Genomic DNA, 144,179 nt, shown 5'->3' with positions numbered 1-144,179 from the left:
TGCTCATTATGGGTCTACTACAAGACGTGGCTTCCCCTACTTTGACTGAGTGTTTTCTATCAGTGAGCAAGTTAGCTACCCATCTGGTAACATATGGGTTGATGCCTAGCTGGGAGAGTTTATCTATTATGCTGGAGTGGGGAATAGTGTCAAAGGCGTTGGCTAGGTCAAAGTAGGTTTATAGGTTCACAGATTAGCACTAGGCTAACTGCCCTTGTGGGCCATTTTAAGCATAACAAATTACCCCATGTGAGAATCAAACCCTGCACCTTGTGTTTGTAAGGTAAACACCTTGATCATTATGCCAACCTGCCACCAGTAAAACCCACTACAGATTGGGCCCAGGTGTCACACACTCACACCCACCTCCACACAGGATATGAGTTACACACGCACACACACACACACACACACACACACACACACACACACACACACACACACACACACACACACACACACACACACACACACCTGTCATGTCTGAAACCCTACCTAACCAGTTTATTACACTACAGCACTACGCAGTTATAGTACGTGCCACGGAGGTGGTGTGCACTGTCCTGCCCTTGTCTATGGCTTTGGTGACTGTTTCAAAGAAATCGAGCAAGTTTAACAGGCATGATCTCCCTTTGACAAAACCAGACTGTGTGGGGTCAAGCGTTTGGAGGTTGCCAATGTCCTTGTTTATAAGGTCCATGATCATGTGTTCCATGGCCTTGCAGATCAGGCTAGTTAGGCTGATGGGCCTATAACTGCCTGGGTCAGTGGATGCTCCACCTTTGTGTAGAGGGATGACAGTGGCTGTCCTCCATTCAGCTAGGATGAAGCCGGTGCTCAGGCTTTGGTTGAATAGGGTGTCTAATGGAGCTGAGAACTCATGCCTGAGTTCATGTAGGATACAGCCAGGGATGTTATCGGGTACCATGGAGACTGTATTCTTTGCCTTTGAGTGGGCTTTAAGGATCTGCTCCCTGGTGATGAGGGGAGGGGTGAAGGTGCTGGGGATGTCCTAGTTTACTGATGGAGGGCGGACAGGTGGGTAAAGTTTTCACTGAACCTGTCTGCCATCAAGTTGGCTATATCTATAGCATTTGTGTATGTGGTGTTATTGACCACCATTTCAGAGCAGATTTGGGTGCTGGCTTTGAGATTGCATACAATTGTGAAGAAGGCCTTGTGATTGTGCTTGGTGGATGTGGCCAATTTGGACTCAAAGTTATCCTTAGAGGATTTCACCAGTGACCTTATTTGCTTGTTTGGACAAAGGAGAGATTGCTTCCAACTTGGCACTTGCTCCTTCTTGGCCCTGGACAGCATTTTTTTCCTTCTATTATAGAGTTTGTTTATTGCTGCTCTCCACTGGACAGGTTTACTTTTCCTTGAGGAAGATGATTTGGTCCTGTCAGGTATTGCTGAGTCCATACAGCTATGTAGGTGTTCATATAGTTTTTTGGTGTAGGCTTGAACATAAGTGCTAGTTCCAACTGAAATGATGGTGGCTGTGAAGCTGCTTATACCTGCTCTGAGGATATTGTAGTCAGCTATGGGGGGGGGGGGGTTAGGGGAGATGCTGATTTCAAAAGTGATTGCTTTATGGTTGAAACTTACCAAGGAGGATGACACTGTAGGAGTGCTACAGTGACTACTCATGCTGGTTAGGACCAAGTCCAGGATATTTTCACCTCTCATAGGGGTGTCGACCAGTTGATCCAATGCACTGGCATTGATGAAGGCCAGGAATCGCTGGGCATTCATGTTTGGGCTAGAATAGATCTTCCACTCAATGTTTGGGTAGTTAGAGTCACACAAGATTAGGGTAGAGGTTTAAATCTTGATGGATTCAAGTAAGTCCAGATAGGTGGAGTGGGCATCTTGAGTCATGGTTGGGGGTCTGTAGCTAGCTATGATTTGAACAGGTGTTTTGTCAGCAGTTAGCTGCACTTGGAGTGTCTCCTGTGTGTCATACCATTTGACCAGCCTAGAGGTGTGTATGTATTTAATAAATATTGAAACTCTACCTCCTTTGGCTTTGTAGCCCTCCATTTGGGGTCTGAAAGTATGGTAGGATGAGTAACGTGATAAGGGTGGGGTGCTCTCCACAGCTTTGAACCAGGTTTCAGTGACTGCACAAATGTCAGCATCCTCCAGGGTGAGGAATGCTTGCAATGAGTGCAGTTTTATGTTAAGACTCCTAGTATTTAGCAGCATGACCTTTACATTTCATTTATAAGAATTTTTCATGTTGGTAATTTTGTGCTCATGACTTTGCCTAAAAAAGGCACTATGGGGTAGGCAAGACCCTTTGCCAGAAGCATAAAGCCCAGGAGAGACAGATGAAGGCCATCTATGGCAAAGCATCGTGGTCTGTCAATCATTTCCTGCCATGCTGTCAGGTACTGGAGCCCCTTGGAATGACACCAGAAACTAAGCCAATTGTTAAAGTCATTAATTTGTGGTATTGTTCTGGGTGATGGTAGGTTGCTGCTTAAGGCTAGGGACATACCTGCCAGGGAAACATATTCAGTGAGCTCAATCATGTCTCTCTTCATATAGTCCAGAGAGGTACGTCTCAAGTCATTGACACCAACATGGACTATGACAGAGTCATTACAGTACCTGTTGTTAATACACTTGAGTGCATGCATGATATGGTGAATTTTAGCACCTGACAAGCAACTTACTGTGACTTTCTCCTTGTCTAGCCTGGTGAGAGGCAGATCTGTGTGTCTCACGATAGAGTCTCCTATGACTCGTATATTGGGTTTGTGGCTGGGCCTTAGAAGCTGTTAGACACAGACATCTGCACTGTGTGTGATGCTTGGTGCTGTGGGTTGTTATGTTTGTGTGTGTGTGTGTTTGCTCCTGAGATCTCTTTTGTTTAGGTATGTTTTTGTTGAGAACCCCCACATATGTAGGAGTGTGGTATACAGATGTGGATGGTGTTAGATGTCTGGTGTTCATAGTGTTTGTGCAGACAACCTTCTCAGTGCCAGATGTACTCGCTTGTGACTGAGACAGAAAGGATTCTAGGTTCTTAATGTGATTGCATCTCTCACATATTGTGTTCTTAAGTGGTAGTAGTAGAGGGTTGTCTGTGTTCATAAGGCAGTTGCTACACTGTCTCAGGATGCCCATATCATACAGACTAGCAGCAGAAACCATTGGAAATTTTCCATCCAGGGTTATCAGAATCTGTGGAAGAGAGGTCAAGGATAGTAGAGTTGGAGTGGGTACTATCTGAGGAGAGTACTTATAGGTGTGAGTAGTGCTGGATAAAATCAATACAGTAGCTGCAAGCGAGGGCCTCACTCACACAGGAGTGCTGGTAAGGGAACACATGCAACTGAGATTCTTGCAAAGGGTTAAAACAGCACAGCAGTGGTGCACATGACTGCATCCCCCAATCTGCATTCCATTATGTAGTTCATTCTATGACATACCTGGTATAGTGCTGTACTCCTTTGTGAGCAGAAATCCAGTGGTAGTTTGCCTTGGAAATCACAGTCTGTCTTCATGAAGAAAGTCACAGACCTCTTTAACATAGGGACCAACTTGTCTTTTGTAGGTAATGCTCATAAACAGGTGATTGTCTGTGCACGAATCCATGACTCACACTTGCTAATAGCATCCAGAACAAGCTGGGTTGCATTTTAATTAGCCAATGGCATGGCAACACAGTGCTATAATTAAGGCCTTCATGTAGGCATTGGCCCTTTTCCTGGCCTGTGAGGAGAACATTATCGAGGTGTTCATAGGTTCATAGGTTCATAGGTTCATACCAGGCTATCTGCCCTAGGGAATTTATAAGCTTAGCCAGAGTATGTTTGGCTTTCGCCACCCATTTTAAATTAATTTTGCTATGCCCTTTTTCGAGGTTAGTATACTGTGCCTCTGTCTAACAGTGACACAGAAGTGATACCCGGGGTAAACCTACGATCTCCCATCCACTCATCAAGATTCCTCTTGAAGAGAGTCAATGAGGGACCCTGCCTAACCTTGATTGGGATTTTATTCCAGAGTGAAGGGAGCCTCTGGGTTATGAATCTGTCCCTCCAGCATGTCCTATTTATTTCAGTGCTGAGGTTCAAGTCTCTCGAGCGGGTAGCTCGATGGGATTTTGATTTTTTGAGGTGCAGAATGTCCCTTAATTCCGGGTTGGATATGGCTTTATACGTCAGGCACAGATCGCCTCTGAGCAGGTGCAGGAGCTACAGCATCACAGAGGGTAGATAGAAATACTGTTCACTGTTTGGACTGATGTGGTATATCCACAGTTTTGCATGCTATGTTTGGCCATTGTTAACAGAATTCTGATTCTGTGGCAGTTTACTGTTTAACATATGTGTGTTGGGGTCAGTAAAGAGACAGGTAGATGTGAGTGTCATACATCATTTTTACATGAATTTGCATGCTGCTTCAGTTGATGCTAGTCTATCAGCTGTGTATGTTTGCAGGGCGAGACTGTGCCACATGTCCCTGTCACCTGAACATTCCCCCCAACCCTTTATGTATGGGTGTTGTGTGGATGCCCTGTACTAGGTGTTTTGGAGGTATGGTAGGTCTGTAGCATGTAATGAACATACAACTGCATGTGTCACAGGCTACAGCTGCTGCATTCTGGCCAGGAGTCATACTGGGGATTGTGAATACATTGGCGGACAGCAAGCTGTACAGGTCAGTGAGGGAACAGTGTCGGCTCTTATGTTACAGCATAACCAGGGTGAAGGTACCCGTAACAGTCCAGGTGAGACATGTGCCTCTGGTACATATGTTAAGTAATAGTGCTATACCAGAGAGTGGCAGGTAACATTTAGGACCTATATTCATATTTGCGACATGTGTCCTACCCTTTAGGCCTTTGGCATGCTACTGTGGATGGCAGTGACTGTGGTAGCAGCAACCAGTTCTTCTGGACATTGCAAGGATCAGTTATTTCTATGTTGTATTGACAAGCATGTAGATGTCATGCAATGGACTGGACTGTGGGCCAGGACTGTGTGTGTCCAGATGTCAGACATGCTAGGAATGTAACAAATAGAGCTACTGAGTCATTATTATGCGAGGTGTAGTTGCAAGACATATATGGATCAACAAACAGGCTGTGGCCTGCTTCTCTTCTTGGGACTGGTGCTAACATTTTGCTTCTAGTGAGAGAAGAAGCAAAGGAGTATTGTATCCCAGCAGCATGAAGCTGTGCTGAGACCAGCATTAGTAGTAGCCAGGCAGTAGCCATTTATGTGACTCCCCTCTTTTCATCATTCTTGACAAGCTAATTCTTTATTTTTTAGTAAATACTGCTTGATTTCTTTCTAACTTCAGAATATCTGCCTAAATGCGTCATCCTTAAATTTTCAGGGTCTAAGTATTAGTTTCCCCTCAAGTGTTTGGCAGTGCTCTGTACAGACTCAGACAGCTTGAGTGACATTTTTCCTGTAAAAGGAATATATAAAGAAAACAGCTCCACTACTTAGTAATAATGACCACCCCTCCTGATATGTCTAAAGGTCAGTTCCCTGTGTTTTCTCCTATTAAACAGGTGAAATTGGGCATCCTGAGGCAGTGTAGCAACTGCCTCATGAAAACAGACAGTCCTCTCCTCTTACCTCCCAATACTCAGATTTGTGAGAGATGCACTTATATATCCAAATTGGAACACTCGCAAGTCAAGACCAGAATAGCTGGTCAAGAGGAGAATGTCAACGTCTGCACCACACCATATGGAACACATAGTCCTCCAGAAAACCCGCCATCACAGCTCTCACATAAAAACACAAACCATACATCCATCTTTAGAGGCTCTAAATAGAAATCTACCCAAACAGCATAGACCTCTAAGGCAAAAATGCACTAAACTACCACAACACAGCACAAACCACAAGACGCATAGCACACCTACACAGTGTGCCCCTCAACCTAAGACCCTAAGGCAAAACACCTTGCCCAATACACTAATCAAAGGTGACTCAATAGTGAGGCACACTGATTTCCCACTCACTTGGTTGAATAAGGAGAAGATAACAGTCAGCTGTCTATCAGGTGCCAGAATCTGACACATAACACATGCCCTCAGGTCACTGCACAAGTACAAGTATGATTCTGTCACTGTCCATATGGGAATCACCTGAGATGCACTTCCCTGGATTACATGAAAAGAGACATGTAGGAGCTCTCAGATTATGTGACTCAGGCAGGTATGACCCTAGCCCTGAGCAACATCCTACGATCACCCAGAATGATTCTGCAGTACAAGCAGAAAATGATGGACTTCAATAATTGAACATGTTTCTGGTGTCATTCTAAGGGGATCCAGTATCCATTTGCTTGGGATGAAATGATTGACAGACCTTGATGCTTTGCCAGAGATGGCCTGCATCTGTCACCCCTGGGTTTCTGGATACTGACTAAGGCTCTTGCCACCCATATATTGCCTTTTTTAGGTGATCTTCCAAAGACCAAATTACCACAATAACAGCTATACATAAATGTAATCTGAGGGTCATGCTGCTCAATGCTAGAAGTCCAAATCTCAAAATGCACTTGCTCAAAGCAGTCCTCAAAATAGAGAACATCAACATTTGTGCTGTAATGGAGACCTGGTTTAAAGGAGCAGAAAGCACCCCTGCTCTACCAGGCTATAACTCACTCCACACCTTTCAGCTCCAGAACATGGACCAAAGCTCCAAAGGTGGTGGTGTCTCCATTTTAATAAAAGATATGGAAACCTCCAGACTAGTAGCCCAGCATAATGCATCTGCAACACTTCAGGTGCAGCTAACACTGGGTAAGACAGCGATTCAAGTCATAGCCTGCTATAGGTTGTGAACCATGTCCCAAGACTCTCACTCCATGTTCCAAAGCACCCTGGAAACTATTTGGGTCCAACCCAACACTCTCATACTAGATGACTTCAACTACCCTCCATCAACTGCGAAAACTATTCGTGCACCAATACACTGGCCCAACTCTTCCTGGAATTCAACAATTCCAATGCACTGGACCAGCTCATTCTTACCCCCACTAGAGGAAGCAACGTTCTTGACCTGGTTATTACTATGGGCAACTGTTGCTCTACAGCAATAGTCAATTCCAACCTGGTTAGACCCAACCACAAACTAATCACCATGGAAATCTACATCTCACCCACACCCACCGCAAAGGTAACCACCATGAAAAACTTCTCCAAAGCTGACTTTGGGCTTCAAAAATCAGAGGTGGTTGACTTCATGTCACTGATATCAATGGAAAATAGATGCATGACTGCCAAATCATACACCAATGCACTGTATGAACATGCACATAAATGCATGGAATGAGCCATACCCAACAGAACCAAGATGCTCTCCTCCAAAAAAAGGAAGCCAATCTGGTGGCCCCCTGCCATTAATAAACTCTACAACAGAAGGAAGAAACTGTTACAGAAAAAGGTGAAGTCCCAAGACTGGAAAACCTCCCTTATTAGCCTCAACAAAAATTTGAGATCCCTCATCAAAACCTCTAAAGCCAGTTATGAAAGTAGAGTTGTGGCAGACACTAAAAACAACCACAAAGCCTTCTATACTTATATCAAGAATCTCCACGGCAATACCCAGGTTTGCTTTTAGTTACTGCACAATGGTACCTCCTATACTGAGCCAACAGATATTGCCAACATACTTGCCAACAGATTCAGTGCCAACTTTACCCCTCTCTTCCTCCTTAAAGGTCCAATCACAATACTGGAGGAATGCCAGGCACCCTTACTGCAGCACAGGTTAAAGCTGCATTGTTCAAGGCCAAGAATGTAGCCTCCACAAGACCCAACAATATCTCTGGATGTCTTCTACATGAACTACAAAGTAAACTGTCACCACATCTATGTGCCCTGTTTAATCACAGACTCACTTCAGGCTTTGCACCTACTGAATGGTGCACTGCTACAGTCATCCCTCTCCATAAAGGTGGAGTGACTACAGACCCTGGGAATTATCACCCCATTAGCCTGATGATTCTGATATGTAAGGCTATGGTGTACAACATCATGGACATAATTAACAAGGATAAAGGGAATCTCCAAACTCTAGAAACCACATAATTTGGTTTTGTGAAAGGTAGATCATGCCTGCTCAACCTGGTTGACTTTTTTGAGTCAGTCACCAGAGCTGTGGATGAGGGCAAGACAGTTCATACAGTCTACCTTGAACTGGCCAAGGCCCCTGATACCATTCCCCACTCAGGGATTATTGATAAACTCACCAAACTAGGCATCAACCCCTATATCACTAGGTGGGTTGCAAATTGGCTCACAGATAGAACCCACAGTGTGAAAGTGGTGGACTCCAAGTCAGACTGCCGACCAATAATGAGTGGAGTCCCACAGGGATTGGTCCTGGGTCCTCTCCTGTTTGGCATCTACTTCTCAGAAGTCCAGGCCAACACAGAGGGGCTCTGACTGACCAAGTTTGCATATAACTGCAAGCTGGGAGCCATTAACTCCCCAACTGATGCAGACAACCTACAGAAAGGCCTCACTTCGACCAATGACTGGTGTCAAAACCATGGCTTTAAGCTTAATGCCAAAAAAATGCATTGTCATCTCCTTTCGGAAAAGCTCAGTTCTCACTAATTACCAAATCAATGGGAGCCCACTGAACATTGAAGGCTTTATAAGAGACCTGTGGACACAGGTTGACAGCAACCTCTCCTTTGACCACCACATTACCAGTGTGGTCAGAAAGTTCTTCTATGTGGCACATCTCATTACCAAGGGTTTTACATCCAGGAAGAAAGAGGTCATCATCTCTCTGTACTCTTCTCTCATTGAGCCAATCATCAAATATAATGCCCCATTTGGCATGTACCTCACTAGACACATGTAAAATCTGAAAAGGCCACAGAAGTACCTCATGAAGAGGATCCAAGGCCTTAAACACATGTCCTACATGGACAGACTCAAAAAACTCCAGCTATTCTCTCTCTCATATCATCTACTAAGAGCCGATCACTGCTTGACTTACAAAGCCATGTCTGACCCAGCTCTGTTAGAAATGCTACATCTAAAGAACTCCCAATCCCTAGGGACCGCATGCTCCAGAGACCTCAACCCCATTACCACAATCAACAGAACATGCTGCAGGGACATGTTCATAACCCAGAGACTGTCCATGCTCTGGAAAAGACTTCCCATACATGTCAAGCAAAGCACCTCACTGGCCCTCTTCAAGAGAAATCTTGATGAGTGGATGAGAAATAGAAAGTTCACCCTGAGGATCACTCCAGTGGCTCTGCTTGATAAAGGTACTGGGAACTAACATTGGGCGGCACAATGCCAGGACACTTCTATGGGCTAGGCTTGTAAGGGCTCCAGGGCCATTAGCTTAGTCACAACTATGAACACTTATGAACACCTATGCATGCATCCAGTGTGTTACACAGGATTGGCATGAACATGTGTGTTCAGATGGATATTATGTGTGACACTGACCTGTCTGTTATGCTTTTGTAACCTCAATCTGCACTGACTTGCCAATGCTTTAGCACACAGAATAGGTTTTATGACAACCATGCCATAAGTAGGTAGCACAACTGTGGACATTCTGCAAAAGTATGTGCAGTTGTCAGCTCTACCTGATATCATAGGCCTCCTATACATCCATCAACATGTATTTGGCTGTGTACTGGCTTGGTGTCTGCATAACAGGCCCAAATATGCTGTCATTTATCCCATTATATGGAAAAGGAGTGTGCCACTGGCAATCAGGATATGTTTGTAAAAACAACAGGTGTTCCCCATGGTGGAGTTGGCCTAGTGGGCATAATGCACTATGCTGTAGTTGATGTGGTCCTGGATTCAATACTTGGCAGCCGTGAATACTTTTGCTGATGTGGCATCACTGTAACCTTTGATATATTTATAAAAACATCAGCTCTCCCACAAATCTGAGTTGGTCTACTGGACTAATGCATTCTGCTGTACTTCAGAGGGGTCCTGATTTCAATACATGGCAGAGGTGACTATTTTGCTGATGTGACATCACTGTAATGCATTATATCTTTATAGAAACACCAGTTATTTTGTAGAGATGAGTTGGTCTATTGGGCTAATACACTATGCTTTAGTTTAGAGGGTCCTGGGTTCAAGATTTGGCAGTGCTGGTTATTTTTTTTTTGATGTGCATAACAGTGTCAGTATCAGATAATGTGATTAAAGGAGTTTTAAGTAGGTTTTCACCCCCCCCCCCCACGATGCCAAACAGCGCTTAGGTCTGCTTAAACTCACGTTATTTCCAAAAAAAAGAAAAGAAAAAAGGGGTGATAGGAAAGTGGTGAAATGGGGCAAGCTGGGGGATAAACAATATGAAAGGCAGGTAGGGATATGTAGGACAGGTGTAGGAAAGGACCATATCTCTCCATTTCTTCTAAAGCAACAGCTGTGCATATTGTGGACAATTTTGAATTTGGAGCCTCAGATCCCACAAGGAAGGGTGTGGGTGACATAACTTTGTTGACTGATTGCTGGAATGATTGATTGAAGGCAATGTATGTGGGGGTGATATGGAGAGCTATGTATGGGGAGATTTTTTTTTGCAGGACAGATGTCCTTTTTTTAAGGAGAGAGTGGAATGTTGGGGGAGGGTTGTAGGTACATTTGGGGAGGTAAGTTGAGTAGGAGATGTTCCATTTGCAGACAGACAAGACAGAGGACAGGGCTGGTGTATTACATATGAGGGGGTAAACACCTCAGATGGGGAGGGTGTTTGGGAATCGGAGGGCCAAGTGCCCCAGATGGAAACAGTGGGACTGATCTCCCCACCCATGGGCAGTCACCACTGTCCCTTCATGACCCCGAAGGTGGCTGTGCTAGAAACTTGGCACTGGGCCGGCCTACTCCTTCAGGTGGGCCAGTCTGCTCTTGATCTGGTGCAGTCAGTTATCCATATTGAGCTGGATAACCCTGTGCACCATCCTTGGGAACTGATTTTGGGTGACAACATCCTCTCTGCTCCCAAACCCATGGGGGTACGCCCCATCCCCTGAGACAGTTCCAACCAATGGTGGTGCAGGACCAATGGAGGCGGCAGCACCAGGTTGGGTCCCAAACGTGCTGGGACCCGGTGTCATGGCCAGATGAGATGGAATAGGCAGATCCACTGGAACTGGCCTACCTAAGTGTGCTATGGTGTTGATGTTTGTCATAGTGTATTGATTATTCATGAGCAGAACATTTCATTGTTACTTATAACAGCATGCATGGGTGTTCCAATCAATCCAGAACAATAGAATTACATAGTATACAGAACTCAAGCATAAATAAAATAACAGTCATTATTATAACATCATGCCAGTAGCAGTTACGGTAACAGGCCGACATCATTGGTATTTCAGCAAGGTATGTTAGTATGCAAACATTATAATATATAACCAATAATACAACACAAGGCCAAACATTAGGTTTTGAGAACAACATGTGTGAAAATTGAATCATACCCGTAGTATAAAAATAATAATGTGTGATGCAGATAAGGGGTGAGGGAGAGAAAGACATTTCATTACCAAATGGCTACATTTTTTACAACAGTACTGCTCAATACTCTACAGGTCTGCCCTTACTTTATGTGTACACATGCCCTATAGCTTCTGTAGCATGTACATACCTCTCAAGTATCCAGATGGGATGGTATTGGCCAAGCTGTAACACTACAGGTACATAACTACAGGGGGCTATTACATGTCAGGGGAAAATATATGACTACCAAGATGTACTCTGCACTGATGTCGTGTGAGTGTGCTACTGGTATACTACAACTGGGTTTATATGTGTCCAAGGGTTTTGGCAGCAGTGATTACTATCCGTGACAGTGTAACAGTTGAGAAACATGTATCATGCACAGTACACGGAGTTTACACTTATCCTGCCTTCAATGGCAGGCATGGAATTAGACTATCAGCAGACATTCAGAGAAGCACCAGACATACAGCCGTACCAACAATAGACCATTTAATTTGTCTTATTAACTTGGAATAATACTGTACTTCATGTCATTTAATTTAATGGAGTGTTATCACCTTGCTGAGAAATGCTGTTACACACAACTACATATGGACACAGGCATTAGTGTACCCTTCATACAACTACCACAGACATGTATTTACCTGTAAGTCCTGTGGGCAGAAAAATCTGTTAACAAAACATACCTGTTTCTGTAAATAGTCAGTACTACTTGACACATGCACAAAGGTATGGATCTCTCCATACCCAATAGAACCAAGACACTCTCCTCCAAAAAAAGGAAGCCAATCTGGTGGTGCCCTGCCATAAACAAACTCTACAACAGAAGGAGGAAACTGATGCAGAATAATGTGAAGTCCCAAGTCTGGAAAAACTCCCTTATCAGCCTCAACAAAAAGTTGCGATCCTTCATCAACTCCTCTAACTCTAGCTATGTAAACAGAATTGCAGCAGGTAGTAAAGACAACCACAAGGCCTTCTATAGTTATATAAAGATTTTCCATGGCAATACCCAGATTTGCTCTAAGCTACTGCACAATGGTACTTCCTATACCGAGTCAACAGATATTGCCAATATACTGGCCGACAGATTCAGTGCCAACTTTACCCCTCTCCCCCTAAAGGACCAATCACAATACCAGTAGATTGCCAGGCACCCAGTATTAATGCTGCACAGGTTAAAACAGCACTGTCTAATGCCAAGAATACAGCTTCCATGGGACCTGACAATATCCCTGGCTGTGTTCTACATGAACTACAGAGTGAACTGGCACATCATCTGTGTGCTCTGTTCAATCACAGCCTCACCTCAGGCCTTGTACCTACTGAATGGTACACTGCTACAGTCATCCTTCTCCACAAAGGAGGAGTGACTACAGACCCTGAGAACTATAGCCCCATTAGCCTGACGAGTCCAATATGCAAAGCTATGGAACACATCATCATGGACCTAATAAACAAGGATATAGGGAATATCCAAACTCTGGATCCCACACAGTTTGGTTTTGTGAAGGGTAGATCATCCCTGCTCAACTTGGTCGACTTCTTTGAGTCAGTCACCAGAGCTGTGGATAAAGGCAATGTGGTTCATACAGCCTACCTTGATCTGGCCAAGGTGTTTGATACCATTCCCCATTCAGGAATCATAGAAAAACTTAGTAAGCTAGGCATCGACCCCTATATCACTAGGTGAGTTGCAAACTGGCTCACAGATAGAACCCACAGTGTTAAAGTAGCAGACACCAAGTCAGACTGCTGACCTGTCATGAGTGGAGTCCCACAGGGTTTGGTCCTGGGTCCTCTCCTGTTTGTTATATACTTCTCTGACATCCAGGCCAACACAAAGGGTCTCTGGCTGAAAAAGTTTGCAGACAATTGCAAGTTGGGAGCTATTATTAACTACCCAAGTGATGTTAATGTCCTACTGAAAGGCCTCACTGAGACCAATGACTGGTGTCAGAACCATGGCCTTAAGCTCAAAGTCAAAAAGTGTGTTGTCATCCCTTTTGGGAAAAACCCTGTTCCCAAGAATTGCCACATTAATGGTAGTCCACTGAACACAGAAGGTGTTATAAGAGATCTGGGAACACAGGTTGACAGCAGCCTCTCTTTTGACCAACACATTGCCACTGTGGTCAGAAAGTCCTGCTGTGTGGATACATCTCATTACTAAGGGTTTTGCATCCAGGAAGAAAGTGGTCATTGTCTCCCTCTACTCTTCCCTCATAAGGCCAATCATGGAGTACAATGCTCCATTTGGCATGTACCTCACTAGACACCTGCAACAACTAGAGAGGCTGCATAAGTACCTCACAAAGAGGATCCTAGGCCTTAAACACTTGTCCTATATGGACAGACTAAAAAAACTCCAAACTATTCTGTCTCATACCGCCTACTTAGAGGCAATCTCTGCTTGACTTACAAAAACCATGTCTGACCCAGCTCTGTTAGAAATACTACATCTAAAGAAATCCCAATCCCTCCACACCACATGTTCTGGTGACCTCAACCTCATTACCACAATCAACAGAACATGCTGGAGGGACAGGTTCATAACCCAGAGACTGCCCTTGCTATGGAATAGACTTCCCATACATGTCAAACAGAGCACCTCACTGGCCCTCTTCAAGGGAAACCTTGATGAGTGGATGGGAAATAGAAAATCCACCCCGGGGATCACTCCAGTGGCTCTACTCGACAGAGGCACTGGGAACTAAGTTCAGGTGGCACGATTTCAGGGTAATCCTATGGGCTAGGTTTGTAAAGGCTCCAGGGCCATTAGCCTAGTACACACCTATGAAGCTATAAATATATTTTAGTACCTGTCCCTGGAGTCAAACCCCAGTCTGTGTGTAGCAAAATCAACAACATATATATTGCTTATCACACTGAGGTACTCAGTGCTGTACATTGATTGAGTGATATCTACCTAAAGCTCACCTGGTGACAAACTGTGACATGATAATATAGGTAGAGTATCACACAAGATTGCAGTGGCAGTTGAACATACATGCATGAGATTCACGCATGACAGAGATATTAGGTGAACTGTGTATTAATACTTGGACTGCAGTGTACAGAACCCCTCATGGATGGGAATATATGTGATCTATACAGACCATATTGGGGTGCTGGGTTACCTACCTGAACCATATACATTTGCAGATCATATATTTGTGGTCTACAGCTATTACACTTTCATACTTGCCTGCATCTGCATACTTATGTTCAGGGATGCATATAGGTGAAATACAAAGGTTAACACAAGACAATCCTGGGAGAAACTCAATATAAGACCTTAGACAGTGCTAGTCTATGTTCAGATCTTAGTGCAGAACAAATATATTGCATTATATCTTGTAGTACAGTTCCACATCTATACTTTAGCATGACAACAGTTATTTACTGGACAACCATCATTCATTTCATGGTGTTATACTCACGTTTACATCAGAAAACCTGTAATATTTGATTTATTGAACAACAGCACAGAATACACACAACAATTGGCAGAACACAGATTTATTGAGGGTGACATGACACAGTGATTGGTATACAACTATAGTCTTTATTGTTCTACACTTTAAATAATGCAGGCATTGGAAGACATCTGTTATCACACAATCTATGCAGTACTACCTTTATTCACAATTGTCACTGCAGTTGTACTGTATTTTCTGTAGATTAGAAATACAGTTAATTTATTACCTTCACGTTTTCAATGTCAGTGTATTTTATTACCAGCACATGCATTATTAATACAGTATATACATGTTATTCCCAAACATTATTAATGCTGTATTAACTTTCTTTATGTAACAGTAGCATGTTTAATGTTTTCATCTATATTGAACTGTACCTGGAAATACGCACTTACATCAGTCCAGGTCTATGTACACATTCATTGCAGTTTACTTAAAACAGACTATACCTACTGGCAGTTTCTACTGTACTCTTTCTTAATTAGATTACTATATACTGTAAGATATAGCTGTACTCACCACACTCTTGGTGCATCCTGGCCAGATGCCTTGCATGGACCTCCAGGTTGCAAGCCCTCTTGTCTGCAGCTGTGGGGGGAAACACACAATTATGCATTCATGTCTATCAGGTATTCATACTAGAATTTGATAAATCAATGGTTCTTATACTTATACATTTATGGGGATTTGTAGTCCTAAGCATCTTGGATCCATTGGGCCAAGTGTCCCACTTCCTTCGCTTCAGGTCATCATAATGATGACACACCTGCTCACCAGTTTGGATGATTCCAGTTGCAGTGGTGAGGTCATATGCCAGATGGTCCCAGACCTCTGACTTGTATTCAGAGCCTTGGTACTGGCCCCTGCAGCAGTCGATCACCGTGGCCTTTGACAAGGAGGCCAAACATGACCCTGGACTCCAAAATGACCCAGTGCTGCATCCAAAAGTGTGCACCCTCTCCAACTCCAGCCATAGCTTCTGCAGTGATTAAACTCCAACAAGTTATAGCTGTATTCCTGCCTGTTTAGCTTAAATAAGGCTGTTTTCCCACCATTTCCTGCCATTGGACCATTTTTAAAAATGCGAAGATCTGCTTAGTACTGCGCAAACCTGCTAAGCTTAGTTGAGTAGTGATTAAACAGGCAATGCTTAGCAATGTTTAGCAATGCACAAACCTGCTTAGCTGAGCTGAGGACTGCTTAAACCGGGATTGGTTAGCACTGCCCAAACCAGCTAAGAAGAGCTGCACATTGCTATGTAGTGCTAAAACAGGTCCTGTTTAAGCATTGCTTGGCTTCACTTAGCAGTGTTTATTGAAGGGCAAACCAGTGTTTCAAATAATAACTAGAGAATATATTGACATTAATTGCTCATTAATGATACTTTATTATTATGTGTATGTATATTACTTTAGATGACCTAGTCCTATGCATTTTAATTATGTTATCTTGGAGTATGACTGTAATGTATTGGACACTTGTGTGTAACTGAAGCTTTTCTCCATGTGTCTCCACTGTAAATGGGCTTCTGGACTAGCTAGACTAAGCGGTTAACAAATATCAATAACTACGTCAATTAAAGAAATGTATATAGTAATACTATCAGATGTAAAAGCTGAATGGCTTTTATGGGTATTCAAACCATATACCTACTGCACGCAAGACCACGACTCTAACCATTCAGCTAACATTGATGTAAGGATTTCAGCTATATATTTCTATATAGCCTTTAGTTAAGTTTAAGCACTGTTGAGCACCATGCAGACACACTCAGCTATGTTTAACCTTGACCGTTTTCATTAAAATTAAAAGCAACCAGTTTCTATTTTTAGATGTTTAGCATGTGTTCACTGCTAAGTGCTGCATTGTGCTCAAGAAAAAAAAGAATAAAAAAAGGGGAAAATTACATTTTTATTTATATTTCAGTGCCAGCCAGCACTTTGACAGTGCAGGGGTGTGTTACTCATCTTTGGACACAGTAACACACCCCCTGCAAAACAAAGAAACACTTGGGAAGGGAAACTGTTAGATTTCAGTGCCATCTGGCACTTTGACAGTACAGGGTGTATGTTACGGACACTGTAACACACCCTCTAAAAAAAAAAAAAAAACTGGCCAAGTAAATTTTCTATGGACCTTGACAGTGCAGGGGGTGTGTTACAGTGCTCAGAGATGTGTAACACACCCTCTGCACTGATTCTGTAGCCATGTACACAGCTCTCCCTTAGTAGTGCATCTTCATTAATATGCAAGGCATGCTGCCGAGGGGGAGCTGCAGACACGGCCACGGCACATTTCGTGTAGGGCTTGCACTATTCCTACACAGAGTTTATTAAATCAGGGGCTTGACATAACATTACCCAACTTACCAGAATATGTTCATCATGTTACTAACAGTTTAATAACCAATCACCTATGAGTATTCAGAATTTAGAATTGGTGTTTCTATCTTTCAATGCTTCCAATTGGTTGGTGTACTTTAGATGTTATGATGTGGTTCAAAATGTGTGTATTTGTAAACAGAAGAGGATACTGCATGTTTCTGGTTGGCAGAGCGAGATACATGGTACAGAAGGACTTTATGAGTTAGGATCAGTCATTAAGTAATGCATATTTGTGTAAATGTGTCAGAAGCATTGAAGATAGTTGATAATTGTCATGTTTATTTTATATTTACTTTTTAGGTGTTTGAGATAAATATGATGCACAGTGAGAGATTTGGTGACTTTCCTGCACAAAGCACTGCATCGTGCCCAAGATTGGTATTGGGAAATTTATCCTTTTCCTCACTGCAGTGCAATCTCAGAGTTAGAATATATAATTTGCAGTGGTATGCACCCCTGTAAAAAAGCATGAATTAAAGCGATGTGCACTACTGAACTGCATACATTCATAGTGCTGGGAACCAGGCAGGTAAGTGTCAGCAGGTAATCTTTCAGAAATGTCGAAGTCGTTGGTTCAATCATTTCAAACTGATGTATTTTTGACAAGTCTAACTAATTAGTATTCAGAAATTCAGAATTATTTTTTTTTGGTGTTTGTGTACAGAATGTGTTTTGACGTTCAAGGTTTTGATAGTAAACCAAATATACACGTATATATATATATATATATATATATATATATATATATATATGTAAAATATATATAAAATATGTATATATGTATATACTTATGTTGCTGTATCCTCATCATTGATGTATGCTGCATGATCACAGTCATTGTTGCTCTGCATATTTGATCATAAGTTATCTGGAACTTAGTCATGTTACAGCAATAGCATGCACAAGTAATGCAGTATTGTTATTGTATAGCCCCTGTTTTGGAGTATGTATTTGCTGATACATTCCCATACATATGATGGGCCATGATGATGTGGTTGTGTTTTTTTGATGGGTAATGTTCCATGTTATTTACATGTATTATGATATTATACCTGTATAATGACAACTTCTATTATGCATATCTCCTGCATCCCATGCATTTGCCTGTGTGTTCCTCTTTGTTGATGTTCCTTGCTGGCAGTCTTCCTGCACTATTTCCTCTCACTGTTTTGTAAATGTTCTTACTGGTTTATCTTAAGCTTATGTTATGTATGATGTTCAATGTGGCCAACTAATGTGTTATTTTCATTAGTTGTGACTTGTGCTGCTGTTGTGAGGTAGCATGTGAACATCACTGATTACTCTGTGCACTTATATATCTGTGCATTGTCATGAATCAAAGATGTGTATCAGATGCTGCCATGTTGCCTCAGCTAGGACATAAGGCCACATCCTCTGTCATCCACTCCTATTTCTTCTTCCCCCTAAGTCCTCCTGATCATCCTCCAACAGCTGTGATATGTCATCTTTAGACATCTAGAGTTCTTGTGGTAGTCCATTCATGCCTACAACTGGCAAGCTGCCATATTTTGCTGTTAACATGTTGTGTAGCATGGCACATGCAGTAATAATCTGTGCTGCCTTTTCTGATGTGTATTGCAGTGCACTCTGGATGTGTCCAGACTTTTGAATCTAGATTTCAGCATGACAAACACACTCAATCATGTTGACTGTCTCAGTCTTTGATCTGTTGTATGCATCCTCAGCAGGGTTTGCTGGGGCTCTGTATGACCAAGATGCCAGTAAATAACCGTAGTCACCTGTTTTTGAGAAGAAGATAACGCATATGTTGTCCTCATGCTTAGTGTTAAAAGGCGTGGATTCTTATTACATCATAACTCTGGTTCTGTAAGTACCAATTAATTGTTGTGCAGGTATTTCCCATTGTTGGAAAGCAGTAGACCACTTTCCCTTCATTTTGCAGCATCATGGACAGTACCAGTGTGTGTTGCCATGATATGTGTAATGAGACCATCTCCTGTGTGGATCATTTGAGCGATGGCCACTCCTTTCTATTTATGTACAGTTCTGCATCAGGTATAGTGAGGGTTTTAATCAGAATGCGGGTGCACTCTATTGCACTGAGGACATTGGGGAAATTGGCAATGGCATAGAATGTTGTTGGCAGTTCTTAATTCCATGACTGTAACTGGGAAGTGGAGGCACCTTGCTGCACATTGCTGCCAGGAAATGTGAGATGATGTACCTGGCAGCTGTCTGGGACATTCCTGTGGGCTGTACAATATGCTGCTGAAAATTCCAGAGAGTTTTTTTCCTGCTGTGTTGCTTGTTTATTTTGGATTATGTCATGGTGTTTGTGTTTGTCAGTGTACATGGACTCAGACAAACTTTTGTTTCTAGTGTATTGGGTTACCTTGCAGAGTGCATCCATACATGCACATGCTACACACAGTGCATCAACTCCCTGTCTAATCGGTACTTTATTATTTTCTGATCAGATAGCTGCCTTAAATGTAGCCTGGTTCAGCACCAAGCTGGCTGCCTTCTAGGAAATATTTGCATATCTTCCAGTATGGCTTGCAGTATCCCAGCCTGCTGTAATTCATTAAATGACAGTAGTGCTTTATTTATTTGTCTTTTCTGAAGTGATTTTGCAGATTCCACAGGATTCTGTAATAATCTGATTTATATCTTGGTGTGTAAATACAGCACTTCCAGCCTCCACTGAAAACTTTCATAAAGTTGTCAGCAAAGCACTTTGTTACATTTAACTTGCATTGGGTGTGCACACTGTGTGTTGGAATCTGTCAGGTGTGGTGAAAGTCCTCAAATATTCTACACTTAACAGATGATTACTTAGTCTTGTTTTAGTGTACTTTATGAAACTGCATCTGCAGGTGCTACGCTGATGTCTTCCATCAGTGTACTATGCTGTCTGCAACTTTCTTTTGGAATCTGGCCCATTATATTATGCAAACAGGTAATAAAGCAAGAATAAGCAGCTTTTAAAATTTCTGGCTAATATATTCATTTTTTGAACAGTTACAACTGTTAATCAAATAAAACAACTGTTAAGATAAAAAAGAAGTCTTCCTTTAATCTGTTTAAGAAAACAACCAGCATCCAGCCATTTCTATAGTTAACTCAGCTGTTGGGGTGACCATCTTGTTGGTGTGCCTCTCATCATATTGTGATATGGAGAAATGAAAGTCTGCCCATTAGTTCTGTGATACTTCAAATGCATCATAATTCTTTCCTTAAAATACATGTTATTAATCTTTAACAGAGAGAGTAAAAACTTATACACACATACACACACACACACACACACACACACACACACACACACACACACACACACACACTCAGTGTAATGCCTCATCAGGTACACACCATTAATGCTGTGTGCTCACAATTTTACTTTAAGCCTGAATTAAAGAAGGACATCAAAATAATGAATCAAAAAGACATAACAAACATCTTTAAATTTGTGGATATGAGCCACATCACATCCTGCTCATGTATGCCCTATATAAGCATGTTAAATGTTATACCTAATATGAGAACCCACTAACATATTTGCATGTCCCTCATGTTCACATTCAGTGTCTCCATCTGTAATCTATACTATAGCAACCCTGATAATATGATCATATTATGATAAGAAAAAGTAGCAGGTGCACATTGAAAAGTAGCAGATTTTCAACATTTAACTCTGAAGCTCATGACATCATAACATAAATTGCACCCTAGTCTTATGATTAAGTGTTCAGTCTTCCCAACTTAAGTCTTTATAGACATCATTTGTGCATATTTACCTTTTTCAGTCTTCCAAATACCAGTCCAGTTACCAACTTCCAACCATACCTTAAAAAATCTAGTACTTATCAAGGACCATCCATGTGGCAGTTTCAACTGTTGGATCACATACTGGCCATATTAGTATTAGAGGGCAGGATAAAAATGCATTTTTACCTTTTTTTTATTTGTAAGGCACACTTTATTACTTCTACCATTCCATCCTTAAGGAAGTTAAGCTGCCATTCCTTTCCAAGGGCTTGATGTATCAGTACCTGTGACACTTATTGACCACACTATGAATTTCTTCCACTGGAATTAAGAGGTCATCTACATTTTCCATGCAACAGAAGTAAAAACTTGGGAAATCCCTCATTGAGGTATATTATGTAATGCCTGAAGTATTTTAAACCATGTCTCCATCTTTCTCCTTGGATACATCACCGTTTCTTGTCTCACTGAGGCTGAGGTCCATCCGTCATGGTCAGTATAATTTCAGTTACTCAGCAGTCACTGTCCTGTTATGAAAACTGTATATTTTGTTTTCTGTGCCTTCCACTTGGTTTTTGAAACTTTCTAAATGCATTCCATACTTTTGCTCTAGGTAATGTCCTACTTTCAGAAATGAACATTATGTCAGAATCTTGGATCATCTGAAAAATGTTCCCTGAAATTGTACTACCTTTGAAATGTCATTAACCATGATCTCTGCTCTATATTTTTTTTCTGTATATCATGTTAGGTAATACATCATTGTCATATTTCATCCTTTCTAATTTATTGTAGAGGCTAATAAATATTCCACAATGCAGAGCTCCCCAGTCACCAATGTGAAGCTCCCCATCCTAGCACAGCACTCCCTCCACCCAAGATGAACAAATCACAAAGTCCTTTACAGGAATACATATGAACACATAGCCTACCTATGAACTCATTGTCAGTCTCTTAATGCTAATCAGCAGAGCGTCTGCACTATTTACTCTTTTAGCTTGTTGCATTTTGCTGTAGTCTGCTTCTCTGGCTCCCTTTGTCATGTCCTGGACTTTGATGCTCATTTAGTTTCGTCTGACTTTAGTTTTTGTAATTCCATCTACCTTGGCAGTCATTAAATCTTGTTTTACCTGTTATAGCTATAAGATCTTTTCTAGGTTATACTCCAAACCTAACTCCTCTTTAAAGATATAAAAAATCTGCAGTATGCCCAATTGGAGTTGTCTGAGCTGTTTAGCTATCAACATGCAGTAATCTGCAAGCTTTGAAGACTGCCCAGCCATTATATCTCCTCTCTTCCCTTCTTAAGTGGTCACTCATTATTCTAGAAAACCCTAAACACCAAGGAGAAAGAGGCTCGGGAATACTGGCATCCTTGTATGGTATGACTACCCACTTTGATTGTTATTGTAAGATTTCCATTTACCAAAACCTATACTCATGCTCTGTAGTACAATGCAAGACTACAGCCTTGCACAGAAAATCCCATTCTACTAAACCCGATACTTTCTTTATGATAGAGAACTAATTTCCTGCTCCTCTTACCTTCAGTTTTATTTGTGACAAAAGTCCTTTCAGCATCCACTAGTTATCACTTTATGGCTAATGCTTCAAAAATCTATCTTGCCTTGATTCTGTTACCATATGGATGGGTTTCTAATTGCTTCAGACATTAATGTGGCCATAATTGGATAGGCACTGATTAATTAAACTGGTCTAACAGTAATAGCTTCACTATTGTCTGTTTATTTCTTTTGGAGAACAGTTGTCACCACCATCATAGATCTGGGAATATAGTTTATCTCTCCACACTTAATGAAGATTCCTTTTCACTCATCTACCACTTAGACCTTTCCCAGCTTACAAATCTCTGTTGGATAGCCATCCTTAACAGATGTTCTGCTTTTACTCATTGTTGGTAATGGGTAAACGTCCTACATTCAGAAATGAAAATTATTCTCACAAATTCCCAGTGAGCTATCTTAGACTGATTATGTATTGCTTCTTCCTTCTGATCATTGGCAACTTCCTTTTGACATGTGCATAACCAAACTGAGTGTTGGATTACCATCTTATTGCAATGATCTCTCCTTGCATTGGCAGGTTATTTATGTGGAAAGAAAACTTGAATCTTAGGCAGTGGTAGCTCGTGATATTGGACTGCAGGACTGCAGCCCCCCCCCGCTGTACAAAAACAGGAAAAACAGAAAAAAACAAAAACTCTGCACGTGTGCTCAGAACTCAACAGGACTTTTGCTTCTCGGTGGGACTTTTGCTTTGAATTATAGACTCTGCTCTCAAGGTGTGTGTGTGTGTGTGTGTGTGTGTGTGTGTGTGTGTGTGTGTGTGTGTGTGTGTGTGTGTGTGTGTGTGTGTGTGTGTGTGTGTGTGTGTGTGTGTGTGTGTGTGCATGTGTGCGTGTGTGTGTGTGTGTGTGTGTGTCCCAGTTAACTATAACTGATGGCTAGATACTGGCTCAGATAGCAACTGCCTGAATTTCCTACCCACCACGACTTGTGAAAAGTGTTCAGATTTTTGCCTCATATTTTTGTTCTGTTCTGTTCCTCATAAAATCTGTTTTTCTGGATTTTGAATTCACTAAATAATGACAGATATTTGACTTTTAGACTTCATATTCTTCAGAAAGTACATGGTAACACAAACAATTTTATTCTAGCAATTTTCTAAGTTTATAAGATCAGTATTTTAAATGTGTCCTTATTTTTGGGTCTGTATTCCCTCATTATTGACTTTGCCCAGATGTTTTGTGCTAAGAAGTTGAGAGCTACGGTAATTAGTGAATGCACTAAATGATAGCCATGTCAGTTTCAGTCTTACTATCTTTTGAGAAACAGTTGATTTGGCATAGTGGTATGTTACTCTGATTATAGTGTACAAAGTACTGGCATCAAGACTTGGCAGTGAAATGCATGGTAGCAGCACATCATTTTATTCTAGCAACTTTCCAGGATTATACAAACAATGTTTAAAATGTGTCCCTGGTTTTTGGGCTTTTGTCCCCCCCCCAATAAATTTTGGCTTTTTCCAGATTTCTTGTGCTCATGTGCTGCAAAGTAGAGAGATACAGTTAAGTGTCAAGTGAATTTTACAAGGAGCTAAGAGCTTTAGGGGAAGAGAAGTTTAGTGGTGCTTATGGTGAGTTTGCTTGTATTGTTAATAGCAAAACAGCTAGTGTGCTTGTTCTTGATAGAGAAGGCTGTTGGTTCTACTCCCACAGTATGTAGATACATTGCTGATACTGCACTGTGTTGTACTTTTAAAGGGGGTGGATGCTGCAGTCCTGAGAATGTCCTCTTTGGCGGAGATACCTAGTAACTATGAACCTATTATCAGTTGGTCATCCATTCCCTATTGTAATATTACTAGCTTATCATGTTTTTAATGTAACATGGGCAATTTATTCCTCAAGGGCAACAGGCACTTTATTTGCAGATGAAACAATGAAATAAAAAGTTGTTTGCTAACAGCAACCTCTTCATTAGTCACAGATCTCTTTAATGTGGAATTATTTAGATGACTTTTACTTCTGCAGAGATTGTGCGTATTTACTGATACTGGTGGACTGTAGAAGTTTGAGTAGACTTTTATGATGGAAATGTTCTGAACTGGACAGTATTGTCATTATTGGTGCATGCATTTTGTTTCATTGTTTAATGGAAAAATGTTCAAAACAATAAATTTAAAACACCCTCTAACAACTGTACTGTATTATACAAGTAATATAATTTAATACAATTAGGAAGGTGTATCAAAGAACACATGTATATTTCGTGTGCAAGGGACCTATAATTCGAAATCAGCCCAACGTTAATCTTTATCTGCCACTGTCAGATGTATTTTCTTTGAATGTGCGTTTCAATGCTGTTTCAATGAATGTGAGTTTCAAGGGCAGTGAAGTTTTAATGCTAAGTCTATTTTCATTGTGAGACTGCAGTGCTTTGTTTAGAAGATATCTACTAGTGTTTGTGCTGTAAAATGTAAAATAAAACTTTTAAATGAAATCCAAATCATCGTAGAAGTTACCTGTTAACCTGATAAAAGTGTTTTTTCCTGCTACTACCTGGGCGACTGTCCGATCTAGCTAAACTGCAAATATTTCTGCTTCTTGAACTGTTTTAAACTGTCTAAAGTTGTTTTTGCACCTGCACTTTTAAAGTTTGTCCTGTTTGTTGCATTTACTTGTTGAGGCTACACACTCAAGTGCGCTAGCCTGTGTTACATATTTATTGCAATTTCCTGCTGTTTGTTGCAAAAAAGAAAAAAAAAATGTTATCCTTGTTTCCCATCTTTCCTGACCTAGAGTAGTCCAAATACAGGCTTTACTGTATTCTGGACTTTTGGAAAGTTCCTGTGTTGTCATTTCCTTTTTTGGATAGAGGGAGGCTTCTTTGTTCACCAGTGGCAGTGGGGAGCTTGGAGCAGCCTATCTGTCCCTGGAGGAGTGTTCCCAGCACAGGAATCTGGTAGTCTGTTGGCTGTTTTGGGCCAATTTCTAGCTCTTTCAAGTCCGCCTGTATAAAACCCGCTGTAGCATGGCTTTGCGTGATTTTGTGCATAGCGGGGCATCAAGCAGCGCCGCTTATTTGGGTTTGAGCCTTGGAACTGATCTAGTTCTCATAATAAACACCCTATTCCTACGCTAAAGCCTAGCACTTGCTCACTAAAGCAATTATATAAGTCAGCACTAAAAAATTAAAAGCACTACACCCTCACAAACTCCCCTTGAGTAACTTGTTCCCCATTGGCCCTTTTTTTCAATTATAAAGGAATTCCCAATACTATTCTAGCATGTCCAAAGGTCAGTTGTCAATCTCCTCTCCGGTCCAGCTGGTGAACCTGGGAATCTTGAGGCAATGTTACAACTGCCTAATGTACATAGACAAACCTCTCCTCCTCCCAACAAATTCCAACACATGTGAGAGATGCAACCATATAGCCAAACTGGAGGCTAAGCTCTCTCAACTCAGTACTGGCATAACCAGTCAGGAACAGAAGGAAACCACACTCACTACAATTCCAGTCTCACATAGACCTACCAAGACAGCAAACCAAACACATAAACACACAAAAACATACTTGGAGGCTCTAAATAAAAATCTGCCTAAGCAGCAGAGACCTCCAAAGCAGACACACAAGCAACCGCTACCCCAAAACAAAACACGTGCAACACATAACTCAAAAAGCCAGTGTGCCGAACAGTCACAGCCCTTAAGGCTAAACAACACACCTGATACACTTGTAATAGGTGACTCTATCATCAGGCACACTGACGTCCCGCTCACCAGGCTGAACAAGGAGAAGGTCACGGTGAGCTGCCTATCGGGCGCTAGGATCCGCCATATAACACAAGCACTCAGGTCACTCCAAGGCAAGTACAAATATGACTCAGTCATTGTCCATGCTGGTGTGAATGACCTGAGATGTACCTCCCTGTACTACATGAAAAGAGACATAGAGGAGCTCTCTGAGCATGTAGCCCAGGCCGGTATGACCCTGACCTTGCATAGCATCTTACCCTCACCAAGAATGATGCCACAATATGAAGACAAGATTATCAATTTCAACAATTGGCTTAAGTACTGGTGTCATTCAAAGGGGATCCAATGCCTGTCAGCCTGGGATGACATGCTCGACAAGCCACGATGCTTCGCTATGGACAGCTTGCACCTGTCACTCCTGGGCTTTTGGATATTGGCAAAGGCTCTTGCTACCCCCATAGTGCCTTTTTTAGGCAAGGCTCAAAAGACAAACCCACCTCCATAGGTATCACAAGGGATAAGAAACTAAGAGTAATGCTACTCAATGCCAGAAGTCTAAACCTCAAGATGCACACACTCAAAACTCTCCTTAGCATGGAGAACATCGATATCTGTGCAGTAACAGAAACCTGGTTCAAGGCTCTCAAGAGCACCCCAGCACTACCAGGTTATACCTCATACCATGCTTTTCGGCCTCAAAACTTGGACTGAACCACAAAAGGAGGGGAGTATCAATATTCGTCAAAGATACCCACACCTCCAGGTTGGTGGCACAACACGAAGCATCAGAGACTATCCATGTGCAACTAACAGTGGGTAAAACTGCCTTCCAGTTTATAGCCTGCTACAGACCACCCTCCCAAACCCAGGAACCCCACTCAGCCTTCCTGAGAACACTGGAAAATATGAAGGTCTCTCCAAACACCATTATATTGGGTGACTTCAACTACCCAACCATAGACTGGGAGCATTACTCTAGCTCCAACACCCTAGCCCAAAGGTTCCTAGAATTTATAAACTCAAATGCTATGGAACAACTTGTTACCACTCCCACAAGAGGGGAAAACATACTGGACATGATCATCACCAACATGGGGACTCTATGCTCCAGACCAGAAGTGTATCCCTCACTGGTAATATCAGACCATAAACTAATCTCACTGGATATTCACATCCCGACCCCACCCCATGCCCAGAAAACCACAGTGAAAAACTTCTCTAAAGCAAATTTCACACTCCTCAAAACCGAGGTGGAATCCTTCAAAGCCCCCGGGCCTGTGGATAATATGGCCCAGACCACTAAATCCTTTATAAACGCATTCTATGAACACCTTCAGGAATGCATGGATCATGCAATCCCAAATAAAACCAAGACCCAATCCTCCAAAGGCAGACGTCCTGTCTGGTGGACCCCAGCCATAAACAAACTATACAATAGAAGGAGGAAGCTACTACATGACAGAGCAAAATCCCAAAAAGGGAAGGCATCTCTGATCAGTATTAGCAAAAAACTACGGGCACTCATAAAATCGTCTAAGGCCAGCTTCGAGAGAAAAATTGCACAGGACAATAAGGATAATCACAAGGCTTTCTTTAGTTATGTTAGGAACCTGGGTGGGAATTCCCAGATATGGTCAGAATTAGTCCAAAATGACAAAAAATACACCGAACCCACAGACATTGCCAACATCCTAGCGGACAGGTTCAGCGCAAACTCCACCTCCCCACCAAAAGGGCTAATATCTATCCCAGCAGAGTTCTGCCCCCCTGACATCTCAGATGATCAGGTAAGAGTTGTCCTCTCCAAAGCAAGAAACACAGCATCAATGGGACCAGACGGTGTCCCGGGCTGCGTCCTACATGAACTCCAAGAAGAGCTAAACCCAAACCTAAAACTACTGTTCAATCTCAGCCTTACTACAGGATATGTACCCAAAGAGTGGTGTACAGCAACAGTGGTCCCTCTCCACAAAGGTGGTGCCTCAACGGATCCTGGAAACTATTGCCCCATAAGTCTCACTAGCTTGGTCTGCAAAGCTATGGAAAGGATCATCATGGACCTTATAAATAAAGATATTGGGGACCTACAGACACTGGATCCTACCCAGTTCAGCTTTGTTAAGGGCAGATCCTGCCTCTTAAACCTGGTCGAGTTCTTTGAAACAGTCACCAAGGCCATTGACAAGGGAAGGTGGTCCACACAGCCTACCTGGACCTCGCAAAAGCTTTGATACAATACCCCACTCTGGCATTATAGATAAGCTCACCAGCTTAAATATAAACCCCTATGTCACTAGATGGGTTGCAAACTGGCTCAAGGACAGAACCCACATGGTTAGAATAGCTGGAGCCATGTCAGACTCCAAACCAGTTACAAGTGGCGTCCCACAAGGCTCAGTCTTGGGACCTATCTTGTTCGGTATATATTTCTCGGAGGTACAGGCCAACATGGAAGGACTGTGGCTGACCAAGTTCGCAGATGACTGCAAACTGGGCACCATAATAGACTCTCCAGCTGACACAAGCATCCTCCAAAAGCCTCATAGAAACAGACAACTGGTGCCAGAGCCATGGCCTCAAGCTAAACTCCAAAAAGTGTATAGTCATCCCCTTTGGCAAAAACAAAGTGCCCACAAATTACCACATAGGTGGTAATCCATTAAGTACAGAAGAAGTAATTAGGGACCTGGGGACCCAAGTTGATAGCAATCTCTCATTTGACAACCACATGGCCAAAGTGGTTAGAAAAACATTTTATATAGCCCACCTAATCATGAAGGGATTCACATCTAGATCAGGGAGGTCATCGTGCCTCTTTACTCATCCCTCATCAGGCCCATAATTGAGTACAATGCCCCTTTTGGGATGTACCTTACCAGACACCTGCAGCAACTGGAAAGACCCCAAAAGTACCTCACCAAGAGGATCAAGGGGCTCAAACAGATGCCATATGCTGCCCAGTTAAAGAAACTCCAGCTCTACTCAGTGGCATACCACCTGCTCAGAGGTGATCTGTGCCTGACGTATAAAGCCATGTCCAACCCGGAATTAATGGACATGCTGCACCTCAGAAAATCCAAATCCCATCGAGCTACGCGCTCAAGGGACTTAAACCTCAGCACTGAAATAAATAGGACATGCTGGAGGGACAGATTCATAACCCAGAGGCTCCCTTCACTCTGGAATAAAATCCCAGTCCAGGTTAGGCAGAGTCCCTCATTGACTCTCTTCAAGAGGAATCTTGATGAGTGGATGGGAGATCGTAGGTTTACCCCGGGTATCACTTCTGTGTCACTGTTAGACAGAGGCACAGTATACTAACCTCGAAAAAGGGCATAGCAAAATTAATTTAAAATGGGTGTCAAAAGCCATACACACTCTGGCTAGGCTTATAAATGCCCTAGGGCAGATATCCTAGTATGAACCTATGAACCTATGAACCTATAAGTAAAGCAGTATGCACATTACAGTGTTTATGGTAAATGGGGTGAAATAGCCAAGTAATGGTACATTGGAATGGCTGCAGGGGGGAGGCCCCATTCAAATATGACTTTGTTTGGGGTGAAGGGCGGCAAACTCAAAGACAGCCCCGGCTGAACTATATCTTTCCACTGTCCAGATTTTTTCAGAATGAATATATTTTTGCTTTTTATTTTCGGTTCGTTCCTCATAAAATTTGTGATTTCCTGGTGAACCATTTAGGAATGAAGTCACTAAATAATGACAGATGTTGTGTTTCAGACTTTATACCCTTCAGAAAAATGGTTGGTAGAGCAAGACCTGTTATTCTATCAACTGTCTAAGTTTATACAAGAGCAATTTTTAGTACTGTCTGTATGCTCCCCAATATGTTTGGCCTTGTCCAGATTTCCTTTGTTAAGTGGTTGAGAGGTATGCGCAAATAAATTGCTTTATAGAATTAGGTATATCCAAACCTCTCAACTGTCCCAGACTTTGGCTCAAAATGCTGCTCTCCCCCTAATAATCCCTCCACAAAATGGCACTTTTGGAAGAAAATGTAGAGGGTTTACAATTAATAAATAATTGTAATGATCAGAGTTATAGATTACTTTTATTTCAGAAATAAATGTAGATTCTCTTATTTTGTCAGCTGCTCAACTTAACAGTAATAATATTAAAAAAGGGTCCCTTCCTTGACAGGTTCCCAGCTGTATTGTGTGGCTATTTTATATTTTTGCATCACATTTTTGGTCCGTTTTTCATAAAATTGTAGTTTTCTGGCAAATTAGTGGCAAATCATTAAAGACTAAAGTTAGAAAATAATGACAGATATTTGAGTTTCAGATTTCATACCCTTCAGAAAATTCATACTAATGCAAGACCTACTATTCTATTATCTTTCTAAGTTTATAAGAGCAATATTTAAAAATTGTCTTTATTTTGGGGCCTTTGTCCCACTTCTATTTATGCCTTTGTCCAGATTTCCTGCTCTGAGGTTGAGAGGTATGACAACTGCATCAGGTTCATCACAGTCAGCCAGAGACATTTCTAATTGTGACATACTTGTTGCACCCCGCTCCTCCATGTAGTGACTCTGGAGGTGTCCAAACAAGGCAAGGAACAGTTATGCAGTGTAAGTATGCAGAGTATCACCCCATCCAAGGTAGACACAAGTACTACAGTGGCTTTTCATCTGTCCTTGATTTTGCAGAATGTTCTGGTTTCCTGTCATATTTTTATACTGTTGATTTATGCTTCTTATTATTCAGAAAATGCATGTTGTTGCACTGCCGGTTGCTTTGTGTTTAAGTAGCAATCCTTTAATGACCATCAAGTATGCTTGTCTGAGATTGTAAGATGCAAGTAAGCTTTAATAAGCATACTGTTAAATAATTACCAGCATTGAAAGCCTTTTTGTTGTTGCCATGCAGAGAATATTTACATAACTAGATAACATATAAGCCTTAGGTATTGAAATGCATATGACAGTATTTGTAACAAAGGACAGGATTACTGTATTTTCAGAAGCTCATTACATTTGTTAGAGACTTGCAATCATCTTTGCAGGCTTTACCAGTAAACTAAACAGAATGCCAATCTATCGTGTGTGGTCCATAACCTGTGCAGTAATCCTTTAAGCAATTTATCTTGACCTTGTTTCTTGTTTGCTGCTCATTTTTTACTTTGATCATGTTTTCCCCATGAAACAAGTAGATAGTTGTCAGGAAGCAGGTCTTTTTGGATAAGAAACATTTTTACAAGTGGGGGCATCACATAGATTGCTACTTTCAGCATGTTACTTGGTACTTTTATAAAGCTGAATATAAATTATAATTAGATCTGCAGTGCAAGGAGAAGTGGTTTGAGTTGAGTGCTGCTTGTTTTTTTATACTTGATTTTGACTGGCATTCCAGTAATGTATTTAAAAAGTAATTTATTTTTTTCATGCCTCACAACCTTTGTGTTTCCATCTAGATATTAAGTAAGCTATCATGTAGCCAATGCATTGAAATATTTTTTTCTTCTACACTTCATTTTGTCTTGATTGGGCTTTCATAATGGTGATTTGACACCCAGGGCAGCATATTTTATTAAAGTCCCAGTTTTTGTGGTTTTAAGCATAGCTCCATCCCTTTCTAGTTGGTCACACCCCTTCCATTGGCCCCACCCATTCAACTGTCTCTTGCATCCCCCCTTTGATTTGAAGTCACCAGCCGACACTGCTCTTAGGAGTTACTTTTCTGCTGCCATTTGAAATAGGGTGCCCACTTTCTTATGTAGAAAGTTTTTGCTGTAACTTCCAGTCACTAATTCACAGTGAGGAAAGTTAGCACCATAGTCCAAGAAAGGTATTCTCCAACACCACTGTGTCTAATAAACTATGTCATAGCTTGAAACAGAAGGTCCAATCACCCACCCATTTGCTTCAAATAACACCTGGAACTAAAAAGTTTTATATTGACCAGAAGTGTTGCAGAGTAATCAGGTAGTATTTTAACTTTGCTACCTCTGGAAAAAGAGATTGGTTTCTCTTATCACTGGTTGTAAATATTTTCACAATGAAGCTGTTCCTTTTGCACAAAATTCACATCTGCTGTCATATACATTTGTATCATCTCTCTACTCTTTAAATCATATGAGTGTTACAGTACATTATTTTTTATCTACTGAAACATTAACATGAAATTACATTAGTGAGGTAATATTCCTTTAGTCCTCAGTCTTACTGTCAGCGGGATGCCATGAAGCTGCAGATTCCTGAAAGAATATGATTGTTTGCAAATAATATTTTAGTCAATAGTTATCTTGTTTCTGTACTATTTGCTTAGTTCTATAGGTTTTATTACTGCTGCTTAATAAAACTTAACATAGAACCGTATGACAAATATATTCAGTTTATAAACAGTCAAGGACAAAGGAAACCAGCTTAATGAGCAAATAAAATATATTTAAGACTAAGAAAGCCTGATATTGATTGAATTGCATTTTCATTTACTTACTTGTTTCTTGTACATATTTGTGTTATCTACAGAAAGATAAATCAAGTCCTGTCTATCCTGAGCAAACCTGCCACAAGCATCAGGTATATTTTTGTACATAATTGTTATATTTAGTCTGTTCTACAAGATGGGATCAATAGTGTTCACCATTTGTTATCAGAATCCCAGACTACATGCAACTAATGGCTACTTTGCCTGAAGTAGTTTTCTAGTGAGTCATTTGTCTCATACTCCAAAATCTTTATTGTCTCAGTACATGTTGCTCAAATCTAATCATTCTGTACAGTGTTATGTCCAAGGGGTTGTAAGTCCCATTGTGAAGAGGAGTTGGCATTAGTGTATGATAAATGTGCATAATGGCCCCAGTTATAGCCAAACCCATACTTATCCAAAAGAACTTTACACCATACAGCTAAAGTTCCAAGTTATATTTCCACATATTTCACAAATTGCAGACTCAGACCAATGTCTTCCAGAACAACTTAAGCATCAGTAATTAAAACTTGCCAATAATTACTTTATACACACACCCCACACACCCACACCCACACACAGACACACACACACACACACACACACACACACACACACACACACACACACACACACACACACACACACACACACACACACACACACACACAGAATTATATAATATTTTTCAAAATGGAGAGGTGAGTAAATAGTCACTGCACTGTATAAACAGACATTACCCAAACTTGTATTATCACTGTCAGCTATCAGAATGAACAGAATTAGAAGACACCTTACATTGTGCCATTAAAATAAGCCAGTGTTTAAATGTTTAAATGGTACCAATTATTCATGAACAGTCAACCTTTAAAGGATGAATATCATTCATTTTATAGGACACCAATGAAATGCAATAAACTTTATGCTACTGAATAAAGTATAAATCAGGCACCAGATCTCAAACATTTAATACCAAATAATATAACTGTTTACTTGAAACAAATAAAGCATTTTCTTACAAATAAATATGAAAACAATAGAAAACTTGGGCAATGAATTGAAAACAATAATATACACATACAAGTAGGTATTAGGTAAGTAGTCTGCAATTGCTTTAAATAACAAATTGAGCTGGGCATTTATTGCTTATCTGTAAAAAAAAAAAAAAAGAATTACTAAAGTCTATAAAGGCAGTTGGTCAAAAGTTGAGCTCTGCTCAAGAGTATTTTCCAGTAGACCCCAACTATAAATGAAATGAACTAATGTTTTCTTGTCTCCACAGTTATGTGTCCAAGGGAGGAGAGTACAATTTAGCCTACCATAGTCCAAGCAGGAAATAACATCTGACATAGCTCAGTTCCTCCAACATTAATCAACCATGCATCACTGCATACGTTTTTCCCAAAGTGTTTTTATTCATTTTATAACACAGTAACTTAACAGTATAGTAACAGGAAAAAGAAAGCATTTACAATGTCCATAACAATTAAAAAAGCAATATACACTGTAGAGCGCTTAATATTTCTCTAACCAATTAGACAGTTTTGTCCAAGAAATTAAATGATGAGTTATGTTGTTAGTCCTTGCTTTTATAGTAGCAATCTCATTCTTACAAATGCATTTCACAAGATGAATAAACTCAACTTTAAAGACAGAAGTAGATTGGGATTTCCAATTTTTACTAACAATTTCCTTGCTATAGAGAGGCTAGACCATAGTAAAAATGTTTGTTTTTTAGGAATGACTTCAGGAACAAGAACATTGAAAAGGATAAGAGAGTCAAAATTTATACAGCTGCCATTTCATAGAGCTTTACAAAGATATTTAAAGTCTAACCAAACTGGGGAAATCATTTTGCAATTAACAACCATATGTATCCAGACAGCATCAGGGTGTCCACATCTCCAGCATTTCATTTCATCTTTCTTGAGAATTATTGCTAGTCTATGTGGGGTGAAAAAAACATGTAAAAATGTCCATGTGTATACATGCCAAAACAGGGAAGATGTAGATTCCTTCGCCGACTGTAAACAAAGATTTTTATCTTTTTCTGTGAATACTTGTTTATTAACCTCACTTGAGTAATTCCAAAAAGAAACATCTGTTTTGCCAAAATAAGTTCTGAGAATTTTATAAATAAAAGATATGTATGAAGTGTTCTTCTGTGAGCTGTTAATAATTGTTGAGATAAAATCCAAAGTTTTTAAGTTACTCTTATTGTATGCCTCTAATGAGGTTATGAGCTTAGTATGTATACAATCCTTACAAGTATGGATGTCCAGCCAATTGCAATTTTTCAAACTATATCTGCTGATCAAATAGTTTGCATAACTTATACTGTTAGCTGAGAGATATTGATTCCAATATAATAGGCCACCCTTCTTAAATTCTAACATTTTCTGGGTATCAAAAGATATTAAACATTCATCTGTGTAGGCAATGGAAAACAGTTATTAATACATTCTTAATTAATTGATTAGAAAGCATATGCTTTTTAAACAACAGCAATATTTGGTTTGTAAGAGGTATAAAAACAAGTTCAGAAAACATTACAAAACATAAACTTTTTAAACAACAGCAATATTTGGTTTGTAAGAGGTGTAAGAGCAAGCTTTAACCTTTCACTTTGAATGCATATTTTTAAAATCCATATAAAGATGTTTGTATGTATTTAAGTATATGTTTCACGCAATATCCTATTACTATTAAGAAGTAAGGTTTCATGTATTGATTTCCAATATGATGTGTAAGAAGTACTATTCCAAAGTAATACTATGTTAATAAATGTGGAGCTTAAATAAAAATCAATATTTGGAAATAAAAATCAATATTTGGAACCTTATAACGCCTTCATCCCAGCTTGCGGTGTGCCAGAGAAAAGACATTCTTGTTTTTTTAGGATACCAAAGGAAGTTGCATAATAAGTTATTCATTTTCTGTTTAATTTTGACAGTTGGGGGATTATTACTGATTGGCCAATGAATAAGATTTTAGGTAACAGTATCATTTTGGTTAAAGGTAGTCTGTCTTCAAATGTGAAGAAGAGTCTGTTCCAACTGTCAGTTAGACTTGTAACTGAGTTAATAAGTTGTTGATAATTAGATCTGAGTGATTTTTTATAATTAGATTCATTAATAATATCTAGATATTTAGTATGCCTGCCCTCCCAGTTTATGTCTCATTTTGATCTAAGTTTCATAGTAACATTTTTATTCACTAGAAGTGTCTGAGTTTTGTTGTGACTGAATTTTAGACCAGAGATGTTTGCAAAGAAGTCTAGATTATGTAATAGGTGAGCTACTGAATTTTCAATATCATTAGAAGTTATTAGTAGGTCATCAGCAAATGGTTGCCTCTCAGGGGATAATTTGTCTGACACCTTATATTCTTTAATGCTGTCATTATTGCTAACATAATTTGCAAGAGGCTCAATAGCCAGGGCAAGGAGTAATGAGGAAAGGGGGCACCCCTGTTTAGTACCTCTTAATATTTTGATTGGGCTAGATAGATAAGATCCAATATTTATATAGGCTGTGGACTTTTCATATTGTTTTTTAATTAATCTGATAAAGTTTGGGGAGAAATTGTATTTTTGCAGACCTTTAAACACAGATGGCCAACTTAGGTAGTTTAAAGCTTCATCTATATCAAGGCTTAAAATAGAAAGCTCATTATTTTTCTTGTTTGCTAAGTCTATTAATGACAATAATCTAATTACATTGTATTGTATCTTTCTGTTTTTGATAAACCCGGTTTGGTCTTCATGAATTAATATTGAAAGACTCTATTCTCTTCTTCCATTCTAGCAATTTTCTAAGTTTATAACATGGATATTTGAAATGTGTCCCTATTTTGGGACTGTATTCCTCCATTATTGGCTTCGTCCAGGTTTTTTGTGCTAAGGTTGAGAGCTATGGTGAGAACTGAATTCACTGAATATGTTTTTGGGCTGTATTCACCCATTATTGGCTTTGTTCAGGTGTTTTGTGCTAAGAGGTTGACAGCTATGGTGAGAACTGAATTAACTAAATGGTAGCCATTTAAGTTTCAGTCTTCCTCTCTTTCGCAAAACAGATGATTTGGCATAGTGGTATATTGCTCTGACTGTTTTGCACAGGGTCCCCTGGGTTCAAGACTTGGCAGTGAAATGTATGGTGGTAACACAGCATTATATTCTAGCAACTTTCCAACATTATACAAGAAGTAACAAATATGAACTTATCCAAGGAAGTAATATCTCTCGAGTAATACAACAATTCACTTAGAATTGTTCTGTGTCTTCTTAATATTATAGATTTATTATTTATCGGTTTAATAATAAATCATCATATATATATAGACAATGACTCACACACCAAATTACCAGCAACTATATTGGTCTCATAGGAGCCTAGTATGATTTTTTTTTATTTTAGGCCTTGTATAACTGGAATAGATATTAGATATATACATATATACAGCCAGATCTTGGATCTTGGTCAATAATAGAAGTAGTATGTAGCCATTTTATTTTGACAGTCTGAATCATAGAATCAACTCTAGCTGTTGTAATATTTTCATAAAAATAGTGCCATTAAAGCTGAGCTCAAAAATATCTTTCTGCCTTTTTTTTATTCTTTGGATACCATACCTTCTTAGTGACTGTTTTATACTGGGAGAGCCATACCTGCTTTGCTTTCATTATACAAGAAATGTTTAAAATGTGTCCCTGGTTTTGGGGCTTTTGTCCCCCCCCATAAATGGTGTTTTTTTCCCGTTTTCTTGTGCTGCAAAGTTCAGAGATACAGCTGAGTGTCGAGTAGATTTTACAAGGAGCTGAGAGCTGCAGGGGAACAAAAGTTTAGTTCTACTCCCACAGTAGGTAGATGCATTCCTGATACTGTACTGTGTTGTAAAGGGGGTGGATGCTGCAGCCCTTTTTGGCGAATATACCTAGTAACTATGAATCTGTTATCAATTTGCCATCCATTCCCTATTGCGATATTACTAGTTTATCATTTTTTAATGCAAAATAGGCAATTTATTCCTCAAGGGCAGCAGGCACTTTATTTGTAGATGAAACAATGACATATAAAGTTTTTTGCTAGCAGCAACCTCTTCATTAGTTACAGATTTCTTTAATGTAGAATTATTTAGATGACTTTTACTTCTTCACAGATTGTGCATATTTACTGATACTGGTGGACTGTAGAAGTCTGAGTAGACTTTTGGGCAGTTTTGTCATTAATGGTGCATGCATTTTATTTCATTGTTTACTTTGTTCAAAACAATAAATTTAAAATGCCCTCTAACAACTGTATTGTACAAGGAATATAATTTAATACAATCAGGAAGGCGTATCAAAGAACACGTGTATGTTTTGTGTTCAAGGGGCCTATGATTTGAAAACAGCCCAAAGTTAATCTTTATCTGTCACTGGCAAAATGTATTTTCTTTGAATGTGGGTTTCAATGCTGTTTCAATGAATGTGAGTTTCAAGGGCAGAGAAGTTTTAATGCTAAGTCTATTTTCATTGTGAGACTGCATTGCATTGTTTAGCAGATATCTATTAAAGTTTGTGCTGTAAAATGCAAAATAAAACTTTCAAATGAAATCCAAGTCATCTCAGAAGTAAAGCAGTATGCACATTACAGTGTTTATGGTAATGGGGTGAAATAACCAAGGAATGGGACATTGGAATGGCTGCAGGGGGGAGGCTCCATTTGATCATGATTTTGTGAGGGGGAAGGGTAGCAAATTCAAAGAGGGCCCCAGCTGAACTATACCTCTCAACTGTCCAGATTTTTGCAGAATGAATAGATTTTTGTTTCTTATTTTTGGTTTGTTCCTCATAAAATTTGTGGTTTTCTGGTAAATCATTTAGGAATGAAGTCACTAAATAATGACAGACATTGAGATTCAGATGTCATAACCTTCAGAAAAATGTATGCTAAAGCAAGACCTGTTATTCTATTAACTGTCTTAAGTTTATACAAGAGCAATTTTAAGTACTGTTTGTATGTTCCCCCAATATATTTGGCCTTGTCCAGCTTTCCTGCATTAAGAGGTTGAGAGGTATGTGCAAATAAATCACTTTATAGAATTAGGAATATCCATATCTCTCAACTGTCCCCAATTTTGGCTCAAAATGTTGCTTTCCCCCTAATATTCCCTCTGCAAAATGGCAATTTTGGAAGAAAATGTGGAGGGTTTACAATTATAAATAGCTGTAATGATCAGAGTTATAGATTACTTTTATTTCAGAAATGCATGTAGATGCTCTTATTTTGTCAGCTGCCCAAGTTAACAGTAGTAATATTAAAAAGGTGTCCCTTCTTTGACAGGTTCCCAGCTGTATTGTGTGGCAATTTTATATTTTTGCATCACATTTTGGTCAGTTTTTTATAAAGCTGTGGTTTTCTGGCAAATTAGTGACAAATCATTAAAGATTGAAGTTAGAAAATAATGGCAGACATTTGAGTTTCAGATTTCATATCCTTCAGAAATTTCATACTAATGCAATACCTACTACTTTCTAAGTTTATAAGAGCAATATTTAAAAATTTTCCTTATTTTTGGGCCTGTGTCCCACTTCTATGTATGGCTTTGTCCAAATTTCTTGCTCTGAGGTTGTGAGGTATGAGTGTCAGAGCCATCACTGTCAGCCAGAGACATTTCAAATTGTGACATACTTGTTGCACCCCACTCCCCATTGTAGTGGTTCTGGATGTGTCCAAGCAAGGCAAGGAGCAGTTATGCAGTGTAAGTGTGCAGAGTATTCCCATATCCAAGGTAGACCACAAGTACAACCGTGGCTTTTCATCTGTCTTTGATTTTGCAGAATGTTCTGGTTTTCTGTCATATTTTTATACTGTTGATTTATGCTTCTTATTATTCAGAAAATGCATGCTGTCACAGTGCCCTGTTGCTCTGTGTTTAAGTAGCAATGCTTTAATGACCATCAGGTAAACTTGTCGGAGATTGTAAGATGCAAGTAAGCTTTAATAAGCATACTGTTAAAGAATTACCAACATTGAAAGCCTTTTCATTGTTGCCATGCAGAGAACATTTACATAACTAGATAATGTATAAGCCTTAGGTATTGAAATGCATATGACAGTATTTGTAATAAAGGACAGGATTACAGTATTTTCAGAAGCTCATTACATTTGTTAGAGACCTGCAGTCATCTTTGCAGGCTTTACTCGTAAACTAAACAGAATGCGACTCTATCATGTGTGGTCCATAACTTATGCAGTAATCCTTTAAGCAATTTATCATGAGCTTGTTTCTTGTTTGATGTTCATTTTTTACATTGATCATGTCTTCCACATGAAGCAAGTAGATAGTTGTTGTCAGGCAGCAGGGATTTTTTGGATAAGAAACATTTTTACAAGTGGGGGTATCACACAGAGATTACTGCTTTCAGCATGTTACTTGGTAATTTTATAAAGCTGAATATAAATTATAATTAGAACTGCAGGGCAAGGAGAAGTGGTTTGAGTTGAGTGCTGCTTGTTTTTTATACTTGATTTTGACTGGCATTCCCATAATGTATTTAAAAAGTAATTTATTTTTTTCATATCACAATCTTTGTGTTTCCATCTAGATATTAAGTAAGTTGTCATGTAGCCAATGCATTGAAATAGTTTTTTCTTCTACACTTCATTTTGTCTTGATTGAACTTTTGTAATGATGGTTTGGTACCCAGAGCAACGTATTTAATTAAAGTTCCAGTTGTTGTGGTTTTGAGCATAGCTCCACCCCTTTCTGGTTGGCTGCACCCCTTCCCTTTGGTCCCACCCATTCAGCTGTCTCCTGCAGCCCCCTGTTAATTTGAAGTTACCAGCCGCCACTGCACATGCTCTTCTTTTGTACAATACAAGGGGAGAGAATCATTGTCAAACCTGATAGCTTGGTCACTAATTTTTAATAGCGCAAGGAACCAGGGAGTTCTTAAAACAATGTCTTTGTCTTGAGTGGAGATACATTTTACAATAATAGATCTTGGACAGTTGTTTTTACTGGATACAGAAGTTGTAGTTAAAGATGTGTGTTCCTTTTCTATCTTGAAGGATAGTGCTTCAGGTAGGTTTAGGATTTTAGGAATCCAAGAAGTCAGGAAATTAATAATATTGTCCCCCTCCATCTGCTCCGGGATGCCATAGATTCTTATAATTTTTGTCCTGTTTCTATTCTCAATGTCATCTATCTTTTCAATGAGTCTGTTTTTTTTTTCTTGAAGAAGAAAGACTTAAGTTTTACTCTCTTTATGTTAACCTGTAATCTATAATGGGCAGTTTGTTATTTAAGGACTTAATTTAATAAGGTTATTTGTTTGGCAGTATCTTTATTTTATATTGTCCACGTTTAAGTTTAATTTGTTTATTTTACCCACCAAGTCTTGAACTGTAGTAAGGATTGCCTGTATTTCTTTCTTCATTGGAGTTTCTTGCTGAGAAAACTTGGAGCTGCTCATCTTCCTTTGTGAATGTGGTTTCAATGTCCCTTCTATTTGAAAGTTTGACAGGAAAATATGAAAATTTAAGCTTAAAAATTACACCAACTTGTAGATTACAACTTCCAGAATCTGATTTTAGTGGTGTCAAGTCTTTGTCGGTAAAATTAAATAAAAAAATCCCGTCATGAAAAAAATGAAGATTGCAGAGCTCAAGAACTCGGCTACTTTCAGCCTGTCATCCAATCAACCCTCCCCATCACTGCATACTTTTTCAAAGAAAGAATTGGTTCCTTTTTAAACTGCAATTAAATTTCATAGGGATGTGTTAATTATGCACCTTTTTGCACCCAATCACTCGCACTTTACAATTTACTGAGAAAGCACCTGGAATTGCAATTTCTTTTTCTTTTATCTTTAAGCAATAATTTACATGTTGTTTAACAAGATAAAGTTTTACTACAGCTTGGCTCAGTTTTCAGCATTTTTCTTTGGTAATACAATAACATATTCTCAGTATATTCTTCAATGGTATTGCTATACTGTAGGCATAACAGACTGGATGCCATTCACATCTTCTGACTCTGTGCCCATTTTTTTTCTTTTTAAGGTTTGTTGCTTAGCAATAGGATATAGTAGCATGACTTTGTGAGTGGTAAACCACATAAGGTGCTTTGTGCACTTTTCCTTTGTGGAGGGATGATAGAACCACTCTTTAGTAGCTGGATTATGTGAGGGAAAGTTAGATGTCTATGATCTATTGACCATTAAAGTGGAGGTACACCATGCCCCCACTTTGTCGTGATAACTAAACAAGATTCAAAGAACCACTTATTGTAAAAAATTGGCATATATATATATATATATATATATATATATATATATATATATATATTATTAATTTATTTACTTATTTGACATTTGTTGTTGACTGGGACAGTCCAACTGCATAGAAGCCCTTTTTCAACGGAGGTCTGGGGAGAAAAGCTCCACAGTAAAACTAATAATAAGCAATTAAACAATATATATTGGATAAAGTACATAGTATACAATTAAACAATTTAACAATTGTTTAAGTCGCTACCCTATAAACTTAAGAATGAGTTCTAAAACTGTCAAAAGAAGAGATGAAGTAAGCGAATATTAGCAAGTTTGTACCAGGGAAAGTAAACTTAAACATCAACTAGCAGACAGACTCAAAGAGTTGATATAAGTGGGATGCTGTATAGTGTAGTGTGGATACATATAAATATATATGTATATATATATATATATATATATATATATATATATGTGTGTGTGTGTGTGTGTGTGTGTGTGTGTGTGTGTGTGTGTGTGTGTGTATACACACACACACACACACACACACACACACACACACACACACACACACACACACATATATGTATATGTGTGTGTATTCATATGTGTGTGTGTGTGTGTGTGTGCACATGTATACATACACACCAACATATATATATATATATATATATATATATATATATATATATATATATATATATATATATATATATATATATATATATACTTGAACTACAAGTTGGAGCTTTATATAACGAACCTTTCCTTCAATCAGAATTACACCTGTCTCAAATAAACTTAGCAATATATTAAAAGTATTTGTGTTGCCCCTTTTTAATTATAAAATGCATGAATGCAGAACATTTTAAAATGTTGAATTGTTTTCCACAACCTTCAAATGCAAACGAGTGTTAAGTGTACGTACTTGTACTCACCTGAAATAATGTCTATGCATTACCACACATTGTCCATATGATATTATAAATCACAATTTGGGGATCCTTTTTGAAATGTCAGCACTCAAAATGTTTAGTCAACAAGCTGAAAAAAAAAGAAAAAAATAAAGAAAACCAGGGAGAATAACAAATCTGAAACCTAGCTCTTCTCCTTGCACCCCAGATATAGGGGCCAACCCCTCTACACCCCCAAACGTATACTATATACCACATCTGAGATCACCATACCTCAGAGAAAAGGCAATATTCTGAGAAATGGCAGTCTGAGACTTGGTGTATATAGATCTGTTTTTTTTTTGGCAATTCAATCTCTGTGTTTCAGACCTAAGTGTAGCAGGTCTCAACATTTCACATCTGAATGGGCTTACAGCAGCATATTGAAACAAAATGGGCATAAGTACAAGCTATACATCAGTGTTTATTTATGAACGTAAACCATTTCTTTTCAATAAATTGTCATTTTATAGTAGCAGCATATAAAGCTAGGTAGAGCATAATCCATTTGCTACTCATGTTGTGAGAGAAGATCTCTAGTCATTCATTCTGTACCCTTACAACCAAACAGTATCCTACAATGTGAACATATTCAGGATTAGCGAACACTTTTTTCGTACATTAGACATAAATATAATTGCAATGCATTACAGATTCAAAATTTGATGTACTTCTCTGTTGGTTTAACTTCCATAGTTTGAAGAGATTAAATATGTGTGCAAATCCTAATGGACAACATAAAAATAACTTGAATAAGGCAGAAAATGTGGATGATATGGGTGCAGATGTGCCAGACAACAGTTGTCCCACTCAGCTAAAGGCATGCTGCCAGTCACTGATCCTGTAATGCCTTAATGTGAAATGAATGTTGCATGCACATGTTGTGTACCTCACACAAGTAGGAGCTAGAAATAACTCACAAGCTGACAACATGGGGAAGCAATGAAGTACTGATATAGACTAGAAGGCAAGTTAATATTTGTTGTTAAAACAAAGAAACAGCACCAGAGCACTCCACGGCGATCGGACCATACACAGAGAAAACTAGTAGTACTACAAGTAATAGTTCAAGCATGTAGTATAAAATCCAAGGTTTACTGGAATTCCAGGTTAGTGCTTTCACCCTCATGGGCTTCTTCAGACCTTTTACGTAAAAGGTCTTAACAGTGGTTCCAGTGCCGGTTTAAGAACATTGTTGAAGCTTTAAGTCAGACTGGTCTGTGGCTGTTGCTGTGGATGTTTTATAGTCATTAGTAAGGTTTTCATGTGGTATGGTGTTGCTTTTTTTAGATTTAAAATATTAATTCCCTAATTACATACTTCATGCCAAAATACACTGTTATATCATTTGTGAAATCTAAAAATAAGACATACTTTTAATTGTGTCCTCATTTTTCTCTTGGATTTCTTGTACTGAAAGCTTATATTATTTGCTTGGCAAACTGAAACATTTGTGTCAAAATGTTGAGGAAAGCTTTACATAAGCATGGTTGTGTACAGTAATTTGCATATATATGCAACACATAAAACATGGCATTGCCTGATCTGATGACTACTACACCTAAACCTTCTGAGTTAACTGAAATATAACTAAAAAGAGAAGGATGAGTGTAATTTTACAATACATGGATTCAGAAAGATATTTTGCTTTGATAAAATTCATGTTCGTTTTCAGAAAAAAAAAGGTACATGACAGAATGTGCTGTAGTTTTAAAATTGCAATGATCATCATTTATTTACACTAGAAGAAGGGCTGCTAGTCTCTTCTGTCAAAATATAAAGATCATAAACAGGAGCAAGTACCTAATATAGCATTTATGCTGTCAGTTCAGCAAGTACTTAACACTGATGCAATCATCCCATCATTGATTTTTAAAGCATTTATACCACATATGGGATAAACTACACCAAAGCAGTAGAGCTAAGCTGAAAAGAAAACACATGTAAACAAGCTTTATCAGTGACTGCTAATGTAATAAAACGCAGTTTAGTTTATTTCAGACATTACAATGACACTGCCTGATGATCTCAATTAAAATGTGTTCAATAAAAGCCAGGTCAATATCTGAAGTTTAGTATGAAACAATGATTCAGACTTGCTTGTAAATAGTAAATCTGTGTTAGTAAAATCAGTTGTAAAATGATTATCTTTCCTCCTCATATTTATCATTGGATACGGTTCAATAAGTACATACATGAGGAGCAGCTGAGCTATGTCATCAGACTAGGCTCATGAATTAAACCAGTGTACAGTCAGGAAATGTATGACAATTACTACTGCAGATGGAAGAGTGTGTTATGCAGCACATGTATGCAAATAAGCACCTAGTGAGCATGAGGGACATTGCAGAGCTTATGAGCCATAACACATAATGTAGGTGTACAATGTTATATCTATCATTGGCAGGTTGATAAATGTCTACTCATGCTGAAGATTACCTAAAAAGATCACCTGAAGGTGCCTTTGAAGGAAGGCTTGGATTAAAATAGACTGGAAATCAGAAACAGAAAGATATACAAGAAAGAATCAGGAATCAACACCCAATAAACTGCTATGTTCCTGGAAAAATATTGTGCTCAGAATAATGAAGCAGTATGAAGAAAATACAGTTCACTGGGACAGTTTGCACATATCTACGCAAACAAAACAGAATTAATTTTGTTAACAGTCAGATGATTTTTGTGTGTATATAAATATATATATATATATATATATATATATATATATATATATATATATATGTGTGTGTGTGTGTGTGTGTGTGTGTGCGCATATGTACATGATGAAATTTTTCCCTTATATGAACTCAATTAGTTGAGTTTACTTAATCAGGAGGATTTCAACTATGTCAGTCTCAGGTAGTGTACAACCCAGAAGACTACATCACAGATATGAATAGATCTTAACAGAATCAAATAAGTTTCCCATATATATTTGACATGTACGCTGCATGGTGTCTTTAGTATGTTACTTCAACTTGTGTGGGTGTTTACTAGGTGTTGCTCATTTCCATCTGTAATGCAAATAATGTGCTGTAAGTGTTGGTGATTACCTAGATTTCTGTGTGTGTGTGTGTGTGTGTGTGTGTGTGTGTGTGTGTGTGTGTGTGTGTGTGTGTGTGTGTGTGTGTGTGTGTGTGTGTGTGTGTGTGTGTGTGTGTGTGTGTGTGCGCACATTTTGTGAAAAGTTGGCAATTCATTTCCCTTAAACTTATATGCCTTTTGCCCAATGAATGCCTTGATAGGTTTCAGTACCCCAGTATCCTGTATTGGATTCAGCAGGTAATCAGAAAATTAATAAATGAATAAATAATTGGATCTGTTACCTTATAGGTGAGTTAGACAATTATACAAAATTTTATAAAACATGCAACAAGCAAGTTGTTCCCACCTACAAATCATTTAAGTGATACAAAGTAGTGTGCCACAGGGAAACAAAAATCAGAATATGTGGGGAAACTACTCAGCACAGTATTAAAGTACTTGCAGTCATTAACAAAAAGAACAGCATTGGACCTTTTGAAAGTATCATGCAAATGTAACACAGGCAATGAATGTGACAGAAGAAAAGCTATAATCACACCATGGTTATACAACACCAATAACATTTATAACCGGGTAGTTCCATGACAATTTTATACAGAACGATCGTAAGAGAAGATTCACTTGATAGCCTTACCACAAAGATGCTATATTGAAGTTTGCTGCAAAAAATTAGTCAACAAATGTGTTGTTCATTCCATATTCCATTGCGGTATATCACATTTGCACTGCATGCAGTGACAAGTAACAAAAGCAGAGGGGTAAAAGATACAGACATACATGGCACAGAGTAACAAATGAAGGAAAATTACACATGTTCAAATCATTCCTTAAGAATAGCTTCCTCCACAAGATCACATTTGTACCAAGGTAAAAATACAAACCTCATCTCGTGTCTTCAAAAAATAACAAAGATGAGTATCTTAATACGAATTTGCATGTTGAATGACTTTTAAGAAGAAAATTATATCCTACTGCTAAAACACATGATTTCTGACAGAAAGAAGTATCAAACAGCAGACGGGTTCACATCAGAGATCATACAAGTTAGTAAAACAACTGATATTTCTTCTGCTCACCTGAAACAAATACTGTAAAGAATACAGTAGCTATGTTAACACATTATTAATTTCAATTAACTGATTTTGCTCCATGTTAACAAATGAAGTGCATTTTGTGACAGTATGCATACTGGTCAGCCATTACAGCAGACTGTAATATATTACTTTCTGCCTGCTGTCAATGTATTCCCCTGACTTAAACCAGCGATAACTATACCTGTCAACTTGCCGATCACATGTTTTTTTTTTTATGTATCAGTAAATAATTTACCTGTAATTATTTCTACATTGTTATATTTTTGACTCTGACTACCTTGGAGCTTTTCTCCCCGGGCCTCCACTGAAAATGGATATGTATCCAGTTGGACTATCCCGGTCAACAAATGTAAAATAATAAATAAATAATAACACGGGAAACAGGTACAGCTTTCTCTTTAACTATATGGAATGTAGTCCCAGATTTGGAAAATGTAACTTGTCATGTGGCATGCCCACTTTGAGTTTTACACCCATAACATCATAGCTTATTTATAAAGTCATATCTCATTCACAAAAAGATATATGCAAGTTGCCATCCTGAATAGTAGCTATTGATGTGACTAATCACCTTGTGTAAATTATTCCATGTTCTTTGTGGGCTCCCTACGTCAGTGTCTAAGGACCTGTGTTCTCATATATACAACTGAATTTATAAGTTGTGACAATGTTGAAAACCGCTTCACAGGTACTCATGTATTTATAGTTGCTCTTGTTTTATGGAATGACATTGCACTCTCAAGTTTCCCATAAAAATAAGTCATGAGATCAGTAGGACCACCTAGTTAATGCATTTTGAATAATTAAATATATAGATAAAGAAAGAAAGACAGAAAGAATGAAAAGAACTAGCTAACCAACCAACCAGCCTACCAACCAACCAACCAACCAACCAACCAACCAACCAACCAACCAACCAACCAACCAGACAAACAAACAAGCAACCAAAATAAATGCATACATACATACATGCATACATACATACATACATACATGATAACAAGCTGATGATAAGCAGATGATAAGCAGATAATCCTGTTTTGAAGATTTGTTTAACAGATGTGATTGTTAGACTACAGAGCAAGAATTGTTAATTCAATTTCCATGAAAATAAGTCATATTTTGTTCAACAAAGTGAATGACATTAGCACCTTAAAGAATACAATCAGAATTTAAAATATCCCCAGTGTGTTCAACAGGCCAGACATCATTCAGTTTTCATTAAACATGTTACCATCATCATCATCATCTTCTTTCAGTTGTTCCCGTTAGGGGTCGCCACAGCGGATCACCTGTTTTCATTTTTTCCTGTCCTCTGCATCTTGCTCTGTCACACTAACCACCTGCATGTCCTCTCTTACCACATCCATAAACCTTATCTTAGGCCTTCCTCTTTTCCTTTTACCTGGTAGCGTCATCCTTAGCATATTTTTCCCAATATACTCAGCATCCCTACTCAGCACATGTCCAAACCAACGTAATCTTGCCTCTCTGGCTTTGTCTCCAAACCTTCCAACCTGGGCTGACCCTCTAACATACTTATTCCTAAACCTGTCCAACCTCATCACACCCAGTGCAAATCTTAACATCTTTAACTCTGCCACATCCAGCTCAAACTCCTGCCTTTTTGTCAATGCCACTGTCTCCAACCCATATAACATAGCTGGTCTCACTACCCTCTTGTAGACCTTCCCTTTCACTCTTACAGGTACTCGTCTGTCATAAATCACTGCTGATACTCTTCTCCACCCACTCCATCCTGCCTGTACTCTCTTCTTCACCTCTCTTCCACACTCACCATTACTCTGAACTATTGACCCCAAGTATTTAAACTCATCCACCTTTGCCACCTCTACTCCTTGCATCCTCACCATTCCTCAATCCTCACTCTCATTCATACACATATAATCTGTCTTAGCCCTGCTGACCTTTATTCCTCTTCTCTCTAGAGCATAACATGTTACCAAATATGCTTAATGTTAATGAGGATCTTTTTTTCACTATTCAAGTATCTCACAGAACTGTAGGTCCAACAGCTGACCCTATACAGAAATCTTAAAATGGTACACTTATGTTCATGTCATTGTAAGACAAAAATGAATTTACAACCAGTATAGACAAAATCTAACATCATGAATCAAGACCTCAAAACAGAATTATGTGTCCAAACTCCTGACCTAAAGACATGACAAATGGAGACTAGCAGAGTTAAACATCCCATCAGCTTACTTGCAGCTAAACTGGAGTTTGATACGCCTTTTGGCCTTTAACTTTAGTTCTGTAAATGAACCAGACTACTTTTTCACCCATATAGAAACATTTTCATAAAGCAGAGAAGCAGGGCATTTAACACCAAAGACAAGAATATAAGAAGTCAAGACACATGGAGCTTGTTGAGATGGAGGTGTATGAATACTAATTGCTTCCATCTGATAACATATGAATGCATTAAGGTATGTTGTGCCAGTCACTATAAGACTGGTGCTCAGTCTTAAGAAAACACAGTAAGTGCACTATTACCTTTGATAACAGCCAAAACGTACCACACACAAATATGATTTCCACTGTTCAGTTACACATCTGAGTGATAATCCCTGGTTCTGTAACTGTGATGAAGTTCCCAAATTTTGAGGGATGAAAGCGTTAAGTACTTTATGGTTTTTTGAGTGTTTCCTGGTTTTATGTTTTGCCAACAATAAATGGAACACATTTTTTGTGATGTGATTTGGATTTCTTTATATTAGATTATGGCCCACTACCCTGTGAATAGCATCTTTGTCTACAAGACTTTGCCCACCTTTGACAGACTCTAACCTATTTCATAGTAGTTGTAACTGGAACCTTTACAAAATTATTTTGCACGCAAGCACACAATATTTTCCACAAAGGGTGGGAGAGGAAATTATACACTTATCTTAATTAAAATATATACCATCCCCTATCTGCCAAGAGCTTTCTAGAGCAGAATGAAAATCCACAATGTTTTGTCAGGCTAAATTGTCGGTCTAAGTGGGCAGCAACATTTAGCAAATCCTCTGAAAACACATTTTGTCTCTCTCTCTCTCCTCTTTCTCTCAGTTGTTTTGCATTCATATGAGTAACAGGCTAGATTTCTTGTTGGCTTCAGGTGTGATTTTTGAAAGATGCTTTCTCATTTCCACAATTACATACTTTAGGGTGGGGGAGTAACAAATGAGTTTGTATTCTCTGACCTGAGGTAGCATCTTTAAGGGACATTAGGCTTTAAGCAATGCAGAAGAGTGACAGCAAAGTTGGGTTTACTTTCAATCTGTGCTGCATTTCCATAGTAACAAATGTACATTTTTATGCAAAATTATATGTGTTACTTTTAAGTATTACGTACTTCCTTATGATGAAAGTAAATGCTGCTGAGTTTATCTTTTAAAGAACTCCTTGTGTTTTTTGTTGTTGTTTTAATTTAGTACAGTTTTAGTATAACATTTCAATTCTTCTGAATTTTGCTTCTGAGAAACTGTTACATTTTCTGAAGTAATTACTGCTTTTCAAATTTCTCCATCCCCCCTAGACTCAAGTGATTTTTTTTTTTTGCAAAAACATGCAAAACATCAGTAAACAGATTGGAGATTTCGAAGTCAAACTACCCATTTCCTTTCCTCCTTTTCCTAAATTGTGTCTTTTGTCTTCTTTTGCCACAACTGGCCCTGGTGTGTCACTGTCTGTCTCCTAGACTTTCTGCACCTGATTATGCCTCTTATGCTACAGCCTCTGTTCTTTGTACTTTTTTTTTATTTTTTTTTTGAATTTTGAAGAAGGATACACTTTGGAAAAGCCCATTTTCCCCAGGCATTCCCTTTCATTTCCTTTTTGTATTGTCTTTGTGTGCTGTGTTCAGCCACTGATATTGTTGTGCACTTGTTTTCTTTTGAAAATATTTATTTATTAATTAATTTATTTATTTTTATTGCATTTATTTTTTTTGAAACAAAGGTTGCAGCACAGATTCCCCTATTCAGCAGAGTCATCTGAGGTCAAAGGAGAAAAGGGGAGAAAAAAGAATATGATACATATTAAAAAAAGAAAAAATAGTAACAAAAAACCCTTCACTGGTTCATGGCATTCAACATCACATACATGGCCAGGATGCAATCATGATTATCTAAAACAAGGATTCATGCAAGGCATCCTTGAGGTTTTGGAAGGCCTACTCTCAAGATAGTCCAGAAAATGTTATCTCAATCCAAAGGTAAACCAGGAGACAGGAGACAAAACCAGCCACAGAAGGAGAACTGCAAGAAAATCCCAGCCAGGCTAGAGTTTTCATTGTGTGATACCTTAAACTTCCTAAAATGGAAATGGATAGGATATATGTATATGCATGACTCTTTAGAATATCATATTTGTTTCAATTACATCATTTGTTTCAATTACATGGCTTTTTTATTTGTAAAACTTTTTTACTTTTTGCAGTCTTCCAAACCCAAACTAGCTGATTGATGCAATTTTGCACTTTTTTATTGATGCATTTTTCTGCCTTTTAGTGGATAGCTTTACTGAAAGGATTTTTGGATAGCTGCTTCACTAAGGTTCACACCTCGAGGCAAATCGCTATGATTTTAGGGACAAACTTTTCTGGAAAACATGCTTAATAACTCTTACCACCTGCTTTGCATTACCCAGGGTAATTCTTTACCACTTTTTTTCTAACCAGTCTACAGGCCAATAATCTCAAGAATCTTTTCTACTTCTTCTACAGTATTTTCCTACCTCAATGTTGATTTCAACTGTTTTTGTCTTGATTTACAATTACGTCTTGTTTGGCTTGATGATCTTGTTCCACGTTTTAACTATAGGGTATGACGTTCAGTAGAATCAACACAAAGAAAAGATGATACAGCCATGGGCATACAACATGCGTTCTACCATGTTCAAAAGGCAAATAAAATTATTATGTAATTAACATAGTTGTGTTCTTAAATACAGGGGTCATGTTACCAATACTGGTCCTGGGTCCCGCCTGGGGTTCTAGTTTCTGGGGTACTATGGTGGTCTGCTCTCTTTGACACCCTCCATTCTTTCCTTATATGATTTCCTGGAGACACTAGTTGCATCATAGTTTTTGTTATCACTTTTTTGGCATTAAGTGTTAGACACTATTGGATTACTAATTTTTTGCATTAAAACCATTATTAGAACCTTGATTACATCATTCTCTTCACCACCAAACACCACCAATGATCATGTGGAAAAATCTGAAACAAAATGAACAAAAATGAGGGAAAGTAAACACAAATGCTAATAGAACACTTACTAGCTATTTACAATATACTTTAAATATTTTTAAAAATGTTTTACTATGTTACTTATTTAATATCATAAATACCATTTTAATATAATCAACATTTTTATCATTTCAGTACCTTAAAATGTCAATCTAACTTGCTTCATGTTCAAGGATTTGGAAATAAACATAGACAATGATCTGGCTTTTGTCTATGGAAGTAAGGAAATCATTCTATTTTGCACAACCTATAAGCAAAGGGTTGGCATCTAGGTACAGGGAAGTCATTAATCCTCTCTACTCTTTCCTCATTATGCCATTGTCACCTGTTAATCTCTAATACATATAACAAGAAGGGTTGGGGTTTCGTTCAGATGCTTTAATACATTCAAACACATCAGGATGGATAGCAGCATCATTAAATATGAAGAAACTAATTAGCAAACAGAGCTTACATACACACAAGCTTACATCTCAACAGCTAACTACAAAATGGCAGTCTGACTTGCACGTGCTCAGTATTTATACACTTGTGCAAGCCATTAGATAGCTACTTAAAGGTATATACACACATATTGATCTACATCCTCCCTCTTAAATAGAGTGCTCTTTATGCAAAACAATATCAGAGTCAGGCATGCATTACTATATACATTGAAAACAAAACTCAATGTTCATGTCCAGGTTGATTCATATATGTTCCAAGGTTTAGAGATTCAATCATATCTCATAACATAACAGTTGGGATCAAATTTAGCAACAGGGATAGTCTGCGGTGATCAGCTCATATCAGGAACTTCTTGTTTCATCACAGGAATGGGAATGTCCTCTGGAACTTCTTCTGGAGTTGGAACACCTGACATCTCACTCTGAGATAAAGAGTCTTTCTCTCAGGCTATGTGCTCTGATATAGGCTTAGACACTGGTCTCAGATGTTTATGATTCCATGTAAAAGTTGCTCCTTCTGATTCTGCAATGTATGATTTCAGCTCTGGACCAATATTCTTCATGACACCAATCCAAATCATAACGTTTGGATGTTTGCATCATTACCACTTCTCTCTCTCATAATGGATTGAGCAGTTTGCTGGTCTTACCGTAGTAGGATGTCTGGGTTAAATGCTTCTTCAACAGATTGGCTTTCACTAACCTGTTCTTCTTGACACATGGAACCAAGAATTAACTACTGATTGGCAATATGGTTTTGGTTTGTCTCACCAGAAGTCTCTGAGCAGGTGAAACAAGATGTTTATCATGAGGAACATTTCTGAGGTTTAAGAGCTTCAGGAAAACATCACTATTATCTTGTTTTGACTTTTCAAATAACTGCTTTGCACTTTGAACTGCACATTCTGCTAAACCATTTGACTGTGGGTACTCTGGACTACTTGTGACATGAGTAAGTCCCATTCTTCAGCAAATCTGTTGGCTTGTAAATTGCATGCCACTGTCAGAAATAAATTTGTGTGTACTACAATGAACAGCAAAAAGATGCTTCATCTTAGTAATGACAGTACTGGATGCTAGATTAGGAAGTAGGGCAATCTAAACCAATTGGAGTAAGAGTCTACCAACACCAAATAATGTTGACCATTCCACTCAAAGATATCAGTGGCTACTGTCGACCAAGGTACTTCTGGAATCTGGTTAAGCTGAAGTGGTTCCTTCTGTTGATGTGGTTTTGTACTATTACACACTGAACAAGATGAAAGTGCTCTCGCAATGTCTTGTGACATAGATGGCCAAAATAGTAGTCCTCTCACCCTTATTTTGGTAGATTCAGTTCCTGGGTGACCCCGATGCAAGATAGTAATGTACTGTGGTTACAAGGATTTGGAACAATTACTTTTGTACCTTTCATAATGATACCTTTGCCAGACAAAATCTCATCTCTGGATGAAAAATAAGGTTGCACTTCTTGAGGTAAACAAGACTGCTTTGATGGCCATCCCTTTTTGATAAAGTGGTCGAGCCTCTGTAAAACTGAATCAGTGGCTGTGTGATCTCTCAGCTCAAGACATGCAGAAGAAACATTTTTCTCTTCCATGACTTCAAAATCAAGATTCTCATCCTCGTGGTGTTGTGTGGTGTTTCTGAGTGATCTGAATAAAGTATCAGCAAGATAAAGAAGTTTGCCTTTCTTGTGTACAAGATTGAACTTGTACTTTTGTAATCTCAGCATCATACATTGCAGTCTTGCTGGAGCTGAATGCATAGGCTTTTTCAAGATAGTGACTAGAGGCTGTTCGTCTGTTTTGATCTGGATAGGTCTATAACAAACATAATCATGAAACTTTGAACATGCAAACACAATTGCCAAAAGCTCTTTCTCAATCTGGTCATTCTGCATCTCAGTTTGGGAAAGAGGTCTCGATGCATAGGCAACAAGTTGATCCTATTGTAGAATGACTGCACCAAGACCAAATTTCGAAGCATCACAGGAAAGTGTAGCTGGTTTGTGAACATCATAGTATCTGAGAGTAGGTGGACTAGCAATTTTCTGTTTCAAGACATCATATGCTCTTTGGTGTTGCTCAAACCAAGACCAGGATACATCTTCATGTGTCAGCTCTGAGTGGTGCTGAAAGTTGGCTCATGTCTGGAAATAACTTGCCTAGGTAGTTGACTATGCCAAGAAAACATTGCAGGTGTTGAACATTGTCTGGATCTGGCATCTCAAGAATGGCTGTTTGTTTCAAAGGGTCTGGTCATAAGCCTGTACTAGTAAATAAATGACCAACATAAGTAACTTCTTCTAGCCTGAATTTGCATTTCTGTGGGTTGAGCTTAAGTTTCACTTGACGGGGTCTATCTAGAACTTTTCTGAGGTTACTGTCATGTTCAGCTTTATCATGAACTCCTACTAGTATGTTGTCTACTATAATAGCACAAGGATACCCAGAGAAAAAAATTGCTTCAATGCACGTTGAAAGACTTCACTTTCAGAATTTATCCCAAATGGCATTCTCGAAAATCTGTCCCTGCCAAATGGTGTACTAAATGTAGTGAGCAATGAGGATTTTTTGTCAAGCTGAATTTGCCAATATGAGCTCTTTGCATCAAGGACAGAAAAACATAGTGGTATTTGGCATCAAGGCTGTGACTTCTCTGACTATGCACATTGGATAATGAGGTCGTTTTAGTGCTTTATTCAAATCTCATGGGTCAGTACATATTCTGATGTCATCTGAGCTTTTCTTTTGAGCTACCACCATGGAAGATACTCATTCAGTTGGAGTTGCAACTGGACAAATCACACCTTGTTGCACCATTTTATCTAGCTCGGCTTTGACTCTGTCCTGCATGGTTATTGGAACTTTGCATGCTAGCCTGATAACTGGACTGACCTCTGGGTCTAACTTCATGGGGTACACAACTGGAAGTTTGTCTAGTTTCTCTTCAAAAAGATCAGCATAGGTAGAAAAATGTGCTGGACAAAATTACAGTAGTGGTCTTTTAAGCTAACTTGGTGGACTTCCTTATTAAATGAAAGCAGTTACATTTTCAAATTGTCTCTGAGCCCTAACTTGACCAGATAAAATAATAAGTCATAGCTTCTTCCAGCAGAGTAACATGAAAGCACTACTGAGCCTTTGGACTGAATTTCTTCACCTCCATAAGCAACAAGCTTTGCACACCTTGCCAAATCAAGCCTTTCACCATTACACACTCTAGCAAATGTTTTTTCTGACATAACATTGCATTTGAAACCTGTATAAACTTTGAGCTCTGTAGGTTTGCCATTTATCTGAACTGTATAAAATACTTCATTCTTTGCCCTTAAATCTTCTACATTGACTGTTTCATGAAGCACTGACACACCATCAACATCAAGAGTGGAGTTGCCATTGTCTAACTGATTGACTCTTTTCTTAAAGTGTTCCCTTGTGATAATAGATTTGCCTTTGGATTTGCAAAACCTTTTGAAATGATTGAATTTAATGCATTTGTGTCATTGCTGACCAAAAGCTAAACATTTTTCTTTTTTAGATTTATGACTTCCCACTACAATTCTGACAGTTGAAAATGAAACTAGGTTGGGGTTCATGCTTTAAGTTTGCTGGCTCGCTCTTATCCTTCACCAAGACTGTGCAAACTCTGGAATTTGCTAGAAAGTTCTGGGGTTTACCAGTGAGTGCTGCAGGGGTTAAAGCTGCCATGTTCTTGGGCCTGTTTCTTTTAACCACGTACTACATACTATCAACATGAGCTTTATCACTGTGCCTTCTAGAGCTGCTCTCATTTGTAAACATATTTGTGTGCTTTTCTGTGAGCTTGTATATCTGGCAAATTTCAATGGCCTTATTCAAAGTTAAATCACTGTGATGAAGCAAAATCTTTCTCACAGCACCATCTTTTATACCACACACAAGTCTGTCTTTTATCAAATCATCCCTTAAGTCACCAAATCTGCACATTTTAGCTTTATTTCTCAGGTCAGTTATATATGCTGCAAAAGTTTCACCAGGCTTTTGATTACTTCTATAAAAAAGTGCCTCTCCATTGTAACATTTGTCTGTGGGTTACGCATTTCTCTAAATTTACATTATAAGCACTCAGGTTCCTCCCTTGACTGAGCCGATAGAAGAATATGATGGTTTTCCCCCTCTCCTGTATAAATAGCTGGTGCATACACAAATGAGTGTTCCTTTTCTACAGCTTCTGACCCAGCTAAATTAAGCAGAATAAATGCCTTTGTACAGTCATCTTTATCAGAAAATGCAGCCTGTATAAAAATGTTGTACTCTTGTTCAGACACCCTCCAGTTCTCAACAATATTACTGTGAAACACAAGTGCACTGGGTTTTCGAAATCCATCAGACATACCCACAAAGTAAATACAAACACACTGAAAATTATATATAAACAAACTGTTCTATGAGCTTGTAACTACATTCAAATGTACAATAAACTCTTCAAAATACTGTACTTGGCAAAATATGCTCTGTAATGGCTGTATTCTGTGAAATATGCCTTATTGTAACACTGCACAAACATGCAAACACCTCATACACCTTTGATCACTTGGATATCATTGCTTAATATGAAAGATACATGCGTTGGGAAAATAAGGTAATTTCCTCTTGTTTTATTCATTTTATGCAATTTGGATTTAATTTCAAACATTTTCCATAGCAATTCCAATATTTTTATCAATATTATACATTTCTGTTTATGCAAAATTATTTAGAATATTGTGTATGCCTTGTTTCATATTATACAAAAAGAAATGCTGCTGAGCAAGTTTTAATGTCTGAAATTCATTTCTGACCTGTTTTCCAAAGTTTGAACATTTTGGGATGATCGACTCCTGTATATTCCACCAGCATCTAAACAAGTGCCTTAAGTCTTTTAGCCATGCTGTTTCTGACTCCATGCCCCTTTGGTATGCTTCTACTGACTACATGTCCTTTTAGATATTCCGCTTCTGAGACCATGTCCTTTAGACATGCCACTTCTGACACCATTTCACTCACTCATCTCTAATACATATAACAAGAAGGCTTGGGGTTTCATTCAGATGCTTTAATAACATGCAAATACATCAGGATGGATAGCAGCATCATTAAGTATGAACAAACTAGTTAACAAACAGAGCTTAACTTATATCTCAGCAGCTAACTACAAAATGGCTGTCTGATTTGCATGTGCTCAGTATTTAAACACTTGTGCAAGCCATTAGATAGCTACTTAAAGGTATATACACACATATTGATCTACACCGATCACTGAGTACAATGCCCCCCTTCAGTATATGAATCTATATTAAAATCTCAAAGTCTGACAATATTGAATATGATATTGTCGACACGAGAATACCGAAAGCGCACTGCATTGAACATTTAAACAGAAAATCTCTGTAGGGGGAGATTTCTGTTTACTTCAATGTAGTGCGTTCTCGGAGTTGGTATATTTAAGTTGGGGGGGTGTGAGGGATGCAGGTGGGCTTGACCCCCTGCCTACACACTATTTAGTTTTTTTTTTTAATTTAGTATTTTTTTTTTTTTTTGGTTTCGATGGTTTAAGTCTTCGATCACTAAAGTTCGATCTTTAGTGATTTGAAGTTTTAAACCTTCGAGATTATAATATAGACCCTAAGTATATACTTGACCAGGCATATGTAACAGCTGGAGCATCTACATGATGATCTTCTTAAAAAGAATGCAGGGCATAAAGAACATGTCTTCAGAAGACCACCTCAAAACCCTATCCCTGTTCTCAGTCTCCTATAGACTGCTAAGAGGTACCCTATGCTTGTCCTACAAAGCATACTCTGATTCCACTCTGATGGACCTATTGCAAATCCACAAAACAAACAGGATCAGCCTTAGCTGAACTAGAGACCTAAGCCCTGTCTCCAACATAAATAGGAGATGTTTGAGGGGCAGGCATTTGTCTCAGACATTACCCCTTCTCTGGAATAGGCTTTCTATCCATGTGAATTGTAATTTGGTCCACTGGATGGGGAACTTGAAATTTACCTCTGGTCTGGCACCTATGTCTCTGCTAGACAGAAGCAGCCTGCAAGTGCTTGTCCACCCATGCCAAAGTTTATAGCCCCTAAAATAATCATTAGAGTATCAAAATTTGTCAGATAAATTTGACAAGTGACACTAGGCTATAAGACACCCCTAGATTTGCTAGCATAGTAATTATTTATGAACCATGAACCTATTAGAAGTGGTGATAACGATCAAAAAGTGGTTAGTAACAAAGCTTTGGAGCATTGTAGTATATAAACCAGCCATTTTACATTACATTCTAAGAATGAATAGTGACAAAGAATACGTTTTTTTAACAAACAGATCAATTTTTAAAGCGTATGTAAGCATCAGGAAATGAAAAAAAGGGTTTTGGAAAGAGAGACAGATACAGAGAGACAGAGAGAGAGAGAGAGAGAGAGAGAAATGTGAAGCAAAATCCTTAGAGAAAGGAAACTTGGTCTCCAAAAATTGACAAGGAAGTGTGAGTTTTAGATTACTATGAGAGGGAATATTAATGATTTTAGTTAGTGACTGCAGTATAGTACATAACAGCAGTTTTTTTTAGTAGTTTTACTTTATTGCTTTTTTTGGAATATTAATTAGCCTGCATCCCTAAAACAGTAACATTTGCTAATGTCTCTGAGGTGTTCTTTTTAGTTTCCACCTGAAGCATGTCAAGCTGATTTCTAATATAAGTTATTTTGGTAGTTTGCTAAGGTAGGGACTATTTTGTTGAAGTTTTTTTAAGTGGGGTCTGTATAAAGTGATGGGGTCATTATAATTATTTCAAAGGTCATATGCTGATATGTTGACTTGTAATTTGTTAGAAAGAGAGAGGGGTAGCAACTGCAGTTAAGCATGCCATTCTTGCATTTATAGGAAGCAAACTGGCTTTTTAAGACTAATACAGCAGTGTTTTATGCTTGCATACCTCTAACAATCCATCTATCTCTCTATCTATCTAGCCTACATAAGAAGTAGCAGATTTTTTTCATGTGGTTTGTATGACGATAGTATATTAGATGAATATAGAACAAACTATGGAAAGTACATACTATAATCTTGGAATTAAGACACCTTTAACAAAGCAGGTAAAGTCTCAATAGTAAGGTAATTTAATACTGACTTGCATGCGTTTAATTATGTGAGGACATTACAAATGTATTGCTAGTTGTAGAATGTAGATGAGTCAAGATTAAACCCAATGCATTTATGGAAGAGGAGTCCAAACTTTTTAGTTTGGGGTGACATAATGTACCTGGAGAGGCTCAGAGGGCCACATTACCATATTGAGGATGTATCTGCTTTTTATATACCCATAGCCAGTGGTGCACCTCAGTCAAAGAACAAAAAACAAGCACTGCTGGTTTCAGAAACACTTCTGTAGTTTAATCAGACAGGAAGCAGGTTTAAAATTGGATCCAGTTACAAATAGCATCCTTGCTACAGCAGCACAAATGTAATGGTGCAAACGCATATATATATATATATATATATATATATATATATATATATATATAAAAAACGAGAGAGAGAGACAGATTTTTTTATGTCATAACTGTGCAAATCCAAGTGAGAGTTTTACCAAAAAAGGATACAACAATCAGAATAAAAAGCTGTTGAGATATTGACATACAAGACTCCAGTTAATGGGATGTCTGACTCTGCTCGTATTTGCACAAGTAGTCTATGTCTGCACCAAAACTGTTGAAGTGACAATGCAGAGTGTATCTGTTAGATGTGCATCTGTTATAACAGATATCGATGTACTTTTCATTTTGTATTCTGGTCAAGCAAAGCAAATAATAGTTTCAGTCACATTTATTCACAGACAACCCTTGTATCCACCAAATCATGGACTGCATGGATCAGGCAATCCCTTAGGACAGCTGTTTAATCTTAGCCTCACCTCAGGATCGTGCACAAAAGGGAGTGGCGCCTGTCACAAGTGGTGTCCCAGATAGCCTAGTATGAACCTATGAACCTATAATTAAAGACAACTTTTTTGAATAATATAACACAGATAGAATGTAGTAAAATAAAAGTAGCAGTAATTGGGCAAATTTAATTTAACCACCCGCCCATTCGCTGATATGACTAATTTCTACATTGGTACTTTAAATAATTTAACCATGGATACTCAAGCAGTACATTACACAATTTTCCCATCCAGAGGTTATCTTAACAATCCTGTATTGGTTTGTATTGACTGTTCAGTAGCTTGGCAAGATAAGTTTTTATGTGAATTTATATTTTATTTTTTACCAGTTTTTTTTCACTGTTCATAGGAAGGAAGGGATATCTTGTTGACAAGAAGTTTTACTTTGATTTATGTTTTCTTGGTTTACCTTTAGTTTTCACTGTTTATTGTTAGAAAGAGATAGGTTTTAGACAGGTAAACTCTAGCCATCCTAAAGGACCTATTCAACTATAAATTCACACAGACAGCTGACAGGACAATCCTAAACAGTCCTGTATTGGTTTGTGATTTATTGATCTTTACTATTAAACAGAGGTATGACTGCTTGCAATGTAAAGGAATTGTAGCTTTTTGTGACTTTCACAGCTTGTACAGTCAGAGCAATAGCTTTACTGTAGTTAATATTTAGTTGTATATAGTTTGTGATTTTTCTCATAGAATTTGGCTTAAATTCTCTTTGAATTTTGTGGTAATTGATTTTGATTGTTCTTTCTATTAGAATTTTTTTTTATTCATTTGCATTGCTTAAATGAATATGCTAGTAATGATTTGTTAAACCGCAACTATCTTGTACAGTATAATAAAGGCTATGCATATTTAAAGGTAACACCTGATAACACTGGTGATCTGCGCTCTTCATGTCAAAAGCTAGATGATTTACTTTCTATTATTAGTAGTAAATCTAGACTTAATGATGACAGTTGTACTTGAGTAATTGGCACGGCTTGGAGTACCGTTGTTACATATATTAATGACTGGACTCATAAGATAAATGATGTTAGGCAGAGAACAACTAGAACACATTTAGGAAAGGAAGTGTTTATTATCTGCAAAGATCATTCAACCCCTATGAAACAAGATAATACCTCTGACAACTTTGGAATTCTGGATACAATTATTCAACAATATGAGGATTCAGAGCATATAGAAAGAAATAAAAAAATAAATAAAGGAAGAGGTTCACAACACACAAGGAAAAAATGAAAAGAAACTGACAAAGCAAAATGAATGTATGCCAAAAAGCACACTGCTTTGATATATAACACAAATTACAGGAAATTATACCATTTTTGTCAGAAAACCATCAGTCTACAGAAAAAGGCGTAATTTTTCAAAATATAAGGTAGAAAAAAGAGGCCGGGGGGGTGAAAAGGAAGAAATCAAAATTGAATGTGGAAGGATTGAAGGACATTACTGTAAGAAAAAAAGAGAAAGACAGAAGTTGACAACATGTTTCAAGCTGCAGATGAACAAAGCTAGCTGGATGAGAATTGCATGCGTGCAAATGTAGAAAACAGTGGGATTAATCAGACTGATGTTGACGAAGATCTTTCCTTTGTGAAAATTGATAGAACAGATATTACTGAATTAGAAGTTGAGGATTCTTTATATCTGTTCAGAAAAGATGTTCTTGTAATTGGAGATTCAATTATTAGATGAACTGACACTTACATGTGCAGAGAAGATAATGAACATTGAATAGTGCTATGTGTCAGAAACAAAAATATGGAATTTGAGACAGGCCTTAGAATGCCTTAAAGTAAAGAAGTATGGTTCTGCTTTTACTCATGCTGGTATAAATTATCTCATCCACAAGGACTCTCTGACTGTTACTAGGGAACTTACAGCCCTCTTAGATAGCATAGCTTGTACAGGTGTTAGGACATATTTTTTGCAAATCACATATAGACAGGAGAGTCAGGTCACTGAATGAAAATATTTTTGGGGGGATAAATACCTACATGAAAAAAAGTAATGTATTAAGAAATAGAAATGTGTAGAGTGTCCCAGCCAGATTTGGGGCACACATGTTTTCAGACAGGATGGTGTGCACTTGTGAAGAACAGGGAAGATAATTTTTGCAGCAGATGTTTTGCAATATCAAAAAACACAAGACAGGTTTTTTGTCAGGTCAAAAATTTAACAGTTCTCTGACAGTGACATTTGATGCATCATTGATGGTTGTTAATACTAGTAGCATTAATATTTTTATGGAAAATGTGTTATGTTCCCACAAGATTGATGTTATTTCATGTGAAACATGGTTAAGGAACAATAAATAGAAATCAGTTCTGTTGGGGTATAAATGTTTTTACTTTAACACACATTCTAATAAAAAATCTGGTGGGGTGTTAGGAGACCTGTGATTATTACATGTTCAATGATGACACCAATTCTATAGGTTTTGTAACTGTGATAATAAAGACATCCTTGGAACCATACCTCTTAACCTCTTTGCTCACGGAATCTGGAAAAAGCCTAAAATAATAGGGGGAAAAAGATCCAAAAATAGGGACAGATGTTAAATATTTTTCTTAACAAACTTAAAAAGTTGCTAGAATAACATAATTTATGTTAGTATGCATTTTATGAAGGATATAAAGTCTGAAATTTAAATGTGTGTGGTTATTTAGTGACTTAATTTCTCAGTGATTTGCCAGAAAACCACAAATTTTATGAGGAACAAACCAAAAATATATGACAAAAATTTGAACATTTTGCAAAAATCTGGACAGTTTTGGGGTATGCCTGTAACATATAACAACTGTTGGAATGTATAGACCCCCAAAGTCCATTACTGATGACCTAGAGAAATTCCTGTATGTTTTGCATGAAACAGAGAAGGGAAGAATAATAATGGCTGCAGACTTACATTTATCAGAAACAAACTGGAATAATATTGATCCAACAATATTAGTAAGGAAATTATTCACAACGTTTATTCAGGAACAACGATTGCTTCAGACTATAAATAAAACTACCAGGGAATGGAACTTCCTAGAAATTGTTTGGGTTCCTAGAAAAATTACCGTTACTTCATATCAAGTTTTATCACCATAGCTGTGCTGTGATCGAAGGGTTATAAAAGTTAATTTGTTGCTAGATAGTTCTGCCAAAACAAAACCTAAGCCAATACATTGAAGATTAATAACATAATATATTAAAGCAAAACAGTCACTATGTAAAACTAATTGGAGTGATACATTCAGTGGAAGAACTGCAGAGGGAATGTGAAAGGTTTTGAACGAGAAATTATTTGAATGCAAAAAAATTAACATTAGTGTAGAATATAGTGTGTGTGCTGTGTCTTTAAGAAACGTTTCAAGGACTGAATGTGCTAGTTTTAGTGCCATTTTGAGAGCACAGCCAGAGTGATCATGTATGAGTATAAAAGCTAGTTTGTTTATAAGTTTATCTAAGTTAAAGTTATTAAGCCTCAATCCTGATTTGTTTGTACATAATAAAGCTGCTCGAACAGAACCCACGAAGACTCATCTGTTTGTACTTGTGCTTCAGAATTTGGTCTTGATGCAGTTATTCTTCAAGAAGGCAGACCAGTAGCCTATGCATCAAGAACTCTTACCCAAACTGAAATGCAATATGCACAAATTGAGAAATAATATTTGGCAATAGTGTTTTCATGTTCAGAGTTTCATGATTATATCTGTGGTCATGCTATTCAAATTGAAATTGCTCACCAACCTCTAGTTACTATTTTAAAGAAGCCTATACATTCAGCTCCAGCGAGATTACAAAGAATGATGCTCAAATTGCAAAAGTGCAATTTCAAAGTGGTCTGTACAAAAGGCAGACTTCTTTATCTGGTGGATTCCTTATCCACATCACCCAGAAATACAACAGAACATCTTCATGCAGAGAATATTGACTTTGACATCATGGAAGTGCATAATTTTTCTACTATGTTACTTGATGAGCTGAGAGATCATACAAAGTCTGATACAATTTTGCAAAAGCTCAACCACTACATTAATGTTGGATGGCTGTCAAAGCAACCTAGTGTACCACCTGAAGTGCAAACTTATTTTCCTTATAGAGTTGAAATGTTGATGGAAGATGGCATTATTTTCAAAGGTCTTGAAATTGTTCTTCCTGCTTCCTTACAACATGAATACATCCAGATTTTGCATCATGGTCACCCAGGCTCGGAATCTACCAAATGAAGGGCAAGAGAAATAGTATTTTGGCCTTCTTTAGCAAACGAGATTGATAAAGTACTTTCTTCTTGTTCAGTATGCAATAGTACTAAACCACATTTACAAAAAGAACCACTTCAACTAAGTCAAGTTCCTGACCTACCTTGGTCAACAGTAGCCACTGATATATTCGAGTGGAACAATGAGCATTACTTAGTGTTAGTAGACTCTTATTTGAACTGGTTTGAGATTGATTTACTACCTAACCTAACATCCATGGCTGTTATCACCAAGCTGAAATATCATTTCTCATTCCATGGTAGCCCATGCAAAGTTCTTTCTGACAACGGTACTCCATTTACTAGTCAGTTGTTTCAGAAATTTTCAAAAGAATGAGACTTTGTATATGTTACCATTAGTCATACCTCTCAACCTGGAAACATCAAAAATCTGGACAAAGGCCCATGAAAAGTAGATACAAATCTGTACGCTGATTAACATAAAGCTTGCATACACAGTTATGTAGTCACACCTGCTCCAGTGGAATTGTGGGATACCAACTTTCAAATGCAAACTGAAGAACAGACAACCAAATTATGATCATGAAACACAAAATATGAACAATATTGTTTTTATATTAATATTTGAACGTGTGCAAAACTAAAATACAGCAACTAACTGGGTGCGGCTGCACTATAGCCTTCTTCATTAAATAACATTTTGGGGCAAAGCTCCCTGTACTGCATCTCTATCTGAATTATAAATAAGCATGTAATTGCTGAAGTAGTTAGAGTTTTATTCAGAAATAACCATCAGTGTAGACAATTTGCAGAGTGTCTCAAACTGCAAAGAACATGAATACATACTCCTTTTCAGGCAAACTAGCATGTGACTATCACATCAAAGACTGCATCAAAATTCCTCATCCCTACGTACGATGACATCAAGCATTGACTCAAGCAGAAGCAGAAACACAAAATGTTTCAAGAAATAAACCTGTGCAGTGGACTACATACCCAGTAACTACCCAGAATCCTGGAAACAATACCAGGGATAAAGTTTACAATTAATCACCATATCAATACATTTACACTCTGTGATGATGACATGGAAGTTAATTTATTTTTTATCTCAGATTGACATAGGATTAAATCTTTCTGTTAAGCACCAAGCTTCACAGGGTGCAGTTCATTAACAAATTCTAAAAGTAAAGCCATTTCTGACACACAATTAACCCCTCAGCAAATATCTAGCATGGTCATGGTACAACAACAGAACCCTAGGGAGATCCAGAATGTGTGCTTACACTGAAGAAATGGAAGTAGCACAAACCAAAAACAAAGGTTAAATGAAGAAATTTGACCCCTCCCATAACAGAAACCACCACTATGCAAAAAGTGTCTGGTTTACCTTAATACAGTAAATTACTGCATGATTTATTTGAAGAAATGCATTGAACTTATTTTATTGTAGCGGTAAAGGTGGGGCAAATCATTTCATCCCCAGGTGAAAAAAAAAACTTACTGTCATTAATCCAAATTTTAACCTTCATATATTAAATCTACTATGTTCATATAAACTGTACTGCTTATACTTTGAAATGTAATTTACTACCGTATCTCTTAACCTCTCACTTCCAAAATCAGGAGCAATCAAAGGAAACTTATTAAAATATTAATACTATTACCTTTAAAAGATGACAGATTAAAAGAAAGTGAACATGCATTTTCTGAAGAATAATTCTTTAATTCTAATTATTCTTATTATTTATTAAGTTTAACCAACTACCGTTTCCCCAAAATTGCAAGTTTTAAGAGGAATTTAGAGGGACAAAGCACACTTCTGAGGCAAAATTGTGGACAGTTGACAAGTATGTTTACTACTGTATATATGTGAAACAATTGTGTTGCTAAAACTTGCTTCACCTGACAAAAAGCAAACAATGCTATAACAGTGACTTGATGATCAGTAAAATCTAGTTACTACTAGCTAACACTTCAAGCACTTTTACATATCCCAGAAGAACAAGATAAAGGTTTCAGGACTTAAAACAATGCTATGTAATGGAAAGAATTTACCTTGCCGAATATTAAACACCAGTGGGATCACAAGGTCACAGACCATTAAAAGGAACATCAGCTAACATGTCATCTAAACAAACAAAGGTCAGTTCAAAATCCCTTTAATAATCATGGCTTAATTTCACATGTTCTTTCCTCAGACAGAAACAACTTGTTTGGAAATAACGGTTTCAAAGCCAGGCCAAAAGGAGGAGTACTCAAAGTCTAGAAACGAAAAAGTCTGACAGGCAGGAAAAATGTCCAGTACTACAGGGGATCTAGAGAATGTTATCCCAGCAACAACTACTCAGCAATAATTCTGACACATAGATTACACCTAAAGTAATGCAAGGGCCAATGGTGCTATGTAAATTAGACTAAATCATAAATGAAAAGGCATACGTTCTTAAAACAGATCACTCCCTCCCAGTCCCTGATACCAACAATTCATTTATCATTTTACATTTTATCTGCTGGATGTGCAGGAGGAGCCAGGGGAAGCAGCAGCAGAAGAAATTATTATTTGCATGACCACGTCTGTCCGAATTTACCGCCGCACAGCTCCGAGTCAATTGAGAAGACTTTTTTGCTGCTCTGCTGCTGGGGGTACTGTGGACAGGCTTGCTGCTGATACCAAGTCCTGCCTGCCTTCTTCTAGGTTCTAAACTAAAACAAACATGTTAAATTAAAAGAAAAAATCACTGCCTGGCTATCAGCTGCTCTTTAGTGCTGACTCTCAGTGTTAACTTGCTCACTTTCTTCGTTCTGTGTGTGTCTGTTGTCCTGCTCCTCTCTCTTTATTCCCTTTCCCTACCCTGGCTTGTAGCATGTGAGACGTGATGAGTCTAGAACATGCATAATCAAACTGTCTGTGAACTCAGCCCAGCAGCCTCAGATGAATTTTGACAGGCTGGCAGGCTGCTCACAAAGCTGACATCACCACGCACACCCCTGAGCGGTGACGGCATCAGTAAAAATGCTGGCGAAAAAAAAAAAAAGCTGGGAAATTCGGAAATTAAGGGGTAATACTCAGGAATCGTGGCACCCCATTATTTGGACCTCAAAAACCTGTAAAAACTGATAGATTTGGTATGGTTGAGAGGTATGCAGTTATCCAGAATATCCACAGTCAAATGGACTAGCTGAACATGCAGTACAGAGTGCAAAGCAATTGCTTGAGAGGTCAAAGCGTGACAATACCAATATCTTTTTGAATTTACTTATTCTCAGAAACATACCCTGTGATGATATACTTGGCAGACAAGAACAGCATTTCCTATTAGTTCCAGTTTGTTGAGGCCTAAAGCTAAGAACAACAGGACAATTAGAGCCCAACTATTCAGAAAGCATTCTTTCCAGAAGTCCAGCTATGATAAATCAAGCAGATTTATTCAGCCATTGAAAGAAGGAGAGACAGTGAGGATACAAACAGCAAAAGGTTTCAACCAGATTGGTCAAGTAAAAGGTATATGTACCGAGCTAAGATCCTACTTTGTAGAATCTGAGGGTGTGGAGTACAGGAAAAATCACAGGCATATTCTTCCTGTATCAAAATCGATATCACAGCATTATTCCTGTGATGCAGACTCTAGATCTCAGGGCAATTCCTGTTGCAGAACATGTCTTAACTTTTACTTCCATTCCTGATGATATTCCTGATAGCCCCAAAGTTGAACATTCAGCAGAGAGAGAGTCTCAGTAGCTAGACTTAATTCTAATTTTTATGTCACACGATTTGGTCATATTTCCAGACTTAGTGGAAATACACAGCAACTTAGACATAATTGTTTATATGTATTTAGATTTGTATAATTGCATGACAAAGAATTATTTGTATTGATTGAATATTAATTAATGTCATCAACATTGCATAACTTATTTCTCAAAGAGTGAGGATGTAGAATAGAGTGTGTGTGCTGTGCCTTTAAGAAGCATTTCAAGGACTGAACGTGCATATAAATAGTAAGCATGTACTAACTTCAGTGCCATTTTGAGTGCAGCCAGAGACTGAGCACGTATGAGTGTAAAAGCTAGTTTATTTAAGGGTTTATCAAAGTTAAAGTTATTAAGCCTCAATCCTGATGTGTTTGTACATAATAAAGCTGCTTGAACAGAACCCACAAAGACTTGTCTATTTTATCCTGACTAGATGAATGACAATCAGGATCTAGGCACATGGTGTCAGGATATATTTCCATAAGAAAAACAGACTTGATTAAGGTGAGAGACAAAAAATATATAAAAAATGGAAAAGAAGTCAAATTACAAATTTGAAAACTGAAATAAACAAGCTGAATAGACAAAATAAGCAAAATAAAAGAAAATAAGTGAAACAAGATCAAGAAAAACTTGAAGAAAATTTATATAAAGATACCGAGTATAATAAGAAACCATTTTGCAGATACATAAGATGTGGAAGAAGTAAAGACATGCAAACTGATAAAATGGATGCAAATTCTATAATTTATTCTCAGACATTTATATATATATATATATATATATATATATATATATATATATATATATATATATATACGGTTTACTATCATATGTTCGCATTGAACTCCATCGACTGCACTTTTGTCGAACATGGAAATTTGAAAACGGTAATGTCGAACACCAAAAGCCAACCTAGAAACAGTTTTAACATGGGTCGAGATAGGTGTTCACTGTTATTGCCAAACTACAAACCTCTCCCCTATCTCGACCCATGTTAAAACCAGGGATACTCGTGACATGAGTAAAGTCTCTTTCTTCAGCAAATCTTTTGAACTGTTGGCTTGTAAGCCGCATGCCATTGTCAAAAATAACTTTGTGCGGACTATAATGTACTGCAAAATGATGCTTCATCCTAGTAATGACTGTACTAGATGCTAGATTAGGAAGTAAATCAATCTCAAGCCAATTGGAATGAGAGTCTACTAACACCAAATAATGTTGACCATTCCACTCGGAAATATCAGTGGCTACTGTCGACCAAGGTAGTTCAGGAATCTAATTTAGATGAAGTGGTTCCTTCTGTTGATGTGGCTTAGTACAATTACACACTGAACAAGATAAAAATGCTCTCTCAATGTCTAGTGATATAGAAGACAAAAGCACTAGCTCTCTCACCCTTCTTTTGGTAGAGTCAGTGCCTGGATGACCATTATGCAAGATAGTAATGTACTCTTGTTGCAAGAACTTTGGGACAATTACTTTTGGACCTTTCATAATGATACCTTTGTCAGACAAAAATCTCATCTCTGCATGGAAGATACGGTTGCACTTCATGAGGTAAACTAGATTGCTTTGATGGCCATCCTTGATTGATAAAATGGTTGAACCTCTATAAAATAGGATCTGTGGCTGTGTGATCTCTAAATTCATGAAGATGCATGGAAAAAATGTCTCACTTCCATGACTTCAAAATCAAGGTTTTCACTGTCATGCTGTTCTGTGGTGTTCCCTGGCAATCTAGATAATGTATCAGCAAAATAAAAAAGTTTGCCTTTCTTAACAAGATTGAAATTATACTTTTGTAATCTCAGAATCATACATTGCTGTCAGGCTGGTGCTAAATGCATAGGTTTCAAGATACTGACTAGGGGTTGGTGGTCGGTTTTGATCTGGATAGGTCTACCATAAACATAATCTTGTAACTTCAAACATGCAAACACAATTACCAAAAGCTCATTATCAGTTTGGACATACTGTATCTCAGTTTGGCCAAGACTTCTCGATGCATAGGCAACAGGTTGATCCTCTTGTAGAATGACTGCACCAAGCCCAAATTTCAAAGCATCACAGCAAAGTGTAACTGGCTTGCGAACATCATAGTATCTGAGAGTTAGTGGACTAGCAATTCTCTGTTTCAGGACATCACATGCACTTCGGTGTTGCTCTAACCAAGACCATGATACATCTTTACATGTTAGCTCTCTAAGCAGTGCTGAAAGTTGGCGCCAGTCTGGAATGCATGCCAAGAAAACATCGCGGGGCTTGAACATTGTCTGGAGCTGCCATCTCGAGAATGGCTATTTGATTTGAAGGGTGTAGTTGTAGAACTTTACTAGTAAATAAATGACCAAAATAAATGACTTCTTGTAGGCTAAATTTCCATTTGTATGGATTGAGCTTAAGATTCACTTGATGTGCCCTTTCTAGAACTTTTCTGAGGTTACTGTCATGTTCAGCTTCACCATTACCTCCTACTAGTATGTCATCTACTATAACAGCACAAGGATACCCAGAAAAAAATTTCTCCATTGCACACTGAAAGACTTCACTTACGGAATTTATCCTAAATGGCTTTCTCAAAAAATCTGTATCTGCCAAACAGAATACTGAAAGTAGTGAGCAATGAGGAGTTTTTTCAAGCTGAATTTGCCAAAATGTAATCTTTGCATCTAAGACAGAAAAAACAGTGGCATTTGGCATCATGGCTGCGACTACTTCAACTGTGTACATTGAATGATGAGGTATTTTAAGTATCTTGTTCAAATCTCATGGATCAATACATATTCTGATGTCATCTAAGCTTTTCTTATGAGATACCACCATGGAAGATACCCATTCAGTTGGAGTTGCAACTGGACAAATCACATCTTGACACACCATTTTATCTAGCTTGGTTTTGACTCTGTCCTGCATGGCTATTGGAACTTTACCTGCAGGCCTGATAACTGGACTGAACTCTGGGTCTAACCTCATAGAGTACACAACTGGAAGTTTGCCTAGTTTGTCTTTGAACAGATCGGCATAGGAAGAAAAAAATGTATTGGGCAAAATTAGGGTAGTGGTCTTTTAAGCTAACTTGATGGACTTCCTTATTAAATGAAAGCAGTCCCATTTTCAAACTATCTCTGAGCCCTAATAATGACTGGACATGCCTCTTGACCACATAAAATAACACCTCATAGCCTCTTCTAGCAGAGTAACATGAAAGCACTACTGAGCCTTCGGTTTGAATTTCTCCAACTCCACAAGCAACAAGCTTTGCATACCTTACCACATCAAGCCTTTCACCTTTACACACTCTAGCAAATGTTTCTGCTGACATAACATTGTACTTGGAACCTACATCAGCGTTGAGCTCTTTGGGTTTGCCATTTATCCGAACAGTACAAAATACTTCATTCTTTGCCCTTAAATCTACTCCATTAACTGTTTCATGAAGAAGCACTGACATACCATCAACATAAAGACTAGGGTTGTAGCTTTCTAATTGATCAGCTCATTTCTTAAAATGTTCCCTTTTAATAAAAGAATTTGGGCCTTTTGATTTACAAAACCTTTTGTAATGATTCCACTTATTGCATTTATGGCACTGCTGACCAAAAGCTAAACATTTACACTTTTAGAGTCATGCCTTCCACCACAGTTATGACAGTTGGCAATGAAAGTAGGTTGGAACCCATGCTTTAAGTTTGCTGACTCTCCTTTATGCTTCACTGAGACTGTGTGAACTCTGGAATTTGCTGGAAAGTTCTGGGGTTTATCTAGGAGTGCTGCAGGGGCTGCAGTTGCTGCCATGTGCTTGGGCCTGTTTCTTTTAACCATCTACTGCATACTATCAACTTGAGCTTTATCACTGTGCCTTCTAGAGCTGTTTTCATTTGTAAGCATATGTGTGTGCTTTTCTGTGAGCTCATATAGCTGACAAATATCAATGGTCTTTTTTAAAGTTAAATCACTATCACGAAGCAAAATGTTTCTTACAGCATCATCTTTTATGCCACACACAAGTCTGTCCTTTATCAAGCACATTTTAGTCCTATTCCTCAAGTCAATTATATATACTGCAAAAGTTTCACCAGGCTTTTGATACCTTGTGTAAAATAAGTGCCTTTCCAAAGTAACATTTGTCTGGGGGTTATACATTTTTCTAAATTTATGTTTTAAGCACCCAGGGTCCTCCCTTGACTCAGTCGGTACTACAATATGACAGTTTCCCTTTCTCCTGTATAGATAGCAGGTGCATACACAATTGAATGTTCCCTTTCAATGGCTTCTGACCCAGCTAACTTAAATAGAATAAATGCCTTTCTATGGTTATCTTTATCAGAAAAAGGAGTCTGTATGAAAATGTCATACTCTTGCTCAAACACTGTCCAGTTCTCTGCAATATTACTGTCAAACATAAGTGCAGTGGGTTTTCAAAATCCATCTGCCATGCCAACAAATTATATACAAATACACTGATAATATGGCCCTTGTAATTGTGTATGAACAACTTGTTCTGTGAGCTTGTAATAGCATTCAAATGCACAATAAACTCTTCAAAATTCTGTTCTTTGTAAAATATGCTCTGAAATGGCTGTATTCTGTGAAATATGCCTTGTAATGGCTATACTTTTGCAAAATAACTTTATGTAATACTGCACAAACATGCAAACACTGTATACACTTCTGATAACTCAAATATCTTTGCTTAATACAAAAAAATGCATGCTTTGCAAAAATTTGGTCGTTTCCACCTATTTTACTTATTTTATGCAATGCTGAGTATATTTCAAACATTTTCCATAGTAATTTGAATATTTTTATCAATACCATAAGTATCAATTTATGTGAATATTGTTTAGAATGTTCTGTATGCCTCTTTTCATATTTTATGAATAAGAAATAGTGCTGAGCAAGTTTAATATCTGAAATTCATTTCTGACCTGTTTTGTGAAGTATACATACAGTAGGGATGGTTCACTGCTGTATATTCCACCAGTTCTAATCGGTTGCCTCATGGCTGTAACTCTGGATCCCATTCTGACACCAAGTCACTCGTCCCTCTCTAACGTAGAAGACAAGCAAGTGGGGTATTTTGTTTAGATGCTTTAATACATAGAAACACATCAAGATGGATAGCAGCATCATAATATATAAACAGACTAGTTAACAGACAGACCTTACATATATACATGCTTACATCTCAACAGCTAACTACAAAATGACAGCACATGTTCAGTATTTATACATTTGTGCTAGCCCTTGGATAGCTTCCTAAAGGTACTTACGCACACACACTGAGTTACAGTAAGATAGCCAGGAATCAAGTCACCTTTGTATTGAAGTCTGTTGGTTATAGTTTTAATAAGAGTTGAAAGTGGTTAACTCCCTCAAAGGCCCTTTAGAGATCTGTGAATATACCTGCATGCACTTGTCCATTCTTTGTAGCATTACACACACACACACACACACACACACACACACACACACACACACACACACACACACACACACACACACACACACACACATATATATATATATATATATATATATATATAAATGACATACAAGTGGAGGAAGATGCACACAGGTGGATTATATATTATGTAGGAGGGCCAGTTTGAAGGAGATGAGACTGTAAAGTGGTGACCGGGGAAAGTGTAGTTAGGCAGCATAGGATGGTGGTTTCTAGAATGACGTTGGTGATCAAGAAGAGGAGGAGTGTGAGGGCAGTACCAAGGATCAAATGGTGGAAATTGAAAAAGGATAATTGTGAGGTAGAGTTCAGGGATGAGTTAAGACAGGCACTGGGTGGCAGTGAAGAGTTACCAAATATCTGGGTAACTACAGCTGAGCTAGTAAGGGAGACAGCTAGAAAGGTGCTTGGTATGACATCTGGACAGAGGAAGGACAACAAGGAGACATGATGGTGGAATGATGAAGCACAGGAGAGTATGCAGAGAAAGAGGTTGGCAAAGAAGAAGTGGGATTGTCAGAGAGATGAAGAAAGTAGACTGGAGTATAAGGAGATGAGATGCATGGCAAAGAGAGAGGTGGTGAAGGCTACAGATAACACATATGAAGAGTTGTATGAAAGGCTGGACACTAAGGAGGGAGAAAAGGATCTGTACCAATTGGCTAGTCAGAGGGACTGAGCTAAGAAAGATGTGGAGCACATAAAGGTGATAAAGGATAATGAGGGAAACATACTCACAAGTGAGGAGAGTGTGTTGAGGAGATGGAAATATTACTTTGAGGGGTTGACGAATGAAGAGAATGAGAGGGAGAGAAGGTTGGATGATGTGCAGATAGTGAATCATGAAGTACAATCGATTAGTAAGGAGGAAGTAAGGATAGCTATGAACAGGATGAAGAATGGAAAGGCTGTTGGTCCAGAGGACATACCTGTGGAAGCATGGAGGTGTTTAGGTGAAATGGCAGTGGAGTTTTTAACCAGATTGTTTAATGAAATCTTGGAAAGTGAGAGGATGCCTGAGGAATGGAGAAAAAGTGTTTTGGTACCGATTTTTAAGAGTAAGGGTGATGTGCAGAGCTGTAGTAACTACAGAGGGATTAAATTGATCAGTCACAGCATGAAGTTATAGGAAAGAGTAGTGGAAGCTAGGTTAAGAATGGACGTGATGATTAGTGATCAGCAGTATGGTTTCATGCCGGGAAAGAGCACTACAGATGTGATATTTGCTCTGAGAGTGTTGATGGCGAAGTACAGAGAAGGTCAGAAGGAGTTGCATTGTGTTTTTGTAGACTTAGAGAAAGCATATGACAGGGTGCCTAGAGAGGAGTTGTGGTATTGTATGAGGAAGTCGGGAGTGTCAGAGAAGTATGTAAGAGTGGTACAGAATATGTACGATCGTAGTGTGACAGCGGTGAGGTCTGTGGTGGGAGTGACGGATGCATTTAAGGTGGAGGTGGGTTACATCAAGGATCAGCTCTGAGCCCTTTCTTATTTGCAGTGGTGATGGACAGGTTGATAGACGAGATCAGACAGGAGCCATGGACTATGATGTTTGCAGATGACATTGTGATGTATAGTGAAAGTAGGGAACAGGTGGAGGAGACCCTGGAGAGGTGGAAATATGCTCTAGAGAGAAGAGGAATGAAGGTCAGCAGGACTAAGACAGAATATATGTGTGTGAATGAGAGGGAGGATAAAGGAATGGTGAGGATGCAAGTAGTAGAGTTGACGAAGTTGGATGAGTTTAAACACTTGGGATCAATAGTTCAGAGTAATGGTGGGTGTGGAAGAGAGGTAAAGAAGAGAGTACAGGCAGGATGGAGTGGGTGGAGAAGAGTGTCAGGAGTGATTTGTGACAGACAAGTACCAGTAAGAGTGAAAGGGAAGGTCTACAAGAGGGTAGTGAGACCAGCTATGTTATATGGGTTGGAGACAGTGGCATTGACAAAAAGGCAGGAGTTTGAGCTGGATTTGGCAGAGTTAAAGATGTTAAGATTTGCACTGGGTGTGACGAGGGTGGACAGGATTAGGAATAAATATATTAGAGGGTCAGCCCAGGTTGAAAGGTTTGGGGACAAAGCCAGAGAGGCAAGATTATGTTGATTTGGACATGTGCTGAGGAGGGATGCTGAGTATATTGGGAAAAAGATGCTAAGGATGACGCTACCAGGTAATAGGAAAAGAGGAAGGCCTAAGATAAGGTTTATGGATGTAGTGAGAGAGGACATGCAGGTGGTTGGTGTGGCAGAGCAAGATACAGAGGACAGGAAGAAATGGAAACAGATGATCCACTGTGGTGACCCCTAACGGGAACAACTGAAAGAAGATGATGATATATATAAAATATATATCTACATGTGTGTGTGTGTGTATATATATATATATATATATATATATATATATATATATATATATATATATATATATATATATATATATATATATATATATATATATATATATACGTAAAAAAATATATATATATATTTACAGTATAACTGCATAGAGCAGTTAGGTTGTTGTGGCCATTTATAATTCCATGCTGGGAGACAGTGAGGTAACCGTAGCAATGTATGCATTATGTTATTTGCACATAGAATAATCTTTCTAAAATGTTATGTGACAGGGAGTGGGAATAGGTCTGGAGACCAGAGGACCAGTCGCATGATGTCTTTTAGGTTGGGGGAATATAGCAGTATGTTCAAGATGTGAGCAGAAAATTCTTGTAGTAAGAGAATGATTAAACAAGCTGAAAAGGGGCTTAGACATTACCTTGTAGGCTAGCTTAAAAAGTGAGCGTGAAGGGCATTATGGTTTCACTTAATGTCTATAGTTTGAAGTAGTTATTTTACAGATTTTTTTAGTGATTTGTATTGTGAGATAATATGAGGTATCCTGTGAACATCTTAGAGAAGCAATAAAATAAATGTAATCCTAAGGGTGACACTCATTCTGCTGTATACCTGAGTATTAATGCTTGGTATTTCTTTAATGTTTTGTGAGAAGACATTTGGTTTGGATGCCATTTGTATTTGTCTTTTGTCAGGTAGGCAATCATGCATCCTACGATGTCATGAGTAAATTTATTGCAAAGGTTTCTGTAATTTAGATAGTCTGAGTCTATTAATTAGGTTTTTCTTATCTTAAACTCCTAATTATGGACTTGTACTATACACCTAATTGATTATTCTATTCTAGGACAAGAAATGCTTTAAATTCTATTTTTTATAAGGTAGACTTAATTGATGGTCTACAAAAGTGTTTTATTAAAGTAAAGAAATGTTTTGTTAGGATCATTTTCACTATAAATTGATGACCAGTCTAATGTGTTGAGATTAGTCTCTAGTACATTTTCTATAGTTTCTGGGAAATCTATAATTTGTTTAGTTTAGAACTGAAATGTTGGCCATTTAAATGACAAGGAGTCATTGAGATGGGGCAGTGATTGTATAATGAGTTTGACAATTCTTTTACATTTTGCACTTTATGTGGGATGTGTAAATTTAAGATCAAAAAGTGTTTTTTTTAGTAGTGGGATTTAGGGACAAATTCTATAAATTTGTGGGAGGTATTTACAGATTCCGCAGCACACCGAAGGAAGACTCAAGAGCACCTGTTGTGGACGCAATTCCAGAAAGCACTCTGAAGGCAGACCAACTACTTAAGAATTCAGTGTAGTATAATTAGAGATTCCACACATGTCAGTTTGATTCCAAAACATGTTCTGCACACACAATGCAACTCAAATGCGACAAACAGCTACACTGATCCACTTCTGAAATTGTCGGTGCATACATTATGGACCCCAAGGATTACAGCTGAATACTATGGATTATGGTGAAATGTATAGCAAATCTGAAAAAAATATATAACAATGCAGCCTACTGTTAATATACTGCAACAAGCAGCAGTGATGTAAGCCATAAAGGAGGATGCGGCTGTGTGTCCTAGAAGGCAGCCACCTAGAGTCAGAGCAAGGCTGCAACTAAATGAGTTGTTAGGCAAGCAAATGAATGATAGCTACCATCTAGGCAGACAAATAGTGCAGGCTGTCTGTAGCATGTGTGCCCCACACATATGTGCAGACCCTGCAAGGAAACCCCATCCTCCCTGAAACCAAAGTGTGTCTCAACCTGGGTATACTCACATCTGGAAATTCCAGAAAAACATGGGAGATGCTGTGGGAGTATCACAGGTGGCTGCCAGTTGTATGCTGGCTATATTCCTGGCAACAATGTGCAGGAAGGTGAAGGTCTACCTACACTTCCCATCCACACCAATGGAGTGGAGAACTATAATGCACCAGTTCTACAACATCACAAACATCCCACACGTACTCGGTGCAACAGATTGCTCACACATACGTATCACGACACGAGTACATCCAAAAGCAGACCAATACATAAACAGAAATGGGTGGTTAGCCACCAACTGCCAAGTTGTGTGTGCAGCAAATTATAGCAAAACAAACATCATGGCAACCCACCCATGGCAGTATTCATGATGCTGACATTTGGAGGGAAAGTGAACTCAGGGCTGCATTCTAGCAAGGTGAAATTCTGGATAGATTGCTTCTGGGCAAGCACAGGAACACAGCAAGGATGTAACTGAAGGATCCTACCATCTACAATATCTGATTTGAACAACAGTGTTTTAACTCACCTAACAGGTGACTGTGGTTATCCTCTTGAGCAGTGGCTAATGGCCCTGTACCCTCATCCTTCCAACCCTGCATAAGAGGCCTACAATAGAGCACATGTAACAACCGGAAACAACACAGAGCATGTGTTTTGGTGTACTGAAAGCTTAGTTCAGATGTCTGGACACATCTGGGGGTGCACTGCAATACAAACCTGAGAAGGCAGTCTAGATGATAACTGTGTGTGCCATGCTGTACAACATGCTAACCCAAGCACATGGCAGTCTTCTAGCTGCAGGTGTGGGTGAACTAACACAAACATCACAAATGTCTGAAGAGGACATACCCCAGTTATCAGAGGAGAAGCAGAAGGACATAGGGTCACCGGTGTAGGCAATGTATGTTGTGACCACAAGTCCTAGCCAAGGCTACATAGCAGCATCTGACCCAGACATTTGAGTCATGACAAGCCACATGTACATGTGTACACAGATTAAACACTGATGTTCAAGTGTTGCCCCACAACAGTAACACACATTGTATTTAATGCCATGTACCCACTAGATGTACACACTGAGCATCATACACAACATGAGTCTAACCTATTTCAATATGAACATATGCAAATGTGCCAAAAATAAAAACATCAACTCAGGGCACAACTGAAACAGGTATGCATATGCACTCATGTTTTATCTCTGCATGTTCAACAATAAGGGACATACATCAGTGCTACACTTACATATCTGTACAATATTATAACATGAACAAAGAGAACTCACACACAACATCATGCAGGCATTTTTATTTCAGAAACACATATCACAGCACAGTGGTATTGAAATAATATGAGTGAACAATGTGTACTGTACTGTTGAACACACTCTAACACAATCTCGGTTAATCTTGCTGACATCTCACTCCATGGTTCACCCTGCCATGACCATGTACAAACACATCCTATCCTGTTTGCCCTACAGAGAAGATATGACACCATGTTCAGATGAAGGAACATGACTTCAGATTGAAGGCCTTGTGGCTGTCAGTACCTCAGCAGATGTGTCAGTAGCTGACATCTGTGCAGGTTGAACCACAGACAGGGATTTCCAATGGGCAATGTTGGTTCTACGGACAGGTGGCCTGCCTCTCACAGGTTGCAATCTTCTGTGCATACTCATAGAACACAGAATCCTGTTAGTAGTACAACACTCCTGCTTTACCATAGAGGCCATGTTTTTCACTGACTCTGCCACAGCTAGGAGACTCTCATTTTGAGCAGCCAATGCAGCCATAATCTCACTTTTTTGGATTCTTGTCCTTCATGCATGACATGTATCTGGTGGGCCACATGATCTGTGGTACAGGCAAGTGCATGGACATCTGAAAGATGCTGATGCTGTGACCATACATTTGCCTGCAGCAGAAGGAAGACACCCTCTGACACCTGGCCATGTACAAAATCTGTTCACCTATGTCTAGCATGATGCCCTGCGTCTGGTTGTTGTGTGGATTTGCCAGCAGCAGTGCCCCCAGCTGTGGTGTGTTGATCAACAGCATCACCCTGTTCAACATCCACTGTGTCATCATCCTCTGACTTTATTGGCAATTGGACCTCTACATCTGGGGATACATCTGGTGCAGCATCAGTGTCAACTATATGGATAGACTCTTCAAAAACATCAATGTCCTCTGTGCCAGGAGCCATACTATCATGATTCCTGTATATTCATATTCTGCTGGATGATAAAGACAGTTAATGTGTTACAACATATAAAGACACAGATCAGGACAATGTGCCTACAGTACATCCATCCATCCATCCATCCATCCATCCACAACCCCTTTTTTTCCCATTTTTGTACATGGGGTCAGGGTGTCACTTCAACAGTGACACTCATCTAGACCCAAGGTTTACACCACCAGGTGGCTAGCCCTGTCACAATACTTCTTCCACACCACTGTGCACAAACATGCTCACACCTATGGTGAATTTAGAGTGTCCAATCTACCTACTGCATGTGTTTTGAATGTGGGAGGAAACTGTGATGAATATAAAATAAAATTGGCATATGTATTTCACTGAAATGTCTGAAATGTTACAAATATCTCTGACTTCACTTGCAGTCTAATGTATCTATGTTAAACATAATGTAAATACCCTAAACACATATCTACTGACGTGACCAACATACATGACATACATGATACATAAAAACATAGCAACACACTTGGCAAACATTCATGGGATGTTGTTGTTATTCCACTGTGCTTAACTTCAAATAGGGTAGGTAAAAGAAATGATATCACGGATGACATCATTCAAAACATGTACTAGGTGTACACAAATAAAAAAAACTGACTGTGTGACATACACATACCACTGGTATGTGCACTTGAGGACTCCTGCTGTGTAGAGGTTGTGGTTTGTACTGTGGATCCTGTAGTGGGAAAGTAAGCAGAAAGGCAGCACAGTCATGGAGTTCTCAAAACAAATACTAACAACATCACATATATAATACAGTAATATGGGCTGCAAATACTCACTGGATGTACATTGCTACTGTACACAAGGAGAACCTGTAATGACAAATATTGACAATGTTTTCAGTCATAATGTGTGCTAAATATTGTTGAAAGTTGTGACAATGTCACTGGAACATACCTGGTCTTTCTGCGCTTGATAATGCATGGCTTGTCCCTCCACTGGATGTACCTGTAGTCTTCAAGATTATGGAAACAACAATGTAACAGTAAACAACAGTCCATTAAATTAGGTGTGGGCACTAACAAGGTTGTGTGCACAGCAACAGTATGTAGCCACTCACCTGCTGTTCCCTGCTGCAAGCCTGAAGTAGATGGATCTGTGAATATTAATGCAATAAACATTACATCTGCAGTTTGCACTGCTCTGAGAGTAACTCAAACCTACCAATACATGTAGTTATACTTATGTTCATCATCCTCACTTTGTATGGAAATTTGTTCATGGCTCAGCTCTGCTACTGTAAATCAAAAGTATTGATGCATGAATGTGCATGTTAGGCAATATGCAATGATTGCCGAAATAGTCATCCCTGCACTGAACATGTACATGTCCATCCTGGAACATCCACTTCAATCCCACAACCAGGGATTTGTCAATCCCCTATTGCTCTTTACAGTGAGGCAAAAAAAAACTGTGATTTCACTGGTGGGGGGTCAGAGATGGTCCACCATTGGTGTCATCCCTCGACCTCTTATAATGTGTGACTCTGTTGGCTGCAGGAGGAATCATGTCTGAGCAGTGACATCTACAGGCCTCACAGTATTGGTTATGTCCTCCAATGGAATTGATTTTGTTGCAGCAATGATGATGTCATTTTTCCCTTGGGGAGGTGGGTGTCACCCCTAAGACAGTAGGTCATCTGGAAAACATTGATACACACATGATAAGACTCACTGATGAGTATGTTTATGCATCTGAGTCAATAAACAGCATATGTCAAAATAAACAGTATGCATTCCTGTGCAATGCAAACATGTATAACACTACCTGTAAGAAATACTGACATGACATATGAAAAGTATCAACGGTGGTCTAATACAACATCTGTAAAAACAAAATAGCTTGTAATATCTGTACACTTTTTTACTGGCATTAGAACCCTCTGACATTACATATATACTGAACACAGTTCCAAAGACAACAATATCATGCTACCACAGCATGTGTGCATTCCATGTTGCAATACTAAATCACATAACAATTAAACAACTTATGGAGAGCAGTGGAATACCTTTGGGTCTGTACAGATCCACAGTGAATTGACACAGTACTGATAACATCTTTACTATGGAGCATCACTGAAAAAAATATCCATAACAGCATAAGAATATGGTGTAACACTATTTTAGGAGTCATGATTTAATAAATATCCATAGCATCAACATCACATACTAGATACGGATACTGCTGGAATCCATAGGTTTATGTATCTAGACTACAGAGTGCAAGGAATTGCCAGTAAAAATTGTGGACAATCCAAAAATCCTCCTTCATATGCTATCATTTGTACTGGAATTCTCTCTATGCAACTGCATATGGGACTGTACTAAACAACTCAGAAGAGGAACACTTGTATGCATATATTTTAAGACAACATCACTCTAGGAACTTATGACAACTTCTATAAAACTTAACATGTGGATTAAATATGACTTTAAACATGTACCTTTTGAAATAAGTAACTTTAACAAATGTACTAATTACCACTAAAGACATTCTATCATTTGCCAATGCACCATACAACCAGAGTCAAAGAATCAAAGTGCACCTTGTGTGCACACAGTTTTAAGTACAAATTGTGCCATATATAATTAATGAAGTTAATTAAAATTCAGGTGTTTTGAATCCCATTTATGCACAACTACGTAAAGTGCCATTCTGCATTGAAAAAACAAGTGTCCTGCATCAATAACCAAAAGATATCAATAAATGGTACCATGTGTAGCACTTGCCCAATATTTTTCAATAATCTTAGAACATGACATCAGTGCTACTTTCAAATATTGATTTTGATACATTTACTGATCAGACTATTGCTAACTGTAAACTGAGTGGTACCTCAGTGTGCATTTCACTGTATTTCTGTTTTTCCGATCTGAAAGACTTGCAAATCATAATGGTGACTTTGAGGAGGCTGCAACATGCCCATGTGCTGAACTTGGCTGAGGAGAAGAGGACCTAGATGATGCTGGTCAATGCTGGATTGGAGCAGTGGATGAGAGCCAGACACAGGAACTTTGCTATGATTTATGTCTGGAACCAGATCATGAGGGAGCACCGATGGAGGATATGGATCTTCCACCTGGAATGCAAGTTCATCACCGCTATGATGATCTGCATTGGAAGGACATAGCCAAGCTTCAAAAAAGGGTTGACAAGGTACGGAGGCAGCCCATAGATCCATACTGTAAGTACCAATATTCTACATATTCCTTAGTATTCCTACGCATTTTACAATATTTATTTGACCCATATATATCATATACATTCTGTTAGAAACATGCTTTAACTGCTGTGTGAATTAACTCATGGGGATAATTCATTAGAATTTGTATTAACTGTCCTCTTGACTATGGGTTTGATACCCATGTTGATATTTTATGTAATAATTAATTAATAACAGTAACTATGACCTTTGAAGTTGTAATGTTTCACCACATTTAAATACATAATTTCACATAACCAATGTCCTTGTCTGTCACTGATGCCCAGAGCGCCAAAGCCACAGATAACTGCATTTGGTAGTTTTCCATTGTAGTCCTCCTATTAGACCCATATGTATATCATACTGATATTGATATGACCATGCTTTAGTTGCTGTGGGAATTAGGTTGTGTGGATAGTTCAGTGGACTTTGTAATTACTGCTCTCTTGGCTATGGGTTCAATTCCCATGTTGTTATCTTATTAAATAATATCATAACTATGTCCATTGAAGATGTACATGTTTTACTACATCTAACTACATCATTTCACATACGGTCTGTCCTCATGCTCACTGACACTTATAGCATCTAGACAACAGATGACTGCGCATTTCATGGTTTTACATTATAGTCTGACTGTATCACCTACTGGACTGTTACAAGGTGGAAGGCATACAAATTTATAACTTACTTACATCATTCTTCCTACACAAGTACACATAATATGCAAATGAATGCCTGTAACATTGGTTAAACATATTTGGTTACAAAGGTGTTGATAGCTGGTATGTCCTCACTATAAGAAGTACAAAAATTGTATGCATTTTCTGTATTCTACTGTTCATCACAAGATTTCTAGTAAAGAGCTACAGTTGCTGCTGTCTACAATAAAATCCTAGTACAATTTAGCTCGGCATATAAAATAAGTGGCCAGTATGTCTACATTTTGCCATGTTGTGGGTTTAAAACCACATAGGAAAACATGTTACCATAGTTAACTTATCCCATAACATTTTTTGAAGAATCATATTGCGATAGTTTATATTACATTTTCCCTGGGATTCAATAAACTTAGTGTAGGCTTTGTGTGAAGCCTACATGGAGTTTACATTTGTGCACAGTGATATACAGTAATCAACAGAGTTCATTGTATATTCATGTTGTGCACCATGTTTAAACATAAGTAAACAAGGTTCTGGGGCTGGCAACAGTGTTGCTAGCCAGGAAACCATATAGGCGAACATGGATAGCACTCCTGTTTAAATCATAGCACTGAAGGTCTGCGGTTTGGCCGGCATGCCACAATGATCACCAGGGCTTCACAGATAGCTCTCAATCTTGTAGTGTAATACATCTGGACAAAGGCCAACATAATAGGGGAAAGCGACTTAGAAATAGGGATATATGTGACATATTTGTCTACAGAAATGTGCCAGAATAACCAGGGAGTTGTGTTAAGATACACGTTCTGAAGGATTTGAAGTCTGAAACTCAAATGTATGCAATTATTGAGTCACATCAGTCCTGCGATCATCCCAAAGATATGGTAGAAAGCCACCGATTTGATAAGGAACACATTTGGGCATTCTGTGAAAATCTGGACAGTTGAGAGGTATGAATGTTATGTGAATGGTACAAACATAGTACAGAACAATTTATCTACAGTGCAGAGTATTGTAAAATCCCATTCCTGGCATTCTGTACTGAAGTTGTGTAAATGATCCGTAAAGGTACATGGACTGCCATGTAAAATAAACACTCAGGGGAAGTGTGTGTATTGAATAGTGACACACACATGAATTGTAGAAATGAACACAGGGAAAGAGGATCGGTGAAACAACCTAATGTACAGCATATGAGGGAATATCAGTGGAAGACAGTTGTAGAAGCAACACCAATCACATACCAATATGGTACAGTAGGGACTGCACAGTGAAAATGTGTATTATGTGACTGTCACACAAGGTGACATAAAAATGTAGAGGACGTCTGTGTGAGATAAGCATCCTTACATGAATAATGCAGAGGCCATTTATCAGGGATCTGACATACAACTGGAGTAGGGTGCATATTGTGAAGCTGTGTAAACTGATTTGCCTGAATATGAGTGTAATCTCAACAAAGGTCTCCATCAAGTGAGACACAGGTAACAGCTCATGGACAACATATATATATATATATATATATATATATATATATATATATATATATATATATATATATATATATATATAAATATATATGTATATGGGTCTACTGTATAATTTCAAAAATACACTTCTTCGAACTCACACAGTAGACCCTGGGTTAAGGAAAAGTGCACTTAATCGAAAGTACACTTTCACGAAACCCACTTCAGTGAATGGGCTACTACTGATTTTAGTGCAGTAGTTATGGACCTTAAGGTTAGGGCGCAGGTCATGGTAAGGGGATAGCTAGTAGGGCTATCCCCTTACCATGACCTGCACCCTAACACTAAGGTCCATGACTACCACACCACAGTGAAGGATAGCCTGTCCTCCACTACAGTGCGGTAGTCACAGACCGTAGGGTTAGGGTGCGGCTCATGGTAAGGGGATAGCTAGTAGATAGCTAGTAGAGCTATCCCCTTACCATTACCCGCACCCTAACGCTAAGGTCCATAACTACCGCACCACAGTGGAGGACATAGCATGTTTTCCTGCTTTCCTCCACTGTGGTGCGATCTGTTTGTAGAATCTGAGTTTGCGAAAGTGCACTTTCGAATAAGTGCACTTTCGCTAACTGAGCAGTCTACTGCTCTTTTTCGAATACGTGGTATTCGATGAAAAGCAGAAGACCCATGTATATATATATATATATATATATATATATATACACACACACACACACACACACACACACACACACACACACACACACACACACACACACACACACACACACACACACACACACACACACACACACATGGGTTCACTTTATAAACTCGAACTTCTGAAATATCGAATTTCAAAATCTCAAGGTCATAAAGCCGAAAGCCCATAATAGCGAAATCCCAGAAGTGCAAAATTCAAAATCTCGAACTTAGGAGATGTTAAATTAGTGCTTCTGGTGTTGCTGTTTGTTAAGGAATAGCTGGAGATTCAGGTAAGTGTTTATTTTCTAAGGGTTTTGGTTAGGGGCATTAGTGTGTGTCAGTGTGGTTTGTTACTGAGATGTGTGTGTGCGAGGGGAATTTAGCTTCTATGGTATTGTTTTTGTGTCTTTTTCTGTGTTGTGCGACCTTGGAGTTAGTATATTTAAGTGGGGGGGGTGAGAAGCACAGCCCCCCACATGGGGGGGTGCAGGGGGGCTTGCCCTTCTGCTTGTATATAGTGTAGGCTTGTGTGTGGGGAGGAAGGTGCATGTATATGTATTTGTGTGGTGTATGGTTAGTATAGAAGTTGCGATTTTGAATTCCGCAGTGCTGGGGTTTCACTATTATGGGCTTTCGGCTTTATGATCTCGAGATTCTGAAATTTCATATTTCAGAATTTTGAGATTATAAAATGAACACACACACACACACATACATATATATATATATATATATATATATATATATATATATATATATATATATATATATATATATATATATATATGTATGTATCACAATCCACACTGTCACAAATGTTATTCCTGCCATTAATGTATGTACTGTGTGCATCACCAGAATGGGTAACACACATGCATTTGGTTTAACAACTTGATATGGGTTTTGCACCTTTAGACAGTAATGTTTACGCCACAAAAAGAAATACCTTGGTATGGCCAATAAGCTGTGTGACAGTTCACTGTGCCAAAGGTGGTTCACTTCAGTTACACATCAGTGGAAGATGTGTAGGGAGGTGCATCAAGAAAGGAGCATTGTACTCAGTTACTGGTATGATAAAGGCTGGGAACTGTGGAGGTATTATGGCCTCTGAAATGGATGTCCTTTGCACGGTGACCACATGCTGGTGGATGTTCCAATTACCATCTACCCCAGGACACAGCTAACATACCAATTGATCTGATTATAGGATGTGATGTTTAATTTGTACTTAGGCTGGGTGTTTGTTTACCTGATGTAACAAATCCCCCCAAGTTTTTTTGTCTTTGCAGATGTTGTCATGACTGTGGCAGCACTCTTTGGTGTATGTAGATACTGTCTGTATTATATTAATATCACAGATAGAGTCAATGATTGCCCACAATCTGTAGTCCTTCAGACAGCTGTTTGGACAAAGGATGTGTATGTCAACCGTGATGTCCATTATTTAAATAATGTACAGGAAAGTGCTTAGCAGATAGCCCTGATGTATGGACCTGATTGCTGGACCAGAGATATAGGTCACTTCACACATTTTGACATAGGTTAGATGCCACATATGTGATCCACTGATCTACCCCACTTAATGATGTAGCTGTTTAAGGCCATATCTGACAGTGTTGATTAAATACCTCGGTGTGGATTTGTTTCAAATTCCTTGGCCTGGTCAAGTTCAACAGGATGACAGTGTTGCCATAATGCATACCCTTGATGACCATTTTGAGGACATCTATCAGATGTAACAGACTTTATGTAGCACTAACAACTCACACAAATCTGTTGCACACAGCTGAGATATCACTAGTGTTCATTTAAAAAGGTCCATGATGACATGTCGGTCTACCTCACAGGTGAGGATAGTCAGGATGTGTTTATACATGCATGCATAAGGTGCTGTCCCCCAAACTCAGATGGATGCATGTTGATGTGCACCCTTCTATGAGATTATAGCCCATGTGAAGGGTGTGTTGATGTCTTTATTCAACTGTATCAGGAAGGTGTATGTGCTGAGTCATGCTATAGGCTATTTGTGATGTTGTCACAGCCCACTGATTCTGTGTGATAGGCCGGGATGAAGGTAAGGCAGTGCATACTGCCTATCTTGATCTGGCCTTGGGTTTTGACACAATCCCCCAGTCAGCTATTATTAGTAAATTCTCCCAGTTGGGGATTAAGCCTTACATCACTAGATGGATAACCAATTGTCTCACAGACAGAACACATACTGTTGAAGTTGGTGAATCAACCTGTACCAGTAGAGTTGTGACCATTTGCATACCCCAGAGATCTGTGCTTGGCCCTTTACTGTTTAGAATCTATTTTTTGACAATTCAGGCTAAAGTTTATGGCCTTTGGCTTACCAGGTTTGCTGATTCTTGTATATTGGGTGCAATGTTGATAACATACTACAGGAGGGACTAACACAGGCACATGATTGGTGGCAAAGCCACACATTCTACAAATAAATGCAGTACTGTGTCTTTATTTTGTACTTCTGAAAAGTGAAATTCCATGTTAATTACAGCATTGACAAAAGTCATACTATGCTGAAACCCACTGATGCAAACAAGGAACACATCTAGATAGCATTCTTAACTTCAACCAACAAGTGTCCACACTGGTATTGAAAGCCTGTGCTGTGCACCTCATACGTCACGCCATCACATTCAGATCTTAGGATTGTATGTCAGCACTGTACTCAAACCTTATCAGAACACTAACAGAGTATAATTCTATGTTTTGCATGTACCTCATCAGACAATTGCAGCAGCTGGAGAGAACACAGGGATTTCTCACTAAGAAAACACAGGGCCTACAAACCATGTTATGATGCAAGTAGATAGACTGAAAGCCATGTCATTGTAATTGGTATTGTATAGGGTAAGCTGACTTCTGCCTGACCCTCAAGCCAGTCTCTGACCCTACCTTGGTGAGAATAATGGATATCCATAAATCAGATATTGCTGATGACATCATCAGTATCTGTTGAGTAAACTATGTTAATAACAGCATCCCACATGCTGGTGTCAAAGGTTATCTGTAATGTCAAGTAAGATCACAAAGACACACACACATTCCCAGTTGACTGCAGTGAGAATAGAATCCCTACCTATCTAAGCACACAGACTACAGACCTTTGTATACAAGGCAAGTGCCACAGCTCACGTCTAACTAGGATTGCCTCAGATAACACTTTATAACTGATGAAATCGGCAGTGTTTCTTGATGAGAATATGGTAATAACAGTGTCCCACATGCTGGTGTAAAAGGCTCTCTGTAATGAAGCAAGAGCACAAACACAGACACACACACACACACGCACACACACAGACACACACACACACACGCACACACACGCACACACAAGCACACACATGTACACACACACATGCACACACACACGCACACAGACATGCACACACACACACACACACACACACACACACACACACACACACACGCACACGCAGTTGACTGCAGTGAAAAGAGAACTCCTACCTAAGTACACAGACTACATAATTCTGTACTTTATGTAAGTACCATGGCACAAGTCTTACTTTTACTAGACTGCAGGTCAGCTTAGAGTGGATAGCATCCATAGGGCATATTGGAGAGAAGATGTTGGGAGGCCTGCATGAAATGGGGCACCTATAGGATACACTCTTCTTCTCTTCTGGCTAGACACACACACACACACACACACACACACACACACACACACACACACACACACACACACACACACACTTGGCTGCAATGAGAACAGAACCCCTACCTATCCAAGTACACAGACCACAGAACTCAGTACTTGACACTGCACAAGTCTTACTTTTATAAGACTGCAGGTCAATTATAGTGGATGACATCAGCAGGTCATGTTGATCAGAAGATGTTGGGAGACCTGCATGAAATGGATGTGTAGGTAATTTTCAAAATACTGTAAATCCATGGGATTGGAAGGGTAACTTAAAGATAAACACCATTGCTTCTCTGGCTAGGCGCGTGCACACACATACACAGTTCACTGCAATGAGAACAGAACCTCTACCTAAGTACACAGACTACAGAACCCAATACTTTATGCAAGCTGCACAGCACAATGACTTTTACAAGACTGCAGGTCAACTTATAGTGGATGACATCAGTAGGGCATGATGCAGAGAAGATGTTGTGAGGCCTGCATAAGATCATACCTTCATAGATTCATAGGAGGTTACTAGCCTAATGGCCCTAAGGCATTTACAAGTTTAGACATGTAACAACACAAGTATCCTTATTGAGCATAGTTAGATGGTCATTGTTAGCAGACTAATTTTGTGATCAGCACAGACTGGCTCTGTCCATGAGAGACATAAGTGTCACCCCAAAGGTGAATTTACAATCACCCATCTAGTTGTCAAGGTTGTGCTTGAATAGGGTCATTGAAGAGCATTGCTTCACATGCACTGGAAGCCTATTACAGAGGAGTGGCAATTGCTGGGAGATATATCTGTTTCCTCAGTATGCTCTGTTTATGTTACAGACTAGGTTGAGATCCCTGCAGCAACTCTTGTCCCATTTGATTTGCAGATGTCCAGCATTTCCAGAAGGGCAGGATCTCAGAGTGCTCTGTAGGTCAGGTGTAGGTCACCTCTCAGCAGCCTGCATGATACCGAGTACAGTGACATGTCTTTCAGTCTTTCCATGTATGTCATGTTTTAGAGGCCCTGGATTCTCCCTTTCACAAATTTCAGCAATTTCGCCAGTTGCTGCAGATGTCTGGTGAGGTACAGACAGAAGAGAGCATTGTACTCAATTAGTGGTCTGATAAGGGTAGAGTACAGGAGAGTTATTACTTCCTTGGTCTTGGATGTGTTGGCCTTATTTATGCTGTTTGCACTGTAGAATGTGTGTCTCACAGCTATGGACACATAGTGATTGAAGTGTAGATTGCTATCACTATGTGTCCATAGCTGTGAGATAGTGATTGAAGTGTAGATTGCTATCAATATGTGTTTCCAAGTCTCACAACACTGTGATTAAGCTTAGAGGGGAGCTATGTATATCATAATTAGCAGGTGTACTTCATTGACAAAGGGGACAATGAAGCATTTTTTACTTTAAGGTTCAGCCCATGAGTTTGTCACCAATCATTTGTCTGTGGGTGCCCTTTCTGTAATATGTTCAGTTGGGGGACTTTATGACTGTGGCCATTTCACAGTTATCTGCAGTCTTGGTAAACCACAGGCCATCTACTTTTGCCTGGACTTCAGAGAAATAGTTTCCAAATAGTTGGAGGCCCAGCACAGATTCTTGTGATGTTCCACTGGTAAGTAGCTTACTGGTGGAGGTGCAGTTCCAAACACAGATAGTATGTGTTCTGTTGGCGAGCCAGTTGGCTATCCATCTAGTAATGTATGGGTTAATCCCCAGAGAGGAGATTTTTTTCTATGACACCTGAATGGGGGAATATTGTCAAAGGTCTTGGACAATCCAGCCTAGGCATCAGTATCAAAGAATACCACTAGGATTAATAAGGAATATTTACCCTTGACAAGACCAAAATGAGTTGATTCAAGTGTGTTGAAGGTCACCTACATCCCTGTGGAAAAGGTCCATGCTGATTCCTTCCCTAGCCTTGCAGATAAGGCTTTTTTAGGCTTATGCATCAATAGTTCTAGTTCTGTGTGTTAGCTTATTGAAGTGGATTGCATATCATACAACATTTGATATTAAATTCTGTAGTGTTGGTGATATATGTGTGGAAGATGTACTGAGACACGAGGGTTGCAGTGCATGGGGGAGGCAACACATGGCTGCATTGTAAATATTTGTCACATTGTTAGAGAGGGCCTTCAGTTTGTTATGTTTCCTATGTAATTTCATGTCATAGATAGGAAATGGGCAGTAAACAGCAATAATACATAATAATATTAACTTTTCCATAATGCAGTGAGCAGCAGGTTTGTGAGATGGTTGGCAAAGAGTTTGCACATGTGAGATGCACATTTTCAATACTTTCCATGTTTGCACATAGTTAAGCAGTGCACAAATGTGAGCCACATTGCAAAAAAATCTGAGAGTTAATACTGAGTCTATGAAGCACATCTACTGCTTAAATGACTCTGTGGCAGCAGGTGTAAATGCATGGGCACATTTCTTTTTGAGCCTGGATGATAATGGGTTTGAATCCAGGTGTATTCAATACTTTTAAAGACTTTTAAATAAACAGTGATAATGCAATGACATGAATTCTTTATAGTATAGTACATGTACTGCTGTGTGTTGGCATAGCACAGAGCAGTTAAGCAACATTGTGGAGAAATAACTACAGCACTGTACCACCACTCACTGTCACTCTGCATTGGTGCATGATGTGAAACTCTGCACAAACCTAGATCCCAAAAAGAGAAGGGATCCTTTGCTCTTTCTGCTACTTATGTGTGTTGTGTGTGATTCTAATTTTGACCACACTAAAGGTGTTGAAATGGGATCAATAGGAAAGTGTAAAAATGTGGAGCAAGCAGGGGAAGAACAAAAAGAAAGTGATACAAGAATGTGCAGGAGAGAGGTAGAAAAGAACCATTTCTTTAACAGTATAAACTGAAAATATGTGCAGGATATTAACTGAATGTGGACTGCCACCTCCACAAAGAGGGGTGGCAACAATGCAATCATGTTGTATAGCCAATTGGGCTGAATCAAGTGTGTCAAGAAGACATGTGGGTGAAATGGAGAGCTATATATGGGACAATTTTTTTTTTCTCCATGAGACAGGTGCCCATTTTTTTTTTTAATTCAGTAAGACAGGATAGCTGGGTTAGGGACATACATATGTCTGGGTGAGGTAAGTTGGGTAGATGAGGAAGCAAATGCAAACATATAAGACAAATAAGACAAGAAACAGGGATGGTGATGGACACAAACAGTTGGGGGAACCATGATTAGGGTGAGGGAGGGGACAACACAGGCTCATGAACATCAAGCTTGGAGACAGTGAGAATTTAGTCCTCTCCCACTGGACTGTCATCACTGTCCTCTTACTCCACTGGCAGCTGGAGTACTTGACATCTCCTCCTGCTAAGGACCATGAGGGAGAGCAGCTCTCTGTCTGGTGTAAGTGTGCAACAATGGTGTGGTGCATGACCCTTTCCACCATTCCTAGCAAGTCCCTGCGGGTGATGAAATCTCCAACTCCACCACTGGTCCCAGTGGGTATCACTGCTCCAACTTTCAGGGCAGTACTACCTGAGTGCTCAGGTAGTGCAAAGGCAGTATTGCCAGGGTGGCTCCCAGACGTGTTCAGCATCAGTGCTGAAGCCAGTGGAGTGGTGGCAGGCTATTCCACTAGGGCTGGCCTAGCTAGCTGTGCTGTGCAGCATTTAGTGATGTGGTACACATGGATGACATGAAGACATTTTGACAATCTTCTTCTTTTCTTCTTCTTTCAGCTTTTCCCAGTTAGGGTCGCCACAGCAGAGCACCTGTCCACTCATGATTGGCAGTTGAGTTTTATGATATTGAGTTGCCAACCCAGCGACCAACCTTCCACAGAAGGCACACACACATGCACTCTCACCTAAGACCAATTTAGAGTGTCCAATTCACCTACAGCATGTCTTTGGGATGTGGGAGGAAACCGGAGCACCCGGACGAAACACACGCGACCACAGGTAGGACATGCAGACTCCGCACAGAATGCACCCCAGCCAAGATCGAACCAGGGAACCTCTTGCTGTGAGGTGACAATGCTAACCACTGCACCACCGAAGGCATTTTGACAATACATAACAGAAAATAATAAAGAGAGATGTGGGTTGGGATGAAGGAAAAAAGAGATAAAATGAGTACCATCATATGTGACATACAGTGCATTAATACAATTACATAACTCTTTTTTCCTGAAGTATTACATTTAAGTATATGTCCTAACAGATACACACTATACTACAGATTGCTGAAAATAATCCTTGAAATGTGAATATATTGCACATATTCGTGTTCCTGTTATAAAGATTACAGTTTACAGTGGGGCATTTGTGCCACTGGTATAGAGCTTTTAATTTAATGTAGATATTATTGAAAAAAATAACAGTATTGTATAGTTGTAAATCATGGTATTTGAACCCACAGCCTCTGACTACAGTCTAATATTGGAATCTTACAACTGGTTTGTGATACAGACTAATACATGCATACTTGCTTTCACAGCTGAGATATACATCCTCAGTCTGATACAACTCTATAAAAGACTAAAAAAGCCATCTTTCACTTCTAACACTACAATAACACTTCTCTTCTGCTGCATACATACCGGTTGCTTCCCACAGTCTGTCTAATCAAACAACATGAGCCAGTCAATTGAATTCACATTCAGTGGGTGCTGGGGAAAGAACAGAAAGGAACAACAGATCATTATGCATACCAGTCATGTCTATATTTAGCTTTTTAAGTCTTACAAGTGCTCTCTTATTGTTATACTAACACATCTGTGGATGTACAGTCTTAAATTCCTGCTACCAATAGTTGAAAGCATTCCTTCTTCTGTGTAGTTCACCAAAATGATGTCAAAATTGCTCTTTGGTGTGTGGGATACCAGTGGCACTGGATATAGCCTGGGCCAAACTATTCTACACCTCAGACCTATACTGGGAGCCAGTATAGTCCCCCTGCAGAAGCCTTTGGCTGTGGTGTTTTACTGAGAGTCCAATAAATATCATGAACTCCTGGGCACCCTACCAATGTACCCTAAAGTGTGCACCTTCTCCTCCAACACCAGATATGTCTACCAGCTGAACTAGACCAATTGAAACTGATGTTTTCCACCCACTTCCAGTTATTGTGCTTACTGGTAGTGCACAAACCCGAGCAATAATGCCAACCACATTTGTACAATGTTAAGCAGAGTACAGCAGTGCCAAGCAGGAAGGAATTAAATAATTGAAATTGGAAGGTTAATCTGACACTTGACCTTAGTTTGACAGCTGTGTACTGATGTAACCTGGAAATATATATTGAAAATTGGAAGGTAACTGTTAGGTGAGTTAAATTTGTAGACTGGCACTGGGGGCATAAATGTAATGACCTGACTTTTTTGTCTTTATACACTGGGGAAGCTTTACTGTTACAATGTAAGATTCAAACCTAGCCATAATGGACAAAATATTTTCTTCCACAGCACTGATTTTCCATCTTTGCCACAGAGGAACTGTTGCTCAGAAATACTCAGGAATCATACATAAAAACAGGTGACATTTGAGCTATTATACATGTATGTGTGTGACCTGACAAGGTTACTGAATATAGATCTAGTTTTGTATGTATCTTAGTTAATTGCGAAGGCTATGAAAGTCCAGATAGCAGAATTATACTTATAGAAATATAGTAGACAGTATACCCTCAGTCATACATCTGAAAACACAGTAATGGTGTTTCATCCCTTATACATATAATATATCATCTCCACTATATAAAGTGTTATAAATGAATATAATGGGAAGTGGAACAACAGTAAAAATGTCTAGAATATCCTGTTTTAGAGTGCAGAGTCAAATGTATGGTAGTTGTACACTTACACCTGTTGCCACAAGAATTTTGAAATAACACTTGCCTGTTTTTCAGTTTATTGCTATAAACTGCACTGTCACAACAATGCAAATAGGCTGTACACCCTGTACTAGAACACAGAACCATCTGTACTCCAACCCTACATGTACACCTGCTGCCACAGGCCTAGTTACACGAAATTTCCTAATTGCCTAATCATTCTTAAGGTCTCTGTGTTAACAGCTGCACAGCGCCACTTAGCAGGCTTGCACAGTGCCCAACAGAATTAATAGAATGTATCCATTTTCAATTATTACTATCTGAGTCCTATCTGCAGGTGTTCAGTGGTTGCAGCTGCTGGGGAACCTGCTAACCACTAAACAATGCTTTGCAATGCCACTTAGCACACTTGCACTATCAAATACAGAAGCTGCAACAATGTACTGATTTTGACCTTTGCTCTTTTACAGATGCCCTGTTTGCAGGTGTTTTGCAGGTGTTCTGTCTGCTTCCTAGGTGGTACACTAGCCAAGTTTGCACACTGCTGTGCTTCATGCAAACAAGATAAACACAGGCAAACCTGACATTCATTTTCCTCCATTTCCTGTGATTGCACTATGTAGTGCTTAGCACAAACACTGCCCCCCCCCAAAAAAATGAAAGAAATGAAAAAAGGGACATGTAGTTGAAATGAGGAAAAACAATATATGATATATACACTAGAAAATGTTTGTACACATGAAGATATTTCTATGAACAGAAATCATTCTACATATAACCAACTGCAACATCACCTACAGTAATATAAAACCATACAATTGTTACTTTTACATTTTATTATTTTTGGATGTAGTACACTAAGTGATTACACAACCAGTTATGACTGTTGCTTGCAAATATACAGCTCTGTCTTACTGCTCTGTGTTTGTTGGTCATTATTTTCATATCTGACCAGAAATCTGAGACATGCTATATGTAAGCCATTCTTCATGATTGTCCTTAAAATGTGTGAGGATATTAAATTACAATAATGTCATATGTAGTTGCCAACAAATGAATGGAATGTTGGATATTAATGAACAGAACCTGTGAATTGTGTGCTGCTTACTTACATTTCCAATGTTACATCTAATACTTTGTAAGTTTAACCTGAAACACCCACTGAATGTAGGGCAGCCTGCAGTGCTGGTGTATTTCCTTCTCCCAAACAGTAATCATTCACAGTTGTAATCCACTAAAAACAAACATTGAGGGAGTGCCTGCACTATGTTTACAGTAGCGACATGGAGACAAGTATTTGGGATTCAGCAATTCTAATGAGTTCACATCTGATTTGCATCTTTACCATGCTAACAGCCTTGAATCTACATCATAAAAAGGCAACTGTGTAGCTAAGGAAACTGATGGTGAGGAGACTTGTTTATGTGGAGAACACAGAAAAGTGGCTATACCTTTTTGGTATATCTGCACAGAGGATTACTGAACTTGAAAAGGCATGCTTGCATTTTGACAGCTATGTATTGCATATGCTGGAATGTAATTAAGAAAAATCTGCAGGATAAACTTTTATATTTTTATCTGTATGCATTAGTTAGAGGTGTACTGAAGCCATGGGTATGTTTGTCAGGAGATTTCACATGTATACATGATTGACAATACCTTACAATAGAATGTTCTGTGTTAAATAAGACATGTTTCAGGGACAGTTCATTTGATAACACTTTTAGCATTTCATAGATGGTTTGTTAGCAAAGTGTGTCATGTGTCTATTCTTTCTGGGGAAGATTAAAACTGCATTTCTGTTATGGCACAAACAAGGATATGTTGCTCTTGTTATTCTCCTTTTTTGCATCCACCCTGCTGTTAGTATTTTACATCTCTAAACTGTTTTATATTTCTCCAGTGGGTAAAACTGAAAAGCTCCCTTTTCTGATTTATCTGGGAAAATAATTTTGCAGTTATGTGATACTTATGTGTATAATCCTTCTGTTGTCTTTTAGGAAACCTAGGAGTATGCCCCCTAGGTGTCTCAATCTTCAAAAATCACCCTTCACTGATGCTGAAAATCATGTCATTGTTGACTCTTTTAGGCAACATGGTGTCTTCCTGGTTGAAAGGAGATGTGGAGATATATCACACAGAATGCAGATTTGGCAGCAGATTGTTGCAGATGCTAATGCTGTGTGTGGTCACAGTAAGACATACGATCAGGTGCACCATAGAGCTACTAACATTATCTCATTTGCATGAAGAAGATCAGCTGAAGTGGGCCATGATCAGATGGGTACCAGGGGATCTGCTACAGAGCCACCACTAACACCAAATGAAGAGATCCTGTCCACTGTCAGGGATCCAGACAGCTCCCAAGAAAGTGCAGAACAGCATGTCCTTGACATTCATGCTACTGTTTCAGGGACAGCAAGCATGTCCCTGGAACAGCTTTCATGTAGGCTTTTGTCTCTCAGTTGTTGAATACTGTTGTATAGTATAACAATTTAAATCAATACTTTACTTCTGTTTCACAAGAATTTTTTGGGGGAGGCTTGAAGATTGCTGCAGTTAATAACACATTCTGATTCATTAATTTAGGATGAAGTTGTCATCCACGTTTTTGTTGAAAGTATAGTTAATGGACATATAAAGGTGAAAAAGTATTATCCCTGTGTTACTGTTAATTATAATTATGATGTTGTCCTTACCTTTTGTTTACCTTCTTCCAGGACCATATGGCATGCAGAGGATACCATCATCTACATATGGTAAGCCAAACATTTTATGTCAGTACTGGTGAGCAATTAAAGATATATAGATATATATATATATATATATATATATATATATATATATATATATATATATATATATTTAATGTGTAGTGTTGATGCCAGGACTGTTGTGTGTATTCCTGTACTGTCTAATTGTGTCAGCAATGTTATTATATTAGCATATATTGGAGTATAGTAGTCTAGCTATTAACTTTTCCTGTGTTTGTTGTTTATTATTACAGGTGATCTGGAAAGTGGAAGTCTAGGACTTCTACCACCTGATGTCAGAGTATCAGCAGATTCTGATGATGGTGGCCAAACAGAGGCATAGTCATGGGGAGGTTGCAGAGGTTGAATCTGGCACTGAGGTTCACATACAGCCATCACCTGAAATTCCAGTGGATGCAGCCAGTAGGCCTAAGCATACCCATTCCAGTGAGCCCACAGATATTGGACAGGTAGAGGGCAAGACAGTTAATCAGGGAAGTGCGGCTACTGTGGCTTCAGTGCCTGTTGACTCTGGCCATAGCCAAAGTGTGGGTGAGATGCCAGCTAAGATGGTTGTTAGGGGTGCTCGTAGGAGGCCTGCTGTCCATCCTCAACTTGATCCAGGTGTCTCTTACTGTGCAACTCAATGTCTGTTTAGGGCTTTCATGGAGGCACGGGTATGTTCTCATAGGTGCTCCAGAGAAATGTTTACAGTTGTAGTGTGGCACAGATTGACATGCATGATTACCTTCACCAAGTTGCAAGTCCAATGGATTGGATGACACATTAGAATGAGTGCTGTATGTGATGGAATGTCTGTTGGCAGGGGACACCATCCTCATGGGCATAGGTCAGCTACATCATCTGCTGTTAGCCAGTATGGCCATGCCTGATCATGCTCCCATAGTGGCAGTACTTCCACTGCTCCATCAGTGGATGAGCTATTCACACCCAGATGTGGCAGGCCATGGGTCATGGTCCTGGGCATACTTGTGAAGGGGGCTTTTCCAGCAGACATTAGTTATATTCATGTAGCAGCAGTGCATCTGACTGTGGGCATGGATGTGCCAGTGCAATTCCTGACAGAGCCAGTTCTTGTGGTCAGAAACGACAATGATGAATTGCCACCTCTACCATGAATGGCTCACACCTGTCTGACATACCAAGACGTAGAGCTAGCATAGAGGTTGGCTGTGTTCATGCAGACACTTGCAAATCAATTTCACCTGAAGGACTCCTACAGACACACATGCACAGATACATGGTTCAACTGTGCAACTTAAAACTCATTTTGTCTCACTGGCTATTTGTTGGTTTGCCCAAATGTCTGCCTGCTTCGCTTTCTTGCTCACACACACTCACCATCCTTTTGTGTCAGCCTAGACTTCCTGCCCACCCCCAACACCCTATGCAAGTAATGATAACTGTGCCATATCCCTGTTTTGTATATTTTGGATTTAGGGATACATAAGCTTTGTGTCTGATTCTCAGGGTGCATATGTGTCTTAGTGTTTAGTGTATCTGCATTTGTGATGTTAAACTGGTAATTGTACCTTTGACTTATATTGGTCTTAGAAAGTTAGACAATTGATAGAATCAACATTTTTCATCTTTATTGCGAAGGATCTAGTGAGGGTTGTGAAGTCTGAAACTAAAATGTGTATCATTCCTTTCTAAATTCTTTCTTTAATGATTTCCCAGTACTGATGTATGGTGCTGAACTGAGGGCATGCAGTGACAATGATTAATTTTGAGAGGTATGACTGTGAATCTTTGATGCCTGAGGCCTACTAATTAATAATGGACACATATAAGTCAAATAAGTTTCTGCTGTCATGTGTTAAGGTTATTTTTATTTAAATCTCCCACCTTTTGCTTGCTTTCACTACCAAGTAAAAAAACCGCAAGGGTATGCTGGTTATTCATATTATTACACAATGCACTCAAGGTTTAAAACTTACCTTTTAAATCCAGCATCATTGTTACTGTGTGTGTGTGTGTGTGTGTGTGTGTGTGTGTGTGTGTGTGTGTGTGTGTGTGTGTGTGTGTGTGTGTGTGTGTGTGTGTGTGTGTGTTTGCATGAGGAAGGTTGTACCCCCTTAGGTGGTGAGTGAGTGTGCTATGCATTGTCTCTTAGCCAATGTGAGGGCATATTGAGCATGCCTATGTCTGCCTACATCTACAGCAGCTGCTGCTTCCCCTCTGACTCCTCACCTGCATGCAGCTCTGGTGTCCTTGGCATTAGTGGTGGTATGTGTGCACCTTCCTCTTATTGATCCTGCTAAAGCTGTTTTTTCAGGATGATATTATGTAGCATGGCAGATACTGTGAGTGTTTCAGTACATATCCATGGATTGTAATGTAGGGCTCCCTCAGATGTATCTAGGCACCAGAACTGTGAGTTTAACAGCACAAACATATACTCTATGATATTTCTGGTTTGAGTGTGTGACTCATTATAGTGTTCTTCAGAGGGATTGTGTGCATTTCTGATGGGTGTCATCAGCCACAGTTCCAGTGTATAATCTTCATCACCCAGCAAATAACCCTGTGGGGTTTCTCCCCAGTGAACATCTGATACAGTTGGGAGGTGTGCCAGATATACGAGTCATGATGACCACCAGGGTTGCCAGCACACACATTCAAGATGATTCCCTTGGCATTACACACAACATGGCAGTTAATGGGGTGAAAACCCTTTCTATTAATGTAGAGCCATCCCTGCTCCCTAGGTGGTGCCTTAATTTCTACATGTGTACAATCTATGGCAGCTAATACTTCTGGTAATGTGCTACAGGACAGAACTCCTGCATATGTCTAGCTCTATCCTCAGGAGTACAGGAAAAATGTATGTGGTCTCTAGCACGTTGGAGCAAAACATTCAAGAACTGATGGAGAATCTTAGATGCTGATGCCTGTGACACATCCAACATGTCCCTGATGGTCTCTGAAAGGTACCTGTAGCTAAGATTTTAAGTGCCACGCATGCCTTTGTGTCAACTGGAATCGGGTTATAAGTTGAGGACAACAGAGGTACAGAAATCCTGTGTGTCTCTATCCAACCTGTACCACTCTACAATTTCCACATCATGTAGGTTATGATAAGTTACCTGGAGTCTGAAAACTCTTCTCCTTCTTGGCCTAGGTCTATTAGCAGGCAGCAGCAGCATAGACTTCAGCCTGTTGCACATACACATGAATTAATGCAACAGCAGCCTCTAACATTGTTTCTGTGTAGACTCCTTTCCATGGCTGTGTTTCAATAGGTTTTGGAATTCACAGGAAAAACCAACACTGAGTCTATATGGCTGCTTTATGGCTTGTTGAATAGCTCCTCCATCTTGATTGGTTAATTATCATACCATTCAGCTGCTTCTGCTGTAATTTGCATGCCATGGTTTTGGCCTTGTTTGCATGGCTGTGCATGGCTCTACACATTCCCCCAGAGTTTCTATAGCTTGCACAGTGTGCAAGATTGGTGCAGGAGCCCAAGCAGGCTATATGTCCACTGTGCTATCCAGGAACAGCCTGCAGAGGTGTGCATGAGCGATTCTGCACTAATCTTGCATGGACAAATGTATGCAAATCATCCCATTTGCAGGAGAAATCCATGCAAATGAGGTGAATTTGCAATCCAGGAAGCCTGCGACCGTCTGTGCAGGACAAGTGCAATCAGCAGAAATGTACTCGGTTAGTAACCAAGTACATGTCTGCAAAATCCGAAATGGAGCCATGACAACCCCAAATAAAGGCTGCATATCATGTAGTAAGCATTGCAAGCCTACAAAAATTTAAAAAATCAACTTTTAATTCCTATTAGCCAATCTCGGCTGTTTAAGCGTAGAGCAGCAGCGCGCAAGTGGGATTGGGGGAAATAACAAAACTAACCTAAATTAAGCAGTCTAACTAAAATCAGTATTCTGCCATGCAAGTCAATGGCAGGCAGAACACAACCTGGCCAGTGAGTAGTGGTTGCTAAGACGGGAAGCTCAGTGTGAGACATGTAGCTATGCATTAGCAGGCAATCCTTTGCAAATGAGAGGAAGGATAGTGAATCCCAGTTTCCCCCAGGATGTGAGGAAGATCCCAACAGTGTAAGAGTATAAATAGCTGGGTGCAAGCCAAGGAGGTAGGTAACATCATGAGGAGGTGTGTCAGGCATACTGTAAGCAGATTGGAGCCCTGTGGCCTGGGGTTATTCCTAGCGTAGCACAGCTAAGATATGGGGTGTGTCTAAACCTGCCTAGCAGTCATTACAAAGCCTAAGCAGGTGTGCGTGCACCGGGTCAGACAGGAAGAAAAAAGAGGTCAAACCAAGAAATAGCAGCAGTGTGCACATATGAACACTCCATTTGTGCGGTGCACATGGGCTGAAACCTAAGGCAATGGTAACGGAAAACAGCAGTAGGAAGGTAATCAATGAGTACTAGTTTAGCTGGCAGATGAAATGTATCAGAACCAGCCAATTACACAGGCAGCAGACCAGCCCAGCCCAAAACTCTACTATAAACTATGCAAACACCTACCCCACCATTTTTTCCCACACTCTACACCACTGGTATAAACAAGCAAGGAAGTTTTAACACTCACAACTGCAAAATGTTAGGGGCTGCAATAGCTACCATGCTACTACTTGTGGAAGAGGCTGAGGGTGATGAGGATGTGAATGCTGCTGAGCAATGCACAGTGAGGAGACAGAGAATAGTGTAAAGACCCAGGGCAACCTACCAAGAGCTACATGAGCTGGAGATAGTGGAGTGCTATAGTGTGGACAGGGACCTCCTGCAGGAAATTGTTGAGCTGTGCCAGCCATGCCTCACACACAGAACTAACAGAGGGGAACCCATCCCAGCGGATACAAAGGTATGTGCAGGCCTAAGAATACTAGCTACAGGTACCTTCCAAAGGCCAGCTGAGGATATGATGGGGATCTCACAGGCTTCAACATCCAGGGTACTCCACCAGTTCCTGGATGCCATGTCAGCACATGTCAGTGAGCATGTTTACTTCCCCAACACCCGTGAGGCGTTGGCCAGCAATATGCAACTATTCCACCAAATAGAATACCATAAGGTAGTGAGTGATATAGACTGCATGCACATATGCATCAAAGCACCACCCGATGAGTGGGGAAGAGTCTACATCAACCGCAAGGGCTTCCCATCCATCAACTGCCAGGTCATGTGTGATGCTCAGGGCATAATAATGAATATGTGTGCTGGGTGTCCTGGAATCTGTCACTATTCCCACAACTGACATCTTCCGCAGCTGTACCAGAGATTTGCCAATGGGAACATCCCACACGGTCTCCTAGTGGGGGATACTGGATACGCACTGGAGCCGTGGCTGATGACATCCATGAGAAATGCGCACACACCCAAACAAGAACTCCATAATGAGGCACATGCACAAACAAGAATCATAATAGAGCGTGTGTTTGGGATACTCAAGTCATGGTTCCATGCCTGGACACATCCGGTGGAGCCTTGCAGTACTCACCAGCTACATGTACCCAAATTGTCCTTGTATGTGCCATGCTACACAATATGATCCTGTGGAAACAGCTGCAGCTGGAACAGCATGTGGGAGGGCCACACAGCCCCCCACCATTGCCAAGGCCTGCACAGGCACAGATTGACTCGGAGGAGGAACAACCTGAGCCTGCCCCAGTAGGCAGAGGGAGGCATACCCAGTATGCCCTGGCCTTGCCAAAGAGGAAACACATAGCACATACACTGACATGGGAGAAACCCAGGGAATAACACCTCTGTCTAACTCTCACATACAGTAAAAGGGATGCCAAACATTACACTACCTGTGCCAAACCATGTGTAGGGAGTGTACTATGTGCATCCGGCATAGGCAGCCCTGCAGCACCACCCTTAATTCTGGGACACCCACAAGGTAAGTGACTCACACATGCCAGTCGGGGGGGTCACATACCCAACAACCATCACAGCCAGCAGGACAAGTGTAGACAAACACAAACAAAGGCCTACACAGACTGACTACAGCAGGCCAGGCAGTGGGATGTCAGTTGTGAAGGTTAGGATGTCAGACACGAATATGTATGTAATAATAAGCTAAGTTCTGTAGTACACTCATATGCCTCTAGCCAGCGTGATAGGTAAGACCACAGATTGAAATGGAGTACCCAACATACCAGTACAGTCCTAGCAAATGTGTACAAGTGTCAGGTGTGCCCCCCCATTCTATGTAGACATATAGTAACAGTCAGGTGTGCCCCCCAATCCTGTGTAGAAATGTATAAATAGTCACGTGTGCCCCCCCCGCTATGCAAAAATGTAGTAACAGTCAGTGGCAACTGATCAATGGATACCCTGCTGAGACAGCATGCAACCTGTCGGTGAACAACACAAATGTCAGCACTGCAGTACAAGCTACCTGGACTTGACCCACATATGAAATACAGATGGCCATACTGGGCATGCTCACATACATAGAGAAATGAAGACAATGTAAGTCAACAACATACTGAAAGGTCACACTGGGCATGCTCACACACTTAAACACATGAAGGTCATGTCTGCAAACACCAGTGGACCAGACATATCTGGCAGTTGTTAGTGCAAATACTCGTCAGTATGCACCACTCATGCCTTGCACACACAGTGGATAGGAATACAGACATATATGTAAGGACAACACACTATAATAAGCTAAAGGTAGACAGACATAGATGTGTGGAAGAGGGTGACTGTGACAAGGAGCCATCCGGGCCTGTCCCACCCAATACACAGCCAAAGGGCCACAAACACATGAGGTGCAGATGTCACTCACTGCAGATACTAGCCACCAGTATCTGTCAGGAGTAGAGACTATGTGGTGCACGTGCCAACTGTGCAACATGACTTTACAAGGAAGTAGTCATCTAGCAACAGCATACACGTACCTGTGAAATATGACCCTGTGTGTGCCAGCATGTGGCGTGTCAATCTCTAGATGAATGGGTAATGGCCCATGCACACACACTGCCCTCCCCATAGCCCTACTATGACAAACCTGTTGAGGTCATCCAATGTGAAATACACCTTTGGGAGAGTTGTGGCCTAGTAATCACTGCTGCATGTCCCGTAACTGCCTACTGCTGTAATGTGACACACAAAGGTTAAGTAGGCGTTCGAATCCCAGACTTATCAACTGTGTGTGTGTTTGTTTGCATGTCTGTCTGACTGTGTAGAGAGCAATGCCTTTTAGGGTAGTCACTCCCTCAACAATTTTAATGCACAACTTCAGCAAGGCTACTAATGTCATCCACCTAGAAATAGACTTCTGTGAAGATCATGGCCCAGTAATCACTATAGTGCATCCTGTAACTGCATACCACTGTAGTGTGATAAGCTAATTAGGTAGGTGTTCTATTCCCAGACATGGCAACTGTGTCTGTGTATAGAGCAATGCTTTTTAGGCCAGCCACACTCCCCATAATCCAAATGCTCAACCTTTTCAAGGCAGCTGATGTCATCCAGCTAGTAATACACCTCTGGGAAGCTGTAGCTCAGTAATCTCTGTAGCGTGTCCTGTAACTGTGTACCATTGTAGTGTAATAAATTAGTTAGATAGGAGTTCTATTCCCAGACATGTCCACTATGTGTGCGTCTGTCTGTATAGAGAGCAATGCTTTTTAGGCCAGCCGCAATCCAGATGCTCAACCATTGCAAGGCAGCTGATGTCATCCACCTAGTAATACACCTCTGGGAAGCTGTAGCCCAGTACCCTCTGTAGCATGTCCTATAACTGCGTACCATTGTAGTGTGATAAACTAATTAGGTAGGAGTTCTATCCCCAGACATGGTAACTGTGTGTTTGTGTGTGTGTGTGTGTGTGTGTGTGTGTGTGTGTGTGTGTGTGTCTGTGTAGAGAGAAGTACTTTTTAGGCCAGCCATGCTCCCCACAATCCCTTTGCAAGGCAGCTGATGTCATCCACCTAGTAATACACCTCTGGGAAGGGTGCAGCCCAGTAATCTCCGTAGTGTGTGCCATAACTGCATACTGCTGAAGTGTGATTCAGAGCTTTAGTAGGGTTATATACCCACCCATGGCAGTTCTGGATGTTTTGTGTGTGTTCCACTCCCTGTGTAGGGAGCAATGCATTTTAGGCTAGTCACATTCAGTACATGTCAAATGCCCTACACTGGCATTCCTGCTGATGTCAGCCAATGTCATATACACCTTTGGGGAAGGAGTACTGCAGTAATCACCATGGCATGTACTATAACTGCGTAGTGCTGTTGTAGTGTAATAAACTAGTTAGGTAGGGGTTCCACTCCCAGACATGACAGGTGTGTGTGTTTGTACCTCATATCCTGTGTGGAAGCATGTGGGACACCTGCACCCAATGTGTAGTAGGTTTGCAATTTTTCTGTATGGTGGCCCTAGTACATATCACAGTGTCCACTGTACAGGGAATACAGCTGTGAAATAGCCGAGAGGCTGGGGTACATATCCATACCTATACATGTGACATCAAGGCAAGGCAATCACAGTTAGCAACCCCAGTATTACCCAGAGCACACTCACAACCCATGTCTCATACACACACATATGGTGAGGCAACAGCCATGATGTGTGTAGTACACTGCATATTGGTGACTGATAGTAACTATGGTGTGAATGCAGTGGCCTACAGAGGCCATGGCACCCTGTCCATCAGTACCATAGGAACATAATTGCAGATAGTGCACCTTCATTATGTTTCCCACTGGATGCCTGCAACAACTGTGGTTCCATCACATGTAATCCACAAAGGACATACCATGCCTTACACACATGCCATGCATGGAAAGATGCCACTGACACCAGGGAATACTTGTAGCATGTTATCAATGTAGGTGCACGGTCAACCTTCTGTCCATTACCTGGCACCACCACATGAGGGCGGGACTGTCACATCTGATGATAACATTCCGTGTACACAACATAGGCCAGACAAACCAGGTACACTTCCACATGCCACTGTACATGAATGTGGGACATGTGCACATCCCAAACACCATCCATGTCATGGCATATAGAACACATACATGCCAAGCATTGCACAGCACTGGCCATGCACAATAGCAGCCCAGGAGACTGTATGGTGAATACTATACCCGCTTGTGTGGTCCCTTCCGGACACTACACCCCTTAGCCATAATGCAGACCATTCTCATGTGGCCTGATGCCAAGGTATACCCCTCACCCAGCCTTGTACAGCTGTCTGGCACCATTAACCACTACACACCCATGAAGCACTGCACACATGCATGCCAGTACTAGCACCCTGTGTCTGTGTGTGTGGTGTATGATGCTTCCGACCACATTCACACCCAGTACCACCCCCATTGACATACTGAAGCATGCTGTCTAATGTCAGACATTGTCACATACCCTTTGACCAAAGAACCACAGGATAACCCATTTGGGCCAATTGATACCTATGCATTACTGTATTGTGGCAAGGTAAGTGGTTAGGAAGTGTATTCATTACCCTGCCATGTGTGGCAATGTGTATGAGTCCCTTACAGAGTGTGGCTATGTTGATGCTGACACCTGTTCCTGTAGACAGACCTGTGTGCTACACCTACTGTATCACAACAGTGTGGCAGATGTCACTCACCAGCACATATGCATCTGGACAGCTCACCAACATGTAAGCTATGTGGCGCATGCAATAACTGCATACACATGTGATAGCTATGGATAGCCAGTCAGGTGTTTGAAGCCCTGGATTGGTAGGTGTGTGGCACACACATGCTTAAGTTTTACTCACCCACACCTTCCCTGACATACATTGTCTCTCTCTGTCCCACCCACACCCTCTCTGGTGAATGTGGGATGTACACCTGCTTTGCTAGGCAGCAGCCTGTGTTTTGTAAGTGATGGTCAAGATCAGCTGATGGCCTCTGCATCAGTTGCAGTCCTTGTCTAGCTGAGTGCATGTGGAACAGCTGTGGTAACATTCCCATAGTCAGTTGCATGGTAACACACACCAATATCTAGGAACATCATTTTGGTATTGGCCCTTTACATCCACTGTGGGCAGGAACTAGATCTGTCATTTGGTGAAATGCATCTCAGATGGATTGGGGATTTACCTCTAACAACTTACACTGTGGAAACTGGGCAACACACAGGAGGGGGATGCGCCTGACCTGACTACAGACTGTAAGTGTTGCTATACTGCATGTGGAGTAATGTTGGTTTAACAGAGTGTGAGTGTGGATATGGCTGTCCTACATGTTGTAATACTTGCCATGCCAGTACTATGCTTATGAGGAATCTGCATCAACAAGATCGTCTGCAGACTGGGCAGTGTGTTGTGCCCTTGGTGTCATGTGATACCCTGTGAGCATGTATCTGTGAACTGCAGATGGTAGTGTGAGGATTGCAGGCTGTAGATGGTGAACGCCCTGACAGGTACTGACTTCATATCCCTCATAGGACACATGTTGCAACAAACCCTGTTACAACAGTACATGTATGAGGTTATCACAGCAACATGTCAATATTGGCCCTGTGTATATGCTTCCAACCACATCTCTGTCACCCCCCCCCACCATATCAGCTTCAACAGACTATACACACAACTCATTAAGTAAGATTACAGCTTAACTACCATTTGGACAGATTGTTTAGTGTACACAGCTTCTGCTATGTGATTGTAGCCATGTCCCCTGTATGGACACTAACATTGCCGGCCTGGTACTGACTATTCACTTGCATATATGCCAGTGGTATGGCTGCTCTGAGATTGCTGCACATTTGGCAGTCTGTGTTGTAGTGGGGTTCTAATCATACTGTTGGACATGTATCGGGATTGTGTAGACTATTACAACCAACATATGTACTATGACAGTGACACAATAACATGTATATGTTCAATTGGTGAGATGATCCACCTCTCCACACTCATCTGACCAGGATACCTGGCCACATCATATGTGTGTGCCAACCTGGGGCCTTCTCATGTACTGTTACAGCCATACCATCAGGTGGAACCACCCAGGGGATGTTGGCCCATCCCCCTTGGGCACACACCAACATGTCCCTGTCCCCTGAGCTCAGGTCTAGGGCTTGTTCCATACCAGGCTCCACAGACACATGAGGGATGCGCTACATCCAACTGAGGCACCCAGTACACATTCACATGGCCAACATGCTCCTCCTGCTCAGCCACCAGACCTGGCACCTTCAGGACGTGTACTGCTGTTGTGAGTGAGCTTGGTGGGAGTCTTGTTCCCATTGTGCCCATATTGGGGACCATGGTGCGTCCACATCACAGACCACACACACCATCCACGGTGCATACCCACTACATGTGTCACATACTACCCCTGTAGACTATCCTCTATATCTACCAATCCTGATCACCTCCACGTGTGTATCTGCCATACTTCCCTATATTTCCATAGCAGACTTCACAGGCAGGGGCATTGTGGTGCTAGGACAGGACTAACATGTGACATACCCATTCATGGTGCACACACTGCCACCTGTATATATCTGTCTGCATTGCTATGTGTGCTGTTGCCTCACACATAGCACACATCACTGTGGTAGTGATATAGGGGACATGTCTTAGCATACATATCTGTTAGTGTGTGTGTTTGCACAGATGTAGACATTTGCATATCAGTATTTATCTATATGTGTGTAGATATATGTGACTTCATATATATGTGCACATATATATGTCTACACATGTGTATATGTATATTTCTGGACATACATGCTGATATACATATATATCTTTAAATATTATATATGTGACATATGTACACATATGCATACCGATATGTGGGGTACATTCAGACATCAGCTCCACAATCTCACAACACTTTCCTGCACAGCTGCACTGTTCTGCCTTGCTACAACACAGACAGGTGCCACATGTGGACATGGCCTGACATTAGGGGGTATATGTAGGAGCTGATGGCAGGTAACCCTATTACACACCTATGGCATTCTGGCATGCTACATTACAGATTAACCTGGGTATCCTGCCAGTGGTGGGCAGTGGCTCCCACATGTCCATCATAATGGCATTACTTCCACCACCAGCTACTGGCCACATAATATACATACTTCCCATTACACTACACACACTATGATGGTTTACATCTTGTCTGTCAGTACTGATCTGTACAGTAAATGGCTATGGCCTACTACACACAGGGACAGACACTATTGTCCATAGCAGTTGTTCAGTTGAACATCATCACAACAACACCTGATGGCACATATAGCTCATTCCACATCATCTTTCCTATTATGATGGACCAGTTACTACATGCTATTACATGTATATACCTCACATACCTGTTGTGGGAATGATGTCTTGTTGAAATACAGCTGGCTAAATGCCTGTGATGTCACCTTATTGTTTGAAGAGCTTTGTCTTTTCTTTCTTTTTCTCTTCCTCTCTCTCTCTCTCTCTCTCTCTCTCTCTCTCTCTCTCTCTCCAGTAAATGGATCGAGCTGCTCTGAATAGATTGCAGCCTGGCTTTAGTAGGTGGTGCACATGATCAGGTGATGGCCTCTTAACCAGTCAGTGTCCTCCACTTGCTGACTGCATGCAGCTTACTGTGATGCAACTCCATTTACCACTGTCATGGCAACCACCCATTATGAATCCCCAGATCATGTGGGCATGGACCTTTTACCTTTCCTGTCTGATGGAAATTATTCCTGTGTGGGGGCATCAGTGTTATAGACAGCAGATAGCAATACATCTTACAGGAGAACTGGCACACTCAGGCCAGCTACATATTTGTAGGAGGTTCCAAAACTACAGACAGAGTGTGAGTAGAGTTGTGTTATGCTTTGTATTGTACTGGTGTTACAGGGTGTGTGGGTACATACTTGTTTACCTTGGAATGTTGTCTGTCTGTATAGCTCTCACCTGTGGGCCTATCCTCTTGGTGGCCAGAGGTGTGCCTATCATGTTATGTCTGTCCTCCACACAGGTGCTTTGTCTGATATTTCATTGGCAGTGTGTGTGTGTGTGTGTGTGTGTGTGTTGAGTGCTATCAGTACATGGCTACATCCATTTATGTTTCTAACACAACTCCCTGACTAAGGGTATGTTGCAGACTATCCTGTGACACCAGCGACTTGCTTAGTGTATGGCAACAGTTTTCACATATGGGCCTGTGTTCCAGCCTCTGTCCTCTACCTACATACCAAGCTTTGCACATATGACATGCTTCCGATGAACGAAAAAAAAAAAAAAAACTCACTGGTTGGATTCAAGACGCTCTCCACAAGATGCTGGAATATTTTTCCTTTTATTTACTGATAGACTTGAAGTGCGTTCAGTATCATGCACTTTTCAGCAAGTGAATACTCAACTTCTTCAGAATGCAAAACAGTGGAGCCTTCCAAAAGGCTGCCTTTAATACATCAATCAATTAACACTAATTAGAACATTTAAAAGGTCTGTTTCACTAATTAAAACAAGCATAGTAAACTGCAACCTATAAAAACAGTATGTAAAGACTAAAACAACCACCAGGGCTAGTCAATACAAAACATGCTTGATTCTATATAATAACAATAAAATATTTAGAAGTTAGAATCCATCACAGTATAAGTAACAACACTGATGTGGAGGTGTAAACTGTGTTTGTTACTTTTTCAATATTAATGTGCAAAATTAATACAAGTCATCCCCTATGTACAAAACCATCCCCCTTTTTCAACAAATCTTTACTGTTTGGAGGTTAAGCAGCTTTAGAAAGTTCTAAAAATTACAGGGGTTTTTTTGAAACAACTTTAAGAAGTTAAAACACACAATAATAGTAATAGGAAGTACCATGCAACTAAAAATGAAAATAAAAATAAACTTAAAAAGAAGAATTAATGTGTCTTGCTGCAAATAGGTCTACTTCCTACTTAGTTTGCACATAATTATGCATCCAATACAAAATGTACAAGTTGTAATGTGTGCTGATATTTAGTCTTGTAAGTGCCTAAATGTATATAAAGCATCCACCTATTAATAGGCTTGACAAGGGGTGGGGGGTGAGTTTACTACCTCTCTAAGTTCTTTAACCTCAGTATACACTGAATTGAGCACATTTCATTTATGCCAGGTCTCTGGTTAGAATTAACCCTCAATTGCCAAAGGAGCTCTTTCCTTTCGAGTTTAAGTGAGTCATGACCACCCTTCCATCACTGACCTGTTGGTCAATCGGCCTGAATTTAAACTCGTGTCCTGGATGTTCGTTAACGTGCCTTGCCAAAGCGTTGGACAGTTTATTACACCTAATGCTGTATAGGTGTTCGTAGATCCTCTCGTTTAACCTTCTGTCCGTCTTCCCTATATAGAAGACCGGGCAGTGACAGCACTTGGCTAAGTACACTACCTGTTTACTGTTGCAATTGAGTTTATAGTTTGTTTTAAACTTCCACTCACCTATTTCAAAATTACAGCCTTCATCAAGTAACTTACAGTACTTGCACATGTTACATTTAGTCATACCTTTCCTAGTTGAAAATCCCTGTTTACTACTCTCGAGGAGTTCTTTCAAGCTGCTGCCCCTTTTGCATACTATCTTTGGTTTAATTGATAGTTTGTGTCTCAATTCATCATCATTAGCCAGGAAGTCCCAATTTTTTAGAATGATATTAAAGATAGCGTTGGAATCTAGGTTGAATGTGCAAGTAAAACTAGCCATGTAGTTCACCTCATTCCTTTCTCTCCCTTCATTAGCCACTGTAACACTCTGGGTCGAACACCTCTCATTTAACAGTGGTACATATACCTTCAAGGTTCTTTTTGTTTTAACTTCCTCGAAAATCTCAGTGAGGAAGTCATGAGGGTAACCCTCCTCGAAAAGAACTGAAATAAGGTTTCACATTCACTAACAAATTCCTCATCATACGTTATCATTCTAGCTGCCCTTACTAACTGACCTTTACAACAGATTTCTTTTGATGTTTAGGGTGGCAGCTAGAAAAATGGAGGAAGGAATTAGAGTATGTCGCCTTCCAATGTATCTTAGATACCCAGGTTTTCTTATTATAATCTTTCCTAAGGTCAACATCTAAATAGTCTATTCTATCCTTATTGAAGTGAAATGTGAAGGAAAGGAAGTCCAGAATTATTGAGGTACCTAATGAACTCTTGATCTCAGTGTTTGTTCCATCAAACATCACAAACATATCATCTAGGAATCGAGTGTAGAAGAGGAGCTTTGAATTGTGGTCTCCTTCATTTAGTAAATAGGATCTCTCCCAAGATGCCATGACTAAATCAGCTATCGACCCTACACATGGGGAACCCATGGCTATCCCAATTTTTGATGGTATAATTCCTTCTCAAATTTGATAAAATTGTATGACAGGACCACATCAATTAACTCTCCTACCAATTGACTTTCTTCACTAGTTGCTCCCAGTGACCTTAACATAGCTGGTACCCAATCTACTGCTATATTGTGGGAATAGAAGAGTAAAGGTCTTTCACGTCGATAGTTACAAAGAAGCAATTAGGTGGAACCCCAAAGAATTAATAGAACTTAAAAAAGACCAGGAGTCTTTAGTGATTTGCTTTTCCATTACCACATATTTCTGTAAAATACTATCCAAAACCTTGGCACAGGTATATGTGATACTGTTTCTCCCGTCCACCAAGGGTCTCATTGGTGGATCGTTAATGTTCTTATGGATTTTGGGGATTCCAAACAATAAAGGTGTTCTAGGTGTGATTTGTTGCATGTAACTATATGTTTCTCTATCAATACGTGCTTCAATGTATAACTCTTCTATGAAGCTTTTAATTCTGTTATGTGCTGTATTCATCTCACTGATGGATGATTTCGAATAAGCTTCACCATTAAGAATTTGGTACATTCTTGCACTGTAGTCTTCACTAGTCATGATGGTAATGCCACCCCCCTTGTCCGGCTTCATTAAGCGGACAGGGGCCTCCCTAAGGAACTGTAATTCAGTTCTTTCTTCCGTTGATATGTTGTGGTTAATGTAACCATGTTTTGGATTTTGTCTCTTCAAGTTCCTCAAATCTAGTTCCATTGCTCTCTCAAAGATTACCAGCGTGGGGTGTAATGGAGGGTTAAAAATGCTGGATACATAAAATTGAGACTTCCTGTTTAAATCGTTGCCCATAAGGTGTAGCAAGTTGAGTTTCCTCGTGAACAGTTTCAAGTCTATTAAAGTACTAGCCAGGTCAAAGTGGCAGGAAGGTACAAAAGTATGACCGTCTCACTACTAATGTTGTAGTGGGTGTAATTGAACACCTTAAAGTCACCACTCTTATTCAATAGTATCCTACAGCCCTGGTCAAAGTTCGGGGTCCTCATTTTGTGTTGGAATTACCACCTCTTCCTCCTGGCCCCCCTCCTTTTGTTGTTGTTCTGCCCACGAATGTGGGAGGCTCCTGGTCGAAAATTTTCACCCTGGTTGTTACTGTTCATGTTGGCCCCATTGTTGTTGTTAGTACCTATGTTGTTTTTGTTTTTATTATTATTTTTATTTTGATTTTGGTTCGCTATCCTTTCACTTCTCCTGGTCTCAGCTCTAGTATCTTGACTGTTGAGCTCCATGTCTTCATCCCATTGGTCCTCATTTTGAAACCTTTGTTCTCCCTCCAGAACACCAGCGACATCTATATTTGCCCCTGGGTCCCCCGTGATTAAGGCCTTACTGTTGGTATACACAGGTGGTTTTGGGTATGCTTTACCAAGTCTATAATCATTAAGGTCTCTAGTGATTTTTTTGTTTTTTGTTAGATTCAATCTACTCAGGTGTTCATCGATGCTCAAGAAGCACCTCACATATTCGAACTGGTATCTCCCATAATTAATGTCATTTTTGATGCCATTGTCCAGTTCATCAATTTCTCTGAGTAGAACATCTATTAAAAGTTGGTATTGTTCACAAAGCAACCCTAACAGTACAGATTTGTACATAGGGGATGACTTGTATTAATTTTGCACATTAATATTGAAAAAGTAACAAACACAGTTTACACCTTCACATCAGTGTTGTTACTTATACTGTGATGGATTCTAACTTCTAAATATTTTATTGTTATTATATAGAATCAAGCATGTTTTGTATTGACTAGCCCTGGTGGTTGTTTTAGTCTTTACATACTGTTTTTATAGGTTGCAGTTTACTATGCTTGTTTTAATTAGTGAAACAGACCTTTTAAATGTTCTAATTAGTGTTAATTGATTGATGTATTAAAGGCAGCCTTTTGGAAGGCTCCACTGTTTTGCATTCTGAAGAAGTTGAGTATTCACTTGCTGAAAAGTGCATGATACTGAACGCTTCAAGTCTATCAGTAAATAAAAGGAAAAATATTCCAGCATCTTGTGGAGAGCGTCTTGAATCCAACCAGTGAGTTTTTGGTTTCTTTTTCGTTCATCGGAGGTTTGTCTTTTGTGCCGAATGGAACCAGGAAGCTCTCCAGTGAACATCGGTAACTCTCAAGAGAATGAGGGGAACCTCACTATGCTCATTGAGCTTTTAACCCAGAAAGTGGACCGGTTGTCACAGCAGGTCAGCGCTACAACCCGCTTCCACGAAGAATTACAAGAGAGAGAACAGGACCTGTGGAAGTATCACGGGTACGCAGAGAGTACAGAACAGTGGAGTTAGGAGTAGTTCCTGTCAACCGGGAGGAAGTACTACTACAACAGGAAGTAACAACAGAAGCGAGCAGTGCCTGGATGAACAGCAACACAACCGTGGTATTGGTGAAACAACAGGAACTGGACACCAAGGGTCCAGAGCCATTCAAGCCCATAGAAACATGGGGGCGACTCCAGCTCTGGATGTATGGGTACACAGAGAATTCGTTTTTAACAACGGAGGAGCGTTACCTCACTTGGCAGACCGTGAGGAGGTAAGCCATGACTTAACAACTAGGCTGACTATTTTTGACAACAAACTTTTAGTACGGAAGTTGCAACTGGAGGTTGCTTACTTCCGTGAATGTATCAAACTGAAAATAGTGCCAAAGGGACTGCGACAATGGCAATTCCCTGCAGGACTAGTGGAAGGTTCCTCCTTCCACAAGGCGTTGTTGTCACTGTTTGACAAACATGGGTTGGAACTGTTAGGGTTGCTTTGTGAACAATACCAACTTTTAATAGATGTTCTACTCAGAGAAATTGATGAACTGGACAATGGCATCAAAAATGACATTAATTATGGGAGATACCAGTTCGAATATGTGAGGTGCTTCTTGAGCATCGATGAACACCTGAGTAGATTGAATCTAACAAAAAACAAAAAAATCACTAGAGACCTTAATGATTATAGACTTGGTAAAGCATACCCAAAACCACCTGTGTATACCAACAGTAAGGCCTTAATCACGGGGGACCCAGGGGCAAATATAGATGTCGCTGGTGTTCTGGAGGGAGAACAAAGGTTTCAAAATGGGGACCAATGGGATGAAGACATGGAGCTCAACAGTCAAGATACTAGAGCTGAGACCAGGAGAAGTGAAAGGATAGCGAACCAAAATCAAAATAAAAATAATAATAAAAACAAAAACAACAACATAGGTACTAACAACAACAATGGGGCCAACATGAACAGTAACAACCAGGGTGAAAATTTTCAACCAGGAGCCTCCCACATTCGTGGGCAGAACAACAACAAAAGGAGGGGGGCCAGGAGGAAGAGGTGGTAATTCCAACACAAAATGAGGACCCCCCGGAACTTTTTGACCAGGGCTGTAGGATACTATTGAATAAGAGTGGTGACTTTAAGGTGGTCAATTACACCCACTACAACATTAGTAGTGAGACGGTCATACTTTTGTACCTTCCTGCCACTTTGACCTGGCTAGTACTTTAATAGACTTGAAACTGTTCACGAGGAAACTCAACTTGCTACACCTTATGGGCAACGATTTAAACAGGAAGTCTCAATTTTATGTATCCAGCGTTTTTAACCCTCCATTACACCCCACGCTGGTAATCTTTGAGAGAGCAATGGAACTAGATTTGAGGAACTTGAAGAGACAAAATCCATAACATGGTTACATTAACCACAACATATCAACGGAAGAAAGAACTGAATTACAGTTCCTTAGGGAGGCCCCTGTCCGCTTAATGAAGCCGGACAAGGGGGGTGGCATTACCATCATGACTAGTGAAGACTACAGTGCAAGAATGTACCAAATTCTTAATGGTGAAGCTTATTCGAAATCATCCATCAGTGAGATGAATACATCATATAACAGAATTAAAAGCTTCATAGAAGAGTTATACATTGAAGCACATATTGATAGAGAAACATATAGCTACATGCAACAAATCACACCTAGAACACCTTTATTGTTTGGAATCCCCAAAATCCATAAGAACATTAACGATCCACCAATGAGACCCTTGGTGGACGGGAGAAACAGTATCACATATACCTGTGCCAAGGTTTTGGATAGTATTTTACAGAAATATGTGGTAATGGAAAAGCAAATCACTAAAGACTCCTGGTCTTTTTTAAGTTCTATTAATTCTTTGGGGTTCCACCCTAATTGCTTCTTTGTAACTATCGACGTGAAAGACCTTTACTCTTCTATTCCCCACAATATAGCAGTAGATTGGGTACCAGCTATGTTAAGGTCACTGGGAGCAACTAGTGAAGAAAGTCAATTGGTAGGAGAGTTAATTGATGTGGTCCTGTCATACAATTTTATCAAATTTGAGAAGGAATTATACCATCAAAAAATTGGGATAGCCATGGGTTCCCCATGTGGGGAGCATAGCTAATTTAGTCATGGCATCTTGGGAGAGATCCTATTTACTAAATGAAGGAGACCACAATTCAAAGCTCCTCTTCTACACTCGATTCCTAGATGATATGTTTGTGATGTTTTATGGAACAAACACTGAGATCGAAGAGTTCATTAGGTACCTCAATAATTCTATGGACTTCCTTTCCTTCACATTTCACTTCAATAAGGATAGAATAGACTATTTAGATGTCGACCTTAGGAAAGATTATAATAAGAAAACCTGGGTATCTAAGATACATCGGAAGGCGACATACTCTAATTCCTTCCTCCATTTTTCTAGCTGCCACCCTAAACATCAAAAGAAATCAGTTGTAAAAGGTCAGTTAGTAAGGGCAGCTAGAATGATAACGTATGATGAGGAATTTGTTAGTGAATGTGAAACCTTATTTCAGTTCTTTTCGAGGAGGGGTTACCCTCATGACTTCCTCACTGAGATTTTCGAGGAAGTTAAAACAAAAAGAACCTTGAAGGTATATGTACCACTGTTAAATGAGAGGTGTTCGACCCAGAGTGTTACAGTGGCTAATGAAGGGAGAGAAAGGAATGAGGTGAACTACATGGCTAGTTTTACTTGCACATTCAACCTAGATTCCAACGCTATCTTTAATATCATTCTAAAAAATTGGGACTTCCTGGCTAATGATGACGAATTGAGACACAAACTATCAATTAAACCAAAGATAGTATGCAAAAGGGGCAGCAACTTGAAAGAACTCCTCGAGAGTAGTAAACAGGGATTTTCAACTAGGAAAGGTATGACTAAATGTAACATGTGCAAGTACTGTAAGTTACTTGATGAAGGCTGTAATTTTGAAATAGGTGAGTGGAAGTTTAAAACAAACTATAAACTCAATTGCAACAGTAAACAGGTAGTGTACTTAGCCAAGTGCTGTCACTGCCCGGTCTTCTATATAGGGAAGACGGACAGAAGGTTAAACGAGAGGATCTACGAACACCTATACAGCATTAGGTGTAATAAACTGTCCAACGCTTTGGCAAGGCACGTTAACGAACATCCAGGACACGAGTTTAAATTCAGGGCCATTGACCAACAGGTTAGTGATGGAAGGGGTGGTCATGACTCACTTAAACTCGAAAGGAAAGAGCTCCTTTGGCAATTGAGGGTTAATTCTAACCAGAGACCTGGCATAAATGAAATGTGCTCAATTCAGTGTATACTGAGGTTAAAGAACTTAGAGAGGTAGTAAACTCACCCCCCACCCCTTGTCAAGCCTATTAATAGGTGGATGCTTTATATACATTTAGACACTTACAAGACTAAATATCAGCACACATTACAACTTGTACATTTTGTATTGGATGCATAATTATGTGCAAACTAAGTAGGAAGTAGACCTATTTGCAGCAAGACACATTAATTCTTCTTTTTAAGTTTATTTTTATTTTCATTTTTAGTTGCATGGTACTTCCTATTACTATTATTGTGTGTTTTAACTTCTTAAAGTTGTTTCAAAAAAAACCCTGTAATTTTTAGAACTTTCTAAAGTTGCTTAACCTCCAAACAGTAGAGATTTGTTGAAAAAGGGGGATGGTTTTGTACATAGGGGATGACTTGTATTAATTTTGCACATTAATATTGAAAAAGTAACAAACACAGTTTACAACTTCACATCAGTGTTGTTACTTATACTGTGATGGATTCTAACTTCTAAATATTTTATTGTTATTATATAGAATCAAGCATGTTTTGTATTGACTAGCCCTGGTGGTTGTTTTAGTCTTTACATACTGTTTTTATAGGTTGCAGTTTACTATGCTTGTTTTAATTAGTGAAACAGACCTTTTAAATGTTCTAAATAGTGTTAATTGATTGATGTATTAAAGGCAGCCTTTTGGAAGGCTCCACTGTTTTGCATTCTGAAGAAGTTGAGTATTCACTTGCTGAAAAGTGCATGATACATATGACATGCTGTCAGGGGGTTTTCTGTAGTGGGCTGTGAGTATATCCCACTGCCATTGCTTCTATCAGTCCACTGCTATTGTATCCCTCACACATATGGTGGGGCTGAGGCCATATATGTGTGGGCTTTGCCTACACAATACATGTGTGCCCTTATGAACTCCAGATGCCAGTGTATGTAACAGTGGTATGTGGCCCTGTATTATTGAGTCTAGGGGGGGCCATACAGTGTCCAGTTGTTAAGGTGTAAATTGTAGGCATGGTGGCTGTTCCATATTGTGAGCACCTTCTACATATGTATCTTACTGTACATATCTCTGTATGTGTCTGTATAGTCACATGTATATGTATATATATATATATATATATATATATATATATATATATATATATATATATATATATATATATATATATAGACGGATAGATATATCTAAATAGATATGTATATCTCTATCTTTACATTTTTACATCTCCTATGGGAGCCACACTGTACTGCATGATATGTTACCAATACCGGCCTGACCTCATACAGGTGTGTTGTAGTACTGTTTACATGTGCACATGTCAAGACAGGTCCTGCTTATGTGATCTGTAACACTTTAGTGTATTGCAGGGCAGATGTGTTTTGCTATGGTGGGGGGGGTATGCCTATTCCTACATGATGTATATTATTTGGGGTGTCTCAGCCCTATTACTAGTGCATGTGCACATATTTGTATTTGTCAATCTAACATTGCTATCTACAGATGTGTGGCTATATATATATATATATATATATATATATATATATATATATATATATATATATATATATATATATATATATATATATATATATATATATATATATATATATATATATATATATATATATATATATATATATATATATATATATATATACATCTATTGATATGTTGTATCTGTTTAGATATCACTATATTTACTCACACAAATACATTTACATGTTGGAATACTGCTGTTGAATGACTGGGCTGGTTGATATGTGTTGAATACATCAGGGTTATGTATATCTGACATGGCTTAGTGGTAAAGCACTTTGCCTATGGTGTGTGGGGTTCTGTGATCGAGCGCAGCAGAGGCCATTTATTTTATTGCTGGGCAGAACAAGGGCTGTTGGATACAGAGTGGTTAAGGCACGTTTAGTCAGTTGATAGCGGGTTTGCGAGGAGATAAGCACTGCTAACTTGTCATTACATCTGCTTGCAGGGTGTTAGCTTCAGATTTGCTTAACCAGTATAGTCATTGCTTACCGCTGTGCAAACGGGCATAAGCCCACTTACTAGTGTTTACATAAGCTTACTATTGCTTATTTGTACTTAAACCTGCTTACTAGTGCCTTATTCAGTCTGACACTGATACTTTGCATGTGCATTTCTTGCAGTACTCCAGTTCATATATATGATATTTAGTGGGTTTTGCAACAAAACTATTGGTTATAACATACTTTGCCATGTAAAATAGACTGTGCTACAGTGGGACTCGAACTGGGAATGCGTGCTCATTAGGTGGATGCTCTGCCCACTATACTAGTGCTGTGCTGCTTCATTTGCATATTTCTTCCATAATGTCATACCCATGGTTCCTTCCCCAGCCCCCCGAGCTCCACGTACACAGCAACCATCCATTCTCCAGTTGCTAGCCCAGCCATACCACACCTGCAAACATTGCCCTCTCTGCATGTCTCGGTACCAGGGGCAGCTCATGCTATCGGACTGCAGGACTGCAGCTGTCCCACCTAGAAACAAAAGAAATAAAAAATACGAAACATAAAATTAAAAAAAAAAATTTTTATGAGTACCGGAACTTCCGCGCATGCGCAGACACACTCAGACTGCCCTGCAGATGCCCAGGAATCTGTGCGGTAGATGACCACACAGAACAGAGGAGCTCCAGACTGCTTGATCTGCAGACAGGACCAATCAGGATAGAGGTGAGGTTAAGATCTTGCAGGGATTCGAGTGCAGGACCAATCAGGAGAGAGCTAAGTTGAGTTTTAAGCTCTTGCAGGGAAGGTTTGCTGCTTCGAGTAATTCCAGACCCGTTTACAGGTAGTGGAGTTGGACTGATGTGTGTCTGTGTGTGTGTGTGTGTGTGTGTGTGTGTGTGTGTGTGTGTGTGTGTGTGTGTGTGTGTGTGTGTGTGTATGTGTGTAATGCCCCTGTTAACACATAGTGGTGGGTAGAGATACTCAGGCTTGAACCCTGTACTTTGGATGCAGGTGACAAGGACCTGAATTCCCTACCCACCACTATTTGTAAAATAATTGCAGATTTTTACCTCATATTTGTTCTGTTCCTCATAAAATCTGTGGTTTCTGTATCTTCAGTTTTCCTTGCAAAGGTTTGTAGTGCAGTGGTCCACTGGTAGCATTGTTGCCTGACAGCTACAGGCTCTCTGGTTTGATTCTTGGCTGGGGTGCCTTCTGTGTTGAGTCTCCATGTCCTCCCATCCCTTGCAAAGATGTGTCTGGAGTGTTTCTCCCTGCTCTGCTGAAAATTGACTTTGTTTTGTTCCAAGTCAGACTAGTTTCCTGTTTAACAAATGTTTAAAATAACAGGCATTTGAATTTCAGACTTCATATTCTTCAGAAAGTGCATGGTAAAACAACCTTTTATTCTAGCAATTGTCTAAGTTTATAACATGGATATTTGAAATTTGCCCATATTTTTGGGACTGTATGCCCCATTAATGGCCTCGTCCAGGTATTTTGTGCTAAGGTTGAGAACTATGGTGAGAACTGAATTCATTGAATGTTTGGGGACTGTATTCCCCCCATTACTGGTTTTGTCCACATGTTTTCTGCTAAGAGGTTGAGAGCTATGGTGAGAACTTAATTCACTGAATATGTTTGGCAGCTGTATTCCCACATTATTGGCTTTTTTCAGGTGTTTTTTGCTAAGAGGTTGACGGCTATGCTGAGAACTGAATTCACTAAATGGTAGCCATTTAAGTTTGTCTTCCTCTGTTTCAGCTGATTTGGCATAGTGGTATGTTTCACTGATTGTTTTGCACAGGGTCCCCTGGATTCAAGATGTGGCAGTGAAATGTATGATGGTAACACAGCATTTTATTCTAGCAACTTTCCAACATTATACAAACAATGTTTAAAATGTGTCCCTGGTTTTTGGCCTTTTGTCCCCCCAATAAATTTTCGATTTTTCCAGATTTCTTGTGCTGCAAAGTTCAGAGATACAGCTGAGTCAAGTAGATTTTGCAAAGAGTAGAGAGCTGTAGGGGAACACAAGTTTAGTGCTGCTTATGCTAAGTCTGCTTGCATTGTTAATAGCACAACAGGTAGTGTAATTGCTTTTGATGCAGAAGGCTGTGGGTTCTACTCCCACAGTAGATAGATGCATTGCTGATACTGTACTGTGTTGTAAAGGGGGTGGATGCTGCATTCCTTTTTTGGCAAAGATACCTAATAACTATGAACCTGTTATCAGTTTGCCATCCATTCCCTATTGCGGTATTACTAGCTTCTCATTTCTTTAATGCATGCAACATAGGCAATTTTTTCTTCAAGGGCAACAGGCACTTTATTTGTAGATGAAACAATGACATATAAAGTTGTTTGCTAGCAGCAACCTCTTTATTAGTTACAGATTTCTTTAATGTGGATTTTACTACTTCAGGGATTGTGCATATTTACTGATACTGGTGGACTATATAAGGTTGAGTAGACTTTTTATGATGGAAATTTTCTGTATTGGGCAGTTTTGTCATTGGTGCATGCATTTTGTTTCATTGTTTACTGGAAAAATGTTCAAAACAATAAATTTAAAATGCCCTCTCACAACTGTACTGTATTGTACAAGGAATATAATGTAATACAGTCAGGAAGGTGTATCAAAGAGCATGTGTATGTTTCATGTTCAAGGGGACTATGATTTTGAAAACAGCCCAAAGTTAATCTTTATCTGCCATTGGCAAAATGTATTTTCTTTGAATGTGGATTTCAATGGTGTTTCAATGCATGTGAGTTTCAAGGGCAAAGAAGTTTTAATGTTAAGTCTATTTTCATTGTGAGACTGCATCGCTTTAACAGATATCTATTAGGGTTTGTGCTATAAAATGCCAAATAAAACTTTCAAATGAAATCTATATCATCGCAGAAGTAAAGCAGTATGCACATTACAGTGTTTATGGTAAATGGGGCAAAATAACCAAGGAATGGGACATTGGAATGGCTGCAGGGGGGAGGCTCCATTCAACCATGACTTTGTGAGGGGGGGGTAGCAAACTCAGATAGCCCCGGTTGAACTATACCTCTCAGTTGTCCATATTTTTGCAGAATGAATAGATATTTGCTTCTTATTTTTGGTTTGTTCCTCATAAAATGTGTGGTTTTCTAGCAAATAATTTAGGACTGAAGTCACTAAATGACAGGCATTGAGTTTCAGACGTCATAACCTTCAGAAAAATGCATGCTATTGCAAGACCTGTTACTCTATCAACCTTCTTAAGTTTATACAAGAGCAATCTTTAGTAGTGTTTGTATGTTCCCCCAATATATTTGGCCTTGTCCAGATTTCCTGCATTAAGAGGTTGAGAGGTACGTGCAAATCGCTTTGTAGAATTAGGAATATCCAAACCCCTCCACTGTCCCCAATTTTGGCTCAAAATGGTAATTTTGGAAGAAAACATGGAAGGTTTACAATTATATATAACTGTAATGATCAGAGTTATAGATTACTTTTATTTCAGAAATGCATTTAGATGCTCTTATTTTGTTAGCTGCTCAAGTTAACAATATTAAAAAGCAATCTGTTTTGTGTGGCAACTTTATATTTTTGCATCACATTTTTGGTCTGTTTTTCATAAAATTGTGGTTTTCTGGAAAATTAGTGGCAAGTCATTAAAGATTGAAGTTAGAAAATAATGGCAGACATTTGAGTTTCAGATTTCATATCCTTCAGAAAATTCATACTAATGCAAGACCTACTACTGTTCTATTATCTAAGTTAATAAGAGCAATATTTAAAAATTGTCCTTATTTTTGGGCCTGTGTCCCACTTCTAGTTCTATGTATGGCTCTGTCCAAATTTCTTGCTCTGAAGTTGAGAGGTATGAGTGTCAGGGCCATCACTGTTAGCCAGAGACATTTCAAATTGTGACATATTTGTTGCACCCCACTCCCCATTGTAGTGGCTCTGGATGTGTCCAAGGATGGCAAGGAGCAGTTATGCAGTGTAAGTGTGCAGAGTATTCCCACATCCAAGGTAGACCACAAGTACGACTGTGGCTTTTCATCTGTCCTTGATTTTGCAGAATTTTCTGATTTTCTGTCATATTTTTATACTGTTGATTTATGCTTCTTATTATTCAGGAAATGCATGCTGTCACAGTGCCCTGTTGCTCTGTTTAAGTAGCAATGATTTAATGACCATCAGGTAAGCTTGTTGGAGATTGTAAGATGAAAGTAAGCTTTAATAAGCATACTGTTAAAGAATTACCAGCATTGAAAGTCTTTTCTTTGTTGCCATGCAGAGAATATTTACATAACTAGATAATGTATAAGCCTTGGGTATTGAAATGCATATGACAGTATTTGTAATAAAAGGACAGGATTACAGTATTTTCAGAAGCTCATTACATTTGTTGGAGACTTGCAGTCATCTTTTGTTGGAGACTTGCAGTCATCTTTGCAGGCTTTACCCGTAAACTAAACAGAATGCCAATATATCATGTTTGGTCCATGACTTGTGCAGGAATCCTTTAAGCAATTTATCTTGAGCTTGTTTCTTGTTTGCTGTTCATTTTTTACTTTGATCATGTCTTCCCCATGAAACAAGTAGATAGTTGTGTCAGGCAGCAGGTCTTTTTTGGATAAGAAACATTTTTACAAGTGGGGGTATCACAGAGATTGCTAGTTTCAGCATGTTACTTGGTAATTTTATAAAGCTGAATATAAATTGTAATTAGAACTGCAGTGCAAGGAGTAGTGGTTTGAAATGTGTGCTGCTTGTTTATTTATACTTGATTTTGACTGGCATTCCAGTAATGTATTTAAAAAGTAATTTATTTTTTCATGCCTCACAACCTGTTTCCCTCTGGATATTAAGTAAGTTGTCATGTAGCCAATGCATTGAAATATTTTTTTCTTCTACACTTCATTTTGTCTTGATTGGACTCCTGTAATGACTGTTTGGCACCCAGGGCAGCGTATTTAATTAAAGTTCCAGTTGTTGTGGTTTTGAGCATGGCTCCACCACTTTCTAGTTGACAATGTCCCTTCACATTGGCCCACCCATTCAGCTGTCTCCTGCAGCTCTCCTTTAATTTGAAGTCACCAGCTGCCACTGCTCGGTACTCATCCAGTATACTGTCTTGACCCAACCTTCTGCAAGCTCTTCATCTGTTTAGTCCATGTACATGCGAGCCTTGCAGTGATCATACTCTAATACGGGTGTTTACATCAATGTGCCTCACAGTTTTTGGTTCATCCCACCGGGGACGCAACTGTTGTTGTGTCAAAATTTGACTTAGCTGGTCTACACTGTTTCTACCTCTAGTAGCATCCTGCCAGGGGTTTGAGAAGCAGCGGTTTGCTCACACATCTGGCCAGCCTCATCTCCCAGTCCCGAGGGACCGACGTCCCAGGTTTGACATTCTGTGCATAAAACATGCCCACATGCCCCACTTGACATGCACCGTGTTTTATTATTCTCTTAAGTATTATGGCAGACTACTGTTCTCACAGTATGATTGGACAGGCATTGTTTATTTGTTACACATAAACTGCTCAAAATACTGTATTTGAGCAATGTACAAATGGTTGCTCATATTACTCTACATACTTACATACATTTCCTATACTGTTGAATGACTGTGCTGGATGATATGTTTGTGATAACAGCAACTGTATGTGTATCTGCCATGGCTTAGTGGTAACTCACTTTGACTATAGTGTGCAGGGTCTGGGGGTTACAACCTGGGAGTGCAGATTATTTTGTTGCTGGGCAGGATGAGAGCTGTTGGCTACAGAGTGACTAAGGCACTTGTGAACAGTTTTAAGCAAGTCTGTGCTGGTTTGCGTGAGTGTAAGCAATGCTGACCTCCGGTGTAGGTGTCTTACACTGAGTTAGCTTCTACATTGCTTAACCAGTGTAGGCATTGCTTACCGCCACACAAACAGGCTTAAACCCACTTACTGCTGCTTAAAAGTGCTTACTCCCGCTTACCCCCGAGCTACTTTATTTATTTATTTTACATTTGTTGACCGGGAAAATCCGACTGGATGCTTGTTCATTTTCAGCGGAGGCCCGGGTAGAAAAGTTCCACAGTAAAACTCAGCTTATCATTACAAGTAATACAGAGGTGTTCACATTCATAGAGAGTAACAGACTTAACATAGCTAAGTAGCATATTATTCATGCTTAGTTTACATTTACATGTAGGCATTATTCATGCTTAATTCAAGTTTACATGTCAGGTATGACTGCTGACAAAGGTCAGTTTAAGATGTAGTTAGATTCCAGTTTAACAGTTCTGGATAGGATACACTCAGGTATTCAGGTTAAGATTTAGTTATTCCATACCTGTGTGGTAGAGTAGAAGAGAATAGTGAAGGTGTAGGTAGGTAGGTAGGTAGAGGGGGAGACATTGTAACTGTATAGTAGGTTGTGGGAATAATTGGTAGAGGAGCAATAGGGGAGGTTTAAAGGATGTTGGGATATGTATGCAAGGCAGGAAAAGAGGTGTTAGTTGCAGTAGTTGATGTAGGGGTATAGAGTGTAAGGTGGGGAGGGGAGTTTAGCCAGGTGGTGAGCATGTGCTGATACAAGTGTGTATGAGATGTTCCTTCAAGTGTTATTTACATGTATCCTTTGAGATGTGAGTAGGGAGGTCCAGATTCTGCCAATATAGGTGGTGAAGAGGGTGTCACCTAATTGTAACTTTTACCTTTAAAAGAAAAGAAAAAGGGATTGATAGGTAAGTGGTGTTAAAGGGGCACAAAGAGGGAAAGACAGTAAGGGAGATAGCCAGGGATGTGCAAGAAGGCTGAAGGGAATGTCCACCGCGGGCCATTTCTTTTACAGCGACAGCTGTGCATATATACTGAATTTGGAGTTAGATTTGGACACTCACATCCCTGGGTGAAGGTGGGAGCAACAATAATATGTTGTGATGCCAATTAGAATGGCTTACATGCCTACAGTGGGGAGCTACAACCACATGTTCTTTGGTGTTATTTAGTGGGTTTTGCAACAACAAAATTGGTTATAACGTGCTTTGTCATCTAAAATAGACTGTGCTGCAGTGGGACTCATACTGGGGATGCCTGCTCATTAGGTGACTGCTCTGCCCATTTCACACTATTGCTTACATCCATGATTTGGTCTGATTAGAACTGCTCCAGCCAAACCCGGCATGCCTTGAACTATAATTTCATACCCATTGTCCCCCCCAAATACTCCCCCGTTACAGCAATCATCCTTTCTCTGGGTGCAGGTCTGGTCTAGCCACACCACTACACACTGCGCACTCTCTGCTTCTCGGGATCCATCACGTATGTTGTCGCGACCCATGGATCATCAAGCTTTCCCCACCTTGTAGTCCGGGACCATGCGTGCTCTGGCATGTTGGATCGGTATAATGCCTAGAAATGGAATATCCTAAAATTTTTGGGTTGTCCCGCAAGGGACGTTCCTGTCTTTGTTTCTAGATTAGACTTAGCGGGTCCACAATGTTTCTCCCACTGGTAATATCCTGCCTGTGGTTTTGGAAGCAGTGGTTTGTTTACTTTGTTTGGTATTCATTTGTTATGTTTCACCTGTTTGGCTGTGGGGGGTATTGGTATGTGTAACATGTATGTTGACTGAGACCCCTCACTCCCATTGGCGGTGCCTGTGGTCATATATGTCATTCTTATCTGCTGTTTTATATCATAGACATATATCTGTGTATATATATTTATTTATTTATTATTTATTTATTTCGGTTTGATTACCGGGGGAGTCCACTGGGCCAGAAAGTGCCCATTTTCAGTGGAGGCCCGGGGAGAAAAGCTCCATAAGCAATATGATACAATAGAGGTTACATAATGTTGAAGGAAAAGTTACAATTTTAACATTTATACAGTAAGAAAAGCAAATGCATAAAAATATACTTCTAAAACACAGTTGAAGATAGTAGAGAGCACAATTTACAGGAGTTTTCATTCAGGGCAGCAGCCTGGGGAGAAAAGCTCCATAAGCAATATGATACAATAAAGGTTACATAATGTTGAAGGTAAAGTTACAATTATAAAATTCATACAGTAAGAAAAGCAAATGCATAAAAAAATATACTTTTAAAACACAGTTAAAGATAGTAGAGAACATAATTTACAGGAGTTTTCATTGAGGGCAGCAGGATTCAACTGTCTATACTACAAGGTTCTGAGGTTACATGTTATTTACAATATTTGCATACTTGGTGTCAAGAGAGACATTTCTCAAACAGAGAGTGTAGCTTAGATTTGTTTTAGGAGAAAAGAAAAATATTTGTTTGAGGGAGCATGGAGAAAGGAGTATAGAGAGCACAAAGGAGAACATTTCCTAGAATTTATGTAGGATGAGAGCAGGAACATTTCTGTTTAGAAGACAGGTAAGAGAAAAGTTTGGACTTGAAGGAGTCAGAGTTTGGTATGGTCATAAGTAAAGGAGGTAGGGAGTTCCATTTTTTGCCTAGAGAGAAAGAGAGAAGGAGCTGGCCTGCAGGACGTTTGGGTTTGTGGATAGAGATTAAATGTTGGTGTTCAGATCTCAGAGATCTATTTGGGATGTATGGGGGAAGGATGTTTGTTAAGGCTGGGCATTTATCTGGGTAGAATATTAATTTGTGAGCGGAAGTTAGCTGGAGATAATCTAGGTGGTTAGAGAGTTCTAGCCAGTTTAGAGATTGTAGGGAAAGGCAGTGGTGAGTAGAGTTTTTAGATTTAGTTGCAAATTTAGAGATCTTATTATAGCAAGTTTCAAGTTTGGATGTGTTAGAGGAAGACAGGTTAGTTATTAGAGGGGCTCCATATAGTAAAGAAGGTAGAAAGTAGGTAGTTGCTAAGGTGTGCCTGGAGGAACTGGAGAGAAAGCGATGATTCCTATAAAGCATACCTAACTTTTGGTGGGTTTTCTTTATGTTTTGTTGTATGTGGATATCGAATTTAAGGTGTTCGTCTATTGTAATGCCAAGGAGTTTTGCAGAAGGGACCACTTCTATAGCAGAGTTGGTTTGGCTTAGGACTTTGAAGGCATTTTTGTCAAAAGAGAAAGCCCTGGAAGGGGGGGGGGGAGAAGTATTTTAGATTTATTGGAGTTGAGAGAGAGATGGCTTTGGTACATCCAGTTCTCAGTAGTAGAGAAAGCTATTTGGGTTTTAGTTAGAAGTTCAGGAAGGTTAGAGGCGGTACAGACTAAGGTGGAGTCGTCAGCGTATTGGGTAACTGTTGTGTCAGGAATGACAGAGTGAAGGTTATTTATAAAAATGTTGAAAAGCAAGGGACCAAGGATAGACCCTTGTGGAACGCCGGTGGGAGTTGGTAAGAAGGAGGAGGTAGAGTTCTTCCATCTGATGGCTTGAGATCTGTCAGGTAGGTAACTGGAGAACCAGGAAAGGGTATCTTGGGAGAGATGAAGGTTAGACAGATGAAAGAGAAGGTGTTTGTGGGAGATGGTATCGAAAGCTTTAGAGAGATCTAGGAGTACTGTGGATACTAGTAGTCCAGAATCTCGGGCTCGATTTACAGTTTCTAAGAAGGATAGTAAGGCAGTAATGGTGCTGTGGCTGGGGCGGAAACCGTTTGGGTGGGTGTTAGGAGATGATTCTGAGTTAAGTAAGGCATAAGTTGGTGGTGGACACATTTTTCTAGAATTTTTGATATTGGTGAAAGTAGGGCAATGGGGCAGAAATTGGAGATATTGGTGTTTTTAAGCAACAACAATATCTGAGAATCATAAAATATAGCAACAACCAAAGAATACCAGTGAGTAACAGCTCTACTTTCATAAAATTTAATGAACAGTTCAACTCTTCAGTTCAACTTCTCTAGCGCCTCGGCCACAGCCTTTACAGAGTAAAAAAATACAAAACTCATTCTAAGCAATATATATAACAGAAGCAATTAAACAATTAAACAATCAATTATGTAAAAAATTCAAAATATTAAAGCTATACTAGTCAAATAAAACTATGCCAGTTACACTCCTTATTAAGTCCATATGGACACAGAGTATTATACTTCATAATAAGAAGTGATTCTTTTTGTCTTAGTACACTTTTTTGAAAATCAACATTATTAAAATACACAGGTACATGTTCCAATACAGAGACTTTCATACAGTCCATATTACCATGGTGTTCATTATTAAAGTGCTCAGAAATAGGGCTGCTCATTTTTTTGTTTCTTACATCTCTAACATGTTCTTTTATTCTATGAGATAAAGTTCTTTTCGTTTCACCAATATAATATTTCTTGCAAGAACAAAAAATGACATAAATAACTCCAGTACTCAAACAGGAATATCTGGCTCTATTAGAGAACTTTTTACCATTAATTTCCTTTACCTCTATGTTTATATATTTACAAATAGAGCAGTTATTACAGGGAAAAGTTCCTATCTGATTAACATTGACATTAATTAACATAATGTTTTTCTTTTCCTTTATATATACTATGCACTAAAAAATCTTGTATATTTTTACCTCTTTTATATGAAATAACAAATTCCACATTTCTAAGTGAAATAATTTCCTTTTTTGCAAAATCCCAATTTTTTTTATTATGTTGTTATTGATAGTTGAACAATTGGTGTATTTTGTAACAAAAAATAATTTATCTGAATCCAGTTCATTATTATTATAATTAATAAATTTATATTTATCAATTAATTTTTTTGTTTTAGTTTTTTTAAATACTTCATTAAAACTTTCCATGACAGTAAATTCATTATACCCTCTATCGATAAACATACTAGCTGCCTTCAAAGCATCATCAAGAGCCAATTTAACATTGCTACTGAGTCTTTTAATTCTAACAAACTCACCATATGGAATAGAGGTTAAAGTATGGGTAGGATGACAACTACTCCCACACATTTTCCAATTCAATTGATCAAATTTTCTATGTATACTCATTTGTATTTTTTTACCAGTCACCCCAGACAGAGTAATGTCTAAGAAATTAACTTTTTTTCCTATGTGAGTATCATCAAATTTAATACCTAAATTATTGTTATTTAATTCATTAATGAAATTAATAGATAAATCATGACCTCCATAACAAATAAAAACTAAATCATCTATAAATCTATAATATCCAATTACATGCTTCCTAAAAAATTGATGTCTATATATATATATATTCATTTAAAAAAAAACCCATAAATAAATTTGCGTAAGCAGGGGCAAAGGTCTAATGAGTGATTCTCATCAGTGATGAGTGAAAATTCTTTGGTTGTTGCTATATTGGTGTTTTTGCCTCCTTTGTGAAGAGGTAGAATGTAGGCTGAACGCCAAAGTTTGGGTACATAAGACTCTTTTAAGGATCTGTTAATTAGAATGGAGATTGGGAGAGCAATACCTTCAGCAGCACATTTGAAGAAGGAGGAAGATAAATTGTCAGGGGCTTTGGAGCATGGCTTTAGTTTGGATAAGAGCCTTTTTATAAAAGTGGTTGAAACAGGTTTGAGCTGGAAATTGAGTGGACAGTTACTAGGAGTGTTAGGTGTTGGTGAAGGGGAATTGGATGGATTATTGTTTGGGAAAGATTTGGTTAGCAAAGCTATGGATTCTGTAAAGAAAGTGTTGAATTGAGAGCTTAGTTCCATGTCAGTTATATTAGGGTCAGGGCAGGGATTATTCCTGGACCCTGGATGGAGTAGGGAATTAACTGTTTTCCAGAATTGTTTTGGGTTCTTGTTAATGTCGGACTGAAATTTATTGTAGCAGTTTTTTTTGTCTAAGGTGATAAGTTTTTTTACTTGGTTGCATAGTTGGGTGTATTGGAGCAAGGTAGAAGACATTTTATTTTTCTGGTAAAGCTTCCAGGATTTATCCCTAAGATGCATGTTAAGTTTTGTTTTTTTGGACAGCCAAGGAGCAGAATTAGCTTTGACTCGTTTGTTTCTAGGAGGGGCTTGGGAGTTGAGAGTATTTAGGAAGACAGAGTTAAAGTGTTCTACAGCATTGTCAAGGGGAAGAGTATTTAGTATTTGCCAGTTTATATGTTTAAAAGTGTTTGAGAAAATAGTGGGGTTGAAGTTGCTAAGATTACGAGTGTATATACATATATATATATATATATATATATATATATATATATATATATATATATATATACATATATATACACACATATATATATATATATATATATATATATATATATATATATATACACACACACACACACACACACACACACACACACACACACACACACACACACAGACACACACACATATATATTGCTGTATTTATATCTAATGACATATAGGTGTATGGATGTCTGCATACGTATATCTCTATATGTGGATATTTATATATATGTATGTCTATATATGTATACATATGTAATACAGGGAGGGAGAGGTAAATATCTATTTAGTTATAGATATATATGCACATACACGGGTCTACCTGACATTGTCGCCACTCCAGAATGCCAACAACCATATGGCCAACACCATATGATTGACATTTGGAATGCTGACAATGCAGAACCGGCATCTCACCATAGTACGGAATGGAAAAAATTCCATTCCTGCACTGTAGTGCAATCTCGTAGTTGGTATATTAAAGTTACGGTGGGTGTGGGGGGATGTGCAGGGGGGGCCCCTGCTAGCAGTTGAAAGGGAATTTTATGTTAGCTTTTAATGATTTTATTGTGTTTTTGAGATTTTGGCCGGCGGTGATGCAGTGTCGGCCATGTCGTTGTCGGTGTTTTTGCGATTTTGGTGTTTTCAGGTAGAGCCACACAGACACACACACATACATCTACATATTTAGCTACATGTCCTGTAATGTTGATTGGTATTGTTGGATGCTATGTTTGTGGAAACATCAGGGTTATGTATATCTGCGGTGCCTTAGTGATAAGTCACATTTCCTATGGTGTGCAGGCTCCTGGGTTCGGATCTCACCGGGGCTGTTTAACTTGTTGCTGGCCAGAATGAGGCCCACTGGATACGGAGTTGTTGAAGCACTTTTACGCTGTTGTCAGTGGGTTTGCACTATGGTAAGCACTGCTAACTTCCAGTGACATCCACTTATACATGGTTAACCTCTCTATTGCTTACTCTGTGTAAGCACTGATTCCCCTTGTGCAAACTGACTTGCATATGCTTAGTTATGCTTATTTATCCTTACTACTGTTCTATTTTTGACAGTAATAGTCTACTGGTTCTTGGGGAGGGGTGGATTTGCCAAGTGTATGGGGTTATCATTCATTACACTGTTTCCTACTCCAATTCACACATATATGTTATTTATTAGGTTATACAACTGAATATATTGATCATAACAGTATTTGACATGGAAATGGAATGTACTGCAGTGGGACTTGAACCGGGATTGACTGCTCATGAGGCAAACACTCTGCCCACTACAATATTGCTGCACTGCTTCCTTTGCACATATCCTGCTTTTTATCCTCCTTTTGCTATTTCAGCTACATTAACCGTAGCTAAGCGATGGGCACACCCGAGCACCTATGGTTAGCTTTGATCAGTGTTTGAAAAGCTATAGATGGGTTTCATCTTTTAATTTATATGTCCTGTTGCTGTTGTATGCATGGGGGTCTGTTGGTGGGGATATGGGGACACCTGTGAGTGATCTCCCTCATTTCTTAACAGCGTCTGCTGTTCAACATTGCAGGGGCATGTTTATTCTGAAGGCTCTGCTTTCAGACATGCCCTCTGCACTCGTACATGCTCCGTGTAAGCCTAGGAGCTTGACCAGCACGCCTTCATTACTATGCATGGTGTGCTGCCATCCTGCTCCTACACGGGCTTCCGTGCAGGACTAAACTAGTCCTGCACAGAAGTTTAGTAAATCCTGGGGCTTGTGTAGAAGCACATACTGAATCCAAAATGGTGCACTACCATGTGCTTGTTATACCACAACAGTCTAGGTTTTCTAGGAATAAAGCAGTGATCCATAACAGCCTAACAACATCACCTTTTGGACAATGGTGTTTAATGAGCAGTACCTGTTTGCTGACAAGTAATATGTACTGAGTGTTAGCTCAGCTTGTAAGAGTGTAAACCTGTATGTCTCTGTTTTGTGCGCTGTGTGTTCAAGTCTTGAAAGAGGACACATATATAAACTGTTATACTGATGTCATATACCCAAAGCATTTTATACTTATTGATATAAATTTCAATTTGAGAGTTGTTGTGAATAACTCAGTTATTTGTTGAATTACTCCTATTTCCATAATCCATAACATTCTATTAACATCAGCTACTTAACAGCAGTACATCTTGGTAACAGCCAGTAAATCTTGATGAATTCTATTATATGTTTGAGGAATTTTTTAGGTTAATAAGAAGGGCTGGAGTGCAGGCAGCTAATTATACATCATGCAGCCACTAAAAGAAGTTTGGACCTGGTTAATAACCTGCAAAGAAAAGAGAAGGCCTTCCTGCTCAGTTGTATCCGACGTCCTGAGACTTCTCTCGAGTGAAGAATAACACTAGCCCTCCCTCCATTCTACAAGGATGCCAATTAACACCTAATAAAAAGACCAGGTCAATAACCTGCAAAGAAAAGAGCAGCCATCCTGTTCAGTTGAATCCCACATCCTGAGACTTCTCTCATGCGGAGAATAACACTAGCCCTCCCACCATTCTACAAGGATGCCAATTACCACCTAAAAAAAGAGTAGGTTTACATACTCTACCATTGTAAGCAAGAACTGCTCCCTTGCACAATTCCTGGTATTTTAAATACTGGCTAGCACACCACACGGACCAGCCATACTCCTAGCGCATATTATCTTCCCCTCCAGATTTTTAAGAATTAATTGCTGGGGCTTGTGCTTCCCCATTTTGGCCAATAGATGGTAGAAAAACCTTAGCTAATCAATCCCCCAAAAGACTATAACTATTTGGGACAAGTTAAAAATTAAACTTAACAAAACAATTTACACATTACTGCCTGTCTTATCAATGTCTGTAGCCACACTAAACCTGCCCAAACAGGCAATCTGCCCCTAAATAATTTGAGCCCAACAGTCAATATGGTAGTTATTTTCAATCAAAACAACCTACTAATATGAACTGACCTACCTGGGTAATCATATAGGTGTTCCTCCTGATTGTTTTTTCAATCATGGGACTCCTGAGGATTGGCGGGTACCTTAATCACCTCTCACAATCACATGTGCTAATCAACTCCCCTCCCCCCATGAGAACCTATAAATAGAAGCCCTCATTTGTGGTGCCATTTTTAAAAAGTAGTTTCTCCATCCTGGTCAACTCTCTGGTCCCTGCGGGCCATGCCTGCAAGTAAGTTGTTTTTTTTTTTTTTTTTGCATCAATGTATTCTCCTAACTAACAAATTACAATTCTAACTGTAATATCCTGCTTTTTCTTACTATCGTTAAACCTGCCTGTTGTATTCACTCACTTGTACAGATGCTAAATCCAGGTGTGTCTTACGTTAACTTTCTAAATATCCTTCTTTGTCTTACTATTGTTAAACCTGCTTTTCTGAAAATTGTTAGACCTCAGGCACCTATGTATTTGCAAGCTGCTGTATTTACTCACTTGTACAGATGCTAAATCCAGGTGATTCTTAGAATAACTTTCTAAAGATGGAATAGCATTTGCTGCTGAACTATATTTGAATTAAAGTGTGCTTCTTACATGTAAGGAGAAAAGGAAATGCTGAAGCTATTATACACTATAGAATTTAGTGCGTCCTTTCTCATTCTCACAGTAGCATAATGCATAAGCTAAGTACCACTAGAAATGGGGTATATGTTCATGAATTTCTAAGCTGTGCTTTCAATTATTGTTAAACAGTATTTATGATTGTGTTGTCAGGATCACAAAATAGATATCTGGTACATACTGCAGTAAAGCCTGTTTTTCCATGCTAACTGAATAAGGCTGCAATGTTAAAGCATTAGAATGATGATAAGTCCTTAATTTATTTGTGCTACTTGTACAACCATTTCTAGGAAATAGTTTTAACAGCTCTTCCCCTAATTGCATTAACTGCTGCTTATATACTACCAGCTTTTAGCAAGACAAACCTCACTCTTAGCAACACTGCTTTAGAAAGGCATACCTCACTTTTTCCCCATCTTAAAAACTCCTGTCCAGCCTATTCTATCCTACACTTGCTCAGCACCCAGCTCTTCATCTGTTCTCCCATTTTACCCTTACATGTGTAGTGTGGCTGTCTCACAATGTACTTTTCCTCTCTTCACAGCCAGGTTAATAACTTGTAAAGAAAAGAGCAGCCCTCCTGCTCAGTTGTACCCAACATCCTGAGACTTCTCTCGAGCAGAGAATAATACTAGCCCTTCCTCCATTCTACAAGGATGCCAATTACCACCAAATAAAAAGAGTAGGTTTCCATGCTCTACCATTGTAAGCAAGAACTGCTCCATTGTACAATTCCTGGTATTTTAAATACTGGCTAGCACACCACATGGACCAGCTGTACTCCTAGTGCATATTATCTTCCCTTCCAGAATTTTAAGAATTAATTGCTGGGGCTTGTGCTTCCCCATTTCAGCCACTAGATGGTAGAAAAACCTAAGCTAATCAATCCCCAAAAAGACTATCCTTATTTGGGACAAGTTAAAACTTAAACTTAACAAAACAGTTTACACACTGCTGCCTGTCTTATCAAAGTCTGTAGCCACACTCTGCCTGCCCAAACAGACAACCTGTCCCCTAAATAATTTAAGCCCAGCTGTCAACAAGTTCGTTATTTTCAATCAAAACAGCCTACTAATGTGAACTGACCTGCCTGAGTAATCAGAAAGGTGTTCCTCCTGATTGTTTTTTTTTTTCAATCAAGGGACTCCTGGGGATCGGTAGGTCCCCACTTCATTCGCCCTCGCTATGCTTGGGCACACTCCACTCCCCTACCCTACCCCCATTCCCACACACCCACACTTCAATTACACTTATACCCATATACCACACCCATCAATTATCGCACACACTTCCCATAAACCAATCCAACCTAACAGAGCCAACCACCCAATTAGCCCTCTAATTATGCCTCTACAAACTACATCACTGAACCTTGTGACACCCTACCTACCCTTCCAATTTACCTACTACACCACTTATCACCTTACTATACTCATATTACCCCACCAACTCTACACACCCTCCCCAAGAATAAAAAACAATAATGACTTCACCATCAGAAAACTCAAATCTACAACTCCTGCTATATTCTATATCCATTTCTACCCTAGTGCTACTAGCATCTATTACCAGCTATCAAGTCCAACTTCAACAAAACCTAATCACTCCAAAACAATCGACGTCCATTAACTGTACACCCACCTATGCCTACACTCACCTAGCACCATACCTCTACCAAACCACCCCTATTCAATGTCTCTCATACAAACTACTCTCAACATGAAGACAGTCCCAGACTACATTAAAACACATAATTATCAGTAAACTTAGCAGACTCTACCTATACCTCAAGACAAAACTCATATGTTGTGGTAACATACACCCTAAGCCAGGCCCACTCACCCTAACCCCAATGTGAATAATGCCCTGCTCTACAGGGAAAAAACCTCACTCCTCATTATTAATCTTAATGCAAGAGGTATCCTGAACAAAGTCCATGACCTCCATGCTCTACTAACCTTATATAATTCAGAAATTGTCATTCCGACTGAGACCTGGCTAAAACCAGATGTCCACGATAATGAAATTACAGCACCAGGGTATAACATAATTCGGAAAGACAGAGAAGGAAAAAGGGGTGAGAGAGTAGCCATAGTATATAAAGGTCACCTCATCCTAAAACAACTCAACATCTCAACCCCTGACCTCAAAAACATGGAACTCACCCTTGCCAAATTAACATTAAACCCCAAAAAATACATCAACATCATAGGCTGCTATATCCCACCAGGCAACAATATTACCATCATGGAAAACTTACTGGAATATATATCCAACTCCCTACCCCAAGAAAATATCCTACTAGGTTACCTCAATATAGAGTGGCTCAACTGCTCCAAACAAAATCCACTCTCCCACATTAACCTGCATGGATTAACCCAAATGAATACATCCCCCGCTAGAATTGACAAAAGAACCAAACATCAATCCATACTGGACTGGATACTTGCATCCCATCCTTCCCTCATATCCCTTGCTGGATGTCTGCCTAACACCCTCAGCAATCACCAGCCAACATTTCTACTAAGATTTAAAACACTCCTAATAACCCAGGTAACAGTACAGGAAATTAGAAATAAAAAACAATTTAACCTTAACAACTTTAACATGGACCTGAATAGCTATAACTGGACCCCCTTGAAAAAGTTATCACTCGATAAAGCAGTCCAATACTTTAATACAGCCTTCATAAATATACTTAACCAGCATGCCCCCCCCAGAACCATCAGAATTAAAACTAAATATGCCCCCTGGCTAACTAAAAATAGAAAAAGCATTCCTCACATTGAGCTAATCGGAGGAAGGGCACTGAGCCAACTGATCTGTGATATATAACATTAAGTATCCTGTTTTTTGCTTATTTTTACGAGTTATTTATAGTACTTTTATTGTCTGCATATACTTTTCTAGCTAGCTTCACTGTGTGCGTGAGGTATTAGAAATTATCTACAATTGTTAAACATCTGGTTGGGATTGTTTGTTCTGATTTCCTGCTAAGGAGTGCACCATATAACTTGTTTGCAGTTAAAAGCATTCTCTAGAGTCTCCTTGCACCTTTATCTGTTTAAACATTTCTGCAGTTATTTTCTCCCTAAGTAGTATGGGTAGTGTAGCATTGTCCATATTCAGGCTTGTGTTTTGGGCCTAGTTGTTTGTTAGTAGAGGCAGTGTGTCTGAGCACATGTTTCAGGCCATCACAGTTTAGCCAAAACCAGTATAGCATTTCAGTGAGAGAGAATTGTTCATGGTCATTGGCTGATTGGGGTTACCTGGACTACGGCTTGGAGTAAGCACCTCATTGGTTTTTTCAAGCTTTTTTTTTTAAAGTTGTTTCAGGTTTCATCTTCATTACTTAATAAGTTAACTTGTGAGTGTTTCTGCCATTTCACACTAAGCTAATTGCAGGAAGGGCACTGAGCCAGCTGATCTGTGATATATAACATTAAGTATCCTGTTTTGTTGCTTATTTTTACAAGTTATTTATAGCACTTTTATTGTCTGCATATACTTTTCTAGCTAGTTTCACTGTATGTGAGGTATTAACTAGAAATGTTCTACAATTGTCAAGCATCTGGTTGGGTTTGTTTGTTCTGGTTTTTGTTTGCCACCCTCCCTCCCTATTTGGTATGCTGTTTTTATACTTGGTGGCTTTGCAGTTGCCCGCCCCTGCTGAAAATTCAATCTGGGACACTCCTCCCAGTTTAGTGTCATTACCTCATTCTACCTAATCCAGGGAGAACATTTGAGAAGGCCAACCCACTTAGTTTCTGCTCCTCCTTTCCCCTTTCCACTTTACAAAAAAAAATGTCTAAGCTTGTTTCCTGCCTTTCCTGTAATTCATCTAGTCCAGATACAGATTTGCTGTATTCCAGGACTGTTTGTAACCTTCTGAGCCCCCAAGCCTTTCTGTGTTGGAGGGAAGCCTTCTAGCTTAATTTTGTTTCTTAGAACTAGCCAGTTTTCTAGTTTCAGCACTCAAATCTGTTTCTTTGAGCTCAGCACTTGTTCAGAACTCATTGTAAGCACTAAATAAACTACAAATTACTACAGCACTCAACTTTCCTCACTTGTCTAGAGGAAAAACAGTGTTTAGTACTTAATAATTATCAGCACCTATCCAGGCATGTCTAAGAGTCAGCTCCCGGTGTTTTCTCCTGTCTACCTGATGAATCTGGGCATCTTGGGGCAATGCAGCAATTGCCTCATGTACACAGACAACCCTCTCCTCCTATCACCCAACACTATAACCTGTGAGAAATGCACTTATATAGCTAAACTGGAAGCAAAGTTCTCTTCACCCAAGACTGGACTAGACAGTCAAGAGGAGAAGGTAAACACTTGCACCACACCACACTCATCACATAGTCCCTCAAAACCTACACCATCAAAACACACACATAGAAACACAAAACACACACCTACATTCATGGAGGCACTCAATAAAAATCTACCCAAGCAATAGGGACCTTCAAAGCAGAAATGCAAGCAACCGTCACCCCCAACACAATCCAAATGACACATAGTCCACAACTCAGTGTGCCACTCAACCACAGCCCCTAAGGCATAACAACATACCCAACACTATTGTCATAGGTGACTCTATAGTCAGGCACACTGATGTTCCACTCACCAGGCTAAACAAGGAGAAAGCTACTGTCAGCTGCCTGTCAGGTGTCAAAATCCACCACATAAGGCACACACTCAGGTCACTCCACAACAAGTACAAATATGACTCTGCCATTGTCCATGTTGGTGTGAATCAGCTGAGAATTGCCTCCCTGGACTACATGAAAAGAGACATGTAGGAGCTCTCCAATCTTGTAGCCCATGCAGGTATGACCCTAGCCCTGAGTAGCATCCTGCCATCACCCAGAATGATACCAAAGTACAAGGACAAAATGATTGACTTCAACAATTGGCTAAGCTTCTGGTGTCATTCTAAGGGGATCCAGTATCTGTCTGCCTGGGAAGACATGATCGACAAACCACGATGCTTTGCCAGAAATGGCCTGCACCTGTCACCCTTGGGATTCCGGATACTGGCTAATGCTCTTGCCATCCCTATAGTGCCTTTTTTAGCCAAGATTCAAATGACAAATTCCCCACTGTAACAGGTACAAGCAAGCAAAATCTGAGGGTAATGCTACTTAATGCTAGAAGTCTAAACCTCAAAATGCACTCACTTGAGGCACTCATTAAAATGGAGAACATCGACATCTGTGCAGTGACAGAGACCTGGTTCAAGGCTCCAGAGAGCACCCCTGCAATACCAGCCTATAATTCATACCACTCCTTTCGGCCACTTAACCTGGACCAAAACACTAAAGGTGGAGGTGTGTCCATATTCATTAAGGATATCCACACCTCCAGGCTAGTTGCTCAGCATAATGCATCCGAGATTATTCAAGTGCAACTAACTCTGGGCAAGACTGCAATCCAAATTGTAGCTTGCTACAGATTCCCCACCATGCCCCAGGATTCCCATCCCTCATTTCTTGATACACTGGAAAATATTAGGGTACAACCTAACACCCTAATATAGGGTGATTTCAACTACCCCACCATTAACTGGGAAAACTTCTCATGTACCAATTCTTGAGCTGAACATTTTCTGGAATTCATAAATTCCAATGCCTTGGATCAACTTATCCACACCCCCACCAGGGGCAGCAATATCCTAGACCTGGTCATTACCAACATGGGCAACCAGTGTTCCATATGAGAGGTCAATTCCTTGTTAGTCAGATCCGACCACAAGCTAATCATCCTAGACATCCACATCCCACCCCCACCCCCCATTAGGGGAACCACAATAAAAAATTTCTCCAAAGCCAACTTCACGCTTCTAAAGACAGAAGTGGCAAACTTCACGACACCCATCCTGATGGACAACAGAGGTATAACTGCTTAGTCCTATACAAATGCACTTTATAAGCACTTACATGAATGCATGGATAGTGCAATCCCTAACAGAAGCAAGATGCTATCCTCCTATGAATGGAGGAACTCCCTGGTCAGCCTCAGTAACAAGCTGGGATCCCTCATACAATCCTCCGAAGTGAGTTACGAAAACAAAATCGCCACTGATTCTAAAGACAACCACAAAACATTCTATAGCTATGTCAAGAATCTCAATGGCAACACTCAGATCTGCTCTAAGTTACAGCACAATGGTACTAAATATACAGAACCAACTGATAGTGCCAATATCCTGGCAGATAGGTTCAGTGCTAACTTTACCCCTCTCTCACCCCCTAAAGGGCCTATCTCTACACCGGAAGAATGCAAAGTTCCTGTAATCACGGCTGCATAGGTAAAAAAAACACTCTCCAAAGCCAAGAACACAGCATCCATGGGACCTGACAACATCCCAGGCAGCATTCTACAGAACTACAGGACGAACTAGCACCCAACCTAAGTACCATGCTCAGTCATAGCCTCACCTTAGGCTTTGTGCCCACTGAATGGTGCACAGCAACAGTTATCCCACTCCACAAAGGGGGAGCCACTATGGACCCCGGGAACTACTGGCCCATTAGCCTGATGAGCCTGGTCTGCAAGTCCCCGGA

Source organism: Protopterus annectens, chromosome 2.part2 (genome assembly GCF_019279795.1).
Source record: "Protopterus annectens isolate FY-2018-M chromosome 2.part2, PAN1.0, whole genome shotgun sequence".
NCBI lineage: Eukaryota > Metazoa > Chordata > Ceratodontiformes > Protopteridae > Protopterus > Protopterus annectens.
Note: the sequence above shows the minus strand (reverse complement) of the source record.